Source organism: Telopea speciosissima, chromosome 11 (genome assembly GCF_018873765.1).
Source record: "Telopea speciosissima isolate NSW1024214 ecotype Mountain lineage chromosome 11, Tspe_v1, whole genome shotgun sequence".
In the NCBI taxonomy this organism is placed as follows: domain Eukaryota; kingdom Viridiplantae; phylum Streptophyta; class Magnoliopsida; order Proteales; family Proteaceae; genus Telopea; species Telopea speciosissima.
Genome location: NC_057926.1, coordinates 49,341,332 through 49,485,510, shown reverse-complemented (window position 1 = coordinate 49,485,510; position 144,179 = coordinate 49,341,332). Strand labels below are relative to the sequence as shown.

The 144,179-nt window shown below is 38.2% G+C and overlaps 6 protein-coding genes, 1 long non-coding RNA gene, 1 other non-coding gene and 1 pseudogene across 8 annotated transcripts in view; 4 read left to right on the top strand and 5 right to left on the bottom strand.

Annotated features, from left to right (window-relative positions):
- The window catches only part of LOC122645857, a 14,275-nt gene extending 7,714 nt beyond the window's left edge, over positions 1–6,561 (bottom strand). The window contains exons 1-2 of the long non-coding RNA XR_006330531.1: positions 6,549–6,561; positions 763–767 (exon numbers count right to left, since the gene is read on the bottom strand). This is a non-coding gene — a long non-coding RNA (uncharacterized LOC122645857). The remainder of the gene's footprint in view (positions 1–762; positions 768–6,548) is intronic.
- The window catches only part of LOC122645856, a 10,842-nt pseudogene extending 2,608 nt beyond the window's left edge, over positions 1–8,234 (top strand).
- LOC122645854 overlaps positions 1–9,412 on the top strand; it is a 61,733-nt gene extending 52,321 nt beyond the window's left edge. The window contains exon 14 of the transcript XR_006330528.1: positions 8,964–9,412. The gene's annotated coding sequence lies outside the window, so the exon portion shown is untranslated. The remainder of the gene's footprint in view (positions 1–8,963) is intronic.
- Positions 9,413–13,415: 4,003 nt separating this feature from the next.
- On the bottom strand, positions 13,416–14,022 carry LOC122646339 (calcium-binding protein KRP1-like). Its single transcript, XM_043839877.1, has one exon. It carries the CDS (start codon positions 13,885–13,887, stop codon positions 13,537–13,539), a length of 351 nt encoding a protein of 116 aa, XP_043695812.1. The 5' UTR covers positions 13,888–14,022; the 3' UTR covers positions 13,416–13,536.
- A 7,852-nt stretch (positions 14,023–21,874) lies between these two features.
- LOC122646610 (beta-catenin-like protein 1) lies at positions 21,875–35,307 on the bottom strand. The gene is made up of 8 exons (XM_043840195.1): positions 34,132–35,307; positions 25,282–25,366; positions 24,819–24,915; positions 24,403–24,466; positions 24,265–24,321; positions 23,304–23,341; positions 23,113–23,194; positions 21,875–22,077 (listed from the first exon to the last, which is right to left on the bottom strand). The coding sequence occupies exons 1-8, from the start codon at positions 35,212–35,214 to the stop codon at positions 21,988–21,990; spliced, it is 1,596 nt and encodes a 531-aa protein (XP_043696130.1). The 5' UTR covers positions 35,215–35,307; the 3' UTR covers positions 21,875–21,987.
- A 1,853-nt stretch (positions 35,308–37,160) lies between these two features.
- TRNAS-AGA lies at positions 37,161–37,242 on the bottom strand. The gene has a single exon. It is a non-coding gene; the product is annotated as a tRNA-Ser (tRNA).
- A 2,641-nt stretch (positions 37,243–39,883) lies between these two features.
- Positions 39,884–47,497, top strand: LOC122645945 (protein DJ-1 homolog D). The gene is made up of 5 exons (XM_043839368.1): positions 39,884–40,044; positions 40,180–40,296; positions 42,278–42,718; positions 45,527–45,889; positions 47,080–47,497. The coding sequence occupies exons 1-5, from the start codon at positions 39,979–39,981 to the stop codon at positions 47,266–47,268; spliced, it is 1,176 nt and encodes a 391-aa protein (XP_043695303.1). The 5' UTR covers positions 39,884–39,978; the 3' UTR covers positions 47,269–47,497.
- Positions 47,498–61,035: 13,538 nt separating this feature from the next.
- LOC122646121 (ribosome biogenesis protein BOP1 homolog) lies at positions 61,036–75,762 on the top strand. The gene is made up of 17 exons (XM_043839610.1): positions 61,036–61,130; positions 61,289–61,405; positions 61,493–61,647; positions 63,910–64,027; positions 64,155–64,256; positions 64,706–64,862; positions 65,332–65,440; positions 65,557–65,659; positions 65,818–65,968; positions 66,059–66,191; positions 66,297–66,403; positions 66,478–66,548; positions 66,679–66,739; positions 72,969–73,196; positions 74,044–74,128; positions 74,987–75,165; positions 75,539–75,762. Exons 1-17 carry the CDS (start codon positions 61,095–61,097, stop codon positions 75,622–75,624), a joined length of 1,998 nt encoding a protein of 665 aa, XP_043695545.1. The 5' UTR covers positions 61,036–61,094; the 3' UTR covers positions 75,625–75,762.
- Positions 75,763–98,660: 22,898 nt separating this feature from the next.
- LOC122645588 lies at positions 98,661–99,707 on the bottom strand. The gene is made up of 3 exons (XM_043838893.1): positions 99,505–99,707; positions 99,322–99,468; positions 98,661–99,106 (listed from the first exon to the last, which is right to left on the bottom strand). Exons 1-3 carry the CDS (start codon positions 99,576–99,578, stop codon positions 98,803–98,805), a joined length of 525 nt encoding a protein of 174 aa, XP_043694828.1. The 5' UTR covers positions 99,579–99,707; the 3' UTR covers positions 98,661–98,802.
- Between the last annotated feature and the right edge of the window lie 44,472 nt (positions 99,708–144,179).

The following is a 144,179-nucleotide window of genomic DNA, read 5'->3' as shown; positions in this document are numbered from 1 at the left end:
AAACACACTACTGAATTCTACGCCCAAAGCTCTTGGCATTAAGTCTCAACAACAACAACATTGGTCCATTTCCACAAACACATTTGGGGTAAAGAATGAATTTGTTTTTAATTTCTCAAAAGTAGAAAGCCACATTATTTAAGAGATTTTGAGGATAAGTTCCATGTTTTGAACTTATTTTGGTACACAAATAGGTTCAAACGGGGGATCTCACGCCTGAAATGAAAAGTTATAGACGTACTGTTAATTTTGTTTATTTACTATGATAGGTCGGGGTCGATTGTGATCTCTGCTTCTTGTCACAAGATGACAGAATCTGTGGAAATTATCTTCAAACAGATCTTCAAACATTAAATCTCAATGAATCACAGTCTGATGCATTGGTAAGATCCATTGCTATAAAAGGTTGCCACCATAAGAGTTCAGTGAAACTTATTTGGGGCCCTCCAGGTACTGGGAAGACCAAGACGGTTGGCACTTTGCTCTGGGTACTTCTAAGAATGAAATGCCGAACCCTCACATGTACACCGACTAATATTGCCTTAATGGAAGTCACATCACGCCTCCTGAAGTTGGTTAGGGAATCACTTCAGCATCACAATTATGGATTGGGAGATATAGTATTATCTGGTAATGAGGAGCGAATGAAGATTAAGGATCATCAAGACCTTCATGATGTTTTTTTGGATTATCGTGCCCGTGAGCTTGCAAAGTGTTTTGCCCCACTCTCAGGGTGGAAACATCAACTAAACTCCATGATACAATTGCTTGAAGATGCGGGTCCTGTGTATCTTTTTTATTTGGATCAGAAAAAGAAGGAGAAACAGGGTGTTTCTCAAAATGAGAGAAAAAAAGAGAAAGAGGAGGATAATTCTAAGAAGTTCAAGGGAAAAACCAAGGAAAAAGGGAAGAAAAAAATTGTTACGAACTTAAAAGAAGGAAAGAGCAAAAAAATATGGCAAGAGAAGATTCTTGCTCAAGACAGCAAACAATTGAATTGCCTGGAACCAGAATATCCTTCTGAAACCAAGAAAACTGAAGAGCAGGAGGATGAAAAGAAGGATGTTTTGACAATTGAGGAGTTTATCAAGAAAAAATTCACTGATATTCGGGTGGACCTCAAGTTCTTCGTTGTAACTTTGTGTAAGCACCTTCCTACATCCTTCATTTCAGTGGGAGTAGTAGAAGACATGATTAAAGCTCTCCATTTGCTTGAATCTCTTGGAACACTGTTACATGGATCTGTTACTGATGAAGAGCTGAAGTGCGTCTTTGTTGATTCTGAAGTTTTAAAGACAACAGTTTGTGGCTCCAATACACTCTTGACTGATAGGACCAGAAATTAGTGCCTTCAGATTCTCAAATCCCTTGGAAGATTTTCTGTTCCTGATTTTATGGATATGTATTCAATCAAGAATTTCTGTTTGCAACATGCTTACCTGATTTTCTGCACTGCTTCAAGCTCAGCTAAGTTGCACACAGATGGAATGACACCACTGGAGCTTTTGGTTATTGATGAAGCAGCACAGCTTAAAGAATGTGAATCCGTTATTCCTCTCCAACTCCCCGGTGTCCGGAATGCCATTCTCATAGGTGACGAACGGCAACTGCCAGCAATGGTTCGAAGCAAGGTTGAAATTCCTTCTTTCTTTTTATTACATTATGTTTTCTGATTATTTGTAGTTCGTTCTTATTTGGGACCTTTCCATATGTAAGATTTTCTTACCAAAAAAATATATATATTAGATTTCGGAGAAGGCTGAATTTGGAAGAAGTCTGTTTGAAAGGTTGGTATCATTGGGATACAAGAAGCACCTCCTCAATATCCAGTATAGAATGCACCCATCAATAAGCTTATTCCCAAACACAGAATTCTATGGAAAGCAGATTTTGGATGCTCCAAATGTCAAAGAACAAAGCCATGAAAGACACTTCCTTCAAGGTAATATGTATGGGTCTTATTCATTTATAAACGTTGCTTATGGAAGAGACGAACATGATGGGCCTGGCAGGAAAAACATGGTGGAGGCGGCAGTGGTTTCTGAGATTGTGAAAAGCCTCTTCAAAGGTATATTTCACCATTGATTCTTTCACTATTTTCCTTTGAACTGAATTTTTTTCTTTCTTCTCTAATGCTCAGAAAATAATTTTTCATGGTTCATTATTTTATATGGATATACTATGTGAATGCACATGTACATGATCCATTTTTCACTGTTACAGAATCAGTTGTTTCAAGGCAGAAGCTTAGTGTTGGTGTATGTTGGAATATGTAATCCAGAATACCGTGGGGGTATTCTGATCCTTTTGGGGTTAGTTTATTTATTATGTTATTAGTTTATGTCGGCTATGTGGGTTTTAGTCCCACATCGCCTGGTTTAGTCTATTTGTAATTTTCCCTCTATTATAAATAGAGGGACTTACCTATCAATTAATAAATTCAAGTATTTACAATTTCCATCTTCTCTTCTATCCTCTCTTCTCTAGAGTTACTGTTACAGTCCTAGGTTTTCTACATGGTATCAAAGCTAGGCAACCAGTGATTGATTCTCTCCAAGATTGCCGGCTTGAGAGTCGTTTCAAGGTTCTCCGATTTATGGAGAAACCCTAGTTCATAAAAATAAAAAAAAAAAGAGAACTAGGGTTTCGTTTCGGTTTCATATTGGTTTCTTCTTCCTGGTTGTTTTAGCACCGTAGGCTATCATTCTTGGTCTGCATCTGTTGCTACTGCTATCGACATGCTATTAGGGAATATTGTCGATTGAACCAGGTTATTGAACTAGTTTTTTTTGGAGCTTCGAATCTGCTATCGTTTTCTGCTGCTGCTGCTATGTTCGGATTCTCCATGGGTAATGCAAACTGCTGCTCGAGTTTATTTCTCAATCGAAGATTGGAGTTATCTCTTCGATTTGCTGATTGCTACCTCAAGTCGATGCTTTTGCCGCTGTCGATTCTTCAAATCCACCTCCTTTCCGCCTCTGACTGCCGCTGCTATGGTTTTGGTATTAACTGGATTGAAGGATTGGTCGATGGCTGCATCGATTCTGCCCAGATTTTTGAATCAGTTCTGTCCAGCAACTGGGAGATTGTAGAATGGAGTTTCTACTGGTTCTTCCTTTTTGAAGATCGATCAAGTCTCTTCTTCTTCTGGAAATCACAGCTTGGTTCTTTTGAATGGCCATGAATTTGCTGCTGAAATTCCAGGTTACTTGGTATTTCCTTCGATTTTACTGATAGGGCTCTGGTTCACGCTGGAGAGTTCTGGAATTGATTCTGCTTCTCTGAAGTGTTTATTCTGATTTCTGGAACCTGGTATCGTGGTTGATTCTGCTTCTGTTTGCTATTGATACATTCTCTGGTGATTGGTGTTTCGATTAATGGATTGAAGAAGATGGAGAAAATTTATATACTGCTGTTTTTCGTTCCATGCTTTCCGCCTCTGGTCCATGATTCAATTTCCACAGGATTATAGTTCTTTTTTGGTTGAAGGTTGAAAAACTCTGAAGGTTTTGATTTCTGTTTTTACGGAAGGAAAGAGATGAATTTCTTTCGTAAGTTCCTCTTTTTCCTTTCTTAGTTTCATTCTTTTGTCAGGTTTCACGTGGGTTGAGAGTTACTTTGTTTTATTATTTGAGTTTTCCCATATTGCCCCCACTCCCTTTCCTTTATTATGCTATGTCCCACCTTTTATTTATCTTCTAACTTTCACAATCGTACCTTAATTTTTTTATTTCCTTTCATGTCCCATTACTTCTTTATTTACCATTTATCCCTTACAAAATTCTGGTTATTTACGGAACTGCCATTACCTTTTTAATACATTCTCCTATTTGACTGCCCAATTGACCCTTGAAAATTCTGGTTTATTCCTAATTTGCCCTTTGGCTTGGATTGTATTTAAAAGTGGATTTCCACCAAATTACAGTCATGCCATCCTTTTTTCCAACACCGTTCCCTTTCAATAATTCTTATTCCCTTCATATCCCATACCTTTGGCATATACCCATTACCACTTTGGACGATAATGGTATTCTCTAATTTGCCATTTCTTCATTTTTCATTACCCTTCGTACCTCTTGGAAAATTCTGGAATATTATGTTTTTTGCCCTATCTCTTACATCATCTCTGTTATGTCCACGTGTACTACACGTGAGGGGGATTATGTACAATACACCTGCAAACATTGCGAACGCAGAACATGCAGGAACATTGGTGCAAAACATAGAAGATCAGTTTTTCTCCACCATTGCTATTGGGTATCCTTTGTTATTGGGTTGAGTTTGCCGTAAGGGGGAGATTGAAGTATCGAAGAGTATTGAAGATATTTGGTTGTTGCCTAGTTGAGGATTTTCAGTTGGGTTGATACATTATTTTTTCCGCTGCCTGATTCAGTTTGTTTTCGTTGCGTGCTGCTCTAGTTATTTAACTTCAAGATTTTATGTCATTATGACAATCTGAGATTCATCACTGGATAGCTATTGAAGATCGCTGAAAGCTGCCTTTTTTGGAAGACATTCCAATCCCGGTTTGCTGATCATGTCTATCCAAGTTTTGAAGATCTATTTTTTCAAGTTCTTGAAGGTTTATTTGGGAGCTGTATTCATATGTCAAGCTGGATTCTGCTGCAACATGGTTCTTTCCCATTTTGTTCAAGTTGGGCATTAATACCTTGTATGCGCCAACTTGAGGGGGAATATTAGCGTTATTAGGAGTTCTTTTTCTTTAGTTCAAGCTGGATCTTCTTTCTTCTCTTATTTGTACAATCCATGAGGGGGAGTGTTGGAATATGTAATCCAGAATACCGTGGGGGTATTCTCGATCCTTTTGGGGTTAGTTTATTTATTATGTTATTAGTTTATGTCGGCTATGTGGGTTTTAGTCCCACATCGCCTGGTTTAGTCTATTTGTAATTTTCCCTCTATTATAAATAGAGGGACTTACCTATCAATTAATAAATTCAAGTATTTACAATTTCCATCTTCTCTTCTATCCTCTCTTCTCTAGAGTTACTGGTTACAGGTCCTAGGTTTTCTACAGTGTGATATCCCCATACAAGGCTCAAGTTTTTGCGATTAAAGAGAAACTTGGAGACACATATGATACACTGAATGACTTCTCTGTGAGTGTTCGGACTGTTGATGGGTTCCAAGCTGGCGAGGAGGATGTAATAATAATCTCTACTGTCAGGTCCAATGGGAAAGGATCAGTGGGTGTCCTTGCCAATCTTCAACGTACTAATGTAGCTTTGACCAGGGCAAGGTACAAGAACATAGGATGTATCTTGGTTAAGACTAAAGAGTGTTTAATTCTTATGATTTATAAGTATTGGTTGCTTTAATTGCAGGTACTGCCTCTGGGTATTGGGGAATGGTCAATCTTTAATCAACAGCAGTTCCATTTGGAGGAAACTAGTCCTTGATGCAAAGGATCGGGGTGTTTTTTTGATGCTGATAAGGGGATGAGAGCTTGAAGGGAGCAATAATTTCTGGTCTGGTTGAACTTGGTGAATTTGACAAGTTACTTAATATGGATTCTCTGCTGTTTTATGGAGCGAGGTGGAAGGTATGTTGCCTGGCTTTTTGTGCTCCATCTTGGCTTACCCTTCTTAGTTCATAATTGCAACCCCTGTTTTTGGAATTGAGTATAAAAGGAACAGGGAAGTTTTGACTCAAATTTTGCCTTCTGTGAGGAGGAATGCAAAAATGGCAACTTATCCTTCATTCCCTTTCTCCTTTCCCATCTTTAGTAATAACCCTCTCTCTCTCTCTCTCTCTCCAAATAGATAACAAATTGGATTCAATTTAATGTTCAACAGGTTCTCTTCAGCAATGATTTCTGGAAATTCATGGCTAATATAAGGACTGAAACTCGGAAAGAAGTGCTTTCTCTATTAGTGATGCTTGCAAGTGGATGGCGTCGTCTTCAGAAGTGGAAAAATCTCTACTTAATGGATGGAACTTCTTCTGAGCTGCTAAGAGTATACAAGGTCGATGGGTTGTTCAATCTTGTCTGGGCTGTTGATATTATCAGAGAAAATTTCAAGTTAATCCAAGTCTTGAAAGTTTGGGATATTTTACCATCGCAAGAGATATCAAAACTAGCTAAGCAACTGGATGCTGTCTTTGGGAATTATAAAGCAGATGATATGAACCGCTGCAGGTTTAAATGTTCTGAAGGGTAATTACATTATCATTCTCCTTAAGATGTACTTTTCAAATAATTTATGAGAAAAATGGGTCTATGACATGAACAGGTCAAGACATTGTTTATATAATGGGACCTTAATTTAGTAAATTTTGTATGGTAATATTATGTTTGAATGTTATTATGGATGGGAAATTTCATGTTTTCTACTTCTGGTCACTAGGAAGTTGGAAGTTCCAATGAGTTGGGTAATCTCAAGTGATGCAACAATGATGGACCTGCACAATCCTAAACCTCTGCAGTATGTGTCAAGTTGTTTTGCTTCATTCCATATGGGGAAGGAACCAAATGCATGAGCACCAGTATATAGGTCAGTTGTTTAACTTTTAGGTTTTATTCATACATTGATCTATATTTTATCAAATATTATTGGGAAGCATGTAGCTTAAGGTGTCTATGATTTCTTTTGAACTGAAACATGCCCTCAAGTACTAGTTCTTTTGGTGGGAAACTATCCAATAATGCATCATGGGAATATTCTTGTGAGAGATCTTCTCAGGAAGCCTAAGGGCTTATATGCTAACATATTGAACTGCTTGATCAGTTCAACCAACTGATGAGTGGCCTGGTCATCTTGTTCAGTAGGAGCTGCAGATTATGTCATCATCATGGCCAAAGTTTTAGTTGCTGGATAGCCTGCAGCTTTTATTGTTGTTAGTTGGGACTCATGGTACATCTTCTATGGTTAAAATAGCGGAAGATCAATTTGATGGTTTACTGCAAATAACTGATAATGCTTGACCAATGGAAATCAGAGCTAGAGACTGCAAAACCAATGATTTGGCTAAAACTACAAAGATGATGCAAAGGAGGAGCCATCCAGGGATTCTGAAACATGGTAAGTTAAACAAATTCTTAAAATTCGATGGAACCTGCTGTTATCTTTACAATGTGTATAACAACAACAACAAACTCAGCCTCTTTACAATGTGTACAGACCATTATTTCATGCAACCCTGAATCTAGTTGTACAATTTGAACCACCCAATCAGTATTTTGCCTCGTAGGGAACTAGTTTCATACAAAGGGTATGACCCATAAATTGAGCTTTGGATTGATCACCTACTTTAAGGTTCTGTTTAGTTGCACTTTGCGGGAGTGATTCCGCTGATCTTCTGTTCTGTGCGAGCAGATTGGGAGTAGAATTTCGTTTAATAAATCTGGTTTGATCCTATGCTCTCACAGATCGAGATCAAATTGGATATAAAACTGCTCTAGTAGCAAATCCTAAGGAACCGGGGAAAAAAAAGATGTTCTGCACGCTCCAGAATGCATTTACAAGATCACAAAATTATTTGTCCTCTCCCTGAACTCGTGAAACCCGTAGCAGGTCTTCCTCTCCATTTCTCTCTCCTGCTTTCGGCTTCTTCTCTGGCACCATCACTGGTTACTATAGTCATTTCTCCCTGTCCCTGATTTCCTGAGACTCAAACCTCTTGCTTGACGAATCTACGAGCCCACAAGACAGATTGGAATCCAACCAGCACCATGAACACAACAGGTATGCCATCTCTCTCTCTCTCTCTCTGGTTCCCTCTTGCAATCCATGGATTCATAACCCTCCCTCTTCTCCATCTTTCTGGATCTCGCTGTGGCTGAGAGTTAGAGAAAACCCTAAAGTCTCCATCTCCATGTGGTCTCCTCCGATTTCTCCTTCCCTCTCTCTCTCCCTCCAAACCCTAATATCTGCATTTTGTCAAATGTTTATTACTGTTTAATGCTGAAAGGATCTGATGCATCTCTGCGCAATATTTCCCTTCAACAAAACTCCTCACTAGGATTACTGTGAACAGTTCTTCAGACATCTAACCTAGAAACACTTACTGATTATGTAGCCAAAGAAGATGGGTTGATAGGGGCCAACGAGATCGAATTGTCCTCTTCTTCGGAGGATGAAAACTCACCGATCAGCTCAATTTCCTGCCTGAAGAAAAATGTCTCCATGGAAGAGCTTGACCAAGTGGAGGACTGCTACATCTTCGACTTTGATCTATCTGAAATAGTTGATCTATTTGAAAAGCTCTCCCTCAAGGATGACAATGCTGAAGAGCTCTCTGTCTTGGACTTTGATCTATTTGATTTTGTTGATCTATTTGAAAAGCTCTCCCTCAAGGATGATGATGCTGAAGAACTCTGTCATACGTCAACGAGGTCAGGTGGGTACCCTGAACAGAGCAATAAACCATCAGTTGATCAAAATCATATCCTAGATGAAAATCCTAGTTTATTTGTTCAGCCCCCATTATCATATTATTTTTCAATTATTTTTGTTGGAATTATTTATTTGATATATTTTTGGTTGGTGGCTTGTCTATATTATCCCCATTCAAGGAATCTCTGTGCAAAATTTCCCTTCAACAAAACTCCTCACGAGGATTACTGTGAACAGGTTTTCATGCTTCTAACCTCAAAACTCTTAACTGATTGGTGCATAGAGTGTATGATAGACCAGCATTTAACTGATTGGTGCATAGATTGTTAGATAGACCAGCATTTTCTTTTTCTTCTATCCTAGTTTAGAATTGATCCGAAGCTTGAGGTAATCTGATGGGTTAAGGTCTTTATCTTTCTTTCTTTCTTTCTCTTTCTTCTTTTTTTTTTCTTTTGCAGTGGTGGGGGGGGGGGGGAGGTGGGGTTGAATGGTTCTTAATTTACTCATTATTATAGCATTAGTGTCATAGGATGTGTCAATTTCAAAATCAACACAGAAAAATTAATTAAAATATATGTTTTGTATGTGATATTGCCCCTTGCAAAGTCTGGAAGAAACCAGGAGGTTGACATTGTGATGCGACAGAGCATGACGAATTGTGGAAGAACCTGAGGAGAAAGAATAAACCAGCGCCACCACCAACCAATGAAGCAACTGTGTCATCTTAGTAGCTCTTTACATGTATATATCTCACAATGACTTGTATGTAGCAGTGCTACTGTCATAAATCTGATTCAATCGCCCCTTGCAAATCCTGGAAGAATCCAAAAGGACATTGTGCTGCAACAGAGCTTGATGAGTTGTGGAAGAACCTGAGAAAGAATAAACCAGTGCCACCGCCGACCAGTGAAGCAACTTTGTCATCTTAGCTCTCTACGTGTATATATATCTCGATGACCTGTTTTGGAGTCTGGCATGCTAGGTGAGCAGTTTTTGTAGCAGGCTACCAAATCTAACATGCTAATGGATGGTCTACCAGATGTAGATTGTGGATACTGGTAGGATTTTTGAGTAAGACAGTTCCAATTCCATGAATACAAGCGAACACATGAATACATCCATGGAGATAGTTTTGTGTAGATGAAAGTATGTAGATATTAATATGTAAAGGATGATGGGGATTTGCAACATTTAAATGTTGGAATAAGATCTGATTGTAGATGCTTTGACAGTAAACGCATATGCAATTTGCAATAACAATAACAAAAGTCTCTGGACTTCTGTGTGGCAATATCAATGACCTCTTTTTTTCTTGTATATCACAGCAGGCATTTTTATCCTTTTGGAATCTTACAAACATGGGGTGAAACAACCTTATTAATCTCAATCCCATCTACAGAAGTACCCAACTCTTCACAACAGTCCTTCGTCAGTTGTAATATATCTCCAGACCTGTTCAATTTCTGATAATGCATCAGCAATCAGCTTAAATTCCTACCCAAACCCTGCCATAACCCCCACGCCTGGCTGCCCTGGGGTGGTGCTGCCACCCTTGGGGACCCTTTCCTCTCCTCTTCACCCTCACCTCAGTCCCTCTCCCTCCTATGGTGGCTGTGCCCGGTCCTCTTCGGACAGACCAAAGTCTCCATTGAGGGAAGGTCTCTCATTGCATTTTGTGCTCCCTCCCATCATTAGCACCTCCAAGGTGGCCCGCCACGACTTTGATCTTCTGGTTAACGAGGCTAGGAAGTGGGAAAATTGCCTGGTTGGTCACTTCATCGACAATCGACCCCTCTTTACCATTGTCAAAATCTCCCTCTCAAAACAATGGAAGGTGTAGTGTTCTATAGGGTCAGACCTTCTGGATAATGGATTTTTCATCTTTAAATTTTCGGATGAAGGTGACAAACTTCAAGCTCTTGAGGTCTCTGGAATGTCGGGTGGAAGCCGATCCTTCTAAGGCAATGAGATTGGTATCTTCAACTGCATACTCAATCTGAGCTCTATATCCCCCCTCTGGATATCTCTGCCTGGTCTCCCGCTTCATTTTTGGTGCGAGGATGGCCTAAGTATCATAGGTTCAGTTTTGGGGAAGCCTATCTACTCAGATGGGAGGACCAAGGAGAAGGACAGACTTGCTTTTGCAACAATTTATGTTGAGGTTACTGTTGACTCTCCATTGCCTTCCAACATCACTATTGTTGATGACGAGGGATTTTCTTTCAAACAGGCAGTAAGCTTTGATTGTATCCTGCCTCAGTGTACCAACCGCAAAGTGTTTGGCCACCTCCCAGGAAAATGCTCCCTTAGGCCTACTGCTTCCATCGAGCACCCTTTCCCCCATGACTCAAGCACTCTCCCTCCCTCTCAAACTGAGGCAATTGTTGAACCACACCATGTCACCTGAGTTTTTCCTTCTCACTCATCTGACTGCACCGGTAACCCTGGTTTTGTCCTCCAAAAAAACTATCACCTCTATCAAATTCACTTATAGCTGCAACTGTAGTTTAGTGCGAGGGGGTTAGTTCGTCATTTCCAGCTCCCTATGAGAGGAACTGGACCACTGTACCGAGCAGGGAACAGGAAACGATAATGATTCTACTCCCTTTTAGTAATCTTTTCAATTCATATTTATTCTTGTGCATGAAATTATTTTTAAGGAAAAAGAACGCTGCTTGGTCGTCTAGTTCCTGCGCCTAGACATAGGAGTGTGCGAATGTACCATCCTGCCTCCTGTGAAATCAAAAAACCCATCTATGTTGATACCCATGTGTGCGCTCTCCAGCACCAGGACTACACGACCAAGCAACGATCTCTTAAGCTTATTTTTTATGTGTGAATCTGTGGTGTTGATAAAAAGTGTGATCTTATTCAACACTAGTGTGAAGGGCATTGTATCCTAGAGATATCATTTCCTAAGACCCAATATTTTCATGGTATCTGATTTTCCAACCTCCTTCCATTAATGTTAATTACTTATCCAATTTGGAGAATTCTGCCTCTCGATCAAACTGACCAAATTAAGACAATTTTCTACGAACGGAAAACTCTGTTTCTTCCTGCTCTGTACAATGAATATGACATATTTCCACGCATAGATGGGCTCTTCATCATCAGCTCCATCTGAAACATCAATCCCAAACGAAGAAGTTAAATCTGAACCACCAAATCCTGCATATCATGAGACCTGATTGGCTTTGGATCGACACGGGCACTTACTCTTCATGTTAATCCCAATGCATAAAATTTTCAGATTCGGATTTCGGATTCCCTATCATGGCAATGATAATATGCTTTTGATGGAAATGTTACTCTCTATGATACTCCCACTTGTGATTTTTCTCTTAAAAAAGAGGTCCTTTTATGTTCCTGACTTAATTTGCCAATAGGGCTGGTTTTGTGATTAAGGAAGTATTGGCCTGGAAGGTTCCATTAAATTAAATGGATGATGACTAAATCCACCATGAAAGAGCTTCGTGCATCAAGGGGTGGGGCGGTCATTTTGCCTTCCTGTGTTTGGGTGCAGGCACCACGCAGTCTGGCAGTCTTTTTTTCCCCATTAATTATATATTTATACGGAAAAAGACGGCATACCCAACATGTGTCAACCTCTTTCCTCCCCCTTTGGAAAAGACCCCCTTCCCTCATATCAAGCCATGTGGTTGGTGCATGCCATTAGTTTACCGAAAGCTGGCAGCAGGCCTTGCCAGGCTCAAGGCAAGCTTGGCCAGGCTCAGGCTCGCTAAGCCATACTTTCAAACCTAATTTGATTGGTTTTGGTGGTGCTCCATTTTAAAAGGTCAGAATGTAAGATTTCCCATTGAAATTTTGAAATTAGGTAGAATGTCTTTCAGGTTCAGATTCTGTTTGAGCAAAACTGAGGCCTACTGCTTGGTCTACAGACCCATACTCCATTAACGCAAAGGCCTCTTTGAGCAAATTGATGGTAGTGTGCAAAGCACTAATAGTTCTTAACATTGGACATCAGAACCAACAATTCAAAATCCAAAAAGAAGAGAACTGAAATTATAAAGGTGAATTAATGAAGTAACCTTACAGGGATGTTTAAGCAGGTAAATCACATATTCTTTAAAATTTGGATGGAAATTGGCTGACTTAATTGCAATGCATTCTTGTTTCATTCACTTGGATTGTAATTAGTTTAATCTTCTACTGTGTATAATCATTCACACACAAACATAGAAAGTCTATCTAAGGCTGTAAGTTAAAATCCTAAAAAGCAGCACGGCATGTTTTCTGCAAGTTTAGAGAGCTCATAACTCAAACTCATATCCATTTTTTAAAATTTGAATCGGTAGTTCAATAAGACAATTAATGATGGAAGTATTAAAGAGAAGCAAAAATAAAGTCTGATGAGAGGATAACTTGTTCCATTTCATTACTTGACTGAGTTGTCTTCTGCATAGGCAACTTGAATGAGAAACAAGTAGACATGGCAGATCAGCATTTTAGACATGGCAGATCAGCATTTTGTCATGGTAGAACTAATTTTAGCTAGCAGAAAAACTCGTTGCTGAGTCCCAAACAGAAGCCCTCTATGTATTGTGTCTTCAAATTTTAAGCAAACAAGTAATAAATAAGCTGTAAAAGATACCCCCTAATATTGTGATCTCTTGTTTTAAATATTCAAGATTTCAATTAAAAATCAAATTTTCTCACCCCTCATGTTTACTAGTGAAGGTGAGATTATTTGGTTTTAAATGGGTTTCAGAAAGTTGCAGTTGGACAAAATTAAGTTGATCTGGTTCTGCTACTTATTCATAGGAAAGTTGATTATTGCTTAGGAGTTAGCAATCTCTTACTGAATTTTAGAACCAATAGAGGATTGCTCCACTTCATATTAAGATGATTTAAATAGAGAACAGGTATGGTGAAGATAATAGAAACCTGTACCTAGTTCATACCTTATTCACTTCTGAAACCAGAAGCTTTGATTTTTAATACAATACAATAACTAAAAATGCATAATTGTTCAATAAGATTCATCAATTTCGGAAAACGTAAAGACACTGCTTCAAATTTGTATCAGAAGTTGTAAAAGGATGATTCCATTATTTTCATTGCCACTAAAAAAGTGGAAAACAAATGAGAAAGAAGTATTGAGAGAAAAAAAAATTTACAAACTAAAAGAAAAAAAAGGGGTAAAAAGAAAACCCATTTACGGATTCTTCAATTCTTGTATCAGAGCTTCTTCCAACAAACTCTCTGACTCCTCCATTAATTCAGGACTCAATCTAAACATCAAAACACAAAATTCCATCTGATTAAGAGCACCATCACCATCCATATCTCCTTCTCTCAACATAGACAACAATTCATCATCTTTCAAACCCTGCAACCCCAGTAGAGCAGCGTTCCTCTTCAGGCTTTCAAACGTGATGACTTCCTTGTTAGGGTCCATCAATAAACGAAACCCATTACAAAGCTCTCCAATCAATCCCTCACCACCTAATTTCTCAGCCATAGTCGGCAAGAAATCTTCAAAATCAACTGCCTTTAGTCCTGCCATTCCTGAATCTTTTTGTTCTTGAATGAAATCGAAGAAGAAGAGAAGATAAGAGAGAAATCAAACTGAATTGGGAATGAAGAGAAATGAGAAGAGGCAAGAGAGCTAAATAATGGAGAAAACGAGAGGGGTTCCTGGAAAGAGAGTCCATGGATGCCAACGAAGAGTCCGCGAGGCTGGGTGGTTTCTTTTACGAAGATTGCAGTTACCTCTCGCTTTCGCAGAAGACTCCTAGGGGTATAATTGTCCATAAAACAAACAACGAGGCAGATTCTACTCTACAAAATACAAATGCAAGCTGTCTTGCCGACTTGAACAGCTGTGTTAAGGTTCTTTTATTAAAATGCCCTTTATGTTCCAACTTATTTACCTTGGAGTCCAAGAAGGGGCTTACGGATCGGATGTAATCGGATTCGGATATTTTCTAATCGAATGCGGATACCTCTAAATGGATTCGAATGTGGATCGAATTCGGATTTTTGACCATCTGTTTACACCTTTGCCTTGTGTAACCCAAACCTTCATCCTCCTAATGGATACAAGTCACTTTCAATCCATAGTTTTAGATCATGATTCTCTTCTCCTTATATTTTAGAACCTGTTGAATCTTAAAAAACCTTCAAGATCGGTATGTATTTAATTTTTTATAATTAAGTATTCGGATTCGGGTTTTTATCGGAGTACTTGAATTTTTTTCCTGATATCTCCAATCGAATACGGATGCTCCTAAACGGATACAGATGCGGATACAGATGCGGATCGAATTCGAATTTTCGATTGTCCATTTACAGCCCTAGCTTTGAGGCTTGACTTGTCATGTGAACCTATGATCCTAACCGTCCAATTCTGACTTATTTTTTTACCAAATATGACCATCGATTTGGGATCTAATCTTAAAGGTCAAACTTATCTTTAGCTTGTCCCTCTTATCGGAAACAGCATATTTGTTTTGACTTAAGTAAGAAAAGGAAGTTGAAAGAGAGGGTAGAATGGTCATTTTATGGACGATAATTTTAAAAGTTTCGTGGATTGTGAACCGGTCTAATATGTCGACCGGTTCCCCTCAACTTGAAAATAAAAAATTCTCGAGATCATATGTGAATGGCTGACGTTGATGCTGTAATTTCTTGCCACGTGGCGATCTATCATGGAGACAGATGGATCTTTTTGTTGCATGCATGCATTGTGAACGACCGGTGCTTGTCAACCTAAAAAAATACAAATTTGACTGGGGACATCTAATGTGAACTGCTGATGACAATGCTGACGACAGTTTGCCATGTGTGACATTTCATTGGCGAAGTCTCGCCTGCCAAAACCTTCACGTGTAGATAATGTGGAAAGGTCCTTGTCGCAGTCTACCTACGGTGGTGCTCCTCCAAATTTTCCAAGGGAATTGTTTTCCACGAGAGCAGAGACTGAGAAACTTACAAGGATGTGAAACGGATTCGTTCAGGATTTGTGAATGCAGTAGAGAAAGTATCAATATGGGCTCTCATGATGTTGAGGGTTGATGTTTTATATTCTATAGCTTGATTTTAGATTACCTTTGAATGGTTGGTTAGAGTTTCCATTGGTGGAAAGGAAAAGTTGGTCCATTGTCACCAAGTGATCACAGATTCAAATCTAGAAACAGTCTCTTTGCAAAAGCAAAGGTAAAGCCGCATACATTATGACTTTTTATATATTATGTAGTAGCGAGAGCCTCATGCATTAGGTACTGTTAAAGCAAATACCAACCAAAACACGAAAAGAAACAAAAGCAGAGCAAGATGACACAGAGATTTAACATGGATCATACACCAGTATGGTGTGTTAAGTCCACAGGTGAAGGCGAAACTGTTTCACTATGTACATCAGAGAGAGTTACAATGGATAACTCTCAAGAACACCCAAAACAGCATTACTGCTCTCTCCCTGAAACCTTAAAATGAAAATTGTCGTGGTTTTTAAGTCTAGCATCATGTCCATGCACCAAGAAAGAAAGGAAAACATAAAACATAAGAACTTGGCACTGTAATAATGAGTCTTCTAGGTAAAATATGGGTTTTTTTTTTTCTTTTTGATAGAAAGAGGTAATACTAGATTGGGGCATGAATGTTTACTGATTCAAGATAGTTAATGTAACACATGAACAAAAGCAAGCCCCTACAGTGCAGAAGCATCCTCCAAGGTGGCTCCTTAGGTGCCACCACATAAGCAGGGTAGAGACCAGTGGCCAAGGAGGGAGTCTTGGGGTTCCATTCAGCGGAGAAGGGCAAAATTACATCAGTCAAAGGGTCTGATTAGTTACGGGATTTTTCTCAATTAATTTTTATTACTTATTTGAGGGTTTTTCTTTTTTGGGGGGTAGGGGATGGGATTTAGTTATGGCTTCTTTTGTAAGTGGGCATTGTTACATGGCCCATAACGGGTTTTACTTGTCTTTGAAGAGAGAATTCATAAGGTTTTTTTAAGGAATTGGTTTTCCATTCTAATAGGTCTCCCAACCCTCCTACGATAGGTAGCTGTAGGTGGTAAACAGCCATGAAGAGGAATTTTATTTGATTTTGAGTTTGAGAATTAGTTCTTCACTCTCTAAGGCCTCAGCTTCTACTTTCGCTGCTATCTTGCTGGGTAAGCTACTGGATTATTTCTGCTTGTATTCTCTGCAATTTACCCTACATATCCTGCTCTGATTTTCTCTTTGGCTGAATCACTCCTGTAAGGATCTTAAATTGTATATTTAAGCCAACGAGTTTGAACTGAAGAATTAGTGTTGTTGCTGGTATCAGTTGAGTTTCAGAATTAGAAACCTCGTTCTCTCCTTTGGCAGTACCATGGATTTGAAACTCAGGCATTCAACACTACCAAACTGGATCTGTTTCCTCTGAGAATTTTATCGTCTCATAAGTCATAACCACTGTACACAACTTCAGGCCCCGTTTGTTTCAACAGGAGAGAGAGAGAGAGAGAGAGAGAGAGAGAGAGAGAGAGAGCATCAAATATCACAAAGGATGAGAAATAACTCTCACCAGTCCATACCAATAGAAAAAAATCAGAAACTCTGTAGAAGAATAGTAGATATTCTTATAACAGAGGAATCATAGAAAATCAGTTTTTACTTACTAATGGGAGAAAGAACCTTATATTTTTTATCGTAAGGACTCCAATACTTTTTGATAAGCTTAAAAATAAATATATAAATGAAACCATAATCAGTACCAAAATATTCCCACCCCCCCAAATAACCAAAGTTTCTTTCAATAAATTTAGAGGTCACAGATGCCCCCTTTGGTCATAAAAATTACATATGATACCCAGCCCCCAAAGCAATTACCATATAGCTCCTTCACTTTCAAAACTTTCCCAATTTGTTGCTTTGCTGAATGGATTTCCAGTGGTTCTTTCTGCAATCATGAGGTGGACTAAAGCACTTCCTATGTGGAGATATGTAAGGATTGGATATTTCCTTTGGCTGTGGTCCAGGTCAGTAGTTAAGATCTTCATACTGGCCCTATATCATCCTAGCTTGATGTTGGACCTGACACCCGTGATACTGTTCTTGTGACCTTAACTCTTGAAAAAGGTACTAACTAATTTCAGATTGATGTAGCTATAGCACAATCTTGTATTATTCATAGATAAATTGGCTTTTTTTTTCAAAAAAAAATAACATACATAAATCTCTATCCAATCATAAGGAATTTTACTCTCTTTACAATAAAGCGGGTAAAAAATATAAATACTCCTCTATCGGCCCAAGCCCTCCGCTACCCTCACAGATCTCAGAAAAAATTCTATTCGAATCACTACCAAAAAATGTTGGAATGGGTCACTCTTCGAGACGGGTCCAAGAATTCAAGACACACATAACTTATTGATGATGGAGGTTATTCGGGTTTTTCTCATATCTTCGTGGACGTAGTAGGTACATTGTGGAGCCATGTATATCATTGCATTGTGTGATTTTTTTTTTTTGAAAATATCATCCCCCTCCTCTCTAAGTTTCCATAATATCAATTCAATCCCCAAGTTTTGAAAAATGATAATGCCTTCTCTTACTTTTTTTGAAGATTCTATCAACAGTATCTAACGATGTTAAAACAACAGTTCAAAAGACGATATTACCCATCTCTAACCTCACTTCTTTCTTCTTTCTTCTTCCTCCTTCCTCTAGTAACCCCACCCGCCCCCACCACTCTTATTCTAACTACTGCATCTCCAAAAACTGCTACAAAACAAAGGGCGAAGGGGTTTAAGGGAGGAATGTTTTATTTCAGGCGATGAGGAGAACAGACTACCCGAGATCGAGTTGAAATAATCAGATCTATACCGGAAATTTGGTTCAAAGATGTCTAAGAGAAAGGAAAGCTATGAATCTTTCCAAAACATCCGCAAACTGATCCTGAAGCTTCAGAAATAGAATAGAAGCCTCAACAGAAACACGAAAACAAAAATATCGGGAACCGTCTTGATTTGTGCAAGAATAACCGATCACGATTCGAGAGAAAGAGGGACATCTTACGAGATGAACAGGAGATTGGACGTGATTTACGATTTCAGAATTGTACTGATTCTATCTGGCTATAACGTGTTCGAAAAAATCGCCTCCCATTGCTGCCCGCTTCAAAACTTCATTTTTGTAATTTTTTTTTTTTTATTGAATCCTTCGTCTTCTTTTTCAACTTCGTCTTCTTCACAGAGAAGTGCAGAGGAGATGGGGCAGTAGGATGAACAGGGGAGGGAGGGGTAGGGAAAGGGAGTGGCGTGTGTCATAGGTCAAGTGAGTGGTGGGTGTGCAAGTTGGAGATCAAGAGAGATAGGGGGTGAGCACGGTTGTTGTGTAGAAGGGCTGTCTAGCCTGTGTTGGGCGGAGCAAAACAGGGTGCACACAGGGAGCCCAGGGGGTGAGCATGAGGAGCAGGGGAGCTCCCATCGAAGAAACAGAATGAGATGAAATGGTTTTAGAGGCTGTGGCATAGGGGTAGCAGAAGGTTTGCGGGAGTCATCGGCTTGCGGTGGAGACTTGCAATGGGTTGCGCTAAAGGATCTGGACCGAGATGGGTGAGTGATGGGGTGGGTTACGATGGCTTGTAGAGGGTGGTGTGATGGTGAGTTGCAGTGCTACTCGGGTGTGTAGTTGGATGCGCGACTGGGTACCCACCTCCGATCGGGAAAACCGACTGATTCCAAAACATTCTTGAACCCTGAACTCCTCTGCCGGCATCATAATAACCAGAGTCCTGTTATTGATTCAAGAAAAAATAACGATCAAAATCTGAAAAACAGACTGATTGATTCAATGTCCACCAAGAATGGAAAAGAAAAAGAGATCGAGAACCTGTGGATCAGGAACATTTGCATTTGCATTCCGCGGTGGTGGTGGTGGTGGTGGCAGTGGCAGTGGAAGTGGATCGGCGGCAGCAGTGGTGGCGATGATGGTGGCGTTGACGAAAGAAGCAGTAACGTAGAGAGGGAGAAGAATGGGGTTTTGGGATTGAAGAAGGTAAAATCGGAATTAAATTATATTAGGGGTAATTTGGGGCTTTAGAAAAATTGGATGTATGCACGTCATCAGTTAATGATATTTTTTAACGGTTAAAGTACAATTGATAGAATCTTTAAAAAGTAGAGAAGGACGTTATCGTTTTTAAAACTTGAAGATTGAATTGATATTATAAAGACTTAGAGGAGAGAGAGATGATATTTTCTCCCCTTTTTTTATGTTTTTGGTTTCATTGTGTTTTTTACATTGAGAATAGATTTTTGTATAGGCCATGCACAGGACCCTCCTCTCCGAGATCTTGGGAGTCTTTTTCCCAAATTTTGTTTCTACAGGCCATGCAATGGAATATTTTGTTCCATTGGTACTGCTAGCATTTCTAATCTAAGGTATGATATGGGAATATGGATTGGCCATTCGGAAGCTTTTAGTGTCAATCCATCAATCGTATACCCAACCGATATTAGCATTTTTCATTTTATTTTCAGCCATTCATTTGTCTCTACTTTTTTTAAATGTAAAGGATTCATGGATGAGTCAATCCATAGGGTATGGTGGTCAACCTAGTTGTGTGATATGGAAGGGTGATGTAAATATTTTAATCGATATTTTTCATGGGAGTAGTGGAACCTTCTTCAATTAGAAATAAAAAGAGAGGTTCTCCCCATGTCGTGTACAAATTTTCATCGAATGATCTCTGATTCAAGAGTAGAATATTCGAAAGACTCTTTCGATGAGACAAGAAATCTATAATTGTCAACAAAGTTGTTTCTTTTTTTTATTATTAATTTTTTTTAATCTAAAAAATTTTGTTTACTTTATTTTTACACATAAACATAATAAATAGATCATCAATTCAGCATGGAATAAAAAAAGTCCCTTCTGTTTTTTAATAATATGTCCTACCTCGACAAATTTGGACTCCATCTAATATGCCATGAGGTATATATCAAAGCCAAGAGGAAGACCTTTCTATGTAAAAACCTGAAAGAAAAAGTTGTACATTATCGTCTAATATTTAGTAATTGGAAAAGGGTTTTCCAAGAAAACGACATAAAGAGTACACCAATGAGGAGCAATAAAATGTACTCGTGCCATACAATCAACCAATTGTTAAGTTCCAAACCCAAAGGCTCTAATATAAAATGAAAGCAAAAGAGATTAATTGATAAGTGAAAAGATAATAAATAAACATTTTGAATAATTGGATGTTAATGATTATTTTAAATGTTCCACCAAAAAAATGATTATTTTAAATGCAAACATTAATTTGGTAATAATTCCTCAAATTATATCTATATATTGCCCTTTTTTTGTTATCGTATTGTTCAAATTTATATGTTTAAAACTCGTATTATCCGTTTTCATTCTTTTGCCATTCTTGACATATGTGACTGTCCCGTTCAAATTTTTATTCATTTAAAACAAATTCGTCCCGAAGACCGTTTTTTGCCTTTCGCTTTTTAACTAACAAAACACCAGACCTCGCCAATCACCAAAGGTCCTACATACACACTCATAATAATACGGCATGGGCCAAGGGGAGTAAGTAATTTTCCTTGCATGGCTGGGCTATCAAAACCTGTGGCATGCTTTTTTCCCTTACTCTTTTTATGATCTGTCAAGAGATATCTGCAACAGCTTAGTTAGAGCTCAGAAGTGGATTCCAAGTCAACAACAGTAACGCATGGATTTTGCATGGTAGGATTATTAAGCAGAAACTACTACAATAGCTCAGGATGTTAATTTACAGAATGGGGTTTACAGGGATAAAAATCCTCTATAATACCGGCGGGGCGGCAGTGCACATCTGATGGCACAGCAGAGGCCATGTGTGCCACCTGGCCTTTGCTGTACCGTCGGATGTGCACTGCCACCCCGCCGGTATTGTAGAGGATCCTGGTCCGGTTTACAGACCCAGATTAATCAAGTGAAACTCATATTAATAATGTTGGTCATGCATTTTTATGTAAATGCAAATTGACTGCTCTCAAGTTACTAAGATGGACTCACTTTTTTTTTTCTTAATGATTTGGACTTGCTTGCTCTTGCATTAATCCAATAAGAAACCCAATTAATCATCCTATATTTTCACCTGTAAAAAGGTAAGAAGAGCAGAAAATTGTCTACTTAGAGACTTCAGATAAACCCAACCTCACATTGCATAATTTGGTAAGTTGGCTATGTAAAATAAACATGAACAACTCTATCATAGAAGCAATCATTTTGCAATCTCTGGTAATTATAGCTCCAGAGCGCATGCTTCTACAAAGAATCCAACAGGCTACAAAAAACATTAATTAGACAATGCGATGAACCACATGGTTGAAATATCCCACAAAATTTGACAAGTTGAGAACTAATAACAGTTGGGTGGGGTATTGTCAACACAAGATTCTTTCTTATCCTGGGAATAAAAACTCGATTCTTAGAAACTGCCAAGGGTAAAACTAGTACAAAAGATGAGGGACTAATTCATTTTGGGCACCAGATACTCTCTACCCCTTTTTGATATCTGACTGATACTATACCAATAGCTTTGGCTACTACTGTTAACAAGGTATCTATTTACTTCAATCCCTCAAGGGGCCCGGACTAGTTCCAGAGAATAATAACCCTCAAAATGCCGCAATAAATCTTTGAATCTTTAACTGAGCACGCTCCTTCTCTTCCGGCCCATCAAGGTCACCAATGTTGTCATGGTATTCCTGTAATTTTAACACCAAATAAACAAAGCATTCAGATCTGTTTCAAAATAAAATGGGTAAAAGAGAAAAGAACATAAAAATATACGACATATCTTCTTATCTTTTCTGCTAGTGTTTTTCTTTTCCATCAAAAACCAAGGTAAGTAAAATATTTTCGCTAGTTCATTTCACTTCTGCGCATTTTACATCAAAACAAAAGGTACCCCAGGCAAAAGTAGAGTGATTTTTTGTCCTTAGCAAAAACGTAAATTTCTCTTTTTATTTTTTTTTTTTTTTTGGGGGGGGGGGTGGTTGGGGTTGAGGATCATTTCCAGGCTCTTGAATTGGTAGGGACAGTCAAAAGTTGACGGTCAGCTGTGTTGTCCTAATGAGATCCAACTATTCGAGTAAGTACAAGGTTGATTTTTTAACCCATTGGATAGGTGCAAGCCTACGCATTGCAGGGTGCCATGCTTGGTTAAGTGCTATTGAGAAATCATGAAGCTCCTATACATGGTCATGAACAAAGGCCACCACTCTGACAAGCCAAAATGAAAAATTGGGTGATCCTCGCCATCTGATTAATTGCATCATATGGTTCATATACAAATGGGCATTTTTTCACTTATAAATGGGTAGCATTGAAAAGCTAAAAGGTGTCTCAGATTGATGATCACTCAAGCAATTTTTTCCCCTTTTCCTGGTAAAAGTAGAAAAGGCAGGGGAAGGAGGAGGGTAGGTTTTCAACATTTTATTTTTTTTGTGGGGTGGCCGGGGGGAGTGGGAATAAGAGGGTGCAACACAGAGACATTCATTACACCACAATTCTAGTACTACTATTGCCCAAGCATGCTTCACTAAGACTTGAGACAGAAAACTCGGTAGTTGAAAGCAAACAGATGACTACTTGAAAAGCTATTAGTACCATCAATGAGAACCATAAAAACCAAGCAACCTAAAATAATGAACACTTACGTTATATAAAAAATTTAAAAACTCAAAAAAAAAAAGGAATAGGAAATGTTGTGGATAAAGAGGGGGTGAGAGAATTTGTACCTGGAGAATATCCCTCACATCGTCCTTTGTCAATTTCTGCTGCTTGAGCAGTAGTTCGATTCGGGCTCTCATCCTAGGGTGCCTGAATTAAGTAACATCCTTAGGGTAAGGAACCATGATCAATTCTTCAACTGCATGTGAAGCATCCTAGGTTATAGATACAAGAATTGAACCCAAATGCAAAAACTTACTCAGAAGACCAAACATGGCCTAGAATTACAGCGATCAACTGCAGAACCACAGTAAAAGAGGTTGAGATTAGAAAAGGCTTAGCAGGAAAACATGATTTCTTTTTCTTTTTTTTTTTTAAACAAATAAAATATTCAAGAAAAGAGAACTCAATCCAATACAACCCAAAATCACACCATTTTCAATAATCTCTTGGTAACAGAATTTAAACAAGAGACCATAAACGTCTGTTTTTTTACTCCACAGCAGGGAGGATTACAAGAAAATTATTAAAGTATATAATTGTCAGGAATTGAGGTTCATAATCCCCCACCCCAAAGAAGAAGAAAAAAAAACTTGGTGGATTAATGTTTGTCCACTCACAGTTCGACAAAATTTCCACTTCTGCTACTTTTTCCTGTGTAACCTACGTCACAAACTTGTAGCACATTTCCAGGCACCTAGGGCAATTTTTGTGGAAAGAGGCAATTCCCCCAACTCCCAAAGAGGGCTTATATTCAAGAAGTTGCCATTACAGTGAGGATTTGAATCAGATTGCAACTGTTACTTACATAGCACCATAGTTAGCACAAGCTTCTAATTCAAGAAGTTGCCATTTCTGTGAGGACTTGTGTCAGATTGGAACTGTTATTTAAATAGCACCATAGTTTGCACTTCAAAGATGCTGATATCAGCGCTAGTGAGCCACCTGACTCATTTGCTGAAAGTAGTGGAAAGTTAAAACAAATTTAATTCTACATGGGAACTCCATTATTAAACAATTGTATCTTCACTCCTGCTTCTTTAGATATTTTTAATAGAGAATTTTTATCTGATGATTCTGAAAATATTAGGAACAGAAAAGAGAATTCTATGTATCAAATTTCTAATAAAGATATGAGGCCAATTTCTTCAAGTAGCTAAGATTTGGTATGCAAATACATAGATATGCCAAGGACTATGACAAAAGATTAATTTTCTAACTTGAAGAGTGTAGAGCCCAGATTCTAATTTCCGATTGTACCGCTCCTCCTCATCCATCTGTGGAATGTAATACACGGTCAGCAATAGTTACAAGAGCTATTGGTCAAAGGAAGAAGAATAAATAAGAAGAGGCGTAACCTCCAAATCATCAAATTCAAGACGGTTTAGCCGCTCAGTCTCTGCTTTGACTCTATCTGAATATCTGTAAGAGATTGCCTTTTATCAAATGCTAATATAAGCTTTAAAGAGAGGATGAACATCCCCATTTTTTAAAGAAAAAAGTTGAAGCAGTTCAACAACGAATACAATGGAGATGGAAACTGCCTCCAGCTGGCCGTAGACCCTTTTCGTGCATACTTGGACACGGATCAATTGTCCACAGGGTCCAGTACGGAACTTAATATTTACAAAATATTCAGTCTCAACCCCAAGGCAAAGATTACTAAGAAAGGGTAAAAATAGACAAGGGCATAAATAGTTGGTGATGGAACAAGATATTCCGTCACCCACTCCCCAACAAAAAAAACAAAAAAATTTATTCAACCAAATGTTACCTCAAAAAGAGTTCCATGAGGCGGTCTATCTTCTCACATTCATTTTCCACAAACTTACTTAACACCCTTTCCCTTCTTGAACCCCTCACAATCCCACCTGACCAAGATCATTATTAGCACAAGATCAATTAGAGAATATTATTCTTGATGAAAAGATGTACAAGAAGCTGAATTGAATGGGAGATGAATCATCTACTGACAAAATACATGCACTTGACACAGCAGGTATGCCCATCTACAAATTCAATAAACAAGGGAATGTATGCCCATCTATATAACCATCAACCTACTGAGCACTAAACACTTCACCACCAAAATAAACGGAACTATGACATCAATAAAAAAGACAAGAAAATAATTCAAGTTGATAGATGCTATATTCAAAAGGCTCTGACTCTTCATAGAAATGTAAACACCACCCAAAATAGGAAATCGAAGCTCCAGGACGCACTTGCCTTCTTACCAAATAAAGATGCAATAAGTGATATTATACGCTCTTCCAACTCCTCTTGGTAGCTTTCCTTCTTATTCTTCTTGTTTACGGGAATCTAATTATCACAAAGACTATATATATCAGAACATAACAAAATCTTCATCCAATTAATAGGATCATATAAAATATTCATAGTTTCATAGCATAACAGTATAAACAGTATTCTATATAACCTCCTCTCCACACATTAAAAACAGAAGAAACAAAATAACCAAGGAACACATTAAACACAGTATTCTTTGTGTATGTGTGTCTGTATAACACTCAGACATGGGCCATCTACAACCAGATTCCCAACCTGGGACGTAGCCAACTCATCCAATAAATAGTTAGCCAATCTTGGCTCCACTAGAATCAGGTTTACATCAAAGGGGCCAAGGACCCAATCTCTCTGATGTTCTGAAACAGTATCCATGGTACCCCAATGTAGGAAGCAAACCAATTAACAGCACAGGCCAACTGTCCCTGAGCCACAAGCTGATGAAGCCACAAAACTAAAGCCAACCTGCATCTGGATAAGAGAGATTGAATCCCGCAAACACTAATCTCAACACCCATCAGACATGAGAAAGATATGCCGTTGCTTATACAAACAGTGATCCGCCTTTGGACCATTACATTAGCAAATTCACCAGGACAGGAAAGGTACGGAATGAACCTCCAAATTCCAACTGATTATAAGACAGTATTTTTAGAAATGCGATCCAGGGTCACAAAACCCGTTGCTTATACAAACAGTGATCCGCCTTTGGACCATTATATTAGCAAATTCACCAGGACAGGAAAGGTACGGAATGAACCTCCAAATTCCAACTGATTATAAGACAGTATTTTTAGAAATGCAATCCAGGGTCACAAAACCCGTTGCTTATACAAACAGTGATCTGCCTTTGGACCATTATATTAGCAAATTCACCAGGACAGGAAAGGTACGGAATGAACCTCCAAATTCCAACTGATTATAAGACAGTATTTTTAGAAATGCAATCCAGGGTCACAAAACCCTGCTTTGGATCGCTATGAGCCAACCCAAGTGATAAATGGCTCAAAATTTATAGGTAATGGCAATTCTATAATTTTGGAGACAAATCGGACCTTTAAGAGTAAGGTAATAGAATATGGGACAAGTCAAGAATTAACTTAAAGCAGATGAGGACAATTTTGGAATTATAATAAAGATGGGATAAAATAGAAACAAGTCTATGAATCATGGGGCTTTTTTGTAAATTAATAAAGCAATCTTTTATATGTAATAAAATAAAGAGGTCATCTTCAACCTCTCGACGTCCAAACATGACCAGAAGCAACCCGATTCAATCCGTGTGAAGAATCTCTCTAAACCAACCATTGGTCAATCTGAAACTCAAGGGAAGAATCAAAACTACCAACCCTATGTAAGATTGTGTGGCAACCCAAGATGGGGTATATTGAGTTTAGCTGAATAATGTGACAAAATAAAGAACTTCTAACACAACCTATGAATGAATGCTATATTGCTATGGAAAGTGTGAAAACAAAAAGTATACAAATAGTAGTTGTCAAGGCGTCGCCTAGGCACCGCCTAGGAGTCCAGGCTCTTTCTTGGGTCCAAGGCAATAGCACGCCTTCTTGACACTTCACGAGTTTACATTGATTTATGTTTATTGTTTTTTTATTACTATGTTCATACTATATCCTATGTTTGGTTTATTATATGTTGGTTTTCTCATATTAAGTCATTACTAGTATAATCATATCATATTGCATTGATAAGGCTTATATGTTTCACATAAGAATAATTATATAAAATTATCATTGTTATATTATATAGTCATATACTGCACACCTAGGGCGCCTTATCACCTAAGTGTCCCTCCAACGCCTTGGGTCACCGTGACAACTATAATGCAAATACCCATAGAACAAAAATAAGAGAAAACAGTTCAAAAGATGAACACAATAGTTTTAGAGTGGTTCGGCAACCTTACCAAAATGCACTACCAAATGTTACTCTCACACTTGAGCTTTCCACTATAACGATCACTTTCCAAATGGCAGTGATCAAGCCTTCTTACAATTGTTTTCCAAGCTCACAATAAACCCAAGTGTTTTCCAGGCTCACACTTTAGCCTAGTATTTTTCAGGCTCACTACTTGCAACCTTTACAACAAGTTGTTTTCAGGTTCACAACAAACCCAAGTGTTTTCCAAGGCTCACACTCAAATCTAGAATAATCATATCCGTGATTTCCTTTAGAGATTCACCAATCTCTTACAACAACTCTTTTAAGAGTGATTGAATGTTTCCACTCAAGATACGTCTACAAGGCAAAAGGTCCAACTGAAAGTACAAACATTAAACCTCTAAAAGGTAGATGAAGTTAAAGAACAATCCTATGATTTTCAAAAACACCAAAACACAAGACCAATAAATATGTGCAAAATGTGTGCAAGAGTCTCTGTCTGAAGGTCCACAAGTCCCTCTTTTTATAGTCCAGAAGAGTTGTACAAGAATGAACTCGATTTAAGCTATAACCATAGATTTCAAGGCGTCTCCTAGACATCCAGGCACCTTGGTCGCGTTGCCTTGCGTCTAGGCCCCCTCCAACGCCTTGGATTGCCTAGGCTATCATGACAATTATGACAACAACTCTATGCAGACGTCTACTGAACTCCAACGGTAAAAAAAAAAATTGGTTGATAGTCTCTCCAAAGGTCAAAAAGGGTCAAACCATTTAGGTCTATATGGACATCCGTGCACTTGTGTGGATGTCTACACTTGCAAGCAGATGTCCATGGATGTACATGGACGTCTCCTAGATAGGGGGCTACAGAAATTACATCCTCTCGGGTTAGACGTCCATACTCAAGTGCGGACGTCCCCAGACAAAGGACTTGGAAACATCACTATTTGAACTCAGACATCAACACAAGGGTGTGGTCGTCTGTCCTAAAGTGAGGATGTTTTCACTTAAGAGCGGGCATCCACAACACAGAATTTTTGTGTCTTGAACAGAGCTAAGTCATAAAATTAACCTTCTTAGTTGGGGGCATAGTTCCTTTAGGTCTTTGGTGACTTAATGAGACATTAGGGGTCTAGATGCTAATGAGAATCACTATTACAACACTTGGGAAATAAAGACATTTACAGATTTAAAACTAATTCCTAAGTCTTGATCTTCAGCATGTTCCTTGAAACTCAATCTTCTATTGGATGGTCCAATCCTTCATGACTTTGGTCTTACTGAAGTGAATCTTGAGTCTTCCAATTGAGCTTCTGAACTTCATGCCCTCATGTTGCCAAAGCTTGACCTTGATCTTCCATTGAGATGCTAGCTTACCAACTACCTTCAACTTGCTCTTTATGTTTGACTTGCCTTGCTCTTGATCCAAGTTTTCTTTGATGCATGATAGTTCACTTGTGCACTTGGGATGGTATAGATGCTTTCATATTCACATACATGTTAGTAATCCCATGACCATGGACCATCATCTCATTGTGAGTTTAACCATCAAAACCTAAGTCAGAATATTTTGACAGCCATATGTCAACACCCCATTGAAGTGGCCGATAACAGAACCCAAAGAGTGGATGAATTAAATATTATTTAGACCTGCAAATTGGTCTTGCAGTAATGATAGCAGCCCTGAGTTCTGTGTTTAGCTCTCGATAAAATGGGTCTTGGGGAACAAGACATTGGGGTTTCAGAGTCTAGGGCGGAAGGATTTACGCCCAAGATCTCAGGCCAATCGTAGTGAACAAGGATTAGTAATAACAACAAAGGATAAATAAGGGTAACAATGAAAGAACAAAGTGAAACAGAAGAAGACAGAGAGTAAGGAGAGGACTAATCAGGAAGAAAAGGAATTGAGCTAGAGACGGAAAGAGAGAGAAGAGGAGGAAACCAAAAGCACCGATCGGCTCTAGTAACAGGCCAAGTAGGCACACACTAAAATTTAAAATTTTAAAAAAAAAAAACCTCATTATTTCATTCTTCATTCTAATAATCTCCATCAATTGATGTATATAAATAAGAAACGAAAAAGACTCCTATATGTATTCTAAAACAGAATTGGAAACCAAATTGGACTCAATCTCCTACTCCACCAATCCTATCTGAAACTCCCATATAAAAAATAATTACAATTACAAAATAACCTTAACCGCATGGCCTGATTTGGGTCAAAAATTGGTTCAATGATGAACCAGACCCTTTCCTCTTTGCCTTCCTAAGATCTGCATCACTTAGCTCCAACCACCACCCACCCGATGATGAGTCCATCAATCATTTAACTGCTCACTAAACTAGTTCCCCATTCTCATTACATGGGAAACATATTAAGGACTAGTTAAACTTATACTTATATTTGAAACAGTAGACTTGAGTCTCAAGTACAAAATTAGAAAGTGAATTTTAGAATTGGATTTTAGCAACTGACGTCCATTTGGTTACTTTTTAATTGTGTTTCTAACTTTTAACATGTCTTTATGTAACTAGGCAACTAGGAATTTTTCAGAGTTTCTACTTCATCAAAGCATTGTAAGTGTGTGTAAAAAGGCCAAGGGGTATCCAAAATATGTATATAATGACATCTGTTATGGAATATAATTTCAAAGCTCAGTTGTTGCCCTACTTCTTTTCTTCATAGCTTTGGAGTCAGGTGACTGGCCTCAGGTTCTGTAGCACCTACCTGCTACAAAAGTACTTTTATGGGGCTAAATACCTGTCATCTTTTTCCTACTTTAATCATAGAGGATTTTATGCTTCCATTTCTGATCTGGAATTGATGTGATGCAGATCAAAGAGTCAACATTGCACAATATTGTTCACGTTTTACTGCTCACGCAAACAGTGTTGAGTCCCTATGGATAGCTTGCAAGCGAAGAAGTTGATATCCACCAGATCTCGTGGGTCCCATGGCCAGTTGTACGGAGGGAAGATTGAAAACTAATTGCTACTGCGTGGAGGAGTCTTACAGCTGTTATAAATTAGCTTTCTATTAGATAGATTTAGACATTGTTTCTATTTTTAGATTTATCAAGTTATATATGATGTAATCGGATTTTGAAAGCAACCTAGGTTCTAGGATTAGTTTCCTATTTTAGTTGGGTTTTATTTCGTAATAAATTATAAGGGATTTTATTCCTAGAAGTTTGTCTGAGGTTTTATGAATTAGTAGTTTCCTTTTCTAGGATTCTTTAGTTTCTTAATTAGATTGGGATTGGGTTGTTCTATAATTGGTTTTTGATTAACAAAGGTCTAAAGAGCTGTAACCGATTATTATATAAATGAGCAAGGCTGATGTAACCCAGGTGGAACAAGTCTCACTTAGGACCAGGTTGTGTAATAGGATTGGCCGAACGGCGCAGATTAGGGTGATTAGGGCAAGATTAGGGTTAGGAATGGGAGTTTGAATTAGGGTTTTATTGGGTAATGGTATGCAGGTTTTTAGGAGTCTATTTAATTAGGTTTTAATTAGGTTTGAACAAGAAATAGAATTTCAGAAATACTAGGGTTAGGGTTTTGGGTTTTGGGAATGAAGGGAATAAAGGGATCTAGGGTTTCTAAGGGGAGACAGGGCAAGAGCTTCTGGCCGAGTGTCACAGAGGTGGGGGAGGGGGTTCGGTTGAAGTTTGGGGTGATTTGGATGGTTGGTTAGGGCTGGGCAGTGTTTAGAAGCTTTTAGGGTTTGAGGGACAACTAAGGTTTTGCAGGAAAATAGTTGCAGGTTAGGGTTCAGCAAAGGGAAGCAGTAAATCAGATAACACTTACTGGTTGCAGGACTGAGATTGCAGAAACAGTAGCAGATTGAACACTTGAAGAGACCTCCTAACCTTCACAGTGCAAGGAGTCGCAGGATAACCCACCCTTAACCACCTTGAGTCCACAAGGATATAAGCTCGCAGATGCAACAGTTTCAGATCTGAAATCAGAGAATTTTTTAAGTAGAAGTTGTGGGGGAGCCTCCCACGATTTATCTATTTATAATAAAAAGAGATGGCCAAAAGCCTTACACAAATATGACTTGGAATCCTAGTTCCAAGTCCTAAAACCAGTCCTAATCAGACTAGGACTACTGACACTAATCTGAAATCTAATTACAACTGAATCACTTGTATTCTAACTAGGAATACAAGTTTCAACAAATAAAATAAATAATAAAAAGAACAACCTATCCCTCTAAAATCGTGGAGGGGATACTAAGCACACTAAAAGACTGTTTTACCCCTACTTACAGAAAAACAAATTACAGAAAACAAAAGGCTCCAACGAAAATAGTAAAACAGCCACTTCATGGTTTCGGCTTCTTCTTCCTAGTGCTTGGATCTGCATCAAAGGCTGAATACAAGGCATGGTTGAAGATTGAAGAAAATAGAGAGCTATGGCTTGAAGCTGTGAGAGGCAGTGGCTGTGGGAGGCAGCAACGGTGAGAGGCCGTGGGTGAGACACCCTGTACTGAGAGAGTCCCCTATCCCCCTTCCATACCCTTTTATGTTCTTCTTTCAATGTAAAAGAAAAGGAGAAATAAAACATTCAGTTATTCAATTTTGTTCTTCCTTATTTAATTGATCCTGCAGCAATCGATCTCCCACTGGTTTTTTTCCTGGTTCAAGTTTGCATTATGATTCATGATAATTACAAGAGGGCAGTTTTTGAAAGAAAAAAAACTACGGTTTTTCTTGCATTGTGGCCCCATTACCCCAGAAGATCTTATATCAATCCTACAGTAGATAGCCTAAGAAATATGAAAAACCTGTTTCTCGGAGTTATACAACACAACCCAACTCAACTAACCCTTATCCCAACTAAATGGGGTCAGCTACATGGGTCATGTTTGTCAATTGGTAAAATTCTGTATCTCATATTCATGTAGAAGACCATATAAATACACAAACATTGGAGACCTATACAAGGTAGCTCTATACAAAGAAAGAGCTTCACAAGGAAAGAAATATTACACAATTATAAACAGCTATACAATGAAAGAATCCTATCCTGCATCCTTACACCTTCATCCCTATTGAAGCAATACTTGATGTTAACCCTAATCCATGAATGTCTTTTCTCATCAATTATGGCTGTGACTTCAGAAAATACTTAATAACTTCCTATAAAAAAAACAGGTTGTTTTTGTTTCTGGTTTTGGTTTCTGTATGCCTATTTGGGCATGTTAGGTTGGTATTTGTTATCATCGTGGATGGGAATACTCTCTAAATACATATGGTGTGCACAGCTGCTCATTTTCTCTATTCCTTTGGGCCTGGTTTTCTTGTTGCTTGTTTTTGTCTTCTCTTCTTCTCAATTAAATATTTGATGTAATGGTTAATATGGGTGTTAATTGGCATGACAAGCATGACCATCGATGGAAGCCCAAAACTAAGATTAACCCAAAGCCTATGGAGGCTCGATTCTTGGCATATACAAAGGCACACCTTGGTATAGAAGCTTCTGTTTAACAAGAGTCAATTGTTGTTGGCTGAGTTTTAGAAGCTTCGGTTTGGCAGATTGTCCGTTAATAGGTCTTTACAAGTCCTAAGTTTGAGTTAGTCTTTTTAATTTTTGAGTTAAAGGAGGACGTATCCCTTTATCAGTCTTAAGTTCTGGAGGAAAATAAGGTTTCAGTTTTGCTCCAGAGTCCAGCAACATTGAAACAGCAGTGGTTGCTTTTCCCTCTCCTTTTCTCCCTACTTTCTTGGCTACCAATTTGGTCATCTCAGGTCCGGATTTCCTATTTTTCTGGTCAGTTCTAATCTTCTTCTCCCCTAGCAATACCATGTTCTCTTGCCTCATTCTGCTCTATCGATCTATACTACAATTGCTGTTTCAGCTTTCAGATCGATCTAAAATTTCATATGTTAGTTTCAGCTATTGTTCTCCACTAATTCTAATAAATAGACAGTCAAGAAAGTAGAGAGAAAAGGAGAGTAAAAGCAACCACCACTGGTTTAATGTTGCTGAACTGTGGAACAAAACTGAAACTTTATTTTCCTCCAGAACTGAAGATCAATAAAGGGCTACATCCACCTTTAACTCAATAGACCTGGATTTAGTCTTCCTTATTTGAATATTTATACCCCCTGCTCTGTTTATATATCCTAGTTCCTCTTAGTTGCACTAGAAAAAATTACTTTTTCTTGTTCTATCGATGGATAAAATCACATAGTATGCTTAATCCAGATTGGGTGCTGATCTAATTCATATTTCCTTAACTACTCTATATTAATTTTCTCCTAAATTCTCAACTATGTCATGATTTATCACTTTATCAACTTTCTATTCTTGCCCTATTCAGTGTAAGCCAAACGATTTTTATGTTCCACAAATATGATCTCTGCTATTTGAACATCAGTGATGTTTTCTTAAGTTCCCTAATATGATTTTTGCTTGCTAAAATTCTTAGTTATCAACAAATTTTCATATTTGTCCCATAATATGTTTCAGCAAGCTTGGTTGTCCTTTTTCTCCAAATTATGGTAAGGGTTTGCAACGTCTACATTAATGCTATTTGTTGCTGATTCAAGTATCCAACTCACCCACACACTTGCCCCCCCCCCCCCCAAAAAAAAAAATAAATAAAAAGGAACAGATTTAACTAAGTGGAGATTCACAGAAATTGGGACACCACGGATAAAACATGAATAGTTCCATAGAGGAGCGTATTAAACATAAAGCACAAAGCTTATGTTGTTTACATGACACTATAAATGTTTGTTTAAGGAATGACACTGCAATAATAATCTTACAGAAGGCGATTAAGTGGTTACAGAAAGCAACTTTTCAAGCATACCTATAACATCATAGAACTGATGGAGGGGAGGGAAGAGAAGATAAGAACTTGCCTTACCCATGAAAGCAGCAAATGCAGTCTTTAACCCCAAAACATCCACAAACCGTTCACAAGCAGGAGGGTATTTCGTCATCGCAAAATCAAGTGCCCTTATGGCAGACCCATAAGCTGATTTCTTCTGTTTCATGATAATAATCATCAACTCAACACCCTCCGCATTCAGAAACCTCTCCTTATTCTCCATTGGCATCAACAAACAACATAAACAATCAAACAAATTCTCCAACATTTCCTCCTCGTCCGAAGTCCTTGGGTCCCTAGACTTATAAAGGGCAACCGCCTGTAATACCACATCTACACCATTCATCTGCCCCAATCTCTTCTGGTTAGCAGTACTATTCTGCAACAGAATCGCAAGAATCTCCGAAGCGTACTGTTTGTTGCTATCAAACTCTCGAACCTTGATTTTCCCCAATAGCCACCGCAACAACTTGGTCCTCTCACAGACTAGCTCCGCCACAGCCGGCTTCACTTCAATCATGTTCTCGATGGTAGCAAGAGTGTTATAAATCGCAGTCATCTCATCTGGGTCACTCTCATTCAACCTCCCAAGATTCTGAACCAGCAATTCAAGAGCATTGTTTTCAATCAACGAATCGACTAGAGTCCGAGCCGGTTCATCATTGTCTTCAAGTACATCTTCATCAGTGAGGTCTTGGAGCAATCCAACCACATCGATTGCAATGTCTGTATTATCATGACTAAGCAACCCTAGAATCGACGGAATCGTATTGAGGTTCACCAGCTCCGGGTAGAGCTCAGGACCACCAGCAAGGATCTTAAGCTTGTCAATCTCATCGTGAAGTTCCACTTCAGAATCTGCGAAGCGCTCAGGTTGGTCGGGGTACTTGAGGCGAGCTTCGAGGTTGTCGCGGAGGCGGCGTTCAAAGGAGAGGACAATCTTTTTTAGGGTTCGGAGGTCAAGAACTTCAACGGAATTCTGAGACTTTTCGACGGCTTCGAGGAGGGAGAGATCGAAGCCACCGATGGCGGTGCCCCCGTTCTCGAGGGGGAGTTCAGAGTCGTCTCTCTTTCGCTTGGAAGTATGGTTGGTGTTGGCGTTTCTATAGTCCATCACTTAGCATAGACGAAACCCAAGAGCACCGAGCAGAGAGACAGAGAGAGAGCCAGAGGGTATGTGAAGACTGATGGTTAGGGTTTTCCAGGTTTTAGGGTTTGGGTTTTTGGTCTATGTGAGAAGAAAGCATTTCTGCGGAACAACGAGAGAGAATGAGAAACAGAGACTGGTAGAGTTATGGTGGTTTTGCTCAGTCGGAGAATGGAAGAAACGGGAGGGGCAAGCAGATAAAATGGCTTCAGGTCTCTGACGTCTGGGTAAATATTCGCACACGGTCCATCATTTCAGCCCATAACGCATATGTCCATCGTGTAGATGTAATCGTGTTAGGTGGGACCTCAACCGATCAAAATAGATCTCTTTTGGTCTATAGTTGGTCCTATTTGTGTCCTCCATATCTCCCTTGCTTTAGGGGTGTCAATCTGGTGGTTTGGTTTGGTTTCGGTGTGAGTTTAGGGAAATCGAAACCGAACCAATAAGAATTTTTTTTGTTTTAGTTTGTGTTATCGGGTTCAACATGGTTCAGTTTGAAATCCGGGTATGGATTGGTTTTCAGTAGAGGATTTGGTAACACTCGGGGTAAGTTTCAGGTTTGGGTTTAGTTCCGAGTTTGGTCATATCGGTCAGGCTAATCAAGGGCCCGACTATTTAGCACGAACTGTGCTGAAGCTGAATAGTAACATAAACATAAATCAAAGCCGAATTGATAGGAAGCTCAGTTTGGTTAAGTTCGAGTTCAAACAATTTGTATCAGACCAGTTTGACCATTTTGGTTTATGTTTTGACTCCCTCTGGTTCATAGCAAATTCTCATATAACTTATTCTAGGCCCCGTTCATTTGGTGGGGGCGGAAGTATGGGACTATTGGAGTGAGAAAGTTTCGAAAAAAATTGGATGTTTTGGGTTGTTTGATTGTCTACGGTTAAAATTTGAGTAGACAACCACAAATTTGTTAGACTTTATTTTATTGTCCACTTAAGGGATTTGGCTCTCATCCAATCGTAGCGGGAGCTAGAGGGTCCAATGCTCGGAAACAACCCGAAAACAGGGATGTTGGTCATTTCATGGGTGGGGCCCAGGTGAGACCCACCTATGAAATGACCAGCCCATCCCTGTTTTTGTTGTCGGTTAGCGGAGCTGGACCCTCTAGCTCCCGCCATGGCTGGAGGGAATCCATTTGCTGACTGAGAGTCTCTCCCATCCCACCACCTCACAAAGTCCCACGATTTGGTGGCACTTTGTGGAATTTACAAGTGAATATACAATCTCCATCCTTGATCTCTTTTCCTTCCTTCTTCCATGGCATCTTCGAAGCTCACCTGAAAAACTGATGCTGAAGCTCGAACATTGCTCAGTCGGAACCCCCTACAGTGAGAAGAATGGTCCTTCCTGAAATTGTCTTCACAAAAATATGCATTTCAGTATCTGAACATTCGATATGGTCACCTCCCTCGCATGGGCTTATGATTTTGAAATTTGTGGATTACTTATGGATGTTGTAGTCTGCGAGGGTTAGGCCATTTTGCAATCTCTTCCCATATGAGACGTTGATAGTGGGAAGGGATTCCTTCCTCTTCTTCAATCTTGGATTTTACATGCTCAACAATGTTGAAGCAAGAAAACTCAAGCTTGATCGTTTTCCCATCAAGGGTCTTCACTAGAACACGAAAGAAGAGAGAGATGAAGAGAAGTAACCTTGGTTGGCTTACAGATGTAGAGAAAAAAACCAGCGAGTGGCCGTTGTGGAGGGAGATGAGCAATGAACGCTCAGGCAAAGAGATGAAATCATCGTTATTGAAATGCATATTTTTGTGCAACTCATTTAATGAATTTGTTTTCTGTGAAACGTTGGATCGGAATAAAAGAAGAATGCAATGGTTATCCCGCTTACTTTCTGATTTGATAAGTCAGAAGCGAAAATTGCAGAGTATGGGTGGAAAAAACGTGAACGGCAGGATTCGAACCTGCGCGGGCAGAGCCCACATGATTTCTAGTCATGCCCGATAACCACTCCGGCACGTCCACTGGCTGTCTCTTTGTTGTCTTTTTCTTCATCTTATCTTCTATTTTTTTAGAAGGTGGGGGAGGAAGAATAAAGAATCTATAAATAAAGTAAGAAGATTCCTACACTTTCCAAGTACAATTTCAGGTGGAAGAAAGAATCCCTTTGGAATCAATGGTATTTATGACATATCACCCCTTCACATGACAAGTAATACGTGAGGAGATGTGCAATTTCATTTTTAAGTTGGTATTGTGCACACCTTTTCGCATAAATAAGATGAGGAATTACATCCTAATGAAATTGTAGAGGAGGCATTGAATTGCAATGACACATATGACTTCGGCTCTCTCTCTCTCTCTTTTTCTCTTCTTGGAGTTTTATTTTAGGTTTCCAACCCAGATCATTTCTTATATTCCTTTAGGTCCTTAAAAGGTTACAGGGATAAAGAGTATCATTCCTTCTCTCTCATCACCATCGTCGAAAGCCCATTCCTAGGATTTCATCTCACGCTAGCCTCATAGTGAGGCTCAGATTTGTGCCAAGCCACATAATTCCAAGTGAAGAAGTTAGCTCATTCAAATCAATCCGTGCCTTTACTGATATTAGATGTGAGATTATTTGGCTACGAAGGTTTCTTCATGATACGTGTCTCCTTGACTGTTCCAGCTCCACTCGTCTAACAAGTAAAGTGATATTCACAATAAACTATTCCATGAAAGAACCATGCGATTGAAATTGATTGTCACATTGTTCTTCATTATTTTCATACAGGAACATATCTTTTGCCACACATCTCCTCAGAATATCAACACGATAATTTTCTTACAAAGACTCTCACTTCTGTGCACCTTTGATTTCTTATAACTAAATTTCAAATGATTTCCTATCCACCATCTTGAGTTTGATGGGATGCTACCTGTAATATTACCATTATATTTTTTTTCTTCCTTTGTATTCTCTTGATCATCCCTTATTGTTGGAATCGTGTGTCTATCAAACCCGAATTATTAAATTATTGAATTTAATTTTTGTATTTTATTATGTTATTTGGGACTTTTAAGAATGTTTCATAGGTGTTAACCTAAAACTGGTCTGAACTTGGAACGAGACTAGATATCCTATTTATATGGTTTTCATATCGCATGCCACGAGAACTGGTGATTTTGATGCATGGATGTGGGTACACGTCGAGAACGTGTATAGATGAGAACCCAGTACGTATATCTTAGGTATTGCTACTAGTTGTGTGTGTGTGGTTTGCTTACCTGCCACTCGATGGCACTTTGACCTGAGAGATTCTATTTGTTGCAGTGTAGTGTTACGGATTTTGGTAAACCTATGGTTGATGTCCGTTAGGACTATAAACTGGTGCATTGGATTCGTGGTCCCGTATTATAAACAAAGAGGATTATCAACATGGATTCCACTGCCTGTTTATTGGGAATATCCAGGAGAGAGAAAGTCGATGATTGGTCGGATAGAAATCTGGATCCTGTGTTTATTCGAAATATTTTATAAATTTATTTTTAATATAAAATTAATATATAATATGTTGAATTTTGATTTCAAAGTTTTATCCGTTCGATCGCAATCACATATTCTCTGGATCAACGTACATGATGAATTGGGGATTAGTAGCATTAAAGTACATACCCTATAATTCATTATGAGATATTAGGAAAGTGGAAGGGGCTTATGTGTAATAAAAGAGTTTATTGGACACATGACATTGTATGGAAGAATAAAATATTTATGGTTGAATATCTTTTTATATTATGGCAAGAGATATTATGAGAATATCTCATGAACCATAGTTTAAAAAGATTGTATCCTTTTTGAGATTCGATGTCTTCACTTTAGTAGCAAATTAGAGTTGTAAAAACTAGAAGATTCACAAAACACCAAAATGGAAGATTGAACCAAGGCCAAGATGGAAGGGGATTACTTGAGATCCAAAGATCTAAAAAATTATAGAAAAGGGAGAGGGAGGAGCCTCTCCTCGATTTTGGTAGTGCTCCTCCCCCTCTCCGTGTTTTTTTTTCTTCCTCTCTCTCCCCTCTTTCTTGTGGTGTTGATTGAGTGAAACTTGAGTTTGAGAACTCAAGAGGTTTTGGTGATTTGGCTTATTCTACAAATTGCAAAGATTGATCAAGCTTCAAAGTGTTGAACAAATTTTTTCAATCTCCATATTTGCACAAGTTGAAAGATCTATTATCTATAGGAGGAGTTACGCTTGCAACTCTAAGATAACCTTGACTTTATTTTGAAATTATTTCAGCCCTACTCTTGATTATGAACAACAAGCATTTACCTGATCCAAATTCCGTTGCGCTTCGGATTTATTCTCAACAATATAGACCTAGGCACATGGGAATGTTGGCGTAGCCCACACTTTGGGATAAAAAAACTACATCCTTAAAATATTTACTTAAAAAAAAAATAGTCCAAATATTCTCTATGCCTAGGACGCAAGCTGCACTCAAACACATGGAGGTGGACAAAATGACCACCCACCAGACCCATTTGTCTTGGCGCAGGCTGCGCTGCGAGAACATCAACCCCAAAATAAAAATATCTCCGATGTCAACCACGTGAAAAGATTTTGTTATTCTGCTAGTGATATCAACAGATAGGCATGGATTGATTTTGTGTTGGGCTTGAAATCTGAAGCTGCTGCTTTCTCAGCACTTCTCTCACACGAACATCGTCACTCCCTCTCTCCCTCTCTCTCTCTCTGATCTTCCGAGTGAAGAAAGATGGCTAGCTTGAAATCTCAGAAAAAGGTTCTGATAATCTGTGGCGATTACATGGAAGATTGCGAGGTAACGCAGCAATTCATAAGAAAATCGTTGTTTTTCTTTTTCTTTTTCCTGGTTTTTCCCATTTCTTTCTGATTTCTGTTTATCAAATTCTTGAACTGGGTTTATTTTTTTCTCTGTTTCTTGTGTGCTTTGCAGGCAATGGTACCCTTTCAGGCATTGCAAGCTTATGGTGTCTCAGTCGATGCCGCCTGCCCTGGAAAGAAAGCTGGTGATATATGCCGGACCGCTGTTCATCAGAGTTCTGGTCATCAGGTTGGAATTGTTATTATTATTTTTTATCTATCAGCCAAAATTGTAGAACTGATCCATTTATTTTTTTCCTTCCATTTTCGATGATTTCTTGAAATATTTGTATTGTCTCTTAAATTAACTTAAATATGTTCTCTAGTTGAATAGTTGTTTTTCCATGAAGGGATTGTTCAGGAGCTTCATTTTTTCCAGTTATAGAATTTGGATCCTAGTTTCGGTTTAGATTCTCATAGCTCCTTTGGTCAACCATGTAAATATATAAGCTGTGAAGGAGTCTGATACTCTGATGTAGCGGAAAGATCTCATGGAATTAAGTTCGTTTTTTTTTCTTTTAAATGAAAGGATTAAGTTCATGTTACTCTCTTCAATTCAATCATCTAGACTATGTTTTTTTTTCTGTAAAAAAAAAAAAAAGTCTAGATGATGCTACATCTAGACTATTGCTACAGAGTATTCGTAGAAGGATTATTTGATGAAAAAGGGTTTCATCTTGAGCTGTGGAATTTATAGGGCTCTGCTAATTTTTTAAAAAAAGAAAAGAAAAAAGAGAGAGGTTTTATGGATGATGGGCTTTTGGGTGTGGCCAATTTGCTGGTATTGAATGAATGGGAAATTCTGCATGAAATTCTGTGGGTTGAAATTCCCCCAAAATTCATCTTAGCACAGTGGCGGTAGGACTTTGGTCCTCTATTTCTCTATGAAACACTATTCTCTTAAAATAGCTATTAAATGAAGGTTACTTCTGCTTATGGACAATTAGAATCATTGCTGACTCATTGAGACTTGATGACTACATAAAAAAAATTGAGAATTTGGGGTTTTAGCAAAGGTGGTTAGATAATTTTTTGTGATCTAAAATTCCAACCAGGGTATCAAGGGACAGGGATGATGCATATTAGTGATTCTTGAATGTCTGGAGTCTCTCTCAAAATTCTTAAATTAGGTAGTCCAACTTTTTACTGCTTTTACTGCTCCTAGGTTTTCTGTTTCTTAATGCTGCCAACGTTTCTACCAACTAGTGACCTGAGGAAATGATAATAATGAAATAAAAGCTGCTTAAATCTTGCATATTTTGTAACCCATTATGACCCTTCCAATGGTATAACTGTTAAAAATTTGAACTCTTAGCATGTACATTTTGCTGTAACATTTGAAATCATAACTTAAAATGAACTGTGTGGCTTATGCTGAAGAAAGAAAGAGTGGGGAGAATATATTTCTGCAGAAAATACATAATTGGGAAAATTTCAAGTCTCCATTATGCAGCTTCGTCTTCCATTCCACTCCCTTTTTTCTGGGGCAATGGTCATCAGTTCTAGATACATTCCATCTAATACTGTATTAAGTATCATGGAGAAAAACCATAAATTTGTGATGCAGGTAGCCATCTGGCACTTTCTGTATTTTCTTGTCGGAAAATTGGCTACTTGGCTTCTTCAGGGAGAAATTATAAGCAGGAGATGTACAAATTACATTATCTTATCTAGTCTTACTCTCCTTAAAAATTTTAATGAATAACAGCTTAATCAATAAGGAAAACAGGTCCTTGGACTTTGAGTGCTGATATAAGCAAACACTCCTTGACCCAATACAAGCAGGGGAAGTAATTAACAGTAACCTTATACACCACAATCACACAGTAGGATGTGGACATCTATACATCTGAGATTTATTTTCATTGAGGAGATATCCTTGCCATGTTCTATGGGATGCTAGACTGCCCTTGCATAGTTGCATGTATTCTAGGATTTAACTATTGTGGTATGTCTTTCTGTATACAAGCTGGGTACTTGTCTCATCTTCGAAATGTACCCTGCAGTTTTAATGAAGATGGATGGAGCAGTGCAGACTTTGATGAGCAATTACACTGCTTGCATTCTATGTTTTGCGATTTTGTTCTCTTATTTGATTCTTAGAAATTGCGTGGATTTCTTTATTTCCATTTCTTTGGCTTCATATTTTCATATATGTTCTGTGGTTGCAGACCTATTCTGAGTCTAGAGGTCATAATTTCACACTTAATGTAACATTTGATGAGATTGACGCAACCAAATATGATGGGCTGGTTCTACCAGGAGGACGGGCTCCAGAATATCTTGCAATGGATGAATCTGTTCTAATTTTAGTGAGCAAATTTTCTGACTCTGGAAAACCAATTGCTTCCATTTGCCATGGGCAACTGATCTTGGCAGCGGCAGGATTAGTGAAAGACCGGAAGTGCACAGCGTACCCTCCTGTGAAGCCAATACTAATAGCTGCTGGTTCTCGTTGGGTAGAACCAGAGACCATGATGGCATGTGTAGTAGATGGTAATCTTATAACTGCGGCAACGTATGAAGGGCATCCTGAGTTTATCAGACTTTTCGTGAAGGCACTTGGAGGCACCATTACTGGCTCAAATAAACGGATTCTGTTCATTTGTGGGGTAAGTTGTAATTTTGTTTGTCAATATCAAACTTTAAAATGCTACTGAGAAAAAGCTTTCCTGAACCACATGCTTGGGATATTTGATAAATCTATCATCATCTGTTAAATATTAGCTGTCAGTGTTTATCAAGTAAGTAATAGTTCTACTTTGCAATTTCATAAATAAGTAGAAACTGCCTAGCTAGATAAAGGGAAAGGGTCACATAAACTGCTGTTGGATGACCCACAATCGCATGTAAACTTTGAATATATCTGATTGAAGCATATGCTTCTATAGTTGTCATTATGTCAAGTTACAGTATTATAGCTGAACTATGCTGTAGCTTCATGTTGCTTTTAGGATACATGTTGGACTTGGACAAAACTTCTTATATTCCAACTTTGATTGGAGCTTTTTGTCGGTGTTTAGATTGACATATTTTGGTTTTAAGTTTGTTTTTGAAGGAACAATATTTAATTTACTAAAAAACAATGTTCAAGTAGGTTTTGGTACTTTGGTAAATGGTTTATATGTGATGCATTTGAATTCAACATTTGAGAGTAATTTATTGTGTTCTTCCATTAATGTTTGCAACAAACGTTGTGTTATGAAAGAGAAATCCATGAAATTATGGCTCCAAAGATTAGGACATATCTTTGTGGATAGAATTAAAAGGTTTGTAAATGACGGAGTTCTTGAGACTCTTGATTTTATTGACTTTGGAACTTACGTGGACTATATTAAGGGTAACAGATCGACAAGCCCAAAAAGGGCGTTAGAAGTACAAAGACTATAGAGATCATAAATACAAATATTTGTGGATCTTTCCCACACCTTTGTCTGAACAAAGAGAAATATTTTATGTCATTTATAGACGATCACACAAAATACACGTATCTCTATCTTCTAGTTCTATTTCATAAGAATGTAGAATTAGATGTTTTTAAGAATTATAAGGTAGAAGTAGAGAAGCAAACTGAAAATGTGATCAAAATTGTACGATCAGACCGAGGTGGAGAGTACTTTGGTAGGTACGTAGAATCGGGACAAAGACTAGGTCCATTTGTTCATTTCCTACACGAGTAAGGTATTATTGCACCATATACCATGCCTGGATCTCTGGGTCAAAATGGCGTTCCTGAAAGAAGGAATTGAACACTCATGAACACGATAAGGAGTGTGATTAGTAACTCTAATCTTTCCATATCCTTGTGGGGTGAAGCTTTGAAGACAACCATGTATATTTTAAATAGGGTTCCATCCAAAGTTGTGCCTAAAAACCTTTTGAGCTTTGGAAAGGATGGGAACCTAGTTTGCATCATACACGTGTCAAGGGCTGCCCTGTTGAGGTAAGGGTATATAACACATTAACACATTGGAAAGAAAATTGGACCTTAAAACAGTTCTTGGATATTCAGAAGGTCCAAAGTGTTCAAATTTTATTACCGTACACACACACACACATATAATATTGTTGAGTCACGCAAATTTTCAAATTTCTAGAAGATGAAACCAATAGTGGGAGTCTACAGGCATGGAGCTTATATTTTGACGAACTTAGTATTCCATTAAATGCTTCCACATTAGAAGGTAAAGGGGGAGGGATCAGAATTTGCCTTTACCTATGACGCTTGGTTCTTTTCCTTTGGTTGAGGAGGAAACTCCTCATGAGGTAGTACCACAGGAAAATCAGGTTGTTGGTGAACCAGTTGTTCATCATGAGGAAAATGTTGACGAACAATTAGGTTTACGAAGATCTACTAGAGTAAGGAATCTGCAATTTCATCCTTCATGCCGTTGAGCCATAACATAGTCTCTTGACTGTTCATGGCCTGTGAAAATGATATCTGAAGAGATATCATCATTTACACAGTGTAGTGATGTATAGCCAGTCAGATGTAGACATCAAGCATATATATATATATCAAAGTATACAGTGTTGGTCTGCAAAGATAAAGACCTCTCAGGTCTGGGGATCATGAGAACCCTGTTACATAAAATATCCGACAGTAAACCATGCAGGATCTCGAAAGATCGAGTCTGATACACACAAGTATGCCTCCATTCCATAAACTAATGAAAAGGATGTTGCATTGGCAGGAATAGGCGTTCAATAGGCCTAGAGCATGAACGAGAGCTTCTCATGCCAGTCACACCCAACAAGAAAATGTGCTCCAACATCAAACATGCTAACACGTCTATTATCCATATTTGTGTCTGCAATCTCTATTCATAGGAACACACAATGCGGCAACTATGCCAACAGAGATCCCAACTCCGTCCCTAGTTGCGAATATTTCGAGGTCATACCTCTGGAGTCTGGACACACAATTGCCTATAAAATATAAATGTGAATTAGTTAAAATAAAAAAATTTATATTTTGAATTTGATGGACACAATATCCAACAACAAAATAAAGTTGAATGGCAGGGACATTATTCATGTAACCGACCACATTTAGTTGGGCAAAGGTATAGTTGAATTGAGTTGTTTCAAAAAAAAGAAAAAAAAAATGGTATTGATCAACCGTCTTGACATATACTAGACTGACAAATTTGGTCTTCTGATACTTCTATTGACATGATCTTTATCCTTGTGTCTGAAAAAAGAAAATTGATTGACTGCTCAACTTTAACTGGTTCTGTTCATAGAACTGAACAAAAATGCTGATTTGAGAAAAGCAGGTCAGTTCTACTATCTTTCATTGACTGCTAAGTTATGGTGAGGTCTTTGTTACACTTCATCAGCCCATTGACCAGAGCACTGAATTTAATTTTATATCCAAGGTATCCAGAATCATTTTTCCCTTTTTCTCATTTATGCAGGATTATATGGAGGATTATGAAGTAATGGTTCCATTTCAGTCTCTTCAAGCCCTTGGATGCCATGTAGATGCAGTATGCCCGAAAAAAGGGGCAGGTGACAAGTGTCCAACGGCTATCCATGATTTTGAAGGTGATCAGACTTATAGTGAGAAGCCAGGCCATGATTTCACCCTGACTGCTAGCTTTGAAGGCTTGGATGCGACGAGCTATGATGCCCTCGTGATCCCTGGAGGCCGAGCGCCTGAATACCTTGCACTGGATGAGAAAGTACTTGCTTTGGTGAAATACTTCGTGGAGGCGGGGAAGCCAGTGGCATCCATATGCCATGGACAGCAGATTTTGTCTGCTGCTGGTGTTCTCAAGGTAGTTTATTTCTCGTTTATGATTCTCTTTTAATGTTATGCTTCTATGGAACTATTGTCTTAAATCATCTCATGGTTTATTTTTGAGTTTGAATGGATGAGTAAATACGTTCTACCAATGGCCTTGGATTGAGATTCTCTATCTGATTTAACAAAGTAACGAATCTTAGTCGTAATTGTCGAACTATTTATTATTACTGTTACTATTGTTATTATTTTGGCGAAGTCCCTTCCAGATTTCCATCATGAGAAGGCAGTTCCATTGGTACTAAATTTTGTGGGCTTAATTGTCCATGTCATTGTCTATTGGCCTGGTAAGTTTAGCTCCATGCAATTTTCCCACATGTAGATATGAATCTTCGAAAACTTGTTCAGAATTCAACTTTGGTGCCCTTGGTTGAACTTAAACATACAATTGTGGGCCATATGATGGGACCCCAAATTAGGTGGTTAATCCACAATGTGTAAAACCCATCCAACGGTGAATCCCCAAGAATTACTTTCCATGTGGCCCAAAAATGGACAGCCATGAGAAGGCTCTTGTGGAGGGTTGGGGAGAAAGGGGGGCAGGGGGGGGGGGCAGTGAAGTGGTGTTTTCCCCTATTAATACTATATTATGTTATATTGTTGGGAATGTGATGTACTATATCTTTAGTTAAAAATCCAACTTTTGTAAGTATTGAGTGTGTTATCCCCTTGGTAGATGAACAATAGTGGCTGTCCCTTCATTACTCAAGACAATTTATGTGGGATTTTGCAAGAGTATAGAACTCTCTGGGCTTTGGAATGTTCTTAAGCTCTACTTGATAGTACTTCACATTTCAATAAAATTGCAATTTTTTTTAAAAAACTTTTCCCTCCGTTTCTTCTTCCAATTTGATTTTCTGTTATTATGAACTCTTCCTACATTCCAGCAAATGCTCCATATTGTGCGTGTAGTTTGTAACATGTTCTATATTTTATTGAATTTCCTGTTAGTCTTAAGTTATTGGATTATAGGATTATTGTAACTTGCAACTGTGGATAATTTCACCTGTATCAGGACATCATGGTGCCATGGTGTTTCTATCCACTAGTTATTTGTTTTCGTGTTTTTTATATAATCATTTCCTGTCTTTGGTCTAGAAGTTGTAATTTATGCTTATGTGCTTACTCAAACACACTGATTTACATCTCTTGTTATGCTAATAGGGGAAGAAATGCACTGCTTACCCTGCTGTGAAGCTCAATGTAGTCTTGGGAGGAGGAACATGGTTAGAGCCAAATCCAATAGACCGTTGCTTCACTGATGGAAATTTAGTGACAGGAGCTGCATGGCCTGGGCATCCTGAGTTCATCTCTCAGTTCATGGTATTGCTTGGCGTAACTGTATCTTTCTAGTAGTATCATAAAGAGTCTAATTTGTAGTCATGTACCGTGACAACTTTAAGACATGTCTCTGTAAAATTTTCATCGGTCTTTGAGAGGATAAACTGTTAATGTCACGGTGTTGTCCTGAACTATGTTTTTTGAGTGTTGCTATTTTGGTTGGGGCATCAAAGCTATGTAGGACCACATTTGTAGCTTTATAGTTCATGTATTCCAATTTCTGTGTATCATCTCATTTTGATTATCCTTAAATTTTTTTGCACCAACTTGATGATCAACCTCTCCCACTAGCCACCTTGATGATAGACTTGTTCTGCAACCCCATCTCTCCACCACTATAAACCCTCTCTCTCCCTTCTCTAATGGTTGAGATACAGAGGGGAATCCTAGCGTATAAGATTTCATTGCATCTTGCTACACATCATTTTTATCATTAGGGTAGGTTTCAATGGCCTGAGCTTGTCTGCTCAGTGCTACCCATATCAGGTTATTTCCACCAAAGACATCATATGACCCCAACAGAGAGACTTCAATATTGACTTTTAAACTGTAGTACAACTTAATGGAAACTGATCTTCATCAGATAATTTCTCCAACCGGCCATTGGCTATTGTCAAGTGGACTTTAGCCTACTAAGTCGGAATGTTCAGATTAATGCGAGAGCTAAGTCATAACTCTCTGACTACAATGGAATCAATTCAGATTTTGATTGAATAACTTTTCATGGAAAGCAGAGTCAGATAAGGGAGCATAATTCAGTGCAAGTCCTGCTTTTCATAGGGGTGGTAGTGGTTTGGAACCTTTTTGTCAAAGAAAGGGGGAAAACAACCCAACCAGTTAACTTGAAAATCTGGAGAAAATTGTGTACAGATAAGATAAGCAAGTTCAATTCTGGCTCAATGTAGGCCAGTTTCATCAAGGAGATGAAAGTAGATAGACAGGTTTAGGTGTTGGGCTTGAGGATGGATAGAAGAGAGAGCACCTGCAGGTATAGATCTGCTCAAACCTAAACATCCAAATGTTCCTCGAGGGAATTGTGAAGGAACTTTGGGTGGACATGTCCCAGAATTCCCTAGTTCTTTTCTTGCTTTCACCAAAGCTGAGTTTGGTATGCATTCCTGGAATTCATTCTAAGATGCTATAAATGGTTGTTTTAATCATCTTAGAATGCATTATCGACCTAGAATACACACCAAACGCAGCCCAAGTGTTCCACTTAATAGAATTTGTAAAATTTTCCATTCTCATTTTTTATTTAATTTTCAGCATATTATTTAATGTCTACTCCACTTCTATCTTCCACTCAATGTTGTTATACGGGTTCTCTTGAATTTTGAAAACAAAAATCTTCTATGAATTGCAAGAGCTCTTCCAAACTTCAACTAGTTGATTGGTATTCTTACTGCTGCTCACCAAAAAGTTTCAAGAAGTTCATTTTAGGCATCAATTGATTCCACAGTATACTCATGAATACAAATAGGCTAACAATTCTATAACATAATAAAAATCTCAATTAATGTCCACCCAAAATGGAGGGAAATCAGGAATTTGATCAACATATACACCCCAGTTCTCCAATCCATCAATTTTGCTGAAAATCCACTTAGCTGCTGTATTATTCTCCTGGTAGATGAGAATAATGTTGTTGACTATTTTCTTCATTGACCTTCCTCCGTCCAATACTTTTCTTGTAAAAGAAGAGAAAGACCTATCTCCAGTGAACCAAATGCTGTCCTGTATGAGTACATCATCATCTTCTAGCTCCACCCAATAAACCTCATCATTATTAGAGGAGTTGCTCAGATTCAACTTGAAAAATCTGAAACTATTCATCCGTTCACTCATTCGCATAACAATGATTTGCCCCTCGCACTCCAAAATGTTACTTTATATGTCAACATTTCCAAATCTCCGGTACTCTCTCCATGAAAGAGTTAACAAATAAATAACAAGCATCCCTGCGTAGGCATCAAAGCAGTACAAAAAACCACCAAGAATTAAGAAACCAACCACACATTTCATATATCTAACCCCAGGAGTTGGTGTATACTTGAACCACTTCCATGATGTTCCATCATCTCCACTTTTACCTCTGTCAGGTTGATTACAAAGAAATTTGGAGAAACAGAGCCCTCATTTAAAGAGAAGTTCGTACCATCATCAAATGCAGCAAAGGCCACATGGCTAAGAGCACCATTGCTGATAGAGAATGTTCCAGCTAGCAGATACACATAAGGCAGTTTTGGCAACTCAATTCTAACATTAGTAAGAGGGTTGAGTAACAATGGGGAATAGGCCTTACTTTTCATTCCTCTTGGTGTTTCTCTCACTTCATTATTCACTCCAATTGTCCTAAGTAGAAGCAACCATCCTTCTTTTGAGTAAATGACACAGGCTCGACGGAGATCTGGGAGGTTAATGATATATTTCTTCTTGTACCAGGGATCTATAAACTCTTGTATAGTGCTATCCAAACCACTATAAGCCATGATCCATGGCAATGAGAACTTGGTGGTGTTTATGTTGGAGTCAATTGGAGATGCAAACCACCAATTCTTACAGAGAGCAGCAACATACAAGTTTTGAACAAAATTTAGCCTTATTTAGGCTTTTCTCTAATTAACATTAAAAGGTGATCTGGGAGTGTGGACCAAGTCTCTTCCTCTTTCCCCACCGTTTTACACAGGATGATACCTTCTACCAAGAGGTAAGAAAAAAGAACTTCAGCAGCTAAAATATAAATAAGTTCCAATCCTCTACCAATTAATAGTGATTATAACAACAGAACTTGCTTGAATTCAAATAAGAAAGATTGCAGCAAAGTAATAAAGAAGTAGCACAACTCACTAATTTCTCCAAAATGAGATTATGAGTTTGTGACAACTGATTTCAGATTAGCTAACATGTATTAATGCGGATTCGGGTTAAAAAACCCGGCTCGGATAGCTTACAGGTCCACTCAAAATATTTTAAGTTTTATAAGAACATTAATGGAGTTACCAATATTTGAAATGCGGAGGCCCTTACCATTGCCGACGTGAAACTGATCCGAACACCTTGTAGGTGTCATAGGACTATAAGGACTGAATATTAGGGGTAACATGGTGAGTCACACCTGTGTTCGGGTACCAAGTGAGGGTCGAAGAGGGGTGATAGGAAGGCTGGTAAGGGGGAATGGGAAGTAAGGGTGGAACATAAAATAAGAGGACCGGCAGAGTCGAGGGAGAAGAGCATAGAACATAGGGAGAAAATAAGAGGAGACGAACCACGTGACAGGGATCGATCAGAGAAGAACAAGAACGACCAGGTAAACTCAATGTAATTTCATTCCAATTACGACATGGTTAATAAGAAGGGTATCTCATGCCCAAAACCCTAATTATGTAAAGCAGAAAACGGCCAAGATACGTCTAAGCACCAAAATTTTGGTTCAGACTCTGAGCCGACTCGATCCGATTCTGGCTATGCTGACTTGATATGATGTCAAGTGCGAGTCAGTCGATGTGGAGTCGTTGGCTTGTGTCCAGGGTTCGTAATCTTGGATCGGATCGGTTGATTTTATCTGGATTGGATTGGTATTGGTCGAGACCGATCTGATACATCTGTATAGACAAAGGTAAAGGAGTAAAAAAAATAAAAAACATAGGCAAAAGTGTCATATTTGGCCCAGGTAAACAGGTACGGTTCCATTATGGTACAGTCGCTTGTAATCAGTTCACGCGGTTCAGTAAGGTGTGGGATGACCCAATCTAATCCGATTTTTTGCCTTGAAATTTTGAAACATAATATCTTTTACACTGTCAGACAAATTAAGTGATCCAAGTGTTGTTTTAAACATCTTTTCGAGTACTTTGAAATGGCCTAAAATTAGGAAACAACTAGGACAAAAATAAGTTGGAAATTTTATTCGAAAGTGGATTCTATAAGGCCAAAATTTGATTATTGTGTAAAATGATAGTGAAATTATATATTTTCAAATCATTTTTAAATATAAGATTTTTTTTATGATGAAATATATCTAATCATGACGTATGGATTGATTTTCAGGTTGTTTGCCCTCTTCTACGAAGTAATTACTGATTTTCCAACAGATTTTTTTAAAAGGTTCCTGAAAATGTGTTGAATGTAAATCAAAGAATAAACAGAACATCTAAAACCAAATTTTAGGTTCTGTATAATATCGTTTAAAAGTATCTATTCATCATTACTGTGTACACCTCCAACAGAATATTTAGATGCATGCCTCTTCATGAAATAATAATGGGTTGTGCTACAACCCAATAGAATCATTATTCAGATGCCTCTTCATGAAATGATAATGGATTGTGCCACAACCCAACAGAATTCAAGGGTCACAAGGCTTGATTGCATAAAAACAGAATGGCGCATGATTAAATGGCTTTGGGGTGTGAAAGAGTAAGATATAGTATTTGTTGTGCTCTTGAATGTGTTGCTTAATTGTTAATCAGCTTTTTCTTTTTCCAGACTGCAATAGCATTAAGGTCTAATCAAACACATCAGCCATATTTCATAATAATTCATCACAAGATGCTTTCCTCTCTCAATCCAAATGTATGTTGTTAGAATATAAGAAAAGATCGAATTCTCATGATGGAATTAATTCAAATGACAGAAATAAGATATTGGAGGAAATCAATCATGAAAATTTATTTGGTAAGTGTTATTTATTTCCTTTAATCTTTTTACGTTTTGGATCATATTTTAATGCTCTTTTTTCAATATGATTTTTTATAAACGTTCTAGTTTGATATCGCATGATGATAACCTTGACTCCAATTTTTTTTGTAGATTCGTCTTTTGATGTTAGTTTCTAAATATAGATTCTTTAAAACTTCATTTTTCAATGAACTTGGACTTTTGCTAATAATCATCAAGATTGTAACATATTCCTAGTATGTGCTAGCTAAAGGGGTGGCCTTCATATTAATTTGTGCTTTTGAATATCGATGTAACTAACTACAAGTTTCCACTCCCCCATATGTCTAATGGTGGTGATTCTAAGACTCTTACTAGGTCTTTTATTCATGGTTCTGAATGGAATGTTCCCTTACTTAGCTCATATCCACCTACCGTTGTTGTTCATTCAATTATGTTGATTCCTATCTCTCTTGCTAATGACTGGTGTTGGTGTATTCTTACAAAGGATGGAAAATTCACTGTTAAGTTGACCACTAAATTCTCATTGTCACATAGATATGTGGCTATTTCAAGACAGAAATATTCTTGGTGGTGTTATCTTTGAATACTTCTTATAAGAGAAGGGACTTACCTGCTACTCTCGTGTGGGGTTGGACAAGAAGAGGAACAAGAAGACGACGACGACAGAGGACGATTGTTGCAGTGGCTAGGCAGAGAGTTTGTTGTGAAATGACAGAAATACCATTTAAATATCAAATTAGAATACTTTTTTTGGCATGTTTTAAATGAAGGAATTCCACATTGGATACAAATGGATCCAATTTTGTGTTTTGTGTGAATCTAATGTGGAATCCTATTGGTACCTTTTTCTATCATGTGAATGGGTCAGTAGATTTGGGTTGCGGGCCCTTTGGGATTGAGAACAGAATTCCTTTCTGCTTATTCTTTGGATAATCTCTGCATATCTTTTGACTCCCAAGCATTTAGATAAACAATCTCTTAATTTATTGGTTTTTTTGTGTGTTAGTTATCACTTGTTATTTTATCTGGAGTCTTAGGAACTTCATGGAGTTGCTAAACCTGATCCTCATTGGGTCCTTCATAATGTCTCTAAATGGGTGTCAGATTTTAATATACATCCGCCATCCCTATTCTCCCTGGTGATGTACCTATTGTATATTATATTTACCCTCTCTTGGAATGCAAAATTTCTTATACTACATTTTCCTGTTTTGATTTGCGCAGGATCTAATGACCCAGTTTTAAAAAGATATTTGGTAGATGGAAGCATAATTTTGGTGGCTGCAGGTTTTTTGGGTACCAGTCAGAAAATGGAGGCCACAGTGGCAAGCATAGAGAAAGGTCTGGGTCATGCCTCTTTATTGGGTATAGATCTCAAAGAAGTATAGTATGCCAGTAAGAAGGTGGATCGTTTGCTCCTAGCACCGACTTCAAGTCTTCAACTCCTTGGCCTTGGCCTCTTTTTCCCATTTCAATCCAAATCACAACTAATTCAACTGGAATTTAGTTTAAATCTTTGACTTACCCTAACCTTATTATTATCTCACAATTTTTTGGGCTGATACACACATGAAGAAACAATATAACTTTGACTTCTTTGGAGACCATGTATCTATGACTTCTTAGTTTATAAATTCTGGTTCTTAATTATAAAAAAGAAAAAAAAAGTTTCCACACCAGAGGGTAGAAGTATAACTCAACAATTATCCATTAGCAAAGTACACTTAGTTCTATTTTCAATGCATAAGATGCCTATGAACAGGGTTCAAAATATTTAAGCACAAATAAATTATTATTTAAATAAACAAATACTAGTTCAAAATTTCAATCAATTTCATTTTTTAGTTAGATAAATCGTTTAACCAAGACCACTTGAAAACAAAAAGGAAATTTTGACCGTGCTTCGAAATCCTTAAGATTGAAATTCAGAATATAAAAGTTAGGGATTGATGGAGTGTGCGTGTTGGTGCTTATGTCATCTAAAATCAGAGAAACTTTGCATCGATGGTTCTTTGTGCAACTATTATCAATTTCAAAATTTTCAGAAATGTCTCTGTAAAATTTTCGTCGGTCTTTGAAAGGATAAACTTTTTATGTCTCGGTGTTATCCTAACTATGCTTTTTGAGTGTTGCTAGTTTGGTTGGGGGCATCAAAACTATGTAGGACCACATTTGTAGTTCATAAATTACAATTGTTGTGTATCATTTCATTTTGAACAAATGAAATACTTCTACATGTATTATCCTGAATTTTTTTTGCATCAACTTGGTGATTAATCTCCCCCACCAACCACCTTGATGTTAAACGTGTTCTGCAACCCCATCGCCTCACCTCTCTTGTCTAATGGTTGAGATATAGAGGGGGATCCTTATGAATAAGATTTCACTGCATCTTTCTGTCGCCCCGCCAATACTGTAGAGGATCTTAATTCCTTGCTACACATCATTTTTATCATTAGGGTAGGTTTTAATGGCCTGAACCTGACTGCTCAGTGCTACCCATATCAGGTTATTTCCACCATATGACCCCAACAGAGAGACAACAATATTGATCTTTAGACTGTAGTACAACTTAATGGAAATTGATATGGTTACTAGAGGACAAGAACGAACAGGTAAACTCAATGTAATTTCATTCCAAATCTGTAAATATGATATGGTTACTAGAGGAAGAAATAAGAAGTATACCTCTTGCACAAAACCCTAATTCTGTAAAGTAGAAAACAGCCAAGATTTTGGTCGACTCGATCCGACTCTGGCTAAGCTGAATTGACTTGATGTCAAGCACGAGTTGGTTAGCTTGTGTCCAAGGTCTGTAATCTTGGATCGGATTGGCCAATTTTGGTTGATAGTGATACTGAGATCAATTTAATCCATCCGCAAGGGTAAAAATGTTAAAAAAATGGATTTTTTGTTTTAAAAAAAAAATAGAGGTAAAAGTGTCATATTTGACCCGAGTTTGGGTGATCCTGATCCAATCCGGTGATCTAATCCCAATACCAAGATTAGGAACCATGCTTGTGTTAGCCTAACGTAACTGGTACAGTTCCATTGTGGTACGGCCACACGTAATCAGTTCACGCGGTTCATTAGGGTGTGGGATGACCCGGTCTGATCCGAAATTTTTTGTTTTTGTTTTTATTTTTTTATTTTTGTCTTGAAAATTCTGAAAAATAATATCTTTTACACTGTAAGACAATTTAATTGATCCAAACGTTGTTTTAAACCTCTTTTCGAGCACTTTGAAATGACGTAAAATTAGGAAACAACTTGAACAAAATTAAGTTGGAAATTTTATTAGAAAGTGGATCCTACAAGGCAAACAATTGAATATTTTGTTATATGACAGTGAAATTAGATAATTTTAAATTAATTTTTAAATATAAGATTTTTTTTAATATATCTAATCATGAGGTGTGGATTGATTTTGAAGGTTGTTTTCTGGCCTTCTAAGAAGTAATTAGTTATTTTTCAACAAATTTTTTTTTTTAAGTTTCCTAAAAATATATAAATTAAAGATTAAATAAAACATCCAAAACTAAATTTTAGGCTCTGTATATTGTCTGAAGGCATCTATTCATCATTACTGTGCACATCTCGAACAGAATTATTTAGATGTTTCTTCATGAAATAATAATGGGTTGTACTACAACCTAACAGAATCATTATTCAGATGCCTCTTCATGAAATGATAATGGGTTGTGCCACAACCCAACAGTATTCAAGGGTCACAAGACTTGATTGCATAAAAACAGAATGCGGCATGACTAAATGGCTTTGGGGTGTGAAAGAGTAAGATACAGTATTTGTTGTGCTGTTGAATGTATTGTCTAATTGTTAATCAGCCTTTTCTTTTTCCTTACTGCAATAGCATTAAGGTCTAATCAGACATCGGCCATATTTAATAACAATTCATCATAAACTGCTTTCCTATTTCAATCCAAATGTATGTTAATAGAATAATGGAAAAGAATTCTCATGATGAATTCAAATGACAGCAATAAGATATTGGAGGAAATCAATCATGAAAATTTATTTGGTAAGTATTATTTAATTTTAAGTTTACATATATATTTTTTAATCTTATTGTGTTTTGGGTTGTATTTTAATGTTCATTTTCGGATATGGATTTTTACAAACATTCTAATTTGATATCATATGATGGTAACCTTGACTTCATTTTTTTTGTGGGTTCGTCTTTAATGTTTGGTTTTGAATATAGATTCTTTAAAACCCCATTCTTTAATGAACTTGGACTTTTGTTAATATTCATCATGATTTTAATATATTCATAGTATGTCACAGCTCAAGGGGTGACCTTCATATTTTTAACTAATCATAAATTGTTCTTTTGAATAGTAACATAATAGTTAACTACAAGTTTCCACTCTCCCAGGGTAGAAGCAGTAGAACTCAACAACCTCTGAAAGGAAACAATTGACCAAGAGTAGGTGTACTTCTTCCGATTACACAAACAAGAAGAATGGGTGGTCTTCTTACACTTTTCAATGCATAAGATGCCTATTATTAGGTTTCAAAAAATGTAAGTATAAATAAATTATTATTTCAATAAATAAACACTTGTTCAAACTTGCAACCAATTTCATTTTTTTACCTAGATAAATCATTTAACTTAAACCACTTGAATACAGAAGGTAAATTTTAATCATCTTACGAAATCTTAATGTTAAAATCGAAAGTATAAAAGTTAGAGATTGATGAAGTGTGCATGTTGGTGTTTATGTCATCTAAACTCAGAACTTTCACTTTTCTCACGAACCTGACATATGATTGCGTACTGGAATCATAAGGTAGTTATCAGCCATTGTTCATCGTACAAGTTGTACAACTATGATCAATGTCAACTCGAAGTATACTCGAAAATGCGGAAATTTTGCTAAGAGCTCTTGTCCTTCAATACTCCATCATCCATTTGATGTTATTGTGATGAGTTTTATAGTTCTAATTGATGTATGCACCAAACACCTAGTGTGATACTTTCTATCACCAAGTATTAGAGCAAAATGGAGAGCCAACCCACACAGGTACTCTCATATGTTCACATGGAAAAGTGCTAGTTTTTGTCGATTGAATATTTGTTTCCACGACTAAGGTTTTATTCTATATCAGTTATTTTACCAAAAATAAAATAAAATCATACCATGGTTTTGGTTGAAATTAATTGGTCTCAATCAATTTAAGGGTCGCATAATTATCAATCATTTAGTTAGTTGGGCCTCATAGGCATGTTGATTATCGATCATAATTGAATTCATGTTAATCAATTTATAATCTGGTTGTAAAAAGTGTTACCAAAAAAAAAATTGGTTGTAGGAAGGCTAAATGGTATAAAACGGGCTATCCTCGAGCCGTAAATGGGCTATTGGCCTATAAACAGATGGTTCAAGCTATAAACGAGTTAATCCGGGTTTAATATGGAGTGGTGGTGCCAATCGAGGATCCTGATTACAACCGAACATTAAAACGACCATAACCCGGTACTGGCCCATTAACTATTGGGATAGATCCTGTCAGGTTTACCGTGCTGTCTAGAATTTTACAATGCTAGTTTTCTCCATTGAAACATGCAGGAGGCTTTTGAGTTATTACATGAGGAATGGTCAACTTAAGAACAGACCCAAAAGTATGAGATTCCCCTACTTGGAGAAGAAGGGGATGTGGGAGGAATAATTATCACCTCCAATTTGCGGGCACTTTCAATTTCTTCAATTCCTCCAATTCCTCTAATAAGGGGAGAGGATTCCACCTTAGGCAGTGTTTTCGGACAAGGGGTAGGGTGGTCATTTTCATCCCCATATGAGGAATTGGAGGGGGCAGTGAATTGGTGGGGATAACGATTCTGTGGGAGGCCACCGATAATGATGTCGACTATTATCACACACCAAGGGTTTTAAAACGTGGAATCAGAGATGGAATTGGTGAGTGTCGATTCCGATCCAGAACGAAATTGGCTGGAATCAATCACCCAGTGTGGTGCAGTACAGGGTTGAGAGGTCGACATCTGGCAGGTGCGACATCCAACAGTCCAAGGTCGATTGAGTCAGCTTTTTTTTTTCTCCTTTCATCTCAAGCTCGGCATCATTGGATGTCACGCTGCCATGTGTCGAGCTCTCAACCCTGAACTGCATCACACTACATTTTTAGGGAATTGGAGAAGATTTTAATTGAATATTTTGTAAACTGGTGATGAAATTAAATCATTTTCAAACCATTTTGAAATATAAGGTATTTTTTTAAATAAAGTATATCTAATCATAAGGTATGGACTGATTTTCAGGGATGGAATTTTGCTGTTACACTTGTAATAGGGATGCTACTGCTACAAGGCTGGTAGCTAAGGAAATAGGTGGATTTCAGTCTTTCATTGGGGGGTGGGGCAATCATTTCACCCCCACTATGTCTAGACATGGTTGATCATAAGCTATAAATCGGCAGGCCAATCCAAGGCCAACACGTGGTATGCCCAGCCGACCACCTTGGCCGAACCTTGATAGAAAGTGACCAAAGGACGGGAATCAGCCCCCATAAGGGTCGGACTTGCATGCCTCTAAAACAGACCGGGTGTTATAAGAACAACCATCAAGAATGAACCATCACCACCCACCAGGACATGATCATCCATGACAGGACGTCACCAAAGCCCGAGCCTAAAGAACGGCATGGGATAGAAGAGATGAGGTCCGAACCGACCATCCATAAAGCCAACTTCACCAACCACCTCCTACACATCCTAGGAAAGATGCGTAATGGCTCCACGAATAATGTGCCACGTCTTCGATAGCCAAGGTGGAACACACAAAGGGTCTTATCAACATGACCTATAAGGGCGCCACGTCGCCTTAGATCACACCTAGGATTCCTCTCTAGCTAGGATTCCTCTCCAACGAGGACACTCCCTTCTTCGCCGGAACTCACTCTCCCCAACGTCTATAAATGCTTTGATATATCTAAATTCATTTTTACTTATCTGTTGTTAAGAGAGCTGACTTAGGCATCAGAGTGTCCAACATCGGCCCAATCCAATCACTCTTGTGCTAGTTGCTTTCTGTGCAAGACCAACCTGAGGAGGTTTAACCGACCCGAGGTTAACAATCAGTTTTTGATGCAAAGGTAGTACGCTCTCCCACAAGAAACTTTTCACCCTTATTTTATTTTTCTTTTTAATAGTGAAGAGAAGAGACAATGGTTTTTTTTCCCATCAGATTCATTTTAAACTTATATTTTCAGTCATGTATAAAAATGTCATTTATCCCTTTTATTTTTTAGGTCAATGCCCATTGCTTTATATCTTGTCATGAATTATTTTAGATACCTCTTCATGAAATGATAATGGGTTGTGCTACAATCCAACAGAATTCAAAGATCACAAGGCTTGAATATTGCATAAAAACTAAATGGGGCGATGTTTTTTTTATTTAAAAAAAACGTCATTTTTTTTTTTGGGGTGGAAAAACAGAAAAACGATATGTAAAACTTCAAATGGCACCAATAAGATATTGGAGGAAGCCAATCATGAAAATTTATTTAGAAAATATCATATATTATAATTTAAGATTAGGACAAGAGATCTCTACTTGGTCACATGGTCTCTCCACAAGCGTCTGGACCAACGGGTGAGCACACCTGGGTATCTAGCAAGGAGGCAGAGGCATCATCTCATGATGCTCTGTGAGAGGGCGTAGGAAACACCACCAAGTAGAGATCTTTTTCCTTTAAGATTATATCATTACTAGACTCAACTACTAACCTTAAATGGCCACAAAACCCTAAGCTTCTTCTCCTTAATGCGAGCTAGGAACTTACCTTTTGGCTTTAATTTCGCATGACTAGTACTGTCATTCGCATCGATAGACACTCATGAAGCTCAGATCTCAGGTGCAATTCACTGTTCGCACTCCAGCAAGGAGTCCCGACGTTGATTGAGGTATATGATAGTTTATTGTAAAACCTAAAATTATATGTAACTCTTGAATCTTAGGGTATGATACCCTCAAATTGGTAGCAATAATAGGTCTTAATTGCAATAGACAACCTTGAAATATCTTAGGTACCAGATGGCTAGATCACTATGAAGCAAAGCTGTCCAAGATAGAAAATAGAAACTTAGAAGGTAAATTGCAAGCATCGCCTAAGGATTGCCAATATAACGCTGTTACCAAACATCCTTATTAGTTATGCACTTATAGTTTTTGCCGTCTCTTGGGGGTAGCATTTCTGCACCTTTGATTGTGTTAAGGATTCTTCACCAATTGTAGTTACAAGTTTTTTGAGCCTAAGTTCTAACAGGTTGAAGTAAATGATTTTTGTTCCAATAGCAATTGTATTCTAATTTTTATATCACTTACACGTTATGCACATATGCCAATTCATTTAAAACAGTTACTACAAATACTAAAAGGGCGCACATTCTCTGTCTAGGAGCGCATCTGGGCACAGGCTGCACCCAAACACATGGGCAAGGCAGAGGCGGTATTTGGGTCATTGGAGGGTCGCCATTTTGCCCACCCCTATGTGCCTGGACATACCCTGCGCCCCCAATATAGAGAATTTTATCCCATACTATAACACTAACATCCTAATTTTTTGCTTGAATTTTATTTTGGTAAACAAATAATTCCCAAATTTTAATTTTATTTTATCTCATTTTTTTAATCGCACCAAACGAAATATTCCGAATAATTCTCCATCCGACCAATTCTCAAATCTGAATTTGCTAACTATGGTCGGGTATGCCATTACTGATCTAACCCTACCCGTTTACAGCCCAGCCCGACCACCAAAGGCCAAACTTACATCTCTGTCTCCCTCTCTTTCTCCCGCTTCTCTTCCTCGCTCCCCATCTTCATACTCCACAGTCAGCGCCGTCACCTCCATTTTAAAGCCGGTAGTCTCTCTCTCTCTCTCTCTCTCTCTCTCTCTGTGTATTATTTTTACCTTTTGTTCTTGCTGACTCACGAGCAAGGTTTCAGGCTCTCTCCCCAATTTTTTTTTTCCTCCCTTCACATTTTGATTGATTTTATCATTCTTTTTAACCTTTTGGATGTCGTTTCAGAGGACAAGTGAAGAAGGTATTGTTAGAGGCATTCAGTTGTGAGTGGGTGGGGAAGCGCATTATTCGTCCGTAAATTTACAACAAGATGGTTGAAGAAGAAAATCACAGAGTGACGGAGGAGGTTTGATACAACGGACCCTCAAGCTCGAACTTGATGTCTTAAACAATCTTTTTTTGGTCAATGAAAATCTCTTTTTGGTGCCGAAATAAAATTTCCCCATTCATACTGCCAGTGTTTTGAGTTAAAAATTTATATAAATACCTGAATAACTATTGCAGGACTCTGGTAACACAGACTCGATTGATGAATCACAGAAGGTTTACGGTCAAGAAGACCAAGATGAAGAGGCCGAAACACATCCCCCAGTTGAAGAGAGTGATTCCTCCGAAGATGAGGTTTGGAACATACTTCTCTTGTATAAAAGCTGATTCTGAGATCTGTGTGGTGTTTAATTTCACTTTTTTATTGTCTTCTTTTTCCAGGTTGGTCCTCGAAATACAATTGGTGATGTTCCACTGAAGTGGTATGAAGATGAGGAACATATTGGATATGACATTACTGGAAAGAAGATTAAAAAACAGGCAAGGAAAGATAAGCTAGAGTCATTTTTGGCTGGGGTTGACAACTCGAAAAATTGGTGAGCTTAATTGTCATTTCTTATTTCTTGTTTGAGTAGTAGTCTGAGTGTTACCATATGAATTCCCCATATTATGCTGTGATTTTTATTAGCGTCGGTAAATTAAAAATTCCAGCTAATTAAAGAAAAAGAAAATTTTATTTGGAGTACTCAAAGAAAGCGGCTAAGATAACCCCAGAAACAGTTTTTACAAAGATTTCAATAAATAAGGCACTGATCTACTTATAATGATTCAACTTCCCCTCTGCATTTTTATTCTAGTGAGTCTGAAATTTGGATAAGTGCAAGATTTTAAATTTCTTCAAGGTGGGATACCGAAGGGGGAGGATATTGGATACATTCGAGCAACACTATGAATTTTTTCTTAGGGCCTGCCTGCCTGTGCTATTGTGAAATATTTTTCTTAGGGCCTGTCAGTTGCTGCAGTAAAAGCTCTAGCTGCCAAAATAAAGACACAGGTTGTGTTTGAGAGCAGCCACATCATGCAAAAAATGTCAAGGTTAGGACTGTCTTCAGTCCACCCCTCCTTGAACATTAGGAAAGCAGCATTCGGACTGGATTACAGTTGTACATGCTTTTCTTCATGATTTGGTTTAATATAGAGCAACTAACAGAAAACTCAAAGTTGTCTAGAATTAGCATGTCTTTTCCATGGCTTCCTCTACTGAGGATGCGCAGCGAATGAGGACTAAGTAGACCTCAGCAGGTTGTCTAAATCTTAGAGTCCATAATCTCACTAACGCCATAGTTGGAACTACTAATGAGGGCTAAAATAGATCGTATAAGATCGTGTATGACCAAGTCACGAGAATCTCACTAACCCCATATTTTAGGTCTGAAAAATGGAGAAAAGAACAATTTAGCACTCAACTCACTAAGCCTTATCCCAACTATTTAAGGTTGGTGACACATTTTCTTTTCTGCCATTCCCATCTGTCTATGACATTATCTTCTGCTAATGCATAAGGACTCATGCCATCTTTGGTTTCCCCCTTACAAAAATAGGGATGACTGGTTTTATGGGTGTAGACTGTCAATGAAGCAGACTCAAGCATAGGAAAAATGTGGCAAAACAGATCAGAGATATATACTTTTGTCTCCTATAATACCAAGAATTTGGAAATGGAGGCTGTAAGTTGGGTTTATATTTGGGGAGAAGGGCTGGTGGATAAATGGGATTATGAAGAACTTAGTGAGGCTATAACAGTATCTGGGTATATTTTTGATTTGATGATCGAATGAATAGTTTGGAAAGGAGTTAGAAAAGATCAGTGACAAGTTGACGCTGCGATATAGGAGGCAAGATCAAACTTGGGTGATGAAGATTCAGCGCTGCTGGGCGGGGTTATTCTGTTGATTTTTTGGATGCAAACCGATGTAGAGATAACCCTTTCAGTGTGATCTTAACAGATATCTATGAGTTGGTGGGAATAAGGTTCTCTTACGTGCTCAGTGTTGTTGAATCAGTGTGATTCATGATTCAAAATACTGCCTGATTGCAAATTTGGTAGACTCAAAAGTGAGTTATGCTATTCACACTCTGAGTCGCAGAATCATGTATTCAGTTACTGTCCAATGATTCTAGCTAAGTCACAAAACCGAGTTGATTGAGCCATACTAGAACTTGGAATTCCAATGATTCTAGCTAAGTCACAAAACCTTTGCTGTATCCTAATAATCTTCCTTAATGATGTCCTACTTTTGTTGTTTAATATTTCCTGCTGTGTTAGCTCCTTCCCCCCCTCCCCCCCCCTCTTGATGGGCAATAAAAAGTCTCATTAATGTCAAGGATATGCTAATTCCACCTTGTTTCTTAGTTGTTAATGGAGTTTCCAAAAAATATGGAGCCAGATACCGTGTTGCATGAATTCAGAGAAATTCCTCCGCTCTGCTCCCATGCTAAGATTGATATTTTCAGTTTGTGTGTGTTTGCTTCTTATGTAACCTGTTTTGCATCTTTGGAAGAGTTGGAAAAGTGTGTGTGTTTTTTTTTAGTTTATGCCTTCTGGCCTTAATATAGAATTCATCGAGATGATTAATGTTCATTCTCACCCAAAATTTGTAATCTAAAATTGCCTAACTGAAGAGTTTGAATGCTGTCACTATACTGTTTCCTGCTTCCAGATTACCAGATCCTATGTGTCGGAGCTCTTGGTAGCTTGGGGCATCTTTTCCTTTAGTACTGTTTTCTTTTTTAGCAAAGATCTTAGCAGCATCTAACTTGAGTAAACTTTTTGTTCCTGTGATGCTTTGTTGACATAGGCGCAAACTTTATGACGAGTACAATGATGAGGAGGTGCATCTGACGAAAGAGGAGACAAAAATTATCCGTAGATTGCTGAAAGGAAAAACTCCACATGCTGATGTTGATCCATATGCAGTCAGTGTTTCCTTTTTCAGGCTCCATTTTCACGTTAATTCTATTTACATTGTTGTCAAACTAAATTATAACTGTCCTTCCTTCCTAGTAACAGAGATTGAATTTATTCCTCGTGTTTCTCATGTAGCCTTATGTGGACTGGTTTAAGTGGGATGATGCTAAGCACCCGCTGTCTAATGCGCCGGAGCCGAAAAGGCGATTCATTCCTTCAAAATGGGAGAGCAAAAAGGTAAACATAGTGCTCCACCCCCCCCCCGTCTTCAAACCTTGTCTCCTCTTCAAGAGATTGAATGTGTGAATTCTTCCCTCCTTTATGTTCTATTCAGGAAGTTTGGCTAGCTTTGGTTTGACTTAAAGTTAACTAGGACTTGTTTTTCTTAATAACAGAACCAAATATTTCCTTTGAAACACAGCCTATGTCGGACCAGTGTTATAATTGTTGTACATTCAGGGTGAACGCGCTATTTTAATAGCTGCTTGACTTTTTTTTATCTCTGTGTTATTTCTCCCTATTGTCCTTTGACACCTGTTTAATTGTTGTATGAAGCTATTTAAGTTGATCCACTGTCACTGGTTTGGTCATGGATTAGATCAGTGTAGCAACTTGTAATTGAAAGCAGTGATGCTTTTCCAAGAGCTGGTTCCTTGTTTCATCTCTGTTGCTTCTTGTGAATTTAGGTTGTTCAGTATGTCCGGGCTATTCGAAAGGGTTTGATAAAGTTTGACAAGCCAAAGGAAGAATCACGGCATTATTTATTGTGGGGCGACGATTCCAGCTCAACTGAAAAAGCTGGAGGACTAAGCTATATTCCTGCACCAAAACCAAAATTGGCAGGTAATGCTTCAGTCTCAGTCCTGCTTTTGGGTACTTTAATATTTCCTTTTTTTTTGGTCCGGAGGGGATAAATAAATCTTTCATTAATAGAAATGAGATAAGAGTGCAGTGTAGAATTACAATTATAAGATACATCCACAAGAGCATTAAAATCTCATACATAGATTATCAACATTGATATACCCCTGTTCCTAAACTGAGTTCACCCAAAAAAAATAAAAAGTCTACATGATAAAGGAATCTCATCCCAACACAGTCTTGTCCGAAGAACCCCTTTTTGACAAATTCATTTGCCACCTTGTTTTCTGTTTTTGTTTCCATTGGTTTGGGAAACAAGGATTCAAATAGGTCTGAAATAAGGGCAATGCCAAGGTTCATCACCCAACATATTTCTCGTCATATTGTTTGGTGCTTCAGTAGAATTAAGATTTGATTCTTCATCGACCTTTCTTTTTTTATATCCTTGCAGGCCATGAGGAATCATACAATCCTTCGGTTGAGTACATACCTACCCAAGAAGAGATCAATTCTTACCAGCTGATGTATGAGGAAGACCGTCCTAAATTTATTCCAAGAAGGTATTATACCCTTCAACTTCAATCCGTTACTTGCATTCACTAGCTTCTAACCTTTGATACTTGGAAGTAAGAACATTTAAAAAATTAATTCTATTGACTGTCATGCCTTTGCATAGGTTTGATGCTCTGAGAAGTGTTCCAGCCTATGAGAATGCTTTGAAAGAATCATTTGATCGTTGTTTGGACCTGTACTTGTGCCCTAGAACCAGAAAGAAACGTGTAAGTAAGGGAACCAAGTGAAAGTAAAGCTGTAATTGTGCTATATTAGCTCTGTTCAAGACTTCTCTCTGTAAATTGTCTCTAGATATCTCTTCATTTTAACATATTCACTGGTAATTGCTAACTTGGTTGGTATTGTCTTTCTTCATGGTTAACAGATTAACATTGATCCTGAGTCCCTGAAGCCCAAACTACCAAGTCGGAAAGATCTAAGGCCTTACCCGACAAACTGTTATCTTGAGTACAGAGGGCACAAGGATGCTGTTCTGTCAATTTCCATGGAACCATTGGGGCAATGGATGGCTTCTGGTGAGGGATGATCCTCATGATTTATCTATTATTTCCTAGAAAAGTTTGATATTTTTATTATCATTCTTATTATTTGAGTTATGGATGCAGGTTCAACTGATGGAACTGTACGTGTTTGGGAGATTGAGACTGGTCGATGCCTTAAAGTCTGGGACATTGGTGAAGCAGTTCAGTGCGTTGATTGGAATCCTTTGCCTGAGCTTCCCATTCTTGCAGTTTCAGTGTAAGAAAAATTACATTCAATTTTTTTTCCCCCTCTGTTTTAGTTCTTTTCTTTATATCAGTTGATTTGTTTTCCAGCTAAATTATTCTCTCATATACACTGTAGGGGGCAGGATGTGCTAATTTTGGACACTGGACTTGGAAATGAAGAAGAACAGCATAAGTTAAAGGAACTGTTGCATGTTGAGGCTCCTGCTACTCCAGATGATTCTGGTCAGTCAGATCACTTTTGTATTTCTGATCAATTGAATACGTTAGAGATTTCTTCATGTATGTTATTTGTGTAGGACATACCACAACCACTGTTAGCTGGCTTCAACATGAGAAACATGACGGCATCAGGTTGAAGCATGCTAAGGTACAGTTTGTCTTCATTGACTCTTTGTAAGCATTATGGGCTAAAGCAATCCTGTTATCTCATATCTGTGTTGAAACTAGTGTTAGTTTTGATTAAAGCATTTACTTGTTGCTTCCATGGACTGTTGTAGACGGTATCCTCAATTGCATGGCATCGGAGGGGAGACTACATATCTACAGTCATGCCAAGTGATATCCTTTCTCAGTTGATTTCATTTTATTTCTTGATTTCTATTTTGGATGATGGGGCCTTAAAGCAAATTTGATCTATAACTAATCAGTTCCTTTTTGAGAAATTGTTGCCCAGCTATATTCTTTTATGTCCATTGACGCTCAATTTTTCGAAAATTGTTGTGTCAGACTCTTGTTGACATTCATGAACATGGCACCCTGTATTCCTTTTAATTATCAATGCCAAACAGCAAGACCCATATCAATGTCCTTGTTACTTAGGTTATTTAGAGGGAGATATGGTGACATGATGTTCAGTCTATATACCTGAGGATGTGTAGGATCCCAAAGGGTAAAACTGCTTTCTGAGCTAGGATTAGGACTCTTGATCCAAGCCAAAAGACCTAACTTGGAAGACCTAATGTGGAAGTCCTAATCTTAATAGGGAACTACTACAGCTGTCAAGTCAAAGGAGGATTAGCGGGGTTAGGTATCCTATCCAAGTGGGATACTAGAAACCCAAGCAAACCATGACAAAAGAATTTAATTTTAACTCAGATAAAGTAAACAAAATATACTCAGGAATTATGGTTCTGTGAACAACAGCAACAACAAGAACAACTCAACCTCATCCCAACTAAATGGGGTCGGCTACATGGATCCTTGCCATCCAATCAGCTCTGTTCTAGGTCATACTTGATACAAGGCCTAAGCTATGCATCTCTTTCCTCGCCACTTCTCCCAGAGTCATTTTAGGTCTCCCCCCCCCCCCCCCGGTGGCTCTTTTAGCTCTTTCAATCTGAATCAAATCACTCCTTCGTACTGGAGCATCCAAAGGCCTCTGTGAACATAGCCATGCCACCTCAAAGGCTCAAACAACTTTCTCTTAGCTTATCATGTATTGGAGCTACTCCCAAATCAGTTCTAATATGACCATTCCTTACTTTATCCTTCCTAGTTTTGCCACACATCCATCTCAACATCTTCATCTCAGCTACACTGAATTTATCTATATGATGCTTCTTAACTCCCCAACATTCTGCATGTGGTGCAGGCGGAAGGTTCAGATCTGTAGTAGAGAGATCAGATCTAGTTTATAGGGAGGTTAGGGATAGGATAAAGGGAGAATACGAGGTTTCACGATTAGATTATGATCTTGGATGAAGAGATACATTAATACACCTAGGAATATGAAAAGACTAAAGAAGAAAATATAAAAGACTCAATCCAATAAATATTTCTTAAGAATATCAAGGGCCAGAAGGGCTGGTTTTAGCCAGCAGATGCTCCATGGATATAGGGTGGCTGGTACTTGCCTGGTCTTGGACCAACTTTGAGGGCTAAGCCCATAGGAGGGATCTGTGTCAGCACCATACATGATAGCCGATCGTATGACTGTTCTATAAAATATTCCTTTTAAGTTTTAAGGAATATGTCGATCACAAAACACTCCGAACGAATCTCTCAACTTCATCCATCCTATTTTAATTCTTTGTGAAATATCTTCCTCCATATCACCACCTTTATTTATGGTTGATCCCAGATACCTAAAATAATCACTTTGCGGGTTCTCCCTCTCATCAATTTTCATGATTTCATCACCTCGTTATCCGTCTAGTGTAACTAAAGTTACACATCATATACTTTGTCTTCGTTCTCCTTATCTTAAAACCTTTTGATTCCAAGGTTGATCTCCATAGCTTCACCTTGGCATTAATCCCTCTTAATTCTCATCCACTGAAACAATATCATTAGCAAAAAGCACACCAAGGAACCTCATCTTGAATGTCTTTATTTAAATAATCCATGATTAGGGCAAACAAGGGCTTGAAGCTGATCCTTGATGTAATCCAATTAAAATTGGGAATTCACCACCTTGACCCGCCTTAGTTCTTACACTTGTCACCACACCATCATACATATCTTTAATTATGTCCACATATTTACTTGAAATACTTTTCTGGTGCTTGCCAGATAACTCTCTAGGGACTCTGTCATAAGCTTTTCTAGATCAGTAAATACTGTATAGAGATCCTTCTTACAATCTCTAAATCTTTCCATGAGTCTTCAAAGTAAATAGCTTCTGTCATGGACTTTTCTGGCATAAAAGCAGATTGGTTCTCTGTAATAGTAGTTTCTTGTTTGAGTTGACTGGCGAGTTTCAGTAACTTTCTCCCATAATTTCATAGTACGACTCATTAGTTTTATGTCTAGTAATTGCAGCTCTGAATATCGCCTTTATTTTACAATGCTTCTCCTCCATTCATCTGACATTTTTCTTGTGCTGATAATCTTGTTAAACAGCTTGGTTAGCCAAGATAAACCACATATTCCTAAGCTCTTCCACACTTCTATTGGGACCTCATCTAGACCTAGTTTCTTGCCTACTTTCATCCTCCTTAAAGTTTCTTTTTCTTCAGGCACCTTAATTTTTCGTATATATCTACGACATGTGGTGTCTTGATGGGTAATGCATTCTTCTGGGACCCTTACTCAAAATGTATTCATTTGGTAGGCTGTAGAAATAATTTTTCCATTTCTCCTTAATGTTCTCATCCCTTATTAGTACTTTACCATCTTCACTTTTAATACATCTAACATGGTCGAAATCTCTACTCTTCCTTTCCCTCATTTTAGCTATCTTATAAATAGCTTTTTCCCCCTTCCTTTGTGCTCATATTGTTATAAAGATCTTCATATTTCTTCGCTTTTGCTTTTCCTACAATCACCTTAACTTCATTTCTGACCAATCTATACCTTTTTAGATCCTCTACATCCTTAGTCCTTTGCCATGTGTTAAAACTAGCTTTCTTAATCTTAATGCGTGAACATCATCATCCCACCACCAAGTCTCCCTAGAGGAATGATGTTTTCCTTTCAATTCACCTAGGACATCTTTAGCAACCTTCTTAATACAAGTAGTCTTGCTCCACATTGTATTATTGTCTCCATCAAACTCCCATTTTCCTTGTTTGACCACATTATCAGTAAATTATATCAAAGTATTCCCTTTTAAGCTCCACCACCTTATCCTAGGGTAAATAAGCTCAACTTTCTTACGATTCGGCATAATGAGTGACATATCCATAACCACTAAGCTATGTTGTGTAGTTAGACCATGGAACTAAATCTCGGTTTTGACAGAATTGAGACAAAACTTATGGTCGATACTGGTTCGTATCAGGTTTCAACCATCTTTCGAATATTTCAGTATTTCGACCAGTTCTGAAAAAAAAATTACCGAGTTTCAACGAGCCCAGTTTCGACTGAAAAATACCGAGTTTCAATCAGTTTCTACCAGCCCATGACATTTGAGTTTGGACAAAAATACTAGGTGGGTCGAAACCTGGGAAATCTCGGTTTTGGCCAGGGTCAAAACCGTCCTTGAAACTGAGATTTAGAACCTTGGGTTAAGCTAACCTTATAGTCCTTACATAATAACCTATCGTCCTATTGGACCTAGTTAGAAAGAAATCTATTTGGCTACTATGATGCCCACTTTTGAAGGTAACTAAATGCTCCTCTCTTTTCAAAGTACGTGTTTACAATGGATAAATCATAAGCCATAGAAAAATCGAAAACTGAAATCCCTTCCTCATTCTTCTTTCCAAAACCATATCCTCCATGTACACCTTTATAAAAATTCTGTTTTTTTGGTGGTGATTGTAAGTGGATGTCTCTTCCTCTCTTCAATTCCTTCTTTTCCTTCTTTTCTTTCGTAGGTAGACAGAAAAAAAAAGGAATTGAAGTGAAGAAGAGACGTCCACTGACAAATTACAATCACCACCAAAATACCGAATTTTTATTTCTCCAACTCTACTAAGAAGGTAATATTACATCTTTAAATAAGTGTTGTAGAAGTAGGGTTTAGAAAACCCTGAGTAGCTTTCTATGGTCCGCAAGAGATAATCTTCGTATTAAAAAAATCCCCAAACTATTTTCCCAAGTAAAGTACCACTGAGTATTTAATGTAATTGGTATGGCAAGTTATTTGTAAAAATGTGCCAAATTGCTGTAGCTTAGTAAATAGTTTCTGCAACAGTAAATAGAATATTTGGACAGTATTATCTTCAGATATCCTCAGTTCCTCACTCAAATTGATCCACTGAGTTTTACGAAAATTTTCCTTAGAAACTTCCAGATTAAGAAGGTAACTCGACCCTCTTCAAATCCACCGATAGCACTTTGAAGGAGTCTTCTGAGAAATTATGGAAAGTAGGGAGCTCCTAAATGTCACTATGCTAAGTGATGTTTGAAATGGCCTTATACTTCAGAACCTGCCAAGATATATACCACTCGGCAAATTTCAGCTAGAAACATCTGATGGAAGTGCTTTAAAAGTGTGTCCAAAGTTTCATAAAATTACAAGAATGCTTTTCAATGTACTGAAACCATTGGCATTTCTGTAATTTTGTGCAACTTTGAACTTGCTTTCAAGGCACTTTCGCTACCTGTTTGGTCTTGGAACTTGGCCAAGCAGATGGGTACGAGGTACTATATCACATGCACCCAGCAATGCACTGCCACATGGCAGTCCTTGAAGTATAAATTTATTTTAAATGTCACATACATTGTGATGTTTATATTTTCCTGAGAAAAATACTGAGATAAGCATATAAAATATTCATAGACCGGCGAGATATTTGGAGTCCAAACGCAACAAAAACCTTTGCTTATTTAGGATCAAATCAGTAATTCCAAGATCATGTCTAAGGGAGCTAGTAAGTCACAAACGATTTAGTATTAGGGTGGTTCACACTCGAACTTTTGAAGCCACGGTACCCCCAATTTTGGAATCCCTGGGTTCCACTAGAAATTTGATCAATTCACTAGGAAAAACTGTAAAACTCATCCTTACTTCCTGATGTCCAGATCTAAGAGAGGAAGCTAGGGAAGAAATCAATTCCTTAGTCAATCGATTGCTAGAATCTGGTTGCTGAATCACCACTACAAATCAAATCTTGAATGAAGAAGGAAGAGAGAACAAGGGATATCTATTCTCCTTGAACATAGTTAATGATTTGCCCATTAAACCTTTAATGGCCAGAGGACCTTTCTCAATGGGATCTCAAATTGGTAACCACAAGTGAACAAGAGAAGTGAATAATAGAATCCCACAAATCAGTAACCTGTTGAACCTGCAAATAGAATTGAATAATCTTCTTAGATGTAGAATGAAATCCCAAATAGAAGAGCACGATCAGAACAGAGAAAGAGAGATCGATCAGCCTTTTAGGCTATTGAAACCCTAGGTTTCTCCCAAATTTGATGATGGAGGATTGGCCCCTTCTGTAGTGAATGATCTGGAACTTGGCAGCAACTTGGAAAAAGATAAGAATTCCCAGGGCAATGATGCAAACAACTGGCAGAGAAATTCCAGCAATCTTGAAGAGCTTCTTGAGATCGGCCAGGGCAGTTTCAAGAGTTGAACCCTAAGACCTTGAGATCGATGGAAGGGAATGGGTATCTCGCCCTAGGCCATAGTTTTCAAGGCGGGAAGGCAACACTGCCATGGCGGCAAAGCGCCCAAGGCGTCCAAGGCGACCAAGGACCCTGGACGCCTTGGCAACACCTTGATAACTATGCCCTAGGCCTCTCACCTATCCTATCTCAGGATTTCAACATTGCATGAGCAAACTTTTCTACAAACTTTTCTATTCATTCAAATCATGGGAGCTCTCAAGAGCTGATTACATGTATATGTAGCCTAATGGCTTAGACAAAAATAGAATGTTAAGTCTAACTAGGACTCCCAATTAGGAGTACAGCCTAACTAGAAAATAAACATCAGCCCACGATTTTACTGCTGGCGCCGGGTAATCCTTACACCTACAGTGCTGCTGGTGTAGGGGAATCCCTACACTTGCGGCCTAGATACATCAGAAACTCCTAACTTGACTAGACTGTCCATACACTCATATGCTCTTCCTTGTCCTTATTCTACACTGCTGCTTAACTAAAATATCAAAATGCAAAACCCAAGAGCAAGTCCGTGCTGAGGCCCAGACTTAAACGAAGGGCATGGCCCAATTTTCATATAAAGGCTTAAGACTCTCGGGGCTGACTGCATCAATAGGAATCCAATTTAGGAAAATAGAAAGCCATTGACCCATGGACAGGTCACCAGCAATTACCTTAGTGCCTGGAATCTTTGTTCCCATTAACAACATTTTTTTTTTCAATTCTTCAGTTGTTTTTGTACCTACATATTTTTCTGATCTCTATGACATTCCTTGACTTGCTTTTGTACGTGATTCAAGAGCAATAATGATACACCAACTATCAAAGAAACTCTCACAAAATATTCCTTTTAAGTTGCATGGGCTTCCTGTTACATCAGCTTTCCATCCATCTCGTTCCATCTTCTTCATAGCAACAAAGAAAAATGTTCGTGTTTATGATTTGTTGAAGCACAAGCTTATTAAGAAGCTTGAGACAGGACTTCGTGAGGTCTCCTCCATTGCTATTCATCCTGCAGGTCAAAGAAATGTTCTTTTTTATTTTTCCTGTCTCATTAATCTATGGGCAGCTATTTCCTGCCTGGTCCACTGAAGAAGGCCTTCTTATGCAAGCCCAAATATCTGCTCTCTGGCAGGTTGGATTGGACCTGAATTTTATGGACTGGTAGACCGCAAGGTCTCTTGCTCATGTTACAAGTTTTGGTCCAAATTGGTGTCTGCCAAATTGCAAAATTAATGCTTTGAAAATCCAGGTCTAACATGGTGCATGGACTGCTGAATGGGTGCATTTCAATACAGGAATGCATATCAGTACATGGGATGATATTTGATTGAATTAGGCTATGAAAAGTTTATCTTGTGGCCAATCCAGACCATGGCCTATCTATCCGATGCTTCCCTTTGGCAAAAAGTACGCAGCTCATATCGGAAGGCCTTCTTGCATTAAACCTTTTGCCTGTGTATTTATACTATGCAGATAAAAGGAATCAATTGATGTGGAATAGTGGAAGATCATTTTTATGTTTTAATAATGGGAAAATCTTGCTGTAACCAAGTTTGGTGAAAAAAAAGTTGTAACCTTAGTTTCTTGCCCTTTTAGTATCGCACATTTTTTTTCCCAATGGCGGTAAACCTTATCGTTTCACATGCCTATTCAAAAAAATGCAGATTTTAACAATAACATAATGACAAGTTGCTTTCAAATTATTTTGAGAACCCTTTTTTACCCCTACATTAAATAACTTTTAGGTGCAAGACAAAGGGCAATCAAAAGAAGGTTACAACTTCTCACTTCATCATTTTAGTGACAACAAGATGCATCCGTAGTAATCGAGTAAATATTTCTGAGACATCAATTCTCTGCAGGTGATAATGTCATTGTGGGGAGCCGAGAAGGAAAACTTTGTTGGTTTGACATGGATCTGTCATCTCAACCATACAGAACTCTCAAGTATGTTTCCATAACTTTTGCAAGATGTCTTGAACATTCTGAAGAATTTGGGATCTGTTAATGACTATGTAAAAGCCTGCTGCTAGTCCAATGGACAGTCTGCCAAACCCTTGCTTAGCCATCTTGTGGCCACCTGGAAGTAGGCTTTCAACAAACTGGACTAGCTTGGTTTGTCATAATCCATGCTTGGTTCCTTGGGCTCGACTTTCTTGTTAGGTGGTCAGGGGTTGTTTAGATATATACATCCTATACAGTTTAAATGTTAAATGAAATAAAGCTCAATGCCATACTTTGTTTTAAGCTCTTCTCATCTTAGCTGTTTTGGTTTATGAGTTTTGGATTAGAGGTCTTTGAGGTTGCAAATTTTGGACTTAATTGACTCGAAATCAACTTGGTTGTAAGCAACCGCAACGGAGCTGAGGTGCAGCCCTTGAATTTAAATTTGGATTTGGTAAATAAAGGGGAATGTTAATTGCTGTTTTTGGTATTTGGATAAGGAAGGCAAGCTATTGGCTGGCCTATCACATTCTAAGGCTCAATTGGTTAAAGCCAGCTCAGGCCATTAGTTCCTTCCCCAAAATCCAGGTCCAGGCAGGTGCCCTTCTCCAAATTTAAATTGGGTTGCTCTGGATATGCAGTAGGTGATATGGATCCTGCTTGCGGGGATTTAAGATGTTGACATTTAAATAATAATAGGTTTGTTTGGAGTACAAGTTATCGTATCCTTATTTTTTCGGTTGTAAGTTCAGAACCCTAATGGTTTCACTGGTGGCATTAGTTAAAGCGCAAATGTCATTTTCATCATCATCATCATCATCATCATCATCATCATAATTGTCTTCTAATGGGAATTCTCAGGTGCCACCCAAAGGACATCACAAATGTTGCCTTCCATCGTTCATACCCTCTTTTTGCTTCATGTTCTGATGACTGCACAGCATATGTCTTCCATGGCATGGTTTATTCAGATCTCAACCAAAATCCTCTTATTGTGCCATTAGAAATTCTTCGAGGGCATTCCAGTACGAATGGAAGAGGTCAGTGCTTGTTCCATATTATGTTTTCCTTTCATCCTTTTCCTGATGGTGGTAGAAATATAAAAAGGTGAGGCCTTTACTTGTTAATAGAAAATACTGTGGGACAATGCCTGAAAATTTTGCCTACTCAATTTTCATTTGATGGCTTGATGAACACAGGCTGCTCACAGTTTGGTAGCTTCTGGAGTTTGCCACTTTGTTGTTGTATATTTGACTGTCTTCAGTTTCCCCATGGTTTTCATATTCTAATTATTCTATATTAAAGGGAAATGAGTTTTTAAGTGATGATCTGTGCACATATCTTTTGCAAAGAACTACTGTCTAAACTGGGAGTTGAGGGTGTTGTTCTTATCGATTCTTCCTTGATGTGCAGGGGTTTTGGATTGCAAGTTCCATCCAAGGCAACCGTGGTTATTCACAGCTGGTTCTGATTCAGTAATCAAGCTTTACTGCCATTAAGAAGCAGGACCTACAAAATAAAAGAGTGATAAAAGGATATGGTCATATGAAGAGGACGATTGAATTATTTTCATCCCATTTTATCAGATCTTACAAATTTGGCAGCAGCAGAAACAGCAACAGCGCATCTTGTGTGGGGGGAAAGGATATTCTTCAGAAATTGTATACAGATTATCAAATCGATAGAGAGTGAGGGTCTTAGTTGTAATGGATAACAGTATATTTTGGTGTTGGATTGGGTATTAGCTCTTAGGCTGGGAGCATTAATTGAATAATCAGTTAGCAGGGAAATTTTTCCCCTCTTTTTTGGGGTGGGATGGGGTGGGGTTGGGGGGGGGGGGGGGTGGAAGGGGGTTGTTCCTAGGTGGAAAACTTGGAAGTAGGCAACTGATTGATTCAGAAACTGGTTTCTTACTGCAACTATGCTGTAAGCTATTGGTTGGAATCTAATTACTATATCGATTATTGTTTGTACCATTAGGATTCTGGTTCAACTGTGAATGACATGTTCGTGTCAACGAAAATTCTACTTAATCTTTTCTCTACAGGTTAAGTTAGAGTGACTTTTATTAGATAAACGGCTGAATCTCTTTCCTGTGGCACAATCTGCAAATCTTAATGGCTTCTAGAATATAAGAACCAAGGCATAAGCCTAACTCTTAAATATCGCATCAAACTGAATACTAAGTGGAGGGATGTAATGATCGCATCAAACTGAATACTAAGTGGAGGGATGTAATGAAATTAATTAGACACCCCCCCACCCAAAAAAAATTCCAGAAACAAGGTATTGTGTGAAAGTATGAGACTCAAAAAAACTTTGGAGTTTAAAGTTTCTGATATGCTAGCTAACTTGGGTTTCAGATCTTATAAATCAAGATTGCAGAACCTGGAACCAGCCATTGCTAAATCCAGCTCTTTAACAAGGAGGTTATTGATGCCATCCTTAAGGTTCAGGTTCCTTTGTTCCCAGGAGAAGATAGGTGGGTTAGGGAGCTTCTAAGAATGGGAGGTACTCTGTGAAATCAGCATATTTCCCTCAGTGTATACCCAAGAGCGTGCTGCAGTCGGCTAGCCCAGCTTCTTCAAGGGTGAGTAAATTGGCTACAACTTCATCTAGAGTGTGGAAGACAATTTGAGGGTGCCACACTATGCCGAAAATTAAAACTTTTCTCTGGAGAACATGCGCGGCAGGTCTCACTACCAGTGAAGGCTTTTTACTCAGATATGTCAACATAGATCCTCAATGTGCTAGATGCAGAGCAAGCATTGAGAGCCCTGATCACATTATTTTACATTGTCCCTATGCGAGAGTGGCTTGGTTTGGTAGTCCCTTAGCCATTCGGGTCCCAGATCGAGAGGACTTCACGATACAGTCATGGATTGAAGGTTGGCATGAATGGAGTAAATTGGGGAAGAAAAGATTTAGGGAACTAAGCAGTTACTGTAGTTTTCTTGCTATGCAATGGTGTTGGGCTAGGCTAAGATGACTCCAGAGGAAGTTATACAAGCGGCTTCCAAGGCACACTCCGAGTTCCTAAACTGTCAAAGAAACCCCCATTTTCAGGTCTCCAATCTTACTTCTCAACCAAGGAGTATACGTACTTGGACCCCCCCTAAACGTCCTTTCCTTTCACTTAATACTGATGCATCTTAGTCCCGAGACCACAGTATTTGCGGCATCGGCCTTTTCATCAGGGATTTTATTGGTCAGCCAGTGTTTGTAAAATCTGAAGTCAGTAGGTTCGATAGCATTGTTATTGGGGAAGCCCTGGCAATCCGTGTTGGACTACTTGAAGCAATTTCAGAAGCTATGGATTTTAAAGGTGGAATCATATAACCTCGAGGTTATCTCTTTCATCAATGATCGTAAGAAGATTGCACCCTAGCCCTCCAACCAGTGATAGCACATATAGTGCACATCTCTTCCTATTTTCGTAAATGTATTTTCATTTTATTCTTAGAGAGGCAAATGTTGTTGCCAACTCTATCTACCAAGGCCTTGTCTACGGTGCGTACGACAGTTTGGCCAATGTCCACTCCGTGGTTACAAGAGATTTGTAATCTTTATACCACGTGCTCTTCGCACTCAAATCAATAGATTTCCTCTTACCAAAAAAAAAAAAAAAAAAAAAACAAAAGGAGTTATGCTAGCTAACTGGAGAACCTGAACTGAAGTTCTAACAAGAATTTTAAAAAAATTCTGAATTAGAACTGAAGAGCAGCAAAAACTGCAATGGCCTTGGGAATCCATCCCAAATACCTGATGAATCTAAACATTCTTAAGCGCAATTGCAACTCAACAAAAATTGTTTGCTTTCTAAAATAGAAACTATTTGCTTGAAAACAGAAAATTAGGAACTCGAAAACTATCCTTATTTCTAGAAGCTGGTCTTCAGCCAAGTCCCTTAGACACAATAGAAAGCTATAAAATTCACAACAGACCAAAATTAGACACTAAGAAAAATAGAAACTTGGTTGTTGCTATTGAGGATTGATCTCATTTATACATACTGTTACTGAACATCAATGGTTGAAAATGGGGATAAATCCCTTAAACCGATTAAAATACCTATATTTTAAATTAATTAAAAATGGTTTAATTGACCAAAACATTCTTGGAAGATTTCAGATCGAGTTTCGATCCAAATCCCAGAATTTCAGGTCAATGATCTGACTCATTGCTAGATTTGGAATCTCTCTCTCTCTCTTATTTGTTTTTTTTTTTCCAAAACAAAAAAAGGTGATCTAGGTGTTGTTTTAAAGCACTATACAACTTGGATAAAAATAAGTTGGAAAATTCTACTTAAAATGGCTCCTATGATTCTAAAAATAGATTTTTTTTTTTTTTGGTTGTAAAATGATGATGAAATTAAACCATTTAAAAGGTAAGGTTTTTCATAATGAAATATATCTAATCATAAGGTATGAACTGATTTCCAGGTTGTTTCACTTGCTTTTGATTTGCCAACCCTCCAAAAAGTAATCTGGTTATTTTCAAGCAAAATTTTTTTCTTTTAAATTTCCGGAAAAGATACAAAATGTCAATTGAGGACTAAAAAAGACCTCCAAAACTAAAATGTAGGCCTTGCATTTTTTTAAGATTCTATAATTTCCAGTAAAGGGAGAAAGAACGCTACTTCATTGCGTGCCCCCTGTGTCTGACAAGGCGGTGTGAAATGACTGTCCCAACCCCATGAAAAGGTAGAAATCTTGTGCCTCCATGCTGGCACAGTGCAGGGGCCACACAATCAGGTAGCGTTCTCTTGTCGATAAATTATTGGTGACATTTACAACCTATTTTATATTATTTTAATAGTGAGGGGATGAGGTAATGTGTCAATGCGTTTTTTTTTTAACTCACCCAATTTTTTTTTTTGGGAAAAAGAACATTGCCTGGTTGCGTTCAATTTGCACCCAAACACAACCCCCTTAAATGACTGCCTCACTCCTACAAAATGAAAAATCCCCCTCAGTCCCCTCCTTAGGCCCCATCCTATTTCTTTATAAGGTAAAGGCTGGGCACACTGGCGCTATGCCCAGCGCCCTAGCTTGAGTCTGTGTTTCTCTCATCTCTATGGAAATGACCACTCTGCCCTTCCCATCCCACCCTCTATATTGCATAAACTGCTAGCCTTCCATGCCCAACCCTCTCCCTTCTTTATATCGAGCGAGGATCCTATCTGTGTACAAGTACCGTTCAAGGTCCTCCATGAAATCCAATGTAGAATCCACAGCAGGAGTGGATTCCATGTGAGTGGCCCTAGAGGGCCTTGGACGGTAGCTTCATGAATTATTTTAGATGTCTATTCATTAAATAATAATGGGTTGTGTTAAAAATCCAACAGAATTCAAGGGTCACGAGCATGGTTTGAGGTATCGGATCGGATAAATATTTTGGCCGGATCGGATCGGTATCGGCCAAGACCGATCCTGATACCGATCTGATCCATCTGTACGGATAAAGATAAAAATGTAAAAAAAATTAGCTTTTTTATAAGAAAACAGGGACAAAAGTGTTATATTTGTCTAAGTTTGGGCGATCCCAATTCATATCGGCCGATCCAATCCCGATCCAATCCAACCGATACTAAGATCACGAACCATGGTCACGAGGCTTGAATGCTTCATTGCATAAAAACAGAATGGGGGGCTCTGTGACTAAATGACTCTGGGGTGTGAAAGTGCTCTGTTTTCATGTGTCAACTGCCCATTTCGGCTATAATTCTATAAACAATTTATCCCAAAGTGATTTCCCTTCTCAAATCTCAACCCGATCGTTTATTTGTCAGAAAAGAGCAATTTGTCTAAGTTTGGGCGATCCCAATTCATATCGGCCGATCCAATCCCGATCCAATCCAACCGATACTAAGATCACGAACCATGGTCACGAGGCTTGAATGCTTCATTGCATAAAAACAGAATGGGGGGCTCTGTGACTAAATGACTCTGGGGTGTGAAAGTGCTCTGTTTTCATGTGTCAACTGCCCATTTCGGCTATAATTCTATAAACAATTTATCCCAAAGTGATTTCCCTTCTCAAATCTCAACCCGATCGTTTATTTGTCAGAAAAGAGCAAAGGATTACGATGATAAACTTCAAAATACAAAAATAAGACATTGGAGGAAGCCAAACATGGAAAATAAATAATCTTGCTCTCTTGCATCCATAGTTGGAAGTGAGATTCGACATAACGGCTGGAGTAGTGGCTTTGAGATCTAATCTAAGTTGTAAAGAGTGGGGGCACCATGCCGTTCAAATACCTAATATCAGCTGCCCTCCCCAACCGTAAACAGCTTTTAAGGTGAGGGAAGAGCACTATTAACCCTCATTCTTTTAGGCCAAATATTCGAATCATGAGAACTTGTGTGACATGAGGTAGGTCTAGCTTAAACTCCCAACCAATGCCATGACCTGATGAACCATCAATTGCTACCATAGTGCCATAGCACCACCGTATCAAACGTGGTCTACCTGCTAGTACTACCTATCCATCGCTTGCCGGCTTGTTTTGGATAACCCTTTTCTTAAGATCCAGGGGAAGTTCTGTACCCAGCCATGTAGTTGGATGGAAGTTAATCACAATTCGCCAGCTCGGTGCCATCAAAAGAGAGACGGCCATAAATCATCTGCCCTTTCGAGATATAGGCTATAGACTATAGAGTGGCTGAAAACCAACTCAAACAAGACTTAATTGCTAAACTTTGGAATGGGGTCGAGAAAAAGAGTTTCGATTGGTAGTGCTAAGATCTGAAACGAAGAAAGCTTTGTTCCCAACAGTTATGCAAAACCTTGCAAGCAATTCAGTCATGTCAACCCATTTGTATGTTTGTTAGAAAGAAGGAAAAAATTTCGATGATAAAACTTCAAATGACAAAAATAAGATATTGGATGAAGCCAATCATGAAAAATTATTTGGTAACTAACTAGTTTCTTTACTGCAACTATGCTGTAAACTATTGGGTTGGAATCTCATCACTATATCAATAATTGTTTGTACCATTAGGATTCCGGTTCAACTGTGACTGACATGTCCTCGTCAACGAAGATTCTACTTAATCTTCTCTCCACAGATTAAGTTTGATTGACTTTTATTAGATAAACAACTGAATATCTTTCCTGTGGCACAATCTGCAAATCTTAATGGCTTCTATAATATAAGAACTTAGCCAGAAGCTTGACTCTTAAATATCGCATCAAACTGAATATTAAATTAGAAACTACTTGTTTGAAAACAGAAAATTAGGAACTCGAAAACTCTCTTAAGATTTCTAGAAGTTGGTCTGAGAGGATTGAAGCTGAAAGAAGTTTGGTGCTCTAATGAGGTGCTACTAGGACTTCTTCCAACTCCAACCCTTTCCTCTTGGCCCCTTGAAGTTCTAGATTATTTTTTAAAGATTACGGTCAGAACTCCTGAAGTCTCCTTTAAACAGTTTACTAATCCTTCTCTTGTTAACTGGTTTAAGTGTTTTATAGCAACTGTTCCTCATACCCCGACTAGTGTACAAATGTTCTTCTTTGCTAATCTTATAAATAAATATTTTCTTTCCATCAACAGGAAAAAAAAAAAAAAAAATTTCTAGAAGTTGGCCTTGTCCCTTAGTCCAAAAAGGAAAGCTATAAAATTCAAAACAGAACAAAATTAGAGACTAAGAAAAATAGAAACTTGGTTGTTGCTATTGAGGATTGATCTCATTTATAGAATTTCAGGTCGATCTGGATTCTGGAAGTAAAAAAAACAAAAGTCAAAAATAGATTGGCATAGATTGGCCATATCTGTCAAATTGCCCCTTGATTTCCCTTATAAGAAATATGATTTTTGACTGTTTAGCCCTTGTTCATACCATGTCACGGATACAGTATTGAAACAATATCAAAATAAATGACTAACAAAACCATTACTTGTCCATACGATAGCTAATTTGCTATACCTCAAACCATGATAGTCCCTCCCCTGTCAAAAACAAAACTGTCTTTATGTCTTGAGCACAGAAAAGAGGGCAAAGCGGTATACAATAGGCTGACAAGGAAAAGAGCATAAAAAAATTATGAACATTTCTCTTCATCGTATGTGTCTCTGTGAAGATGAAGATTCCTAATCAATCAACGGTCATGAGTCATGACTCATGATTTCTCCTTTAAAATGTCAAAAATAGGTTATCTTCAAAAAATCAGACCTAAACAAACATTTTTTGGGATCGAAGCCATGGTTTCCCCATCAATAGGAAGAATTCCTTTCCTAGGTTTCGACCAAAACTCGGTTTTAGTCAGGTCGAAACCTGGTCGAAACCCGAGTTTTTAATCTTTGGTTTTAAAGCACTTTCTGAATACTTTCAAATGGCATATAAAGTAGGAAACAACTTGAAGCCTTGGACACTGTTGCGTCAAGAAACTGTCAGGGGATTCTCCTACTAGGCAATCTGCACAGGAAAACAGAGTAAGCACAAAAGAGCCGGTTGGCTACGATGGGGGACTCTCCAATGCTTAAGTTAGACCTCTCTAGCAACAGTTAAAATTCATAATAATCAAGATGTCTCTGTTAAGCTTATACAACTGCATATAAAACGTGCATGGTAAGTGGAGATGGTGGTGGAGAGTCCCAATCTATGAATCTTCTATTCATGGTAGGAGAGTCCCTTTGGGAAGATGTTCCCAAATCAGAAGGGGCTGTGGGCGATACTCTTGCAGTTTCCTTACGGGAGTGCACCACTAACTGGCAGTGATAAACTTGGAGTGAGTTGTTCTATTTCTCATGTGGCGGATTAAGCCGTTTCATAACTGAGCTCTTTGTTGGAGCGGGTATAGGTATGACCTGATAGGCTTATAGCCATTAGAACGTTCCTGACCATCGTGACGTGGTGTGACGCCATTAATTGGTCAGGTTTAGATATATCAGACACAATGAAGTTGGAAAATCCATTTGAAAGTGGCTCCTATGAGGCTAAAATTAGAATTTTTGTAAAATGATGATGAAATTAAACCATTTTGAAATATAATTTTTTTTCAAAATGAAATATATTTATGCATTAGGTATGGATTGATGTCTAGGTTGTTTCACCGACTTTTGACTTGGCCAACCTTCTAAAAGATATTTTGGTTATTTTCAAACAATTTTTTCCCCAAAAAGGATACAAAATGTCAACCAAGGACTAAATAAGACCTCCAAAACTAAACTATAGGCCTTGCACATCGTTCGAGGACATCCATTGATTATTATGCATACCCATTGCAACAAAATGAGGTTTCTATAATTTCTGATGAAGGAAGAAAGAACACTACCTGGTGGTGTGCCCCTTGCGCCTAGATACAAGGGGTGCGAAATGATTGCCCCATGCCTATGAAAAGGTAGAAATTCCGTCCCCATGATGTTTGCCTACGTGTTTTCATTGGCTCTATTTGGGCATAGGGCCATGCAACTAGGTAACTTTCTCTTGCCTGATAAATTATTGGTGACAAGAACAACCTATTTTATATTATTTTTAATAGTGAATAGATGAGGCAATATTTTTTCATCACTTACTTCAACAGTCTTTTTTGGAAAAAAGAACATAGTCACTAGTCAGGTCTCGTGTAGCCTCTGCCTACACACAATCCTCTTAAATAACCACACTGCCCCTATAAAATGAAAAATCTCCCCACGATCAATGCTCCTAGATGTCTACCCATTGGCTCCCGCACTAGTGCAAGGGCCAATCAACCAGGTAGTGTTCTTGTTCCATTGTTTTTTCAATCATCTAAAAAAGTCTTTATCCCTTTTAGATTTAGGGCCAATGCCCATTGTCGTGAACCACAAGCACTATATAGTAACACATTTTCTAATTTTTTTCATGGGCAAGAGATCTCTATTTGGTCGAATGATCTCTACACAAGCGTCTTGGCCAATGGGTGAACACGCATGAGTATCTACCCAGGGACAGAGGCGTCATCTCATGGTATCCTATGAGAGGGTATAGAAAACATCACCAAGTAGAGATCTTTTTCCCTTTTTTATAGGATAAAGGCTGGCATGCGTCGCTGTCCCAGCTTGAGTCTGTCTCTCTTCCATCCCTATGAAATGAACCCCCATCCTCCCCCATCTCACCCTCTACATTGGACACAACGGCTAGCTCTCCATGCTCAACCCTCTCTCTCTCTCTCTCTCTCTCTCCCCTTCTTTATATCTTACCTGTCATGAATTATTTTAAATGCCTATTCATGAAATGATAATGGGTTGTGTTACAACGCAACAGAATTCAAGGGTCACGAGGCCTGAATGCTTCATTGCATAAAACAGAATGCGATAATGTGAGTAAACTATTTTGGGGTGTGAAAGTGCTCTGCAAATGTGTTGTAAGTGTCAACTGGTATTACCATTTTTTCAAACTGCTATAATTCCATAGCAATTCGTTGGAGAGTGTTCTCTACTCTCTCAACCTTATGATCTATGCTGTTAGAAAGACAAGAAAGAATTATGATTATAAAACTTCAAATGACGACAATAAGATATTGGAGGAAACCAATCGTGAAAACGACAAAATCGATTGAATGAACAAGTTATCTTGGTTCGTCAAGACTCTTTACAACCCCAATTCCAAGTCATCTACCAATATCTTCTACGTAAATTGTGGATTTTTAAAAGTTCGCGGGTTTCATTTCTTACCCATTTTAAACTCAATTTGAGACCGGAAGAAGTGTGGATACCGGAGCTTACCAAGTCGACCTTTCGATTCAAGGTTGGTTTCTATAATTTTGAATCATTTTTCGGTTTCTTTGGCTTACAAAACCCGAGGCGGAATCGAACTCAGGGGCTTCAGCTTTCTTAGACCCATATCTTGCCAACTGCGCTACCCCTTGGGGTTAATTATTGTATTATATTCTTAGTATGTGTTTCTTGGCCTTGATTCCATAAATCAATCCTTATTGGTACTCTAATGCCTTTGTTGTACATGCATTGAGTATCTGCATTAAAATATTTGATTACAATGCTGCTATTGGATTCCTTATGCTTTTGATTACCCTCATGATGTTTTAAATGCCTTCTCCTTAATTATAATTGAACTTAGAGACATCCCATCACCAGTAGCAACTGCCATTGCTGAAGGTCGATCACTTAGATCCAATCACCATGGAAGCCTTTGATAACTTACAGAAAGCTTTCACCAACTGGTCTGTGATCCGTCGGGTGTGGTTGTGGAAACTGCACTCAAACAATTATTACCATCGGTAATAAATTGGGGGAACAAATTGGACCACATCCAGCAAGTTTTACTTTCTCATGTTGTCGGCTCTGCTCAGGTGTGTTTCCTTCTAACAAGTGCTTACTGACCTCTCTCTCTGCATTTTGTGTTTTATAAATCAATTGAAACTTTAGAGATTATTGACTAGCTTATATTCCTCTTAGAAAACAAATTGCAAGTTAAATTGAACAGTAAAAAACACTAATAAAATTTCCACAACTGAGCTATACTACAGAAGACAGAAACCTATCATACAATTGGTTCAAGCACCTGGCCGGGTTTAAATCATCACTGGAAGTTGCATAAGAAACAACTAGAGATTCCAAAATGGGTGGGGGATTTGTGACTTTTTCAACTTTTTGTGAGAGAGGACACGACCGTGCATGCTTGCACGGCCGTGTATGAAATCTTTAAGAATCGTTATCACCTCCAATTCCTGCCCGCTCCAATTCCCTCCAATCCCTCACATAGGAGCGGAAATGACCACCTTACCCATTGCCCGAACACACTACCCAAGGTGGGGTAAGGTGGTCATTTCCGCTCCTATGCCATGGTCATTGCGATTCTAAGCTGCAAGATTCCCTGGCAAGTAATGCAGAAATGGTGGTCGATTTCGGTCTTCCTGAACTCAATTCAGTGGAGACTTACCCATTGCTACAGGGAAGCCTCATCTTCAGAAAAATCTGCTTTGGCTTCTCAGGCCCCTACTTCTGGCTCTTCGGACTCTGCTCTTGCTGAACTCAATAAATGGCATCATCGTCTTAGCCATCCGTCTCTTGGAGTGCTATCTATCTCATTTCCTAGTTTATATCTATTGCACCTGTTGGGGGTAGGCCAGGATCCTCTGGAATACCGGGGTGGCGGTGCACATCCGACAGCACAGCAGAGGTCAGATGGCACACATGGCCTCTACTGTGCCCCGGATGTGCATCGCCGGCCTGGTGCTTCCTCCTCTACTTATTGGCTGAGGTCGTGCTTAGTGATATGAATGGGACGGTGACTGTCGACCTCGCCTTCTGCCGATTCTTTGAGGACTTCGACCTTGTTGCAGGGTACGACTGAGGAGGTGCGGCTTATGCCCACCTCCTCTACATGATGGACTTCCCAGTCCTGGGTTCCCTATCGGGTGCTCCTATGTCATTTGGGTAAGTCTATCACCTCCAATTTGTCGGCATCTCCAATTCCTCTAATAGGGGGGAGCGAACCCCACCTTGGACAGTGTTTTTGGGCAAGGGATAGGGTAGTCATTTTTGCCCCCATGTGAGGAACTGGAAGAATTGGAGGGGGCAGGGAATTGGAGGGGATAACGATTTGCTTATTGTGTCACTTGTTTGAGTGGAGATCTTATCATGGTTAAAAGATTTAATTTCATTTAATTAAGTTGAATTCGTTTAAGTTGAAATAAAAATACGGTATGCTTTTTCTTTAGTGGCCAGAACAAAATCATAATCAATTAATTTCTTTGAAGGATACTTTTCCTTCATATGTTGATCTCATATCAGTGGATCTAGAAGATGATGATGATGATGGTGGTGGTGGTGGTTGAATGAACCCATGTGCCATCCATTGATGGATCAAATCATGATCATTTATTTCATGATCTTGTGGGAACATAGAACAATTGGCAAAACAAGGCTTCAAATGGAATGGCAGGTGGTTGGCACGAGGCTAGAAGATTAAAGAAAATCATATTTGGTTCTTGTATTTTCTTTTAATTTGGACCCTCAACTGCCGAGTTGCCCGGCAGAACTCTATTGCCAAGACACATCAAGGCGGTAAATGAGCACCTTACCCCCACTCGGGCAAGGTGCTCGGGTAGGGGTAAGGCGGTCATTCCCCACCTTGTTGTTGCTTCTTGTAGGAAATCATCTATTCAAGTTTGGATGATACATCTCTCTAATGTCTTCTTAATCATAATCCATCTCAGGTCAGATTTTCAATTGATACCTCTCTTCTGATTCTCTCATTTTTCCATTGTTTCTTCCTTGCTTCTAAAGCTGGGCGGTGCACCGTCTGATGCGCCACGTAGGTGCACTGGGCAGTGTACTGCACTTGAGACTTGATAGGATAAAAATTAATGTATAATGCTTTGTTTGTGTTATTTCTCTTTTTCGTTTAATCTTCTTGGCTTCTTTCTATTCGGAAAATTATCTGCTCCATTTCCTACCTGCTCCAAGTGCCTCTAATAGGGGAAGCAGTGGACTCAACCCGAGCCCGTTGTGTACACATGACTGCTACTGCGCCGCACGATGCGAATTTCTCTAGTTACAGCAGCAGATAAAAGTTCTCTATTCTGGGTCGATCTAGACCCATTCAAGGACTGATCCTGATCCTGATTCGGATCCTAATTCCGTGCTTTTAAATGACGTTGCTGCTCTCCTATGAACCCTCCCCCAATTTGACCTTAGTTATACTGATACATGCATATTGGGAGATCGATAAATTTTTTTTCCTTTTTATGTTTTAAAATTGTCCCTTATCTCCCTTGTTTCCAACCTTTTATCTCCTTTGAAGCCAAACAAGGCTGGGAGTAAAAAAGAGCGAAAAGTAACAAACCAGAGTCTAGCATCTATAAAAGTGAAGAAGGCATAAAGGATAAAAGGTCAGGGAGTCTTTCCTCCTACAAAGGTTCCAAAATAGCAAAACTATTGTTGGGTAATAAGTGTTGACTTTCAGGAGCCCCATACTGTGTACTGGTCTTCACTTTGTTATTTTAGATATGGGTTAGTTAGTGAATTTAGCTTGTCTCCAGGGAGGCGTGCACCCAGGGTGCTGCTAGGGGGCATCCTGCGGTTGAGCTGTGCCACATACATCTCTATGCATGCCTAGGGATGTGTGCGGCACAGCCCAACGGCTGGCAGCGCCCTATTGCCAAAAAAAATTCCATGTCTCAGTTGTTTCAGGTTTTCCCAAATCAACAGTACTGTACTTTATTTGACCTCAAAAATTCTGTTTGCCTTTCCATTGGCAGTTCCATATCAAATTATCTATGAAGAAGCAATCTAGTTAGGATTCCTCCCCATTTGATTGAATGAATGTATCATCCTCTCGTTGTGTTCTAAGTGTTTGTAGAGAAGTATAGGAGTTCTCCCTGGATCAGCAAACTCATGTAATTAGGAATTTTAAGAGATTCCTGTTCAGTTAGTCTCAAGTTTTAATTACTTAAATTTGATTAGAGCTTCCATGCCTTCTGCAGTGCCAGCAAAGGTTGGTTGAATCCACCATTGCGTCCTCTGTTGCTATAGTCTTAAATACCATAGTAATAAGTATCTCATATTACTGCGATTTTTAACTACAGTTTTGTTTCCACAGTTACAGTATCCTCAACGTATCCAGAACACTATTAATACTAAAAGGTGTTTGATAAAACCTGTTTCTGTAACAATTTTGTATTGATTAATATAAATTACAAAATTACATTTTTACTAAAATACATATAAAGTCATGGATGATAAGACATTAAAAATTATTTTTAATACAAATTTTTTTTTTTTAAAATATTGAAAAAAGGGTCTTGGTGGATTTGAACCACCATCCCCTTGGAACATGCTTGAGACATCCTCATGTTCCAAGTGCTCTACCAATTTGAGCTAAAGACCCAACAAGTAAAGTTTGAAATTTACAAGTTGGTACTTTCTCTAGCATAACTCAAAAGTTTGGTTTTGAGACCTATAAGTTGTTTCTTTGCCCTGATTCTTGTTGTGATGCCTACTTTTGACATTTTGAACCTAATCCATGGATTAGTTTCATATAGAGAACACTCAAAATAATACTTGTGATATTGACCCAAGTTTGATAGTATATATTGTTCTTGGACATCATATCAAATAAGGTTATCCGGAACATAACTCCTTCAATATAAATCAGATTTAAGCAATCTTGGATCATAAACCTTTCCAACAAATCCAAAATTGCTTAAATCTATTTTATATTGAAGGAGTTATGTTCTGGTCAAAAAACTTAATTTGCAAGCCAAATACCCTTCCCATGGATTTCTACAAGGTACGACAATTTCAAGGACAAAATTTTTGTAAGGTGAGGAGGATGTTACACCCGTGTCCGGATTTACTATTTAATAATGTTTTCTCTCTCGTATGACGTCTGCTGCCGTGTATGCTGGCGAGTTATTTTCACTTGTGGTCAAACCTAGCCACAAGATCATTGACCAGCTCACGGGCCTGCCTGTGGAGGAAATGTTCCTCAATTGGCAGTGGGAAAGATTTATCGATGGTGACTTCGTCGATCATCCTCCTAGCACGAGTCCATGAAGCGTGGAGTACCGGAGGGCGTATCCTGTGTCCCCACACTTAGATGTCTCTTTTAGCGATGAACTCAGTGTTGCGATTGGAAAACTATTCGGGATCACGAAGGACACGCCGACCAATCCATCTCGAGATGATGGTGTAATAAGCTTTGTTACTGGTATTAAGGTTTTAAAACATGGACTTAGGATCAAGATCCGGATCGGTACCAACCGATTCTTGATCAAACTCGGCTTGAATTGGCGCTGGAATAGTTGCTTTGATGCCCTTTAAGGATTTTGGGCTCAAGGATTAGACCAGTCAGATTGGCCAGAATCGGGATTGTTAATCTCTATTCTTTCTGAAAATATACTAGTTGTAATAATAATGAACATTTGTATATTGTTATCTAGTCTTGATAATTCAATTCCTTCCAAATTTTAATTCCTTCAAATTTCGAGTGAACTGCATTCACAATGGTTATGGGCACCATAAGTCCGGCCAACGTTTTCCACAAATTCTCCCTCACAAAGTGACAATCAACTTCAATGTGTGGCCTTCTCGTGAAACAGTGGGTTGATGGCAATATAGATAGCAGCTTTATTATCACAAAATAGTTTCATAGGTTTTGTAACTGGAAATCCCGACTCTTGAAGCAATGATTTCAATCACATTAACTCGATTGCTGTATGAGCCATGGCTCTATACTCAGCCTTAGCACTGGACCTGCACATAACTTCAGACTATTGAGCAAGGCTCTCATTTCAGCGACCAAATTAGTGCAAACCCCATAAAAATTGGAGAAGGCCGCAGTCAGCCCACCATTCTGGTCCTGAATGATCCCTCCACCTCCACTAACACTCGGGTTTCCCTTACTGGCGCCATCCACATTTAATTTCACCCAAGATAAGGTCCTTATACAAGGACCTGATCCAAACTTGAGGGGTAGGGTCATTTCAATAGGGGGGGGGGGGGAAGAGAGAGATAGATATAATGGGCGCTAACTTACGAAACACCGACAGTGTGTCTAGCCTTTTTCCCTATAAATAATTAGCTCCTACTTGCAAGTATGGGATGGTGGATCCAAATAGAAAATGAAAACCATTTAATATATTGATTAATTAATCCTTATGTTACACTCTGTATTTAGGACAAACCTCAAGGGATTGCAGTGTAATTTTCCCTTTTTTTTAAGGCCTGTTGTTTTTTAGGGTCTATTGAACAATATTTATTAATTAGTAGTTCGGGCAGGAGGTGAGGTCGTCATTTCTAGCCTCTTATGAGAGGAACCTACAAATCTGACCGGGCAGGGAGCCTGAGAGGAGTTAGATTCGCCTATGAGGCCCAATTAACTAAATGATGTAGTAACTGTGTGGGACCTTTATCCGCTGCTATAACTGGAGCGTTGCTATGCGCATCATGCGGCACAGCAGCGACCATGTGTACAGTAGCAGCCAAAGAAATTAAAATTTTTTTTTTATTAAATAACATAAATATAAATGGGAGTAGAAGAATACCATAGGAGACTAGCTAGATGCAAAAGTCGACAATATATTATAAACTAAGATCATAAATTTTTACATTTAGATTTTCTTATGTATAATAAAAGAAAAAGAAATTACAAATAAAAGGAAAACTAAGACACTTTAGCATAGTAGGTGGGTATTCAGGAGTCTAGAGACTCAAGACAAACAGAGAATTTCCAATCATCAGCAATAGAGTCAAAAGGTTCCCTAGAGATTGAGGTATGAAACCAGAGAGGTTATTGGAGTACATGGTCAGAGTAGTAAGGTCTTTCAATCTTCCCATTCTGTAAGGTATGGATCCACTGAAATGATTCTGATCAAGATACAAGATACTAAGACTGGTAAGAAAGCATAAATTTTTAGATATTTGAAGTATCATTTGCCGTATACATGGGTTGCTGCTGGTCCATGTTGTAGAGGACCCAATCCCAACTCATCGAAATTTCTGCCCCAAGCAAGAACAGAGTGCCTCAATAAAGAATCAAAATTAAATGATTTTGCAGCTGAGTTGTATTATAATTCAATAATGAAATGGCATTCGAAGATGTTAGTTTCTTAGGGAACCTCATCATCTGTAGTTGATAATCACAACTCTCTTACCTTCTCTTTTGTCTCCCGTTATCTATAAGAAAAAAGAGGATATACAATCCCACACCTCCGAAATGGATTTCCTCCCCCCACGCTAGAGGGTCCAGCCCTGCTAAACGATAGCAAAAACAGGAAAGCAGAATCCTAGGAACATTCCCCTACAAGGGGTCAGCTCACGGGTCCTTGTCCTTTGAATAACTCTATCTACGGTCATACTAGGATCGAGCCCTGCTATATATATATATATATATCATTTCTTACCACTTCTCCAATGGTCATTTTGGGCTTGCCCCTACCTCTTTTAGCTCCGTCAAACTAAATCTGGTCACTCTTTACTGGTGCATCCATGGGTCTCTGTTGTACATGACCATACTAGTATGGATCGGCTATATTGGGAGGGATCGGACGGTTTTGCCCTAAAATTTGATTAACAAAGCGTTTACGGGCAACTCTACACCCTCTTCGAACCATTCCATCAATACAAGATCGAGTAGGTATCGATATCAGGATAAACCCGATCCAATACAATTTTGTAAAACCATGACTCACATATAAAAGTTTAAGTCAGCAATTGGACGGCAATTGGAAGAGTTTAAGACTCAATTTCAACTATACTTGAGTCCAATCTATATAAAGATTGTGTAAGTTTTGGTCAAGTAACTATATCAGTTTTGGATAAAAATTCAAAATAGAGACATGGTCCTGAAATTAGACCGGAGACTCCACAAGGAGGGGCACTTTCTTTAGTAGGAATAAACATTGAGTGCCATCAACATTTGGGGATTTTTAAAACTTAGGTTCGAATTTTTCCAATTGAGTGTATTTATTCTAGAGGAAACAATTGTTAATGGGTGAATTCAAAGTCAGTGATATTTAATGCCCAAGATGTCTATTAGTATTATGTTAGAGATTTTAACTAAAAATAAATTGCAGAAAGTGCTTCTAAATCTTAATGTTATAATTAAAATTATAAAATTTAAACATTGGAGCGTGTGTTTGTGTTTGTAAAATCTAAAATCAGATTAAGAAATAGTATCTGCCGTGCTCTTGAATGTGGTGTCAATTGTTAATCAGTTTTTTTTTCCCTTCTTTTACAGACTACAGTAGCAGTAAGGTCTAATCACACACAACACATATCCGCTATATTTCATAATAATTAATCATAAGATGCTTTCCCTCTTTCTTTTTCTTTCTTTCTTCTTCTTCTTTTTTATTTTTTATTTTTTTGTTGATAAAAGCATTTTATTAACACTGAAACAAAGTTCGAGCAGAATCAGAGTACAAGGAAAGAAAAATACAAGAAGGGGGAGAATCATGCCAAGTGACGTTGAAGCTCCGCAAGATGCTAAAATATCAGCTATAGAGTTGGATTGTCTAAGAGACTGCTTGAAGATGACCTCTTTAAAAGACAACGATAACTGCAAGCAGTCGTTAATGATCGAAAGGATCTTCCACGAAATAGCAAGAGAAACCTTTATGAGGATATTGACCACACAACAGATTGTCATTAGATTAGGGAGTCTCAGAGTTGAGCTAATGTTAACGCCTTATGAATCGCCAATGCTTCAGCAACTAGGGCAAAGTTCCAACCAATTCCTTGCGAGAAACAACAAATAAACGAAGATTCAGAAGAACTGCACATTCCACCAATTCCAGCAATACCTGAGTTTCCTTTACCCTCTCTTTGTTTCAGAATTTGAACTTTCCCACCAATTTCAGAAGCAGCAACAGCGATATTGGCAAGATTTCAGTTTGGGCCAATCATTGCTAGGAAACTGGGGAGGTTGGGGGAAGGTAGCAAGGCTTATTTATTTATTTACTGTGTATAATCAAAACAGAAAAAGGGAAGCTGTTTTCTGTGCCGTAGCACAGGCTGCGCTCATGCACATGGGGGTGGGCGTAACGATCACCCTGCCCACCTGCACAGACTACCCATGTGTCTGGGCGCAGCCTGCACTACAGCATAAAGAACATTCTCCCAACTAAAAAATTGGAGAACTGAACTCTTTGAATCAACAGAACAGAACCAAACACCAAGAAAATGAACTATAGGGCAGGTAACTCGGCATCAGAGAGGAAGAAGGGCAGAAGGAGAGAGGAGAGGGAAGATGAGAAAGAAATTACAAAAAAAAAACACATTATGTTGATAGTGGTATGACATGGGCAAATATGTCAAGTTACAACAATGTTAATATATTTATAGGAAAAAGTTCTCTGTCCTGGAGTGTGGCCTACGCTAGCACTCCCATGAGTCCATCTCTCTCCTCCCCATGTGAAAAGACACCTCTACCCCCTTGTTTTAAGGAGCAGAGAGATAGACACATGGGAGTGTTGGCGTAGGCCACACTCCCTCCCTATATTTATAGTCATAAGTAATTTCTTGTAAATAGGTTATAAATACACATACAAATTATACCAAAGAGACCCTAAAGAGGTGGCCTTCATATTTGTAATGTGTCTCAATGTCCCCTTTTGATGGAACAAATTGATTTTTAAGAATATACAAGTTTTACTAAACAAATCCTGAGCTTTTGAATATCAACGGAAAAAAATATATATATATATCAACGTAAAAGCTAATTATTAGTTTTCACCCCGAGATAGAAGTAAAACCTCAATGACACTGAAAGTAAATAATTGTCAATGAGAGCATTCACTATTAGTGATATTCAATGCATAAGATATATGCATTATCAGGGTTTAAAATATGTAAGTACTAATAAATTATTATTTAAATAAACAAATAATTACTCAAACTAACAATTAATTTCATTTCAGCAATTTGAATACATAAGGCAAATTTTCATTGTTCTTCTAAATCTTGATGTTGAAATTAAGATTATAAAAGTTAGAGATTGATCAGTGTGCGTGTTTGTGTTTATGTCATCTAAAATCAGAGAAGCTTTGCATCGATAGTTCTTCGAGCAACTATTATCAATGCCAAATTGAAGGTAACTCGAAAATATGGAAGTTTTGGAAGTCCTCTTATAGGTTTGTCTTATCAAAACAGATTTATAGATGGAAAAGATCTAATCCATCATTCCATCATTCCTTCGATGCTATTGTGATGAGTTTTATAGTTCTAGTTGGTGCATGCACCAAACACCAAGAAAAGTGGACACAACTCATTGGATCCTCTTAATGTAGTTTAGGAGGCGCGGCCTGACCTCTATGTGGAGGATCCCTGTATTGGTGATTTGCGGAGTAAACATTGAAAAATGATTTCAGACGATCTGGCAGTCGGATTTCGACAATCCATATATATCGTTAAAAAGGTTTTTGAGAATAATATACAATTGTGCAAAGATCAACCATAAATTAGGCTAACAACACAGTCAAAATTGTGTCTGAAACAAGAGGACCTGCATAATTAGCGTATTATGAAATGATTGTCAAACAGTGTCATATTCGCACCAAAGCTTTATATCTTTAATATTATAAAACACTACTATCTAAAAAGTTTCAGCCAATTCTGTTGGGCATCCAAGTCACTATGGGGGCAAACAATTATTTTCTCACAGTACAAACCCTGAGAGCAATTTGAGGGTTAAATCACTAACAATAGAAGAGGGAATATTCTTAGGGTGACAAAATCCAATGTCCACGTGGCACAATGAGGAAGCCTTGTAATAAATCGGCCAAAAGGATTTTGTCCAGCACCCTGCCAGGGTTGCATGTGCCCCGGACTTGGTGAGGTGTGAAAAGACCGCCTCACCTCTGCTCGGGCAAGGCACTCGGTCTGGGGTGAGGCGATCTTTTCACCCCTCACTGTGTCCGACGCTGCACATGCAGCCTGGGCAATATGCTGGACAGGAGCCGAGTCCACAAATCGGACTACAACCGAGCATCGAAAACAATTGGGCCAGGTTAAGCCTGACACCAGGCCGTTTAAGTAACCGGATAGGGTCTATTGAACCCTCAAGTGTCCAACTCATGAGGAATGTCTGATCTTGTAGATTAGTTAACAGAATAGTGCTTCTAGAAAGTAACCCACACCTGGAGTTTCGTTTGGCTGAGGCATCATATTTGTCACATCCAAATCCCTCAGTCCAATTTGTTAATCAAAGAGAGACACAATCAACAAGGATTTTATATATAAAAAAGAATGTTATATGAGAAAAAGAACGCTACCAGGTTGTGTGGCTCACTGGTTCCTGTGCCTAAACACAGGAGCTTGTGACCCACCTGCTCTCCATTTATTATAAGGATCTCCACCACAGAATCTCCATCACTTAGCTGTCAATCCTCTTGACTGTACATACCTTTTATATCTCAATCATATCTCTACCTTCTAGCTGGAAATAAGATTGTAATTAATTATAGATATGATTGAATCTCCAATTGAGATCAATCACCTTCCATTAAGGAGAATGTTTCTCCATTTTACTGTATAAATACCATACGATACATCAATGAAATTATCAAGCTCTCATAGTTTTACATGGTATCAGAGCGTCGCTCGGATGGATCTATTGAGCGATATAAAGCACGACTTGTCGCCAAGGGGTTCACACAGACCAAAGGCCTTGATTATAATGAAACTTTCGCTCCTGTAGCGAAACAGGTCATTGTACGCTGCCTTCTCTCCCTTGCAGCAGTCCGACACTGGCTGTTGCACCAAATGGACGTCAACAATGCTTTTTTTCATGGGGATTTGGCCGAAAAAGTTTACATGACTATTCCCCCCAGATTTGCCAAACAGGGGGAGCATCACGTGGGTCGCCTGCACAAATCTTTATATGGGCTCAAACAGGCTTCACGGAACTGGTTTGAGAAACTGTCTGCTGCTCTTGCCCAAGCTGGTTTCACTCGATCAAAGGCCGACTACTCCCTATTTACCCGTTCAAGCACATCCTCATTTACTGCCCTACTCATCTATGTTGACGACATTATCATCACAGGGAATGATCCGGTCGCCATTACTCTATTAAAACAACACCTTCATTCCCAATTTTAGATTAAGGATCTCGGCCCTTTGAAATACTTTCTCGGTATCGAGGTCGCCCGTGCCAAGCGAGGGATCCATCTTTCTCAGTGGAAATATGCTCTCGACATCCTTGCTGATGTTGGTTTAACAGGCAGTAAACCGTGTACTTTCCCAATGGAAGCCAATTTCAAACTCACCCCGGATGATGGTGCTCTACTTCAAGATCCGACTGTTTATCGTCGTCTCATTGGTCGGTTGTTGTACTTAACCATCACTCGTCCTGACATCACATATTCGGTCACTGTTCTCAGTCAGTTCATGAGGACTCCTCGTGAACCACATTGGCAGGCGGCTTTGTGCATTGTCCGGTACATCAAATCTTGTCTGGGAACTGGCATACTTCTATCCTCATCTAGCGATTTACGCCTCAAAGCATATTGTGATGTTGACTGGGGTGCTTGTCCTACTACCCGCCGATCCATCACTAGCTACTGTACTTTTCTTGGTGACAGTCCGATCTCTTGGAAGTCCAAGAAATAGCATACGGTCTTTCGTTCCTCTGCTGAGGCGGAATACCGTGCCATGGCATCGGCTTCTTACGAGATCACTTGGTTGCAATCCCTTCTACGAGAGCTCCATGTCCCTCCCCATCCGGCAATACTCTATTGTGACAACCAAGCGGCCTTACACATTGCCTCTAATCCCGTGTTCCATGAGCGCACAAAGCACATCGAGATGGATTGTCATCTGATTCGGGACAAGATCTAGGCTGGTACTTTATCTACGGCCCACATACCATCCAAATCTCAAATTGCTGATGCACTCACCAAAGTTTTGGGTTACTCTGATTTTCTACCTCTCACTCGCAAGTTGGTTTGTGACTTGCACTCTCCAACTTGAGGGGGAGTATTACAAGGATCTCCACCACAGAATCTCCATCACTTAGCTGTCAATCCTCTTGACTGTACATACCTTTTATATCTCAATCATATCTCTACCTTCTAGCTGTAAATAAAATTGTAATTAGTTATAGATAGGATTGAATCTCCAATTGAGATCAATCACCTTCCATTAAGGAGAATGTTTCTCCATTTTACTGTATAAATACCATACGATACATCAATGAAATTATCAAGTTCTCACAGTTTTACACCATTAAATAAAAAAATTGCATCTATGTTGAACCCCCTGCGTTGTTACAAGTGCTATATGACCAGACTTCGATCTCATGCCATATAGAAATTGGGAGAGTCTAAAATAATGTCCAAATACCAATGGATATCCATGGACATAAACAGAGATAGATGCATGCAATACTCGTGGATTATGTCAATTGAATTAGAGATGAAAACGGATCAGATATGAATTGAATGTGATCGGATTCAGATATTTCATGACAGAATACGAATATCCCTAAACGGATACGGATACACATGCGAATTGAATTTAAATTTTCGACTATCCGTTTACATCCCAAACTTGTGTAACCCAGACCTTTCTCCCTTGACAAATATTATTTCAATCTCAATCCAGGTCTCTCAGTTATCAGTCTCATGATTCTCATTTCTTCATTCCTTAGAACTTGTTGAATCTTCAAAAACCCTCAAGATTATTAGTTATTTAATTTTATTAGTTGAATATCTATTGGTATCAGATAAATCTTTTTCAGAATATTGCGAATTTTTTTTTGGTTATCCCTAAACGGATATAAATACCTCTAAGCAAAACGGATGCGAATCAAATTCGGATTTTTGAATATCCATTTACATCCCTAAATTGGATGAGACTCTAAAAATTTCGGTTCGTATCCTCTTTATCCAATAGTCAAAATAATCACAATATTTGTCCTTGTGGCACAATGAAGAAGTCTGGGCAGAAATTCCTTCCCACCTGCCCTACTTAAAAACCTTTTTACCAAAATGAAATAATAGTAGCAGTAGCCGAAAAGACAAAATTTGGATTCTGTACGGCTGGGCAGCCGAGTGGCCACGGTGTAGCCTCACACAGGAGGGGACGAAATGACCATCCCACCCCTAGGAAAAGAGAGAAGTAAAGCCATTAAAAAAATTTTATTTGTCTATGACTTCAGATATAAAAAAGCTATACAAATGATATTGCAAGTGATCTTTTTAAAGAATTTTTTGGGTAGATGATGATATAGCTTCTAGTTACTAAACGTTCAAACAATCAAACTATTAGTTCTCTGTGGATGAACTGGAGGCCTGCTGTTGCCCAAGAAACTGTTGTTCCTCCTTACATTAGCTGCATAACAAGAACCCCTTGAAGGCTTCTTTGTGATAGTCTTTGAGCTGGTTTTGGGAGCCCAAGGTTTCTGACCTTCTGACAATCCTCCATAGCTCTTGCAGGACTTGAGCTTCTTGTTGTATGGGTTCTCTGGTTTGGCAAGATCCTCTAAGCTCCTCACATTGGATAAAGATGTAAATGATTGTGATTTTCCTTGGAAATACTTTGATAATCCTCTCCTGCAAAACCCATCAAGTGGATGATCAGAACTAGCATAGATATCTAGAGAAAGAGAGAGAGACACTCCAAGGGTGCCCAAATCTGAATTTGAATGCAAAAGCGATGTTCTTCGATCCGTTCTGTGCATCATTGATTTTAATCAATGGTAAGGACACCATCGTTAATGATGCAAAAAAGAAAAAAGAAAGAGAGAGAGAGAGAGAGAGGTCCTTACTTAAAAGGGAGTTGTTGCATGAGAGAGGACATCTCATACAAAGGGCCATTATTGGAGACTTGATCGGGCGAAGAAGACTCATTCGTCGTTGCATCATCCATGAAATCGGAAAGAATCGATGAAATCGAATTACTCGAATTGTCTGAAGTAGAAGAAGAAGAAGAAGAAGAAGCAGAAACTGAATCAACATCATCACCTCCCTCATGAGCTTCAACCATGATCCCATGACAGTTTTGTTGGTGAAAGGAAGAATCCATTCTCAATCTGATTAACTCTAGAGCCTCTTGATGTATTTTTCTTCAATATGACTAATACCCAACAACCCAAATGTGTTTTTGAAGATCTAAAGAGAAGGAATTTGTAGTTGAAGATAGGTCTTCTATCTATCTAATCTATATCTCATGTTGCCATGTGGGAAGACTTGAAACACTCCTTCTAAACACTCATGTACATTGTACTAAGGATAGATAGAAAATCTTGATATGGGTCCTAATAAATTATCCAAGTATTTATTAAGGATAAGTTTGGTTATTTTTCCTAATTTCTAGATTCGGCATTATCCACTTTTCCACACCTTGTCCCCCCCCACCCATTTTACTATGAAAAGAAGCATAATAGAAAGAGAGAGAGAGAGAGGATAAGGTCTACTACCTTGAATTCATCCATATCTGCACCGACCATATGACAACACATCATCACACTTTTAATTTTTTTAATTAATTTATCCTCTTTCTTGTTCATCCCAATTTGTTCTTTTGCAACAAAGGTTATATAGGTCAAAAGAAGTCTCTGATCTCCTCCGCCAATTGTAGTAAAGTAAAGATTCCCTAATCACTATTCAAATCCTAATTTTGGGCATAAGTAGATCATTATGTAAGTGATAAACAACTATTAACACTTAAGGATTTGGGATTTGAGATTCGAGATTAGGGAATTCTCTAATCTATAAAGTAGGGAACAACCCTTTACAGGTTGGATTTTATAACACGTTAAGTAAGAAATCTTGTTCCTTCTGGTTTTCCTCTTACCCAACGAAGTCAAAAACAACTTTCCCACCCCAACCGCACCTCCAAAAAACATAAAATAAAATAAAATAAAATAAAATTATCGATTCCAACGGGCCGGACTGGTGGTTTGATGGTCCAACCATTTCATCAAAAAAAAAAAATAAAAAAATTGAATCATTTTAGAACCAATTGGTCCAACCCTTCTACAATTTTTTCTAAGATAACCAGGGCATCAGATTGTTCAGGCAAAATGGTTGTACAAGTCATCTGTAGGTCACTCTACCCAACAATCCAATATTCCAAGCTGAGGGTTGTAACGGTCCAAACCATGGTCGAACCATCTGGTCCAATCCTTATAACCTTTCTTTATCTTTTCAATGAAAGACCCTTCCAAACAGTCCTAAAACCCTTACAACTTGCCCCTAGTTTCTCTAATATAAATAAATAAATAAATTGCCCCTAGTTTTTTCTCAACAAGTCATTTGTCATAGATGGGCCTAAGCCCATGTCCCCAAAAAAATAGAAAAAAGTTAAAACGTGGCATTGATGTGTTCAATATCTTGATTTCCCTCCATACCTTTGTCTCAATCCTTATCCATTCTCCAACTCCATTCCATGCAAGAAGAGAAAGAGATCTAGATAGAGAGAAAAACTTGGATTGGGTCTTGAGAGAGAGGAAGTGGGATTGGGTTTTGGACATAGGGTGGAGGGAGGTGAGGAGGAGGCATAACGTGCAATGTTGGGGCCCACATGAGGGCTTTGGGGACAATTCCTGTTGGTTTCTCACATGAAAATGTGGGTGTATAGTGTGTGTGTCATTTTCGGTGCACATGTATATTGAATGCTTTGTAGGTTTTGCTTCAATCACACACACCCACTTCTTTTATAAAGTCTGACCTTTTTTTCTCTTTTAATTTTTTTAATTTTATTCAATGGAGGTAGTATCTCCTCACGTGATCTCATGGTGGCAAATTTAGGTTCATTAATAGTGGGGGGACCTATCAAATAATGTTTGTTGGACCCACTAGGGTCCAGCCATTGATGGTCCTATGATTCAATCCAAATATAATAGTAATCCTAAGGAAAGTTTTGTCTTCTGTATCTGGAAGACCCCATAACAATGGTATGGCACTATGCAGTATGGGGCCTATGGGTGTGGTTACAACTTACAACTAGGTAGTCATGTTGGAAAAATTGTCCAGACCATGTTTCGAACTAAAAAACGGGGTGATTCGAGTTTCCATTTTAACCAGGTTTAATCGTCCACTCCAGTTCGATTTTAAAAACTAACTATTATTTGGATTTAGAAAATAAAAAACCAGTATAATTGGATTAGTTTTAACAATCTTATTTGAATTTTACTACTTTTCTGTTTCATGGAGTTCTGTTGTCCCCTATCACTAAATTTCCCCATTACCCAAAAAGAAACCAAAAAAAAAATAAAATAAAATAAAATAAAATAAAATAAAATAAAATAAAATTGATTTTTCAGTCAAGATAGTTCTTAAACGAGTAATCTCTTAAAGCTCGTGGATGTTAAACCAATTACTGTATGATTCCGGCTATGCTGGACCTCTGGTTATGCATTCAGTTTGTATTAGGGGTGCAAGTTTGATCTTGACGGCCTGAACTTGCCTTGAGCCCGAACAAGGTCTGGGTTGAGATATCCTAGTCCTGAGGGCGGGTCAAGATTGGAAATTTCTAGCCCTCCATCAAGGTTGGGTTGGGCCAAGGTTGAGGCCTCGGGTTGTGCCTGACCCAGCCCAACCCGATCTTGTCTTCTACTTCATGTTCTTTCTTCTTCTTTCCAATCTGGCCAGCCCATGCATCTCCCTTTCCCAATGTTTAGGGCCAATCAAGGTCAATCCGGTCCAACCATAAAGGTAGGTCAGGGTTGGATTTTTTTGGCCCTCAGTTAGGGCTGGGCTTGGACCCAACTAAGGGGGCTCGAGGTTGGACTGAGGTTTTAAAAGGCCAGCCCAATCCGACCTTGTTGCAGCCCTAGTTTGAATGCTTTCGGCATTCCGACCATGGTGATGTTGCATTCAACACTAGTCTGGGGAATGTCCAAGATAATCTTTGACATGGATGTTGTTGTCTTCCAACATTTCTTGTTAGTATCAATGAAATTCGCAAATCTAGTAAGTGGATGCAATCACAAACTTCCCATCAAATGACAGATCCCATGGGATACACGAGAGGAAATGGCTCTAGATCGACCACATAAAGGGTTCTGATGGGATAGCTGTTGGGAAAAACGATAACCTTTTTCCATATGTGTGTAAAGAAAAATGATAGTACTTGAACATTATCTATGAGTAGTGTCATATAAATAGTAAACATGAATAATGACTGTGTGTGGGACCTATGTGAACACAAAGTAATAACACATAAAATGATAAAAACAAACTCACGGAGTAATTGAGACTTCTTCATTATGGGAGAATAAAGAGAATAAATAATAATATTTGGATTTGAACCCAAATCCAACCTTGTATACAAAATCGGATACCCCTTGTACACCTCTTTGCTCACACTCTCAACTTGTGAAGAGATGTTCAAAATCCAATAACTCAACTAAGAATGATATTGGTTTTCATCAATCGAAAATGCAGCCTTACCCTTGCTTTTACAGAGATACTGTTTCCAGACTTGAGCCTGTGACCTCTTGGTCACAATAGAGCAACATTACCGTTGCACCAAGGCCCATCCTTTAAATATTAGAGAGAATTGAATAATTAAAATTGTAAATCTAGATCAAATAATTAAAAAGCAAACTAAAATGTAATTATGAAATCTCATTGACTAGAATGCACAACCAAGGTTGTTACCTGAAACCAGTTTGGCCTCGCACTGGTGCAGGAGCTACGCGAACAACCAATGATCGCTTGACCATAATAAAATCATCATAAAAGTGAAATAGGTTTTGTTAATGAGTGCCATAAAATCAATAATTTACAACATAAAACAAAAACACAATATAGAAATTTCATAACATTGGTAAAATGCATGTCGTGCGCTCTTAAACTATTAGTAGAAGGCGTCATTGATTTGTTATGAGCAATGGACATATCATGCACTGTGCATTGTTTGCATGATATTTGGTTATAACAACTCATTGCTCAAAATATTCATCCTATGCCATTGTTTTCCTTTTTTGCTTTCTTCTTAGAACATGAGAAGCAATTATGTTGATGAGACTCCGCAATATTAAGACATTTGAGGAAACCAATTATGTGAATTTATTTGGTAAATATTTATTTATCATAATCCTTGGATATTATGCAATGCTCAAACCAAGTTTACTGTTGCTTATCTTAATTGTCAATTTTTCATGGGTTTATGCTAGTAACATGGGAGGTTACAAGAATGAAGATTTTGTTAAAATACAGAACCTAGAGAACGTGTAGGGGTATCAAAATTGATATAATTTTTTATTTCACGGGAAATACTGTAGTAATTTTACAAGATTGTGTCTAAGCATAGGATCCACACAACTAGGTTCTTTTTCCCTTTCAAGTATTTACAAGAATAGTTGGAGACTGACATGACTTATGCTTGTATGTCTTATGTTTTTTTTATAAACCGAATCAGAGTAATAATATTCATTAAAACAGAGCAAAACTATACATATCTATTAGAGTAAATATCATCCCCTCCCCTCTAAGTATCCATAATATCAAACCCCTCCCTCAAGTTTTGAATAATGATAATGTCTTCCCCTACTTTTGAAAGATTATATCAATCCTACTTTAATCGTCAAAAAACATCATTAAGTGATCACGTAGGCATTTACAAATTTTCTAAAACCCCATAATACCCTTAATATAATTTTATTTCAATTTTACCCTCTTCAACCCAAAAACCCTTTCCGCCTCTTCTTCCCCAAAAACACCTTTTGCGTTTCTTCATCATCTTCTTCTTCCTCGCATGCCCCACCCTACAACATCGGCCCTCACCTCTCGGGCTGGGTGGCTTAGAATTTGCTCTTGTGGCCGGGGACTAGCCTGCTAACATACCTCTCTCTTTGATTCGAATCATGGACTTGAGTGGAAACATGGCCGATTCACCCACCACAAGATCCGGTTTAATGATCCACAAGAATGAGTGCTCGCTATTGGCGAGTCCCAAAGCAAACTCAGCGAGTTGTTGAGGGGTCATTACTGTGATGCTTCCAAAATTCACGTAAACCATAGAACTGGGGTTCTTTGGAATTGTGCCATTCAAGACACCCCTGTTCTTCTCTCCATAGATTGGTACCTATAGACATCAAATCATCATCATTCTAGAACTGGTTCAGCAGCAATTGTAGAGGACCAATGGTGTAAACACGAGGCAACACAATGGAGAGTGCATCCAAAATGTCCTGATCAAAGGCATCGAAGGTGTTTAAAATAACTGCATCAGCTTTCTCAGTTCTCTTTGTTTCTCCCATGATATAGTCGAGCATCAAGTTGTTGGGATCTGTAGATCTGGCAGAACTTGGGAGATATCTCATGCGCATATTCTTCATTCCAGGGATTCACTCAATTGGAGTATCTAGATACCCATTTGTCAAGTAGCTTTCATCTAAGAATAATATAGATCAGAAACAGAGTTTCTTGCTACCATGAAGCTACAATTGATATTCATTCTTCTCCCAATTTCTTGGAACCATTATTGTTCTTATTGTTTGGTAATTGACACTAATATCATATCAATTTAGAGATTTTGGTATGCACGTCTAACTAGTTTGTATGCTATGGCCGGAATTTATATCTGTTACTGCAACATACCATTCTCAATTAGAAATGTAAATACCCATCTGTGTTTTTAGCAGAAAAAGAAGAAAAAGTGTAGATAAAAAAGGAAAGCCAGCGGAGAATGTCTGCTTCTTGGATTAAGAGCCCCACTCCCAATCTCTCAAATGGAATTGAAACTGTTCTGTTAGTCTGCAAATATACGTTTAACTCAAAACCAAAGACAAAAAGAAAAGAAAGTTTTCTGGTGAAAAGCTGATTAAATGATACCCAATAAACAAATCCGACCTCTCTGTCCTTCCGCTAATGAAGAGTGAGAGAGTCTAGACCCTGCACAAACACGAGAGAGAATCGTTTCAGGGCTGACTAAAAAAGTCAGAAGAAGGAAAGGAAGCAACACCAAGTGGTCTTTGGAGCCCGCAACTAAAAGAAAGAAAAATGAAAGATAATACATGGAGGTCCGGAAGGAGAGAAGAAGCAGAAAAGCAGAAGCTGCAAAAGACAACCGTTTCAGTCATTGGCTGCATGAGGAAGAAGAAGAAGAAGAAAAAGAAAAGGGAAAAAAAGGTATGGGTTAGCCAATTAAAGGCTTCTGTATTTTTTTTAACTCCAAATTAAGGGGTAATATCGTCTTTTAAACTACTGTTTTAACATCATTAGCCACTTATTAAGAGCCCCATGGAACCCACAATCCCCCAATGTAGAATAAATTTACACATTCTACCCTGATTCGTAAACTCTAAAAATGGATTTTAATCCTCTCCAATTCCTAAAAGTGGGTAGTGCGGCAGTGCTAGGCGGAGATATCAACATCCAACAGTTCGGACATCTAACGATCCGAATTCATTGACTTTTGTTTTTCTTTTTTTTTCTTTCTTCCCGAGCTCTGCCCCATTGGATATTGTCCGAGCTGCCAGGTATCAACATCTCCACCTAGCATTGTCGCACTGCACACTTTTAAGGAATTTGAAAGGATTATTTTTCCTACTGCACCCTTTTAAGGAATTGGAGAGGATTATTTTTCCTCCAGACAGTCTAGGACAACAAGATTTTTTTTATAATTCTCCTATTCAAGAGTTTTGATCCCTAATCAATGTTTCAAAACACAGAATCAAGAATCAAATTGATCACAGTTGATTCTGATCCGAATCAGATGGAATTGATCAGAATTGACCAAAAAGTGCTTGAATTGAAGAAATTGTCGGGATCTACCACGGCCAATTCTGATCCGAACTGGCCGATTCTAATTTTTTTTTGAAAGCATTGCAAGGGAAGTTAATACTTAATTCAACTTGGAACTCGGGGCATTTATTGGTATTGAGACTTGAGAGGCCTCTTACTCCCTATTTAATCTTGTAGGTCAGGCCTTATTTAACATTTCTTCCTATTCTTTTCATCTTGAATCCAAAATGATAGCAATAGTCCTTAGAGTTCATGCTTGAGACATTGCCATTAGTTTAGGTTTTACATTGATTGGACTTTAAAATGTTAAAGATTGATTGCAAAACTGTCTATGCCAGCTTCGCATTTTTACAATTGGCATTGAGTTTAATGTTGAAATTTTATATGAATTAAAATTAAAATATATGATTCTAAATATTAGGTGTCTAAAAGATATGTCCGAAAAATAAGTCTTTCTATTAGATTTATTTGTTGACCATTCAAACAAGTTTTCCAATAGACATACCCATTGGTCATTTAGATGTGTATTAATAAACGATAAAACCGTCTAAAATTTAGCCTCGGTTGAGGGTTATTTATAGTCTTGGGTCAGGCCAAGACCTAGATATGTCAAATTTTTTATAGCTCCAACCCTAGTAACTCAGGTTTTCTTTATCATATTGAATAAAACCTGAAATTGTGAAAACAAATACTATTAAATCATCAAATACTAGCGGTAATTAAACATGAGGGTACCCGCTGTTTGTGTGAGTTGGCTCTCTTATTGGACTCATACTTTTATAGGTTCTGGGGTTATGGTTTAGAATTGTGTTTATTGGAATAATGAAATTAGAGTTCGGGTAAAGAAGATTCTTGTGGGTTTTAATTCCACAAGCTGGGTAAAACAATTGTGTCAAAAATTCTCCGTGGACTTCAATTGATTGGGTTGATATGGTTTTTAAGGTCAGGATTTCAAAAGCCTAAAAAGATTTTAAGGTGCTGGTTAAGAGGATTACATTATTAGAAATCCTGATGGAAGGAGAGAGAACCATGGCTTATTGTGCGGCAAGAAACTGTTTATAGGAGGAAATATAAGAAACAGGAAATATGAGAAACAAGGATAATAAAAGGATATAACAAGAAAATTCATAACAATAGCATGAAAGTGTACCAACCCTAGTACTCAATATCCTCTTGGTTCTGCAAGGGCTACGTCTAGAGTTTGAGTCTATACTTCTGACCAAAAAAGGTGAAACAATTTTGAAGACAAACCCTATCATGAAAATGATATTAGATAATAGGGTATTAACGCAGGAACTTCTTCTCTTTGATTCTCTTCCCCTTTCAATTCATCCCATGGGGGATTGAGGCACCGTTTGATAACGTTACTAGTGTTTCTGTGTCGTTTCTAACTAAAAACATATTTTGGTATTATTATTACCAGAATAACGTTACTGACTTCCTAAAAAGTGTTTAAAAAATGTTATCATGTGAAACTAGTGGGGTACTCCTTTCGTCGCTCTATCTATCTTGATATTTTGGAAAAGCTTTAGCGCTGCTAGCTGATCTAGATGCAGCTATTGTTGCTGAGCTATCTCATATTCTGGTAGAGTCGGACAATGTTCGGCACACAGGCATTCAATAAATGTCTTACTTTTACCATCTGAATTTCATCGATACTTGAGAAGCACATACTTTTTTAGCAAACTTTCCTCTACGTCTTCTGATGATCTAGGTGAAATGATGTTATCTAAGGAAAAGAAACATGTTAATTAGTTATTTATTTATTTTAATAATAATTTATTTTATTTACATATATCCAATCTAGTATTGCTAAGCATCTTACACACTGAACAATGAACATGATTGACATTATATTCGTCTATTGATAATTGGTTTTAGTATTGCTATTGATTTTATGATTTGTTTGGTAGGAGTTACACTGTTGCACAATCTTAAAAATAAATTCATCCCAAAATAGGGCATCTTGTGACATATCAAAAATAGGAAGGCTATCCTTTAGTTGACACATACTAGGTAGGGGTGTAAGTATGGCCCTATCAATCCGAGCCTGCCCTGGCCCACCCTGAACCCGAAGAGGGCTTGGGCTGGATTTTTCAACCGTGAAGGTGGATTAGGGTTTAAATTTTCAGGTCCGGGATCAGGGTTGGGCTGGGCCAGTGTTGAGGCCTCGAGCTGAACCCAACCCGGGGTTAGGTTGCTTTATAATTTTTGTTTACTATCTCATTACCTATTGGTTTACCAAAAAGAGTCTAATTATCTATTGAATGAAAATATTTAAGATTTTAAGTTTTGGATTAAGTTTTTAACCCAAAGAAAAGTCTAATAGTCCATTGAGTATGAAACAAACCAATAACCAACCACATAGGCCTCATTTTTTTAATACATAGGCGAATGCAAATCGAATAAAAACAAGGCCTGTCAGGGTCAATCAGGACTAACCTGGCCTTGGCAAAATCAAGGTCAATTACAGCCAACCCAGTCCTTAGCAAAAATCAGGGTCAATCAGGGCCGGGCTAGGCTGACTGTACCCGATAGGATTGGGCTTGGACTGAGATATCTCGACTCGACCTCAGGGCCGAGTTGGGTTTGGGTTGAGTTAAGAGGACTCACCGTTGGCTGGGGTTTTAAAAAATCCGGCCCAACCTGGTCCTATTTCACCCCTAATACTAAGAATATGTTACAGTCACCAAAAGAGATGATTAAAAATCAAAGTCTATTAACACAATGAGGTTGTTAAAGAATCTAAAGAATCTATATTCAAAGCCGCAAATCAAAAGGCGAATCCCATGAAAAGCGAGTCGAGGTTACCATCAGGCAATATCAAACTGGATGAAATCCATTTCATTTTATTTTCATATAAAATAAAGGAATCAGTGTTATCCTCATGTAATATCAACGATATCAAACAGGAATGAAGTCCATTTATCAATTACAAATATGCAATAGAAACCTTTTAATAATTAAAGAGTACAAAATTTATACTTGAAATTAAAAAAGCATCAAAATGAAAGAAACTTCAGATTAATTTGAAAGAACCACAAAATTATAAGAATATCCCTACTAATGATGGAAATATTAGATGTAGAATATGCTCCTATAATTTAATCTAAAAATGCACATATGCAACATTAAGTTTTGTCAAGAAATTTAACATGTAGACAATGCAAATTATGCTCTTTACGTATTAGCAGGTTGCATTCGCCATATTGGCATTTCAAATTATGTAATGAAACCACCCGTGAAGAATTTTCTTTTAAATATCGTTTTTTGGGGTATCTTTTTGTAAAGGATTTTCTTATTCACACCCCTTAATGTGTCAATAGATTTGTAACCATATTTTATACCCTTATTTTATTCTTAAATTTTTTTTTAATGTAGGGTAAAAGAAGGGTTTTCAAAAAGTTGAAGGTCATTTAATCCAACATTTAATTTAGTTCTTATGTAAAATGACATATTTATCCTCATTGAAAAACTGTATTAAATACTTTTGTGAATCGACAAAGGACAATTAAATGAAGGTGTCAAGTTCTAAACACAACTATAGAGGTGTCATTCAAAGACTTCCTTTTATTAAGCTATAAAAAAAAAAAGAAATCTGTGACGGCTAATTTCGCTAATCTTCAAGTGGAATCAGATTGCAAGGAGGTGATCGGCTATATTCATGACCAAAACCGACATCCACCCTATGAATTTTCTACCATTATTGCCCTGGCTAGGAAGGCCCTGTCTATTATGTGTATGCCAGATTGGCCAAATTCCACTGCGTGGTTTCATGATCTTTGTGAATCTGAAGCTTTAGGTTGTACGCATACTATCCTTCAATGAATCTTCCTTCTATCAAAAAAGAAAAAAATAGAAATCTAACTTTAGTTAATTTATTATTTTCTAAATTGTAACATAGACTCAAAAAGACAAGAGCTACACATTATTACATAAAGTTTTCTTGAGAGAGAGATAGACCCTCATCTCGAGTGGGTTTAAGATTCCAAATCTTGCCTCTGTAGTTGGTCAGAAGTAGGGATGTAAATGGATCGGATTTCGACTCGGATAGTGCTATATCCACATCTGCATCCGATTAGCCTTTGGACGGATTCGGATACTGCTAAACGGATACGGATCGGATGTTTTATCCGTTTACATGTAAATATAGCTTTTCAGATAGCTATAGCCTATCCGTATCCGCATCCGTTTAGCTTTCAGACGGATTCGGATAATGCTAAACAAATACGAACACGGATTTCAGCTATTCATTTACACCCCTAGTAAGAAGTAGATCTAAGTTTTTAAAAATCGGGATCGAATCGGTTATATCTATTGATCCCAGTTACTCAATCGGTTGTGTACGGTTGATCAATTTGACCAATCCAAGTTAATCCAATCCATTAAATCAAACAGTCATGATGGACACATGACCAACATGCAACAATATGATAGACGTATGTCACATGATCATGTGAATTGAAAAAAATAAAAAGACTGCAATGTACAAAAGAGAGGGAGGCAAGGCTAGGGGTCTAACCACGGTGGAACGGGGAGGGGAGGGGAAGGGAAGGGAAGGGAAGGGCGGAAGGGAAGAGCGGGGACAGCGGAGGGGTTGGGTTGCGGGGTGGGGTTGGGTTGCGGGGTGGGGTTGGTGTTTGGAGCGGATTGAAGAGAGGGTAGGGAAGAAGATGGGCAAGATGGGATGAATGGGGTGGGTTTATGAGGCAGGTGAGGGAGGATGGATGCGTTATGTGAAGGAGGAAGAAGATGATGAAAAAGAAAAGTGGGACCCAAGTCACCCACTTAGATGGGGTTAAAAAACAGAGAAAACTACTCTGGGCCAAGGATTACACGCAGCGGTACATTGAAATCCTAGAAAAAAAAAAAAAAAGATGGTTGGCAGGAGAACAAAAAAGGAAATTTACAAAAATCCTCCTGTAGTTTGAAAAAATTATATCGATCCCCTTCAAAGTTACATCCACCTTTCCTTTAGAAGAGGGATAGGTGTAATTTGAGGGGGATCGGTGTAATTTTTTCAGACTACTAAGGTGATAAACATAATTTTCCCAAAAGTCAAAGATCTTGCAGGCCATGAAGTACACAACAAGACCTTGATCTTGGTGGGAGAATTTGGCTGAGTTGAGATAACATCATTTAGAGAAAAAAGGAAAAGATAATTTTTCTTGATGAATTATGATAGATAAACATTTACCAAATAAGTTCATATGATTGGTTTCGTCCAATGTCTTAGTATTGTGAAGTTTCACCATCATAATTCCTCCTCATATTCTAGCAACATGTTAAGAGGGGAAAAACAAAACTGGTATATGGTGAATATTTTGGGCAATGAGTTGTTATAACCAAATATCATGCAAACAATGCATGGTGATTTTTAAAAATACATGTTTTTGTTATATCCATTGCTCATAAGAAATCGATGATGCTTTGTAATAATAGTTTAAGAGTGTTTGACATGCATTTTATCCAGGTTACAAAACTTCTTTGTTATGTTTTTGTCTACTGGTATAAAATATTGATGTTGAACCACTGAGTTTATGGAATCTATTGTAGTTTTATGATGATTTTATTATGGGAGAAAGAATGCTGCCAGGCTGTGTAACATACACTAAGGCATCCCTGTATCTCTCTCCTCCATCTTATGAAGTGACATAGCTTGTCCCTACTCTAGGAGGAGAGAGATAGATACATGAGGTGCTAGTGTATGCTATGCAGCCAGACAGTGTTTGTTTTTATTGTTTACCTTTTGGAATAAAGATCTTCTAGATAGCTACCAAGAAATGCTCTGATAGTCACTTCAGTATAACTATAGACCAATCCTATTAATTAATCTAGTTCTTTAGAACAGTGGAATTGTAAACACTATTCAATCTAAAGCCGTGTTTCGTATGTATTATTTGAATGTATTCTAGGTTGATTTTGCATTTTCAGACGATAAAAATAACTATTTTTATCATTTGAGAATGCGAAATAGAATGCATATCAAATGCGGAAAATTATCACCTCCAGTTTGCTGACCGGTCCAGTTCCCCAGTTCCTCTAATAGGGGGATGGTGGACCCCACCCGGGCAGGGTGTTTGGGCATGGGTAGAGAGGTCATTTCAGCCTTCCTTTGTTAGAGGAACTGGGGAACTGGGCCGGTCAACAAACTGGAGGTGATAAAGATCCATCAAACGCTGCCTAAATCACCCGGCATTGATCAGAATCGATCAGTAAGTGATCAGAAATTGGTGGGATCACCTCCTCTTTCTTTTGCGCGGGCGTCTTCCCAGAAAGTTCCTTCAAAGCAGGAAAAGTAAGATTGTCACCTCTATAAAATGTAACCCCTATTTGCTTGTATCCCAGATATTGCTTTCTCGTCCCTTCGATCTATTGGCTTCACTAGCAGTTGTGAAATTCCTCTTCCCTTCAATCTCTAAATTCTCCTCCTTTAGAAAATTTCCAGTGTCTTCTTCCCTTATAAAGATAAAGAGCAAACCATCCACCTCTCATCCTCTAATCAACAACACTTTATCCTTACCATAGCCAAATTTACACCCATTTCCCATTGAACTGAATCTGAAGAAAGCATTGCAGGGGAAGTTAATACTTAATCCAAATTGAACTCTGCGCATTTATTGGTATTAAGACTTGAGAGGCCTCTTACTTCCTATGTAATCTTGTAGGTGAGGCCTTATCAATTTAACCAGTAAACTTACTTGACTGAGGTATTAAAAAAACACTCCCTTTTTGGTAACAAAAAAAAAACTCCCTTTAATTCTTTAAGTAATATGCAAACAATTCTGTTATGTGTGTCTCAAATTCATGTACACGTTTCGAAGATTGACCCACTCTGACATATTTTGGTGGTAATCCGAATAGAACTTTTTCTTGTTGCAAAGTAGTTGAATTTGGGGTTTTGTGAAAAGAGAAGTAGTGTCGTTTTTGGTGTTCTTGAGAGATCTCCATTGTAGCCTTCTTTCATTACATAGTGAAACATTTTCAGCTTTCCCTGTAGATGTAGCACATCGTATTGGTGTGAACTTCAATGAGAAAGCTAGTTCCAAAGAGAACTCTAGGACAAATCCAACCTGTATCCAATTTTCCCCTCCCAGACCTTGTAGTAGCGAGAGCCTCGTGCACTGGAATGTTCTCGACCTTCTCTCTCTTCCTGTGCTCTCATTTTCTTTTCCCCTCTTCCTTTTAAGCAATTTTCCTTCTGTTTAGTTTATTCACTAGGAATAAAAAAACACCCATCTCATCTGACTTGGAGAAATTAAATTTCTGGATAAGAGAAGATGTAGTTAGACCTCTAACGTTGACATCACTCTGGAAACCAAGTGGCAAGTCCAATATAAACTGTTTTCCTCCGACAAAGAGAACTTAAGTTAGTTTAATCAGTAATATTGAGAAAAAAAAATTAATATAGAATAATTTTTTAAAAAAAAATTGATGGATCAGATATCTAGAATCATCCAACGATTGAAGTTTCGGACTTGGTGGGTGTAAGTACCGTGGTCCTCGGGACGAGGGTTCCTCAGCCTTATGGCGACAAGGATTAGTTTCAATGAATAACGGCATATCGTTTTGACATATCATCCTGGGGATTGGGATCATGCACCATAAAGAAATGGAGTCGCCACCTAGGATTAGGGCCTAGGACCCAATGGATGTAGCCCCATCTGGGATTAGCGAAAATGGCTACGTGATTCCATATGATCTGGTCAGAGATTCAGAGTAAGTAGTCAGGTTACGAGAGTGGGAAGGTGTTAGGCACCCATCTCGCCTGGATAAATCGGTCTTTCTACCAAATGCTCGTTTTCGAATATTCTCCCTTAATAATATATCCTATACTAACATGCGAGACTAAGTTATGATGCATTAATCACGACAAAGAAAGAAAAACCGTTTACTATGTACACTAAAGCGAGTTACTTTAATTGTTTACATTATGCCAAAAATAATAAGAAAGAAAGAGACAGATAGCTATCAAGAAATATAAGAAATGAACGAAAATATATCAAATACGAAATATGTGATGTCCCACGGCTCAGGTGGAGACGGACGATCGGCTTGTCTCTCTCTTGTCGGATAGAGTAAGAACTATATGAGATGTCTTTTTGTTATCTATAAACAGATAGAATAATGGCTGCGAAGGGGATTTTCGCTATCCGTATACAGACGTGATAGCGAAGTAGAGGGATAAAAAATCGCTCTTTACTCGAATGGGTAATCGACGGATCTACCTATGCCTTTGGAGTCTCGCTCCAATGGACACTCAAGAGGGAGAGAATTGGGGAAAAGAGGCTCAAAAATAGACTGAGAGGGTCTCTCTGCCCGAAAAACCTTGGTTTGGAGGGAGGGGGACCCTCCTATTTATAGGGAAAGGTACCCCACAGTTTGGGCTAGAGAAGTCCTCCACGGTGTCGTGGGCGACGTCAACAGGCTAACGTCGAAAACCCCTACGGCGTCGTGGCTCCGTACACCCTTGCCGTGGGACACTATCCACGGCGTCGTGGATAGTGTGGTCCCCCTCATTTCACTTGTTGGGTCCAAATGGACCATTTTTGGGTTCTAGAAGGTATTTGGGCCCATGGGCTTAGTCTTTTTGGGTTTTCTTCTCCTTTTTGACTCTTTAGAAAATTTTCTGTCGGTGGTTGCCTGCCCCCCCTTAGACCCCTACGATCCCCTAATCGGCTAGTGGGATCGCCGTGGTTGGGGAAGGTGAGCAGTACCTCCTTTAGCATTTTGGTAAAAGGGTCTTATAAGTCATTTTAGGGATGTTAAAGTGATTTGGCTTAGATGTAGGGACAAGAGTCCTTCTTGAGAGAGATACCGATGTCTATCCATATCCTGTTGTCATCATCGTCGGGGGGGGGGGGGGTGACAAAATTCAGTGTCTACAGTGGGGTCCTGTAAATTTTTGCCTTTTTCTACTTCATGATAGCGTAAACACCAGTGAATATAGAGGATGGCATGTCTGCATATTCCAACTACGGTTATATTTGGTATGCATTTTAGATTGATTTTGTATTCTCAAAGGATAAAAACGACTATTTTTATCATCCGAGAATGTGAAATCGACCTAGAATGCATTCCAAGAATGCATACCAAACGCTGCCTAAGTATATGAGAACACTGAATAATTAAAATTGTAAGTCTAGATCAAATAAGTAAAAAAAGCAAACTAAAATTGATTTCTGAAATCTCATTGAAAAAATGAGCTCATTGGAAGCAAATTAACACATTGCAAGCCAAGCTTGCAAATCAATCTTTACAATATACTAATTAATAATTAGTTTCAATCGTGATGAACTTATACTGAAACAGGAAAAACTAGCACAAAGATAGAATGCACAGCCAGGGTTTTTGTTACGTGAAACCAGTTTGGCCCCGTACAGGTGTAGGGGCTATGTGACCAGGCGGTGATTTCTTGCCTATAATAAAATCATCATAAAAGTGAAGTAGGTTCCGTTAATGAGTGCCATAATATCAATATTTTGGGGAATAAAACGCTACTCGGTCGTGCACTAGGCATGACGACTACGCCTAGACACATAACCAACTTGGGGCGCTTGAGGATTTCTGTCTTTATATGGGGGCAAAGCGATCATTTTTAGACTCCCCAAGACGGTTATGTGTCTAGGCGTGGCCGCCACACCTAGCGCATGACCGCTAAATTATTATTATTATTAGAAGATATCATTGATTTGTTATGAGCAATGCACATATCAAAGCAACATACAGTTTTTTTTTTTTCTTTTTTTCCTTCTTTTTAATGAAAAGGCACCAGCATTGCATGATATTTGGTTATAACTACTCATTTGCCAAAATATTCATCATATACTATTGTTTTTCTTTTTTTGCTTTCCTCTTAGAACATGAGCAGGAATTATGATGATGAGACTTCGCAATATTAAGACATTTGAGGAAACCAATCATATGAATTTATTTGGTAAATATTTATTTATCATAATCCTTGGATGTTATATGCAATGTTCTAAAAAAGTTCACTTCTATATATCATAATTGCCATTTTTTTTGTGGGTTTATGCTAATAACATGAGAATGTTACAAGAATGAAGGTTTACCAAAAAAAATTACAAGAATGAAGGTTTTGTTAAAGTCAAAGAGCCTAGAGAATGCGTAGGAATATTAAAATTGATGGAATTTTTTTATTTCATGGAGAATGTTTTGGTAAATTCAAATGTTCATGGCTTGGTGTAGAATCTTAAAGAAATGGGTATGAAGAAATGTATTTGGTAGTTAGCCTAGAGAATGCATAGGGTATCAAAATTGATGGAATTTTTTATTTCATGAAGAATGCTATAGTAAATTCAAATGTTCATGTCTTGGTGTAAGAACTTGAAGAAATGCCTTTGGTAGTTAGATATAACTATTGAGCATTTATATTAATCTAGTTTTTTGGAACAATGGAATTGTAAACACTACTCAATCTCTCTCTCTCCCTCCAACCTTTTTTTTTTCTAAACAAAAACAGAAAAATAATTTTCATTGAAACAGAGCAAAACTATATATATCTATTATTAACCTCAGCTGAAAAAACAAAAAGTAAAATCAAACCCCTACCCCATAAATACTTTACAATATGATACCAAACCAGATATTCCAAATCATTACATACTACACCAGCAGATCCAACAGTCATTAAGTCCACCCAGTCAACAGTCTCTAGTCCCTATTTAATCTTGTAGGTCCTTACCACCAAAAAACCAAAAAAAATCTTGTGGGTCAGGCCCCATGTAACAGTACTTTCTATTCTTTTCATCTTGAATCCAAAACCATTGTCCTTAGGGAAAATTATCACCTCAATTTGATTGTCTTCAATTTCCTCAATTCCCTCTAATAGAGGGAGGTGGACCCCATTCGGACAATGTGTTCGGGGCAGGGATAGGATAATCATTTCTACCCCCTATTAGATGGAATTGAGGAAATTGAAGGACAGGTAAATTGAGGGGATAAAGATCCTTGTCCTCAGAGCCCATGCTTGAGACATTGCCATTAGTTTAGATTTTACATTGATTTGGGCTTTAAAACGTGCAAGACATATTAGAAAGCTGTCTATGCCAGCTTGCACTTTTATATTGGGACTGAGCTCAATTAAGGGTGTCAAAATCAAACAGAAACATTTACACCGAAATCATAAAATCGTTTAATAAATGGCTTGATTTTGGTTTAAAATTAGAACCGTTTAGTTAAACAGTTTAAATAAAATCGAATCGTTTAAACCGTTGATAAATCGTTTCTTACTGAAACAAATATTAGTAGTATGTAATTGCAATAATTAACCATTAGTGCCTTCATACAATAGGGTGCTGTTAAATTTGAAAATAATGAGAGTCAATCATAGATTGGTAGAAGTGTATATGTGAAATTTTAAAAAAATAATTGGGTTGGATTCATTCAAATATATTAGTATAATAGTATTCAATGTTTCTATGAATATTTTGACTTCTCTATGAATTAGAATTATGTCCTTTTCAAAGTGGCTTATTGAGTACATCCAGTAAACATTAAATTCGGTGTAAAACGGGCAAACCCGTTTAGGAACCAAGTATCTAAAATAGTGACCGAAACCATTTAAGGCCGATAAATTGAAACTATTTAATAACCAAGAAATCAAAACCATTTACTAAATGGTTTTGGTTTCACATAAAAATTCTTGCACCGAACCAAATTGATTACACTGAACCCGAACCGTTTAACACCCTTAAGCTCAATATTGGCATTGTATATGAATTATATGATTTCAAATATTAGGTGTTTAAAAGATAGCCCGAAAACCATGTCTTTTCTAACAAGACTTGCTTGTTGACCATTCAAACAAGTCTTCTAATAGACACACCCATTGGTAATTTAGGTGCCTATTACGAAATTACAAAACCCTCTAATATTTGGAATCATATATTTTAATTCATATAAAATTCCAATACAGAGGATCTTTGGTAGAAAGATAGAAAGAGTGTTCGGGCCCGTACCCTTGAAAGGTCCTCCCTTCTCTATATGATCAATCTCAATACCTCTCTTTCTCTAAAGAGAAGAGATAGGGGGACTCAAAACCATCAACATTTGTGGAAAAATCCTCATCTTCCTTCCTAGCCTACCCACAACCCATAAAAAAAAAATTCCTCAACTTCCAATTACATGGATAATTCCTCGTCTGAAACACGTTTGGTTCAACTTCGCTCAGAACATGGACATTTGATGGATTGGGTCAATTTATCCAGTATACTTACTAGGCTGAAAAGGCATTAAGAAACCCACTCCCTTTAATTGTTTGAGAAATATGCCTGATTTGAGCTCATTAACAAGGATTCGGCCCCTCTTCAGTTCAGGGGTGTGCTGGAAATTGTCCAGCGGCACAGATGAATGACATGTGTACTCGACTATATTGAACGGTTCGAATTAATTAAACACAGTAACTCGTATTTGCCTGCGATGGAGAGGATTATTCTGCAGAAAATTGAATTCCTTCTCACAATCGAGCACCAAACAAAATTGCAGAGACAGTTCCCTCTTCGAATCGGCTCAACTCCACCGCCGGCGGCATCAAAGCGCGAGTTCAACCACCTGCGACGGAGTTCTCCATTTTAGTACTCTCACCTCTTCGAATCCTCTCCACCTGCGGCGGAGTTCTCTATCTGCATTTCTTGCTGCCTTCTAATCCTCTCCAACTGCGACAAACGATCCACTGCCCTCGCTCACCGTCTTCTGAGATCTTCAGACATGGCTATTCACAGGAAACTTCAAATCCCAACTTCTCGTTAAAATAATACTATAAATTTGTATTTTGTAATTGGATTTATTAGTTAATGGAAAGGTTTATGATTTTGATTCATCAAAGAATGGGTTTTCTTGAGTGGTTGTAGGATTGGGATGGTTTTTTTTTTTTTGGTAAAGAACAACCGTGATTGTTCATGGTGAACAAATTAATGGTCTCGAATTTTTTTTTATTTAATCTCAGGTCAGATATTTCTTGTGCTTGCTAATCGAGTTTCTTTATTCTCTTGACAGTCAAATTACCATTACCCTTTTTCTAAACTCCACCCCTTCAATCCAACTTTCACTCTTTTCTTATGGAAACATTCATGTCAATGCTCTTTGTGCCTCCTGAGCCCAGGATAGGAAAAGCCATGCCCATCTCAGACATGAAAGAGAAATTAAAAAACAGAGGAGACTGGAAGCTGCTTCATAATAAAGCCTGTTAATCCTGTGATTTATTCGATTTTTTCCTTATTTAAGATCTGATTTTTCTACTCAAGCTTGTAATCTTTGTTAGGAGACATTAGTTTTGTGGTTTTGATTTCGTAGGAGCACTTCATTTTCAATTGAATCTGCAAAGAAGTTTTTCTTTTTTGTGTAGATAGGTAAAGGTTTGATTTTGAATTAAACTCTTTTCGTGACGGTTCCATTTTTAAGTTTCTTGTTGAATTTTCCAGTATTGATGTCGTAACTGTACCTGTTTTGGTGCTTCCCTCTTTCCACAGTTTTTTAGTGGATTCTTTGAAGAAGGTTGTGTATTTCAGTGTGATTTAACTTGGAAAAGTAAGTATCTTAGTCGATGTATTATTGAAGTTTATTGAAATTCTGATTTCTCAATACCAGGAGTCCATGCATCGATTTCTTCTGGTGTCTCTGGTTGAGATTTCTCTCTTATAATAGTTTTGATAGATTTTTCCCTTCCATCTAGTCTTTCAAAATCGAAATATGATTGAGGTTTCATTGCTGCTGGTTTTAAGTAGACTTTCTGAAGATTTTGCTAGCTGTCTGAGAGTGTTTTCATGAGCCTTTGCTACAATATAGTTTTGCTTTGTGAGGAACCACATGCTGGAGCACAAGGTTATAACTTTGAGGTTTCCCCTAGTGAAAATAATCCAATCCAACTCAAAAGAGAACAAGCTACAGAAAAACATTATTTTAAAAAAATTTATTCTTGACATATGGCATTATCTTCAATTCTTCACCCTTGCAATTGAAGAAGATCAATATGTAAGCAATCTATTCGATATTCTTCTGCTGTTTACCATTATGGATTTATCCTCCTCAATTTGTCTTCCATATCTGAAACTTTAAACTCAAAAACAAGAGATTTTCAAACCAAAATTTGAAGTTGAACATAGGCTGAAACACAACTTCCAATAATAGTAAAACAAAAGTTCAGATTCCCCCAAGCCTCACCCTATTCTAATGGGTAAATCAGTTCACTTCAAGATGGCGCTCAAAATGGTGAAACTCTATTCATACTCAATGATAACCAACAAATATTCTGGCTACAAGCCAAATGTATGGGGAAATTTTGAACCAGCAAAACTTAAGGCCCATAGTAAAGTGATCATAAGAGGACTTTTAACTGTATTTAATTCAAGTACTAGAAGTAGATCCCATGCACCTCAATACAGAAAAGGATAAACTCATCTGACAAAAAACTAAAACTCCTATATTGCAAAACGAATCCTCAAATTAAGCTTTTTTTTTTTTTTTTGGTATGAAATCCATGAACTTACAGGATTGATGATTTGAGCCACATTTATGGTGCCCAGCTCCAATATTTTGATTGGGAAAAGAAACAGGGCATCATGAATGTAGGAACTTGTCCATTCAAGAGGTAGCAAATTACTGAATAAAAGTCTGGATTGATGAAACAACGGTCTACATGGTATACAGTATATGGCTCAATTCATTATCCATAGAATCACATTTTTCTTTTCAACAATTAAAGACAAAACCACAAAATAGATGATGGAGCTAGGGGAAAGCTAACAAAAACCATACCTGTATTTTTTCTGAAAGTATGCTAAGCCCATATATCTCTGCAGCTCGAGCACTTGCCACAGTAACAACTGCATGTGAAACAGGAATCAATGTTATAAGTTGGAAATGATAGGTATTTATTCAATTGCAACTCCTGGCATCTGTCAAACCTTGAATGCAGCTTCAAACTGATCACAGGGAACCGCCTCACACTTGGGATATGCTTTGAAGCAGCCTCGCTATATGCACATGGACAGAAGTCTTATATACAGGTTAAAAAAACATGGACAGAAGTCTTATATAGGATTGACAAAGAAGTATGTATACTCGCACACAAAGAGAAACGAACCAGGGAGCAAGATCTCTAATACCAGACAGATTCACATAGCGTGTAAGACTAGCTCTAGAAAGATATTGATGTACAAATGTATAAAATATAACAGTATTTTCTAGTGGTTCGGACTTGGAGGTAACTGACTCGAGAATTTGCTGATTGAGAAGAAGCTTAATCTACTAACAAGCATCACAGCCAAATGAACCACCAAGAAGAACAAAATGGCAGTCAAAATTATCAACATTCACCAAATCCTGCAATTCTTACAGATTCTCAAGTACAACATTCACAAAAGAGAAACCCAAGATACGAAAGAAACAGAAATAATATAACCCACTTGAAAGAGGATTCAAATCCTTGTGTAATATCTTGGACTCGTTTTTCTCATACAGTTCAACCAACCGCTGCAATTCAACCGTGGGTGACGCTGGATTCTCATCTTCAACAAGCTTTGTGGCCAGAAGAGCAGTCAAATTGATACGAGCTTGGAAGAACTCAACCCCATAAAACCGGCTTATAAGGTGAGGGAACCCAAGAACTTATCAACCCACATCAAGTTTCCCATATAACCGATGTGGGATAAATGGGATCATAACACAAATCTCCGGAAACACAAATACACCCAACTTTACAGCTCCTCTCAATATCTCTGTTCCAATTCAAAACAAACCCAGAACGCCGAGAGCCCGAGTCTCCCTTACCCAATTGACCAACATAAGATCCCCAAACAGCAATAGTATTGGAAGAAGGCAAGAATGCAGATAGAGAACTCCGCCGCAGGTGGAGAGGATTCGAAGAGGCGAGAGTACTAAAATGGAGAACTCCGTCGTAGGTGGTTGAACTCGCGCTCCGATGCCGCCGCCTGTGGAGATGAGCCGATTCGAAGAGGGAACTTGCGTGAATGTCTCTGCAATTTCGTTTAGTGCTTGATTGTGAGTCAATTTTCTGCAGAATAATCCTCCCATCGCAGGCAAATACGAGTTCCTGTGTTTAATTAATTCGAACCGTTCGATATAATCAAGTGCACGTGTCATTCAGCACCCCTGCACTGGAGAGGAGCCGAATCCCATTAACAACCGCTGAAAATCTGGCATGATCAGTTTATGGGTCAATTTAAGAGATTTTTTGATGAACAAAAGATATCTAGAGCTGCAACTTTTTAGCCTCGCACTCCAAATATTCGGGTTTGGTCTAAGCTTCAAATGTCATCCCATTTTATTAATTGGGCTGGGCTTATTTATGGGTTCTGTATTCCTGGGCAATCATTCCAGCTCCTTTGAAATACTTTTGAAAACCCAAATTGAAAAGAAAAAAATATGATGGCTTGTGAATCAATCAAGAGATAAAAGTTAGCCATGGTACTTCGAGAATAGAGCACCTCTGTTTCTTCCAAATTTTAGAGGACCAGAAGTAAGTTTCTCTTCTTTTATCTCTTCTTTTGATAGATTTTTCTAGTTGTTCTTAATAATTATGAAAAAAATTGTTTCTAACTTCTCAGAGTTTCCAGTCGACCGCAATCTTTGGGTTTTCTGCGAAGACACTACTTCGAGCACCTTGTTTCTTCCAAATTTCAGAGGAGCAATCAAGGCACTGCGCCATACCTAAGATGGGGAGGACCCCAAACGAGCCTGTAAGAACTCTCCATCTAGATAGTAAATTTGCTTCATCAGTCTGGCCCAGGGTGACTACGGATCCTTAATTCCAAAGGCGCCAAGCAGCAACAACAACAACAATCATAACCTTATTCCAATTAACTGGGATCAGCTACCATAGTCAAATTGGATCTGGTCACTCTTCCTTACTGGTGCTTCCATGGCCTTCCAAAGGCGCCAAACAACCTTAGCAAGTAATGCACAGTTGTGTAATTGGGGATCCCTGAAATCTAAGCCACCCAAAGTGGAACAATTTAACAGATATACCCTATCATGAAAATGATCTCAGATAATATGGTACTAAAAATTACAAAAAATGCAATGCAGGTATTAACGATAACTTCTTCTTTGGTTGTTCTCCCTTTTCAATTCGTCCCGTGACGGATTGGGTGCTATAAAGAATAATATAAACGACCACGTCAGAATATATTACAATCACCACGAGAGATGAATATACATCTAAGTCCATTTAAGAATGAAGTTTTTAAAGAATCTATATTCAAAACCACACATCAAAAGACAAATCCTATGAAAAAGCGAGTCGAGGTTACCATCATGCAATATCAAACCGGATGAAGTCTATTTTATTTTTGGGTAAATTACACTGTCATCCCCTGAGGTTTATACTAAATATAGAACAACTCCCTATGTTTCTAAATTAAACAATCACACTCCTTGAATTCCCATTCCATCAGTTGGATGTTACGGTCTTGATTAAGTTTGCTTTCAAATGATTAATATAACCTTTTCAAGGTTTTTATCTTAGATTATTGACACGTGGCAGAAAAAACCGCCAAACTGCTTCGAACATGCGACGCACGTTAGCATTTTCTCTCACACTCCTTTTGAACCTGATTTCTGTCTGGAATCGATTACGCAAGCGAGATAAAGATCCAAGCCACTGTGACAAAAAAAGGGGAAAAATGAATTATAATTTATTCACACCCGCAAATCGGCTTTACATTTGTAAACCAGGGAAACGTAACAATGTAACATACAGTCTCTATTCCTCTAATCTTAGTTTTCTCCATCATCTTCCTCTTCTACGATATTCTAAGTTTATCTCTCATAGTTCGCACCATCTTTGAAGAGCCCTGTCTTTCACTTTCTTCTGTTTGTCTCCGCATCAAAATGGATAGACATTCATCTCCCTAATCTCCTCTTTTAATTTTTTTTCATCCCCAATTTTATCACATTTCAGAACCTCAAATCCAAACCAAATACTCGAAATTGTCCCAAATTCATTTCTAGATTTTGAAAGACCAGTTATAAGATTAAAAATTCTTTTTTTCATCACGGGGTCTAGTGAGTTACTCTAATCTAATGACTTTCTGAGTAGAGCTTTTTTTTTTTCTGGGTTCAAAGAAATTTCAGATCGGATAGGGTAGATATCAAGGCACTTACATATCAAGTTTCAATCCAAATGAAAATTTCCATAAAAAAAATATAGTTTGCCCAAATGAAAAATAAACCAAGCAATTGACAGCGTAATACTAAGCACTAGCAGTGACCATATTGTGTATTACTCGTAACCCACCTACTGGACATGGATATTGGTTCCTGGCCGTGAGTTGTCTTCTCTATTTTTGCAGGAAATACGGTAGAATTGGTATCCAAATTAGCATTACAGTTTTTCCGACGGGTTCGAAGGGTCTTTCATACTCAGGCCGTTGGTTTTTTTTTTCCTATGCACACAAGAAGAGAGAAATAGGTCACCGTCTCCGAGAGGAGTTGCAGTAGAGAGAGAGAGAGAGAGAGGGAGGAGAGAGGATGGGAAACTAGGGTTGGGTTAGGTGAGGGTTGGATGGGTGAAAATCATGATTTAAATCTGACCGTCGGATTTTTCTACCATGTGTCGACAATCTAAGGGGAAATGGGTAAAAACCCTTAGAGGGGTGTAATAGTCATTTCAAGGTAAACTTAACCAAGACCCTAACTTTTAACTGATGGAGTGGAAATTCAGGGATGTGACTGTATAATTTAAAAACACAGGGGTCACTCTGTATTTAGTACAAACCTCGGGGTGGCAGTGTAATTTTCTCTTTATTTTTTCATATAATATAATGGAGTTAATATTATCTTCATGTTTACCAAAAAAAAAAAAAAATTGTTATCTTCATGTAATAACAACGATATCAAACAGGAATGAAGTCTATTTATCAATTACAAATATTGCAATAGAAACCTTTTTAATAATTAAAGAGTACAAAATTTATGTTTAAAATTAACAGAGCATCAAAATGAAAGAAACTTCAGATTAATTTGAAAAAACTACAAAATTATAAGAATATCCCTACTAATGATGGGAATATTACATGCAGAATATGCTCCCAAAATTTAATTTAAAAATGCACATATGCAACATTAAGTTTTGTGAAGAAATTTAACATGCAAACAGTGCAAATTATGGTCTTTACATATCAGCCAATTGTGTGAAGAATTTTTTTTTAAATGACATTTTTTGGCACATTTTTTTTAAAGGGATTTTCTTATTGACACACCTTAAAGTTTCAATAGATTTGTAACCATATTTTTTTACCTCTTGTTTTATTCCTAAGATTTTTTTTTAACGTAGACGTAAAAAAAGGGGTTTTCAAAAAGTTGAAAGTCATTTAATCCAAGACTTAATGTAGTTCTTATGCAAAATGACATATTTACTCCCATTGAAAAATTATATTAAAAACTTTTGGGATAGAAAAAGGACAATTAAATGAAGGTATCAAGTTCTAAACACAATTATAGGGACAAAACTTGGATGCTGCCCGGGTTACAGCCATGTTCTTGCTGCTCCAATCATAAGTGCGGACTTGAAATCTTGAAGGATATTTTGAAAAATATTAAAACCTAGAGAAGTTTTATAAACCCAAAAGGGAAGGGAATTATTCCAAGTTAGTGCCTACAATTGGGGGCAGCAGCAACATGGCTTCAACCCAAAAATAAAAAATATTTTAATTTTAGTTAGTTTATTATTTTTTAAATTGTACCATACACTCAAAAAGAAAAGAGATGACATATTATTACATGAAGTTTTCTTGAGACCTTCATTTCGAGTGGGTTAAGATTTCAAATCTTGCCTTTGTAATTAGATGATCTATGGTTTAAAAAATTGGGATCGAATCGGTTGTATTATCGATCCCAGTTATTCGATTAGGAGTGGACCAAGGTACATCATGTACGGCTGGTAATTTGACCAATTCGAGCTGATCCAATCCATAAAATCCAATAGCCATGATGAACACATGGCCAACATGCAACAATATGATAAAACACATGTCACTATAATGTGACTTGGAAAAAAAAAAGGGAAATTTACGAAACACCCCCTGAAAATGGATCGAAACTCAGATCACCCCCTGAAATTTGAAAATACTCAGATCACCCCCTGTATTAGAGCCCAATACTCAGATTAGACCCTACCGTTAATTAAATGATGATCTCAGCTAGTTAAATTTTTTGAAAACCCTAAACTACCCTTTGGTTAATGTGAAGTTACTTTTTACCCTTATCTAAAAACCCCAATTTTTTTTTTTAAGTTTATAAGGATGAGGGGAATCAGAGGGGAATATTCCCTCTTCTTCCCCAAATCAACAGAAAGACAAATGAAACCCTTAGGGTTCTGCCTCAAAGAAACGCCATGAATGGTGGCCAAAACACCGTCACTGCGGCCCATTAATCCCGACGAAGGGTGGTTATAGGCCAGCGACCAATCGTATGGCGTCAGACGCCGTGAATCTCCAAGGCCGCCTGGTTCAATCTGTCAAGCTGCTCGACTGGGATTTCCTCATCTCAGGTCGGCTTCTTTTACGTTTTCCCAACCTCACCGATGTTGATCTCGTTGCCGCCTGTATTGACTCTCCCAGGAGTTCTGGAGTTTTGTTGACCCATAAATTCTTTTCGGTTCACCTTGATTCTGATTTCTCGCCTTGTGAGTTTGTCCCTGAAAAGAATTTGCCGCCACCGGCTTCGATTAATGGAGGGCTACGAGTTATTGCATAGGGATCTTTTAAAAATGGTCATTTGGGCCATTCTGTTCAACCGGTTTTCATTGTCGTCATTGTCACTGTCACTGCTGTTGCTGCTGTTGCCAGCACCATCGTCGTTGTTACCGTTGTTGTTGTGGCCGAACAGAGCGCCGTACTAGTGTTGCTTTTGCTGCAGTGTTGGTGGTGGTTGTTTTTGTTGTTTGCTTGGGTTTAACAGGGGTTTGATGGAGGTGCGCTTAGCATCCAAGACATCAATCCATTTGCATTACGAAGATCAATTATGGCGACGGGCGAAACCCAAACAGAGACAACATGGCCAGAATTGCTGGGGAGCAAACACTGGGAAGGGCTACTCAACCCTCTAGACCTCAACCTGCGAAAACTAATCCTCCGTTGTGGAGACTTTTGCCGGGCCACTTACGATGCCTTCAACAGTGACTAGAACTCCAAGTCTCATGGCAGCCACGCTACGCAAGACTTCCTTCTTTCACAAAGTCTCCTTCCCTTCCGCCTCGACTAAGAAGTTGCATCCTTCCTCTATGCCACCTCTCGCATCGACGTCCCCAAATCCTAACTGCGTTGGAGAGATCATTAAGCGTCAAAACAATGCTTTCCTGTCTTTCTGTTTCTTTCAATGGTTCTCCTCTCAGCCTGGTTTCTCTCCTGACCCTCAATTCTACTCTATTCTCTTCGATACCCTCGTCCAAGCCAAAGTAGCAAAAGCTGCAAAATCATTTCTTCTAAGTTTCCCTGGATTTCAACCCCAATCACCTTCTTTGGAATGGGATCTCAATCTAAAACGAAGAAAGGAATTGAAAACACCAAAATTTTCGAATGGAAACCGCTGTCTCTTGGTTTTTTTGTTTTTTTTTTCCTTCTCCCCGGGGACTCTCCGGCAAACTTACAGGTGTGAGGAAGAGGATGAAATTAGGTTGACGATGAAGGAAAGGGTAGTATTGTAAATTTAATTTTAATGATTTAGTACAAGGGTAAAATAGTCTTTTTACATCAATAACTAACAGCAGACTAACTCCGTTAGTGTACAGGGGGTGATTTGAGTATTTTCAAATTTCAGGGGGTGATCTGAGTTTCGACCCATTTTCGGGGGGTGTTTCGTAAATTTCCCAAAAAAAAAAGATCACAATTTAGAAAGGAGAGGGAGACAGAGAATGGAAAGGAGGTAGGGCTGGGGGTCGACAAGGTGCGGTAGGGAAGCAGCGGGGGTGGGGCAGGGGTTTGGGGACAGAACAGAGGGGAGGGAAGAGAAGGGAAGGGGCGGGGACAGGGGAGAGGTTGGGTTGCGAGGTGGGTGAGGGTTTGGGGCGGATTGAAAAGAGGGAAGGAAAGAAGATGGGCAAGATGGGATGGAATGGGATTGGGTTAGGAGACAGGTGAAGGAGGATGGATGCGTTCTGTGAAGGTGAAGATGATAATAATACTGATGAAGAAAAGTGGGATCCACGTCATTTGATTGAATTAGGCTATGAAATTTGATACATGGTTAATAAGATCATATCCCCTCTAACCAACGATCAAAAGAGCCACATCATTTATTCACATGATATAATAAAATTGGGATACGCAGGAAAACCTTCTTTATTTTCTTCTATTCGTCTGGATATGTCTGGACGTTAAACACTTGTAATTTTTCTTTTAACTCTTAATATATCTTTATTGACCTTTAACCAAAAAAAAAAAAAAAAAGAAGGCCCTCTTAAGCGAACCACTCAAAAGTCATTTTACCCTTCTACATATATCCACTATCCACTGTTGTATGCTTTAGCATATAAAATAATAGGGGCATTTTGGTCATTCATTAGATCACATTTTGAACTTAGTCAGACACCCCTAATCAAATCTCAGACCAAACCGATTTGATCATACAAAAATCCCTTACCCATTAGTCAGGCCAATTGACCCAAAATAAAATGAATAAATCCCATTTTAAATGGAGGGTTTGCCAATCCAAACCAACCCTTACCCTAGACCAGACTAAACCATCAATTCCTTTTTAACCAGCCGGTCCACCAAACCAATCTTGAATCCAATAAAACCATGGATTAATCTTATCTTTTGGAAAAGAAATGGAGGGTAGTCTAGTATTTTTATTTTGGGCTCATGTTTACTGTGCCGCAGCGCCGGCTATGCCCAAACACATGGGCCTGCCACTCAAGGGGGCAGGGTGGTCATTGCACCCGCTCCCAACACAGAGAACATTCTCCCTTTTATTTTTTAGGATTTCATTTTAAGGAATCATTTAAAGGGGAAAGAAACGAAGAAAACGGAAAAGGGAAGAAGAGCTTTTAAGTCTTTTTCTCTAAGGAGTATATAAGACCCTATTACGAGGAATTAGAGTGACATATTCCATTTTTTTTGGGTGAAAGATAGATCCTTTTAGAAAAGCAAAAAAGGAGGAAAATTAGGGTTTCATTCCTGGAGATAGGGTTTTAGAACGATTTCGAGGGAGAGGGTTTTCTGGTTCTGATCCTCCAAGCTTCTAGACCTGAGATTGCTATTGCGCCATTAGAACTCTAGAAGATCGTCGTTTCTCCTCCAGATCTGGCTCTTGGGTCTTCTTTAGTTTTGTCTGTTTGTAATTTGATCTTTAAGTTCTGATCTGTAATAAAAATCCTCAACCCCCACACTTGTCTGAACTGATCTCAAACTGTTGCCCGATTTAGATACTGTGATGAGTATGCTGGTGTTTCTATAATTTCTTGATCGATGTTTTATTGTCAATTCTTGTGTCTGATTTGTAATAAGCATGTCCCGGCAATTTTCTTATCGAGATTTTGTTATGAGCACATTTATGCCTCAATGACTTTCTTTCTTTTCGTTTCTTTTTGGCAATCGCTTCTCTATTCTTAATTCTTGTATTTGATAATCCGAAATGCCTCGTAGCTTTACAATGAAATACCAGAAAAAAAGAAAATGTTTGACATTAAAATACAAAAAAAAGATCTTAGAGGCCATGAAGTACACAACAAGACCGAAAAAAGGGGAAAAAGAAGTATATCTTAAAGAATTAGGGAAAATTTCACGGACACCCCCTAAAAGTATCCAATATAGCTGAAGCTTACCATATTTTGGCAAAAAGGCACAGACTACCCTTATTTTATGAAGATATATGAACTTAGTCCACTCCGTTAGGCTTTTGGGGTTAAGTTGCTGTTAGATTTATCATAATGGCCAAATTACTCTTAGAAGGGATAAATTACCATAATACCCCTTAAGGGTAAAATCCTCTTTTACCCAATAAACAAAACAGTTCATCGTTTTACCAGCTAGGGCTGAAGGAAGAAGACGATGGAACTCATCTCCATAGCTGGGTTGTAGACGGTGACCTTCGACATTGCTGAACCCATCTCCAAGCTTGGAAGACAAAGAAGGAAAAACTCAAAAACCCCCTCTCTGCTTGTCACATCTGACCTCTCTTCTCTCCCTTCTCCCGCTGCTGTGGCGACACCAACGGTGACGACGAAGACCCTTTCAACTCTTCCGGGACTGTTCTTCTACTACTTGTTTGAGGAATCGCAATGTGGAGTTTTGAGGTCGGTGGGTTTTGACAAATTTTCCCTATTTGTCCTCTTCATTTCACTAAACCTGAAGTAGAAACCCACCATCTCCATCATCTAGCATAGGAAGTGGTTTTGTCCATCCGACAATGAAATTAGGTACCGTTTTCTCTGGAAAATCGAGGGTTTCAAAGAGTAGAATACCACCAGTTGATCTGGAACTGTATGTGATTATGTAAGGAGGGCAGATCTGTGAACAATTTCTCGAATTGGGTTCGCAACCCCTGCATATGGATTGAACGTCAGAGCTGTGAAGCCAACTGCATTTCGGATTTTCGCAGCCTACAATCTTGACTGAAGAAGAGAATTTGGGGATGAAAGTTGGGATACTTGAGGGGTTTTGGTTTACGAAAGAATAGTACATGCAGGTATAATGGTGGGTACGGGGGAATCAGACCAGATCACTACCTTTGTCCATTATAAAGGGGACGGTCTGAGGTGGAGTACCGAAGCTGAGGGAAATGGAGTATCCTCCATAGCTGTGAGGGAAAAGAGGGGTTTTAGAGAGAACAGAGATTTGAGGGTTCTTTAGGTGTTTGGCTTTGATTAAAGAGTTGGAAGCCAGGTGGGTGAGCTTCTGCCATGGATCTGCAAAGGGGTTCTTGTTGAATTGTGAAAGAGAGAAAGAGAGAGATATATCCAATTTTTTTGAACCTTCAATGTATAGATTCAACATCAGCTTAAATGAATTTCGATGGTTCCCCTTCTAAAAAACAAAAAAGCCTTCAAGAGGTTCGCCGAGAGCTGCTTCTCTGCTTTCTCTTCTCTAAAAACCCTTGCTAGGTTTTCTAGGTTTGAGAGGGATTGTGTGAGAATTACCATAGCAGCAACGGAGAAAAAATTGCAGTGGCTGATTAGCCACGGCAGTAGGGTGGGGGTGGGGGAAAAATTGCAACGGCGGTGGGTTACGGGAAAACAGAGGAGGTGGGTCCTGAGACTTCTAGCCGGAGAGAAGGGGAGTAAGAGAGAGAGAGAGAGAGAGAGAGTTGTAGATGCAATCCTCGACAATGTTGAGGTGCAGAACAGTTTCAGTCATCGCACGGAGACGGGGTTGCAGGGGAGCAAGAGAAGGAGGGCTGGAGGGGGTGGCGGTGGTGGTGGTGGTGGTGGTGGTGGTGGCGGCGGCGGAAGAAACAGTAGAAGGAGAAGAAGGAGAAGAAGAAGGGGAGAAAAAAGGAATAAAAAAAAAGTCATTAATTCATCATTAAGGGTATTATAGGGATTTCACTGTGGTAAGGGTAATTTCGTAGTAAATTTTTCCTAAAAAATTACTAAGGGGTAAAATAGTCATTTTAACTTTGGATGATACTAGGAGGGTAAAATCGACATTTTATCTTTGGGGGGTTCCTTTGCTTAATGTTAGGGGGAAGTTTGATATTTTGCCAAAATATGGTAAGTTTCAGCTATATTGGATGCTTTTAGGGGGTGTCCGTGAAATTTTCCCAAAGAATTATGATGGATAAACATTTACCAAATAAGTTCATATGATTGGTTTCCTCCAATGTCTTAGTATTGCGAAGTTTCATCATCATAATTCCTTCTCATAGTCTAGCAACATAACATTTGAGTTAAGAGGATAAAAAAACCAATGGTGTATGGCGAATATTTTGGGCAATGAGTTGTTATAACCAAATATCGTGCAAACAATGCATTATGATTTTAAAAAAATACATGTTTTTGTTATGTCCATTGTTCATAACAAATCGTTGATGTCTTCTAACAATAGTTTGAGAGTGCTTGACATGCATTTTATCTAGGTTATGAAATTTCTTTATTATGTTTTTATTTTCTGTTGTAAAACATTGATGTTAAAGCACTGATTTTACAGAATCTCTTGTAGTTTTATGATGATTCTATTATGGGGGAAAGAACACTGCCAGGCTGTGTAACGTACAGTAGGGCATCCCTGTATCTCTCTCCTCCATCCTATGAAGTGACATAGCTTTGTCCCTACTCTGGGAGGAGTGAGATAGATACATGAGGTGCTAGTGTATGCTATGCAGCCAGACAAAGTTTTTTTTATTATTTACCTTTTGGAATAAAGATTTTCTAGATAGCTATCAAGAAATGCCCTGATAGGTCACTTCAGTAAAACTATAGACCAATCCTAATAAGCTAGTTCTGTAGAACAATGGAATTGTAAACATTACTCAATCTAAGGTGATGTTTGGTATACATTTTTGGAATGTATTCTAGGTCGATTTGACATTCCTCAGACTAATAAAAACAACTATTTTTATCATCTGAGAATGCGAAATAGAATGCATACCAAGTGCTGCCTAAATCACCCGGAATTGATCAGAATGGACTAGAAAGTGATCAGAAATTGGTGGGATCACCTCCTCTTCCTTTGGCGTGGACGTCCTCTCAGAAATTTCCTTCAAAGCAGGAAAAACAAGATTTTTGATCTATTGGCTTCACTAGCACTTGTGAATGCCTTCTTCCCTTCAATCTCTGAAGTTCTACTCCTTTAGAAAATTAAGAGTGTGTTGTACCCTAATAAAGATAAAAAAGGAAACCATCCACCTCTAATCCTCTAATCAACAACACTTTATCCTCACCATAGCAAAATTTGCACACATCTCCCATTGAACTGAATCTGAAGAAAGCATTGCAGGGGAAGTTAATACTTAATCCAACTTGAACTCTGCACATTTATTGGTATTGAGACTTGAGAGGCTTCTTACTTCCTATGTAATCTTGTAGGTGAGGCCTTTATTTCTGAGATTTTTCCAAATCATTACATACCCCACTAGCAGATCCAACAGCCATTAAGTCCACCCAGTCAACAGTCTCCATGGCCCCATGGAACCCACAATCCCTCATATCCCTTCCTGTACAATAAATTACACATTCTACCCTGATTCCCTAACTCCAAACTCAAACTCTCCAAGACAATAAGGTTTTCATTTTTCCAACTCAAGAGTTTTGATCCCTAATCAACGTTTTAAAACACGTAATCAGGAATCAAATTGGTCAATATTAATTATGATCTGAATCGGATGGAATCGATCAGAATTGATCGGATTACCGGAAAGTGCTCAAATTGCAGAAATTGTCGGGATCTGTCACGGCCAATTCTGATCCGAGTTGGCCGATTCTAATTTTTTTGAAAGCATTGCAGGGGAAGTTAATACCTATTTCAACTTGGAACTCCGCGCATTTATTGATATTGAGACTTGAGAGGCCTCTTACTACCTATTTAATCTTGTAGTCTTGTAGGTAAGCCTCATCTAACAGCACTTCCTATTCTTTTCATCTTGAATCCAAATCGATCACATTAGTCCTTAGAGCCATATCCATTAGTTTAGATTTACATTGATTTGGACTTTAAAATATGAAAGATTTATTATAAAATTGTCTATGCCAGGTTGGCATTTTCACATTGGGAGCTCAGTTCACATTGGGACTGAGCTCAATTAAGGGTGTCAAAATCAAATTGAAACTGAAACTGAATCGAATCGTTTACATCAAAATCGTAAAATCGTTTAATAAATGGTTTGGTTTTAGTTTTAAAATTGGGATCGTTAGTTAAACGGTTTAAATCGAACTAATCCGTTTAAACTATTAGTAAACTGTTTAGGAAAGTGTTTAAATCGAAACAAATATTTGTAATATGTAATGATAATAAACAATTGTCTTTAATTCTGTTAAGCCTAATCCTACTGCTGTGTTGCGGAGGATTGAACAATGGATATTGGATCTTCATATCCCCCCCCCCCCAGTTTATAAATTTGGATGTAATGTTAAGTTCTGATGCGGTTATATCTACCCATCCTAAAATTAATTTACCTATTTTAGACTTTTCTGTTTTGTTATGCCCCCAGGGTTTGATTTCAGAAACATAGGAGATATAGGTTACTCTGGATGGACATTTTGCATTTTGCTAGATGACAAACTCATTTTGTTGGCTGTAGGACAAATTAAAAACAACCATGACCTGGAACCGGAGTTAACTGAAATCCTCTACGGATTGGACTCTGCCACTATGAGAGGTTTGAAGCTGAAAGAAGTTTGGTGTTCTAATATGGTGCTACCTGGACTTCTTCCAACTTCATCCCATTCTTCTTGGTCTTTTGAAGTTCTTAATTGTTTCTTGCAAATATTGGATCGTGCCAAAGGTGTGTCTTTTAAAACATTACCAAATCCTACTCAACAACCCTGGCTAAAGTCTTTTGTTAAGTATACCTATCGTACTAATGCTTGTTGTGTTCTAGATAACTGTACAAAGTTACCATCCTTATAATATATATAAGTTTTCTTTTTATCCAAAAAATAATATGTAATGATAATAATTAATCATTAGTGTCTTCATCAATAGGTTGTTGTTAAATTTGAAAATAATGAGACAAGGATTGGTAGAAGTGCATATGTGAAATTTTAATAAAATAATTTGGTTGGATTAATTCAAATACAATTGTGTCAAAAGTTCTCTGTGGACTCCAAGTGGTTGGACTAATATGGTTTTTAAGGTCAAGATTTCAAAAGCCTAATCAGATTTTAAGGGGCTAGTCAAGAGGATTAGATTACTATTGATAGACCATATTGTGTCCAACCAATCTCTAAGTGACGCGCGGCTGGATGACAGGGTTAAAAGGATCGACGAACCAGTTATCCGACTAAGACTGAATTGTATGGATCCTAAGTAAACCAAACCACGTCCAAATTCAATTGATCGGGTTGTGACTTGAGCATTAGATCGTACCAGAACGATTCCCGATTTGACCCGGAGCCCGAGCTGACGTATCGACTCAGCTCGCTCAAACAATTCATCTTTTTTGATAGTCAGCATATGATGTCACACACTAGTAGTTTAAACACGTCCGACGAATCCTATAAGCTTGGACAACAAACAATCAAACCAGAGAGAGTTGCAGGTTTTGCCTAGGGTTTTTGAGGGTTTGGAACCGTTGAAGCAAGAGAGAGTTGAGCGAGAGATGAGCGACTTTGCGTATTGCAAGCGTTTTATCGGGTAACAGTTTTTGTTAAAAAGCCACAAAACGGTCATAACATGAAATAGTTGTTATTTCAAAAATGTTATTTTAGCCATAACTAGCTATAAATTTTAATTTTTGTTATAAAAAACACCTGAAACAAAACAGGTTTAACAAACGGGTTTTTTTGTGCCATTTGTGTGCTGGGAACATTATTGGCACAGAAACAACAGATCAACACGTTATCAAACAGTGCCTAAGCTTACCAAGACCCGAGCCAGTTAAGGTCACACTTTTCTTGTGACTCCCAACCTAACAGGTGTCTGATTTCAGAGGTGACACCTACTCCTACATGGAATGCTCCATACTATCTCCAATCTAGAAGATCATACACCAATCTACCATCTCAACCCTATAAATAACAACGCCTATTCCAGGTAAAAGGGGCTCTCACTTCTGATTCTTTGGATTTGAGTATTTTATCTGTTGTAGAGACCTGACTTAGTTATCGGAGTATACTAATCATTATCGGAGTATACTAATCAGTTCAGGCTGACACTCCTTTGTTTAGTGTTGTCTCCTTGTGCAGGTCAGCTTTGCTAAGAGGACATCAGCTCAGATTTTGCCCCAACAACTAGAAATCCTGATGGAAGGAGAGAGATCCATGGCTTGTTGTGTAGCAAGAAACTGTTTATAAGAGGAAGTATAAGAAACAAGAAGAAATGGGTTATAACAAAATAAACATTTACTTTACCCCCACAAGAAAAATAGAGGATTTACATAGTAAAAAATTTATAACAATAGCATCAAAGTGTTAGAACCCTAGTCCATATCACCTTGGTTCAGCAAGTGCATCGTCTCAGTTTAAGCTTATACAGCTGACCCAAAAAAAGTGGAACAATTTAAAGATAAACCCTATCATGAAAATGATCTCAGTTAATAATATGGTACTAAAAATTACAAACATACGACGCAGGTACCGTTTGAATATTGTTATGCATCTTACCCACTGAACATCATTGACATTGTATTCGTCTATTGATAATTGGTTTTAGTTTACCCTATTAGAGAGGAGGGATGGGAATCTGTAGTTGGGACAAGGTTCAAAAGCCCAATTTATGATTTGTTTGGTTGGACTTACACGGTTCGGTTACACGATCTTAAAAATCAATTTATCCACAAAAAGGGCATCTTGTGACACATAAAAAATTCTACCCAAAAAAAATGACCCATAAGAAATGGAAGGCTATCCTTTAGTTGACACATAATAGGTAGGGGTGTAAGTTTAGCCCTGTTGACTTGAGTTTGCCCTGACCCATCTTGAACTCGAACAGGGCGGAATGGATTTTTCAACTTGAGGGTGGGTTAGGGTTGAAATTTTTAGGCCCGGGGTCAAGGTTGGGCTGGGCCAATATTGAAGCCTCAGGATGAGCCAGGCCCAATATGTTTTATAATTTTTGTTTAGTAATTATCTATCGAGTTACCAAAAATAAAAGTCTAATTATCTATTGAATAAAAATATTTAAAATTTTAAGTCTTGGATTAAGTTTTTTAACCCAAAGAAAAATTTAATAGTCAACTGAGTATGAAAGAATCCAATACCCAATGTTTCTCATTTTTTTAATAAAGAGGCGGACACAAATGGAATAAAAACATGTCAATCGGGCCAACCTGACCCTTGCAAAAATCAGGGTCAATCAGGCCCAATTTGACAAACCGGCCCGTAACAAAAATCAGGGTCAATGAGTGCAGGGCTGGGTTGGGTTGAGGTTTTAAAAAATCCATCCCAATCCGGTCCTATCTCACTCCTAATACTAGAATATATTAGTCACCACAAGATATGAATAGAAATCGAAGTCCATTACAGAATAAAGTTTTTAAAGAATCTATAATCAAAGCCGCACATCAAACCACATGAAAAAGCGAGTCGAGTTTACCACCATGCAATATCAAATGATATCAAACAAGAATGAGGTCCATTTATCAGTTACAAATACTGCGTGCAATAGAAACCTTTTAATAATTAAAGAGTACAAAATCTATATTTGAAACTAACATAGCATCAAAATGAAAAAAAAAAACTTAAGATTAATTTGAAAGAACCAGAAAATTATAAGAATATCCCTATCAATGATGGAAATATTAGATATAGAATATGCTCCCACAATTTAATCTAAAAATGCGCATATGCAACATTAAGTTTTGTCAAGAAATTTGACATGTAGATAACGCAAATTATGCTCTTTACATATTTGGAGTCGACACGGTGTACTAGGGCATAGGGAAGGGAAGGGAAGGGAAGGGGCGGGGACAGGGAGGGGTTGGGTTGCAAGGTGGGGTGGGGGTTTGGGGCGGATTGAAGAGAGGGAAGGGAAGAAGATGGTCAAGATAAGATGGGATGGGATGGGATGGGATGGGAAGGGAAGGAATGGGGTGGGATTACGAGGCAGGTGAGGGAGGACGGATGCGTTCTGTGAAGAAGAAAAAGAAGAAGATCATGATAAAGATGAAGAAGAAGAAAAGTGGGACCCACGTCACCCATTTTTGATGGGGTTGAGAAATAGACTCATGTGCCAAGGATTACTCACAGCAGTACAATGAAATCCCACAGAAAAAGGAAAATGTTTGGCAAGAAAGAAAAAAAAAAACAAAGATCTTGCAAGCAATGAAATACACAACAAGATCGACCTTGATCTAGGTGAGGGAATTTGGCTGAGGTGAGGTAATATCATTACAGAAAGAAGGGAAAGAAAGTTTGTCCCAAAGAATTATGATAGATAAACATTTACCAAATAAGTTCATATGATTGGTTTCCCCCAATGTCTTAGTATTGCGAAGTTTCATTATCATAATTCCTTCTCATATTCTAGTAACATAACATCTGAGTTAAGAGGGGGAAACAACAATGATGTAAGGTGAATATTTTGGGCAATGAATAGTTATAACCAAATATTATGCAAACAATGCATGGTGATTTTTAATAAATACATGTTTTTGTTATGTCCATTGCTCATAAGAAATCGATGATGCCTTCTAATAATAGTTTAAGAGTGCTTGACATGCGTTTTATCTAGGTTATGAAACATCTTTATTATGTTTTTGTCTTCTGTTATAAAATATTGATGTTATAGCACTGATTTTACGGAATCTTTTTTGGTTTTATGATGATTCTATTATGGGAGAGAGAACGCTGCCAGGCTGCGTAGCATACACTAGGGTATCCCTTTATATATCTCTCTTTCCTCCTTCCTATGAAGTGACATAGCTTGGCACTACTCTGAGAAGATAGAGATAGATACATGAGGTGCTAGTGTATGCTATGCAGTTGGACAACGTTTGTTTATTATGTACCTTTGTAATAATGATCTTCTAGATAGCTAGCAAGGAATCCCCTAACCAATCCTATTAATCTAATTCTTTAGAACAATGGAATTGTAAACACTACTCAATCTAAATCACCCGGAATCAATCAGAATGGACCAGAAAGTGATCAGATATCGGTGGGATCACCTCCTTTTCCTCATCATTAACCCTCTTCCTTTTGCGTGGGCATCCTCAGAAATTTCCTTCAAAGCAGGAAAATCAAGATTGTCACCTCTATAAAATGTTACCCCTATTTGATTGTGTCCCTGATATTTGCCTTCTGATATTTGCCTTCTCGACCCTTTGATCTTGTGAATGCCTTCTTCCCTTAAATCTCTAAGTGTATTCTTCCCTAATAAAGATAAAAAGCAAACCATCCACCTCTCATCCTCTAATCAACAACACTTTATCCTCACCATAGCCAAATTTGCGCCCAACAACCATTTGTTAGCGATGTAAACGGATCGGATTCGGCTCGGATAGTGCTATACCCACATCCGCATCCGATTAATTTTTGGACGGATTTGAATAGTGCTAAACGGATACGGACACGGATACGGATTGGATATTTTATCCATTTACATGTAAATATAGCTTTTCGGATAGCTATAGCCTATCTGTATCCGCATCCGTTTAGTTTTCGGACGGATTCAGATAATGCTAAATGGATACGGAAATGGATTTCGGCTATTCATTTACACCCCTACCATTTGTCCCATTGAACTGAAGCTAAAGAAAACATTGCAGGGGAAGTTAATACCTAATCCAACTTGAACTCTGCTCATTTATATATTGGTAATGAGACTTGAGAGGCCTCTTACTCCCTATGTAAACTTGTTGGTGAGGCCTTATCTAATACTACTTCCTAATGTTTTCTTCTTAAACCCAATGGCTAATATTGAGGTTCCAGAACATAAATTTTTTGATGGGGTTGGATCAATTTAACCAGTAAGCTTACTTGATTGACGTATTAAAAAAACACTCCCTTTAATTCTAAGTAATATGCAAACAATTCAAAATGATCTCTCAGCTCATTAACAACCCCTTAAAATTTGACATGATCAGGTTATGGACAAATTTAAGAGAACTCATGATAAACAAAAGATATCTAGAGCTTCAACTTTTAAGCCTCGCTCTCCAATTATTCGGGCTTGGTCCAAGTTTCAAATGCCAACCCATTTTATTAATTGGGCTGGGCTTATTCACGGGTCCCCACTAATAAGTGTGAAGGTAAGGGAGGAAAAGTAGAATGTCTTGTGAAACTGTTTATACCCTATTTCGGTCATCTGACTGAAATACCATTTATGCCCAGTTTCGGTCAACAACGTGGAACAAAAGAGAGAAAAAAATTAGGGACGCTGTTCTCTGTGTCGCAACGCAGGCTGCGCCCAGGCACATGGGGATGGGCGCAATGACCACGTACCCTACCCCCTGCATTGGCTGCCTATGTGTTTGAGCTTAGCCTGCACTGCGGCACAAAGAACATTCTCCCAAAAAATTTAATCCATCGGTCTGCATCCAAAGGTGATTATAATTGATGAAGAAGATAGGATTATGGGAAGTTACTTAACTACAACGGATAAGGGATGCTAGCGATGAAGAAGGGATCCACAAATTAATCCAACTAGTCATTATTTTTATCCTTTTCTTTTTCTTTTTAGATGTAGTTTTTGCTGGGTTGGGTCCTGGCCCCAATGTCTCATTGGCTCGTGTTTCAAGAGACATTCATTTAGGTTTTGCTTGGAGAATAACTCCACAGGAATATGGCTTTTGGCCTGTGTTTCAGAAGGCATTGTTTGTATTTAGAATTGACATGTTATCAATAATCAACTTTTTCTTTTCTATCCTTCTTCTTCTTGGCATTGCAATCTTTGCATTTTTAAAAGCCGATGGAATACCAAGGCATTGGTAGAATCCATCTTTGCATAAAACAATATCTTTAATAGTTTCCTCAGCCAACAACGGTCTCTAGACTGAAGGAATTTGGGGGGAAACAGAAACCATCGATAAAGAGATAAATGGTAGCCACACTTGATTGGGTTATTCATGGTCATGGGTTCGGCCAAGGCCTAGAAATGTCAATTCATTATAGGTCTAGCCCCAGCCCCAGCCCTAGCCCCAGCCCTAGTTGTAGACTATGTAATTTAAACTTTTATGGGGGTCGGTCGGTCATTTTGCACCACTCTGTGTCTAGCACAGGAGCCACGTTGCCTTTCAGATTTTATTTTTCCTTACTATAAAGGAAGAAGAACATTATCTGATCGCATAGATCCTACATCAATGTGGGGGATAATGAGGGAATGTGTAGGGGCATCGACTAGGGGGATTTATCGTCACTAAAGTACTATTGTTAAATGAGGATCGAATGGACATGAAAAATGGATCAATTCAAGAATATTGCAAGGTTTGCACTGTGAGCCGGGAATAAAAATGGAAAACCAAGAACCAGAAAATGTGAACTCTTTGGTTACAGCCGGTTAGCTGATCAGTTATCGGTCCAGATGGTATGATTATACAATGTACTCTGGCTTATATTGTGATTATTTAACTATTTCAATAGATAAAAGTCGGCTAGCCAAGGTTGGGTAGGGTTATTCATGGTCATGGGTCAGGCCAAGGCCTAGGCCTGTCAAACTTTTTATGGGTCCAACCCTATTAACGCACGTTTTCATCTATTGCACATTTGCACATCTGTAAGGGATGTAGGGCAAGTCCGTATCCTCTATATCCACCTGCCCCTACTTTCATATGCGCCCTACATACAACGGAGCACGTAAAGATCACCTTACCTCTGTCCAAATGTATTGTTCAAGTGGAGGGAAGGCAATCTTTGTACATCTCGTTGTGTATAAGACGCACACAAAAATAGGGGCAGGGGAAAGTAAAGGATGTCGATAAGGTAGGGCACCTTGTTTATGTAGGATGTGATTATCAAATTGAATAAAATCTGACATCATCGAAACAAATACTATTAATATAAAACATCAAATACAAGCAGTAATCATGAGGGTACCTGTTGTTTGTGTGGGTTGGCTCTCTCATTGGCACTCATACTTTTAGAGGTTCTGGGGTTATGGTTTAGAATTGCATTTCCGGGAATAATTAAATTAGAGTGCGGGTAAAGAAGATTCTTGGGAGTTTTAATGCCACGAGTTAGGTACAATAATTGTCAAAAATTCTCCGTGGACTCCAAATCGGTTGGGTTAATATGGCTTTTAAGGTCAGGATTTCAAAAGCCTAATAAGATTTTAAGGTGCTGGTCGAGAAGATTAGATTACTAGAAATCCTGATGGAAGGAGAGAAAACCATGACTTGATGTGTGGCAAGGAACTGTTTATAAGAGGAAGTATAAGAAACAAAAAGAAGAGAAGGGATATAACAAGATAAACATTTATTTATTTATTTTGGTAGATAGCAGGGCTATTCATTCACGCGTGCCCAATGCCAACAGAAAAATAGGATACATGAAGAAATATGAAAAAAAGGATAGGGAGCATGACAAACAGGTAGTTTGGGTAGACAAAACCCAGAACCACAGAGCGGAAAGCGATCCGGTCTCGCATGCCAAAGACTGACCCATCTAGAGAAGGGGATGGCTGGGTGAAAGCCAGTTCCCCATGAAAAGAGTTGTCGACGTAGCAACCGATAAGCTCATGCACTGTCGTGCCAATAGAAAGGACCCCATGAGTGCCGAAAAGATCAGCGTCATCATGCCCACACGAGCCAGCATAGTACCGCGCTGAAAGGAGCTTCAGTGAACGTTGATAAGGCCACCAGATTTGCACGGCGGAAAGGGCAACAGAGTCGGCCATATCCATGGCGACACCAATGCCAAAACCGGCATAACCTGCAAAACAACAAACAAAAAAAGAAAAGAAAAAGGGGAGGAGACATGGGGTGGGAAAAAGGGAAGGTGGAGGGGACATTGGCCGGAAAAAGGGGAGGGGGAGGGGGTAGTGGCGATGGGAGAGAAGGGGCGTCGATGAGGGCGATGGAGGTGGCGATGATCATCGTCATCATCGGCATCTTCGCCATCATCCTTGATGGCAATTCCAACGATCATGACGGAGGAGTAAAGAAGGAAAGAAGGGTATGGGACACATAAAAAACGGCGGAGATGAACACGCCAAAGCGGCGAAGATGAAACACGCCAAAAACGATGGATAAAGATGCATGCACAAAAAGCGGAATAAAAGCCAAGAAATTTGCTAGCTAGCAAATGCCTTGCAGATAAACATTTATTTACATACTTGGTGTTTGGGGCATGTATTAACTAGTACTATTAAATTCATAACAATAGCATCGAAGGACAAGCAGGTATTAGCAGTAACTTCTTTGGTTGTCCTCCCCTTTCACTTCATTCGGGGGATAATATATTTATTTATTTATTTACAGATTGATCAATTTGGATAATATATTTATTTATTTATTTACAATATCGCAGTGGATTAGCGCGTTTGACTTCGACTCCCATTGTGGTCGACAGCTATAGTTTTATGCGCTTTGGGGTGAAGTTTGTTATATTTTTGTTGGATTTGTAGCTCACGGTCATTTTGCAACAATTAATTTTGCCATGTGTTTTTATATTCTGATTGGATAAGCATCTATCCTATGATATTCCGATTGGAAAACTTCAAAATCAGATCGGTTACTTAATGGGTTGCTTTCCATCCTCTGATATTTTGATTGGAGAAGCTCTAGCGGTGCTAGTTGATCTGAACAAATTCGGCTATTGACGTTGGCCTATCTCATATTCTGTTGGTGTTGGACAACGTTACTCACACACACTCAATAAATGTCTTACTTTTATTATCTGAATTTCAACGATAAGATTGAGAAGTACTTACTTTTTTAACAAAATTCGCAGCTCAAATGATGTTATCTAAGAAAAATAAACATTTAATTAGTTCTTTATTTATTTAAATAATAATTTATTTTATTTACATATATCCAAGTCAGCATTGCTAAACACCTTATGCAATGAACATCATTGATATTGTATTCGTCTATTGATAATTGGTTTTAGTTTACCAAATTGGGGAGGAGAGATGTGAATTGTAGTTAGCTATTATAATAAGGTTCCAAAGTCCAATTTATGATTAATTTGTTTGGTAGGACTTGCGTTACACAATCTTAAAAATCAATTCACCCCAAAGAAGAGCATTTTTTTTTTGTCACAAGATGCTCTTTACATATCAGCCGGTTTTGTGAAGAATTTTCTTTTAATTGCCATTTTTGGCACATATTTTTTTTTAAAGGGGTTTTCTTATTGACATCCCTTAAAGTTTTCATTGATTTGTATTTATATTTTTTATCCAATATTTTATTCCTTAAA

What these genes read in the sequence shown, in the direction of transcription:
- LOC122646121 (XM_043839610.1), top strand. Translation starts at nt 61,095, where the DNA reads ATGGTTGAAGAAGAAAATCACAGAGTGACGGAGGAG. An exon ending in ACCAAAACCAAAATTGGCAG is followed by an intron (nt 64,863 to 65,331) that starts GTAATGCTTCAG and finishes ATATCCTTGCAG; the next exon opens with GCCATGAGGAATCATACAAT. An exon ending in CTAGAACCAGAAAGAAACGT is followed by an intron (nt 65,660 to 65,817) that starts GTAAGTAAGGGA and finishes CATGGTTAACAG; the next exon opens with ATTAACATTGATCCTGAGTC.
- LOC122645588 (XM_043838893.1), bottom strand. Translation starts at nt 99,578, where the DNA reads ATGGATTCTTCCTTTCACCAACAAAACTGTCATGGGATCATGGTTGAA. An exon ending in GAGGGAGGTGATGATGTTGA is followed by an intron (nt 99,469 to 99,504) that starts TTCAGTTTCTGC and finishes TTCTTCTTCTAC; the next exon opens with TTCAGACAATTCGAGTAATT. An exon ending in ATGCAACAACTCCCTTTTAA is followed by an intron (nt 99,107 to 99,321) that starts GTAAGGACCTCT and finishes TGGGTTTTGCAG; the next exon opens with GAGAGGATTATCAAAGTATT.
- LOC122645945 (XM_043839368.1), top strand. Translation starts at nt 39,979, where the DNA reads ATGGCTAGCTTGAAATCTCAGAAAAAGGTTCTGATAATCTGTGGCGAT. An exon ending in ATCAGAGTTCTGGTCATCAG is followed by an intron (nt 40,297 to 42,277) that starts GTTGGAATTGTT and finishes CTGTGGTTGCAG; the next exon opens with ACCTATTCTGAGTCTAGAGG. An exon ending in GGATTCTGTTCATTTGTGGG is followed by an intron (nt 42,719 to 45,526) that starts GTAAGTTGTAAT and finishes TCATTTATGCAG; the next exon opens with GATTATATGGAGGATTATGA.
- LOC122646339 (XM_043839877.1), bottom strand. Translation starts at nt 13,887, where the DNA reads ATGGCAGGACTAAAGGCAGTTGATTTTGAAGATTTCTTGCCGACTATG.
- LOC122646610 (XM_043840195.1), bottom strand. Translation starts at nt 35,214, where the DNA reads ATGGACTATAGAAACGCCAACACCAACCATACTTCCAAGCGAAAGAGA. An exon ending in TTGAATTTGATGATTTGGAG is followed by an intron (nt 24,322 to 24,402) that starts GTTACGCCTCTT and finishes TACATTCCACAG; the next exon opens with ATGGATGAGGAGGAGCGGTA. An exon ending in CTGGGCTCTACACTCTTCAA is followed by an intron (nt 23,342 to 24,264) that starts GTTAGAAAATTA and finishes GTGGTTCTGCAG; the next exon opens with TTGATCGCTGTAATTCTAGG.